The sequence below is a fragment of the Caretta caretta genome, chromosome 4 (assembly GCF_965140235.1).
Source record: "Caretta caretta isolate rCarCar2 chromosome 4, rCarCar1.hap1, whole genome shotgun sequence".
NCBI lineage: Eukaryota > Metazoa > Chordata > Testudines > Cheloniidae > Caretta > Caretta caretta.
The window spans coordinates 149955481-150099659 of record NC_134209.1 but is presented as its reverse complement, the minus strand read 5'-3'; the positions used below and the strand labels follow the sequence as shown (position 1 = coordinate 150099659).

Sequence of the window (144179 nt, the reverse complement as noted above, 5' to 3'; positions counted from 1 at the left end):
ATCACCTCTTAACCTTCTCTTGAATAGACTGAGCTTAAGCCTCTCACTATAAAGCAGGTTCTCCAGGCCTCAGAGCATTCTTGTAGCTCTTCCAATTTTCTCCACATCCTTTTGGACGTGTGGACATCAGAACTGAACAGGGTGTTCTAATAAAGTCTGATTAATGTCCTGTACAGGAAGCAATGCCACCTCCCATCTGATTTTCCCCAGATTATGCATCCAGGGATCATGTTTGCTCCCTTAGCAATGGCATGGCGCTGGGAGTACGTTCAGTTGCAAGTTATCCGTTATTATCCCTAAGGCCTTTTCCCATTGACTGCATTTCAGGTTACTGTCTCATTTTGTAAGCGTGACCAACCTTCTTTGTTCTTAGAGGTAGGACCTTGAATTTGGAGGTATTAAAGTGTATATTGTTCAAATGAGCCCACCTGACCAAGCATCAGGATCAGTCTGTACAAGTGACATGCCCACAGCTTTATTTACCACTCTGCCCATTTATGTGTCATCTGCAAATTTTACCAAAAGTGACTTTAGATTTTCTTCCAGCTCATGGATAGAGATGTTGAATGGCACTGGATCAAGAAGAGCTCCCTGTGGGACTTTACCCAATGATCACTCTAGCTGCTGGAAATGTTTCTGCATTGCCTCAGTAGGGAGATGTGTAGAATCCACACCAGGGAAGTAGTGCCTTGCACATATGAAAAGGAAGAAGTAGACATCTCTACACCACCATCCATGCAGAGACCTCTATTATTATTATTTATATCGCCCTAATGTCCAGAGGCTTTGAATCAGGATTGGAGCCCCATTGGGCTCAGCATAGCATGAGTACTCATGAAGACACAATCCCTGTCCTGAATATCTTGCCTCCATCTTAGGGCTCATAGAAGCTAGAGGCAGAAGAGATCTGTTGAGAACATCTTGCCTATTTCCAAGTTCAAATAGGCAGGCCCATCTTTGCTAGGATGACGACAAAATATCAGACAAGGTAAATGCTTCGCATGGTTTCTACAAAATCCACATCCTGAATGAAAGGGGCCAAAATGCTGAAATCAGAGTAAGGATGTTAGTCGGCCCTTACACAGGCAAAACTCCCATTGGGCTTCTGGATTTGGTCCCAGCAATGCTCTACAGGAATCCTGCAATCGAAGCATGTTGCGTTCAGAGCTGGGGACCCGGGAGTCAGGACTCCTGAGCTCCAAGTCTAGTTTGACAGAGTAAAATGGAGGTGGCAAATCAGCACTGCCTTCCAGGGGAACAGTTGAATTAGGGTGGGGGGTAAAGCGCTTGTGGCATTCCTGTTTGCAAACTGCTGAAGTACAGCAGCTGTGCAATTTATCACACACAACGCAGCCCATGCTCAGTTGCACTGTGAATGCTAGAATCCCAAAGGTCTGAGTCCAGAGAAGGGTTCATTGTTTCACTACTTATCTGGACGAGCCTATCGCATTCTTTTCGCAGTTCCAGGCTACTCGATGAATGAAATAATGCCAAAGCATGTTGGCTTGGAGAGCTCCTTCTTGGAGTGTATTTCAGTGGCTACATCTTCCCAACAGCAATCGAGCTCCCTTTTCTCTCATTCCTGCCACTCGGACAGCTTAAGGGGGTCGGAAAATAAGTGCGCTTCTAGATTTCAGCTGCAGTCTGTCCCATAATGCTGCCTTCGGTGGCCCACAAGGTAAATGACCTTTCTGAGCGTCTAATGGGGCCAGCCAGCTGACTCCCAACATTTAATCCCATGTGCAGTCTTGTCAGGAACAAGATGATTAAGACTGTTGTGGTAAGGGCAGACAGAGCCCAAGAAAAGTCTTTACAAATCCCTTGAAGTTTATGGTTTGCCGTAGGCAGGTAGTGATCCTATAGTGGGTGGGGAGGCAAGGGAGGGGGGATTTCCAAAGCTGTTAACATAACATTGACAGTACGATGCCGGACAGGGGAAAGAATCAATGCTAATAGTTCCTTAACAAATTGGTACAAATTCCCTTGTTCCAGGGGCAGAGCTGTGTGCATTTGGATGAATGCTGCTGCCTGGATAAATATATTTACCTCTTGCTATGGGGCGTTGTCTGGGAGATTGGTAGAAAGAAATAAAGGGTGTCACAGTCTTAAGTACCCAAATCTTCCGGGGGGGCTGGAATTTTCCTTGTCACTTGCTCCATTTATCCAAAATAGAACCACCACCACCACCACCACCACGAGGGGGTTTATTTTAATCACAAAACAATAGACAGTTGTCTTCTTTTTCAGCCTTGTTTGCACGGTGAGACATCCATAAAAATGCAGCGTTGTTCTTTTGAATCAGCTGAAAGCCAAAATCTTGCTCCGGCTTTATGTTGTGTGCTTGCATCACAGTAACACTTAGAAGCCACAACAGCCATCAGAGCCCCATAGGAGCTGACTCCGTGGGTGCTCTGGGGTTCAAATAAGGGATGCTCAGCACCCACCAGCCACAGCTGTTCGGTAGGGCCATCAATCAGCTGTTTGGCGGCTGGCAGGACGCGCTCAGGGAGGGCGGAGAGCAGTGAGCGGTGGGCGGGCGGCAAGCCTCAGGGAAGGGGCAGAGTGGGGGCAGGAAGAGGTGGAGTGAGGACGGGGCCTTGGGGCAGAGCGGGGTGGAGCACCCACTGGGAAAAATCAGTCACCCCTGTGCAGAACCCTGTTTTGCCAGGCCTTGTACACACAGAGTAAGACACTTTAAAAGAGACTATGGCTTGGTCTACACTACAGACTATGTGGGTATAACTACATCGCTCAGGGGTATCCCTGTTATACCGAGCTAATCCCTGCTGTAGACAGTGCTCTGTAGACAGGAGGGCTTCTCCCGCCTCTCAGGGAGGTAGAGTATCTGCCTACATAGCATCTTCGCTAAGTGCGTCAGCAGCATGGAGGTGTAGACAAGCCCTACAGTGCGGCTGGCTGGAGAATAGTTAAGTATTTTCTGTGAAAAATTGAGAAATATTTTTATTTTCACCAAAACCAAAAAAAATTGAAATTCATTCAACCTGAAATAAGTTCAAGGTTTTGGAGGGGCGTGGGACCATGCCCCTATTTTTCCACTAGTAGAAGAAAATTGGGAGAAGCAATATTTTTCAATCTGAATCAAAACAAAGCTCTTTTCATTTTAATGAAAGACGGGGGGAAAACATACAAAAATTCATAGAAAGTTTGTATTTTTCCAAACTCATTTTGATTTCACACACACACACGATCTGGAGGATGGTGAGGATTGCACCCTAAGCAAGTTTGCAGATGACACTAAACAGGGAGGAGAGGTAGATACGCTGGAGGGTAGGGATAGGATACAGAGGAACCTAGGCAAATTAGAGGATTGGGCCAAAAGAAATCTGGTGAGGTTCAACAAGGACAAGTGCAGAGTCCTGCACTTAGGACGGAAGAATCCCATGCACGGCTACAGACTAGGGACCGAATGGCTAGGCAGCGGTTCTGCAGAAAAGGACCTAGGGGTAACAGTGGATGAGAAGCTGGATATGAGTCAACAGTGTGCCCTTGTTGCCAAGAAGGCCAATGGCATTTTGGGATGTATAAGTAGGGGCATTGCCAGCAGATTGTGGAACATGATCGTTCCCTTCTATTCGACATTGGTGAAGCCTCATCTGGAGTACCGTGTCAGTTTTGGGCCCTGTCAAGGTTCCTCCCCCACTCTGAACTCTAGGGTACAGATGTGGGGACCTGCATGAAAAACCTCCTAAGCTTATCTTTACCAGCTTAGGTCAAAACTTCCCCAAGGTACAAAATATTCCACCCGTTGTCCTTGGACTGGCCGCTACCACCACCAAACTAATACTGGTTACTGGGGAAGAGCTGTTTGGACGCGTCCTTCCCCCCAAAATACTTCCCAAAACCTTGCACCCCACTTCCTGGACAAGGTTTGGTAAAAAGCCTCACCAATTTGCCTAGGTGACTACAGACCCAGACCCTTGGATCTGAGAACAATGAAAAAGCATTCAGTTTCTTACAAGAAGACTTTTAATAAAAATAGAAGTAAATAGAAATGAAGAAATCCCCCCTGTAAAATCAGGATGGTAGATATCTTACAGGGTAATTAGATTCAAAAACATAGAGAACCCCTCTAGGCAAAACCTTAAGTTACAAAAAAGATACACAGACAGAAATAGTTATTCTATTCAGCACAATTCTTTTCTCAGCCATTTAAAGAAATCATAATCTAACACATATCTAGCTAGAATCATAGAATCATAGAATATAAGGGTTGGAAGGGACCCCAGAAGGTCATCTAGTCCAACCCCCTGCTCGAAGCAGGACCAAATCCCAGTTAAATTAGATTACTTACTAAAATTAGATTACTTACTAAAAGTTCTAAGACTCCATTCCTGGTCTATCCCCGGCAGAAACCAGCATATATCCAGACAGACAGACCCTTTGTTTCTCTCCCTCCTCCCAGCTTTTGAAAGTATCTTGTCTCCTCATTGGTCATTTTGGTCAGGTGCCAGCGAGGTTACCTTTAGCTTCTTGGCCCTTTACAGATGAGAGGAGCTTTCCCCTGGCCAGGAGGGATTTCAAAGGGGTTTACCCTTCCCTTTATATTTATGACAGGCCCCACACTACAAGGATGTGGAAAAATTGGAAAGAGTCCAGCGGAGGGGAACAAAAATGATTAGGGGCCTGGAACACATGACTTATGAGGAGAGGCTGAGGGAACTGGGATTGTTTAGTCTGCGGAAGAGAAGAATGAGGGGGGATTTGATAGCTGCTTTCAACTACCTGAAAGGGGGTTCCAAAGAGAATGGATCTAGACTGTTCTCAGTGGTAGCAGATGACAGAATGAGGAGTAATGGTCTCAAGTTGCAGTGGGGGAGGTTTAGGTTGGATATAGGAAAAACTTTTTCACTAGGAGGGTGGTGAAACACTGGAATGCGTTACCTAGGGAGGTGGTGGAATCTCCTTCCTTAGAAGTTTTTAAGGTCAGGCTTGACAAAGCCCTGGCTGGGATGATTTAGTCGGGGATCGGTCCTGCTTTGAGCAGGGGGTGGGACTAGATGACCTCCTGAGGTCCCTTCCAACCCTGATATTCTATGATTCTCTCTCTACTCACCATCTAAAATAGACAAGACAGATAAATGATAGGAGGGGAAACAAATTGCCCAAGGTCAAACAGCAGGTCAGTGTTGGAGCCAGGTACAGAACTCAGGTCTGCCAAGTCCTGTTCCCTACCAGCTAAAGCTACCAGCATGCTTTCAAAAGTGACACTGTCAAACCAGATTCAAAGCCAGCCAGGATAAGGTTAATGCTCTATTCCATTATTCAGCCACCACTTAGGAAGCCCATCCAAGCTCTAAGACTTCAGTTTGTGGTTCAGGACAGAACAGGACAGGAGACACAAAAGATTAAACCAACACAAACAAAAAAAGCTCAATGGCCAGCCGCTCCCAAGGGCCTGCTGGGAACTGATCTTTTAGTTCTGCTTTACAAGTTACACATGGAGCATTGTTTACTCTCTTCCAGAAAGGAGAAATTCTTCCAGTAGATTTTGATTGCTTTCCTGTACGCATGCTTGAGTGTCTGGTTTGCTTACTGTGCCCAGAGGTTCCCAGAACAGAGATTGTTCTTTTGTTGAGGACAAAGAAAACGTTGGACTTTTCTGCTTTGGATTAGTCCCTGTTACTTGACTGTGAATCCATACAGTAGGGCTTCTGTAGGGCTACACACTGTAATATAGCCAACTCTGAGAGCAAAACAGCTGAGTATATACAATCAGATTTGCTACATGGAAGAGTCCTACCGCATTTAATGGAGAATTACAGCCTGTCTATAGAATTTTTATCAGTGCTTGGCCTTATGGAATTGCCTAAATTCCCCCAACCAAAATCAGGACCCCTGATCTTACAATAAGAGACAGTCCCTGCCCCCAAAACACACACAGTCTAAATCACCAAGACTGGAAGGCTGGGAGACAGTATTACCTCCGTGTTACAGATGGGGAACAGAGGCAGAGGGTATGTCTACACAGGGATAAAAGCTGGCCTGGATCAGCGGGCTTGGGCTCGCAGGGCTGAAGAACTGTAGTGTAGACATTCAGGCTCGGGGAAGGTCTTGGAGCTTGGGCTCCAACCTGAGCCTAAAGGTCTGCACAGCAATTTTTAGCCCCACAGCCCAAGCCCCATGAGCTCGAGTCAGCTGACCTAGCCAGCCACAGCTGTGCTGCAGGGCTTTGATCCTTGTGTAGACACACCCAGAGAGATCCAGTGATTTGCCCACTGTTCACACACTGAGTCCATGGCAGACCAGGGAACTGAACTCAGCTATCCCGAAACTCTGTTCATGTAGTGTTTTATGCCAGGGATCTTCTCATCAAATTGGTTTAAAGCATCCAATGAAGTGAGCTGTAGCTCACAAAAGCTTATGCTCAAATAAATTTGTTAGTCTCTAAAGGTGCCACAAGTACTCCTGTTCTTTTTGCGAATACAGACTAACACGGCTGCTACTCTGAAAAGTATCCTTTGAAAAGATCTTGTGCTGTTAAATTCTTGGGTTTTTAACAGTAAAGTTCCATAGAACCTTCCTGAGTTTCTATCAACCCCTGTCAGCCAAGTCCCTATTATATCCACAGAACTTTCCTCTCAGTGTCACGCATGGCCACATGCTATATGACATGGCTCCCCACTTCATCTTCCACTGATGCAACAGAACCAGCCATATCAATAGTGAAAGTGTCTCCTGGCGGACAGGCTCAGGAAACCAGAGATATCAAAAGGACCGTGACAGGCAGCATCTTCAGAGCAAAATGCTCACTCTGGTTCTTTGAGCAAGCCTTTCCACAATACCAACAAGGACAAAAATGCACACACAAAAACCCCAAACATGAAGGTTTAGAAACACGTGTGGAGAATTTGAACACTCACTTCCTATAAATGGGAAGCGTGTGTCCAACTCTCTTAAGCTACTCTGAAAAAAATAATCTCCAGCTAGAGTGGCTGCAGACTTGGAGGAAGAGAGCAAGGGATATTGTGAGAAACTCCAGGAGGGACTGACCTACAGTAAGTACATGGGCAGCGCGATGGCAGACAAAATTCACGGCTGACAATTGCAAAGGAACTCATGTCGAAAGGAACCACCTGAAGTCCTCATACACCTGGGTTCCAAGTTAACTGTGAAAAGAAAGACCTGCGGACAGCACAATGGGAATCTCTGCTTGAAACCCACCAGCCATAAACAAAGCATTAAGATGGGATGGGAGAATATGATAATGCTAGTGTAGTAATCAGGGGCATACCCTAACCTGGAATACTATATTCAGTCTAGTCACCCCCTCTTTATAAGGATATAGTAGCAATAGAGAAGGTGCAGAGAGAGGTGACGAAAGTTACTGGACTGAAGAGATTAAAATGACTGAATCTGTCTAGAGAAGAGGGAATTATGATTCATTATTTTGTATACATGTATGTTATACACAAGCTAAGCCGGGAGCTCCTAGCTAACCTCTCTCTCCCTACACAAACAAGAGAATATTCAATAAAAATGGAAAGACAACTTTATAGTTGATAAAAGGAGTTTTTAAAATCAGCACATTGTTAACCTGTGGAATTCACTGCCACAAGGCAGCATTTCAGAGCGAGAGACAACTGGACATTTGTATGGATAATGAGAACATTCACAGGTATATTGGACAGGATAATTTTCCCCCTTAAATGATACAGAAGTTTCAGAACATAAGTCTAGAAAATTCTGTGATGGGCAGATTGTTCCATAATAGGCTTTTATGGTGTTTCTTGCATCTTCCCCAGCTACATCCGATATTATGCAGTCCTGGAGTAGATGGACCTCAAGGCTGATCAAGTATGGTAATTTTTGTATTTCATTTAAAAAAAAACATCTAGCCATTTCTGAGGTGCTGGTGATGGGCACCGTATAATGACATTCAATAAATGAGCCCTTTCCAGCTTTGACCCTCCCTCCTTATCTACTTTTGTCCCTTATCATGTTGACCCATTCCTCTCTGCTCTGCCAGTGATGCTAGTCTTGTCTGCTTCTGCCTCAACCATCTTCCCTCTCCCTGCTGAGCCCTCTGAATAGAACAGCCTCCTGGAACTGGCCCAGAAGCCACCTACCTGGCTGGGATGATTTAACTGGGAATTGGTCCTGCTTTGAGCAGGGGGTTGGACTAGATGACCTTCTGGGGTCCCTTCCAACCCTTATATTCTATGATTCTATGATTCTACCCTATCCTCCTTCAGACCCCTCAAAACCCACTTCTGTGATTCAAACAAAGGGAACAAGGGAGAAGGGTAGCTAATATGACTATTTATTGGATTACAAGTTCAGAGTTTCTATTTAAATATGTACATTGTATATTCAAATTACATCTAAAAGCTGCACTAAGAGAACATTAAGATTGCAAAGTCAAGCACTAGAAAGTTAGGAACTGGAAGAATTAAGGCTGTCTGGGCAACATTAGCATGACAGAGGTACACAAGGGGACAGAGTTAAGGTTAATTGGGCAGCCTTAACTCTGCCCCCTTCTGCACACACATCTTCAATTACATGATCTGTTTTCTCCACAGAACCCCTGCACGATTGTGGGGAGGAGGCAGATGTGAGGTCAGAGTGGAGGTAAGAGGAGTGGAATGGGTAGGCAGCGCACACACCTGCCTTGAGGTCAGAGACCTCAGCAGAAGCACTGTCTTGGAATCAAGAGGGACAATTTGGAGCTGGATTCAAAGATACACAGGAAGCCAGGGAAGACGGCAGAGAAAGATGAAAGATCTTGAAGTCTGTGAAAGCGAGGGGTGAGACTCTCACTTGCTGGGGAGAGGGGTTCCAAGTTTTAATAATGATTTTAAAGAAGCAACATGGATGTGTGTGCGCGCCAGGTCTGGTTTTTATTTATTCCTCCCCCTCTCCTTTGGAAATGGATCAGAGAGCACTAACAGCCCAGAAGGGAAAATCAGTCCGATCAATGGACCATCAAGAGGACTAATTCATCTAGATACAAAAATTAAATAGGAGGAGCCCCTAATCAGCTGCTTTCTGTGCAAGGAGGAGGCTGGGAAAGTAATTTTAAAAAAACCCTTTGGAGAGGGACTCCACGGCAGAGCACAAAGTACAAATACAGATGGCCAGAAATTAGCAGAGTATGTCTGCATTCCCAGGAACAGGTGGGATTAGTTAGATTCCTCCTCTCCCTGGCAGTTCCTCTCAGGAGTTTACCTTCTGCTTGGCGAGCCTGTGAGCTAGGAAAACAAAATTCCCTTCAAGCTGGTACAGCTGTCGCCATCTACGAAACTTTGCACTGGCTACGGCCCCACTTGGTTTTCAGCAGCAGCACAAAACGCCCCGGTGCCTGGCAAAGCGGGGCCCAAACGGGAAGTTTTGTGTAGGCCTCGTGTATCATGACAACCTACAGAAGTCATCTCTGAGCACCTGCTGGGTGCACAGAACTCAGCACTCTGTTGATTTTTGCTTTGAACTCAGACTCGCAAAGCACAAGTCAGCCGGAGCCACAACTTGATCAAGGAGTTGATTTTTTTAGTTGAAATGGAGTGAAACCACTGGTGCGTCCTGTGCTGGCTTCAAATTCTCCCAGGATTTATTAGTAGCAGCATTAGAGTACGACGCGTTCAGCAGCTACCCAGACCAGGTACAGAGCGAACAGACCCTAAGTCACGGGACTTTGTCTACTCTAGACTTGCAGCAACAGGAGCTCTAGCTTAGATCTCGCTAGCTTTTTATGATGCCACGATGATCAGGCTGTCAAATCTTAGGCCACTGCCAGAGTTTTAACCACCACATCTCCAAGCAGGGTTAAAATGATACTGTGGTTGGATACCAACGGCCAATCTACACTAGTGCCACCAGTGTTACAGCTGCATCATTGGGAGTAATAGCAGAAATTTGATGGGGAAGGTAAGTATTTGTACAGCACCTAGGACAACGGTTGTCCTGGTCCAGGACTGCAGGTTCTAGGCACTGCGATAAGTCGTAGGAGTATAAACAAGGCTTTGGAGCACAAACAAAACATTGCCACTCTAAGAAGGTTTGGGTCTGCAGCTTCCATTCAGTTTGAGAAACTCTAGATGACCAAAGCCCAGGGCTAAACAAACTCATGCCTCCTAGGACGGAATACATTACAGAGCTGGAATGCCTCCAATTACACTAACCCTAGCAACATTAGCTACTCAAATATCTCAAAAAAGATAAACTGCCCACATGGTTTTCAGCCCGGGGGTTATGACTATAGAGGGGTTGCCAGGAATTGGGCCAAGGGGGGTCAAAAGCAGGGGCACAGTCTGCTCCAATTTCTTCATATGACTTTGGGCAAATTCTTCGGCCCCAATTCTGAAAACACTGGCATAAAGTTAGCCAAGTTAGGCACCCAAATAAGTGACCTGAGTTTCAGAAGGGCTCCACTCCCAAAGAAGTCAAGCTGCTTATTTAAAGTGTTTATAAAGGTCAAAGAGCTTTATAAGCATTCTGAATAAAATTCATCTCCCTTCTCAACTAATCAGGATCTGACTTCCTTTGATCTTGTGGTGTCATAAACCCACTAGTTCCATGAAGTCCTTCATGGAAGATCTTACACAGGAACTGATTTCCAGTGTTAAAAACAAGCACAAAAATTATATATTTCATGTCTTCTCCTTACGTCATAAAGAGAAAAAAGGTCCAAGCTCATATTTTCCCCTTTTGCTGCTCAACTTTAGGTGTTCCTGGAAACAGAACTGTACCTTCTGGCATCTTATGACTCGCCGGTACCAGTGATTGGGGTGATTCAATAACGTACTCAGAAAAGAATTATCATGCCCTATTACAGTGGTTCTCAACCAGGGTTTTGTGCTGTATTCATGATCCTTTCCCAAGTCCTTCCACTTGAGGCCCACACCTTCTCACCTTTGGCATTCCTGCATCTCCATCATGTCACACAGTATCAAGAACATAAGAACAAAAGAACGGCCAGACTGGGTCAGACCAAATGTCCATCCAGCCCTGAATCCAGAAGTCAAGAGTAGCCCCATGGATTCCAATCATCTTTGGTGCTATTGGGTGACTCATATTTACTGACCTCAATGTGGTTCTCTTTGGGCACCTCCCTTTCTGAACATTATAGTTCACTCCTGCCATAATATAGCACCACAAACATACATACAAGACGCCCCATGATGCGCCCCAGCCAGGGACTCCCATGGTGCACTTCTCCCCTCAAGGGAAGAAAGTGGTGCATCATAGGAGATGCCCAGGCACAGAGCCCTGCCCACAGAAAAGAATGGAAGCATAAGGCTCCCAAACTACTACTCCCATGAGGCACTGTGGTGACATTTTTAATCTAAATATTTCAGCTTTTGGCCGAGGAGTCAAACTTTTTAAGGACACTTTAGCTAAATAAATAAATAAATGAGAGAGAGAGAGAGAGAGAGAGAGACCTATTCTCTGACCATATCTAATTCTCAGCTTTATGGATGGTCCCAAAATACAGCCAGTTCTCAGACTTCATTGCACCGCGACACCCTTCTGACAACAAAAACTAATACACGACCCCAGGATGGGGGACTGAAGCCTGAACCCACCTGAGCTCCTCCGCCTGCAGGGAGGGTGGGCCAAAGCCAAAGCCAAAGCGCAGGGGCTTCAGCCCCAGGAAAGGGCCTATAACCTGAGCTCCACCACCCAGGGCTGAAGTCCTCAGGCTTCAGCTGCAGCTCTAGCTCTGGGCAGTGGGGCTTGGGCCCAGGCAGTGCGGCACAGGCTTCAGATGGTGGAGCTAGGGTTTTGGCTCCTGGCCCCAACAAGTCTAAGCCAGCCCTGGTGACCCCATAAAAATGAGAGAGAGCTTTTGGCCCAACTTTGGGGTCCCAACTCACAGTTTCAGAACTGCTGTTCTAGAAGTTCTTAGGTATAGAGTGGCTTTTCCATCGATATCAAATTTCCATGGGAAACTTATGATTTTGATACATATTTGGGGTTTTCATTGAAAAGTTTGGTTCAGATTTTTGATTTTTCAATTAAAAGCCTAAAACTTTCATTTTCAAAAATGTATTGTGGGAAGGAAAACTGTTTTTCAAACCAGCTTTAGCCCCGAACACTCTGGGCTAGGGAAGGTCCAGAGAGAATATTTGCACACAGGGCTGTCATTTTTCCTTAGGGGATCTTGCACGAAAGCCATCGCACCTGGAGAGAGTGCTACTCTTTAAAACAAAGGGCCACTAAAAGGAGAGCAAGTGGATGAAGAGAGATGTCAGAGGGACTGGGGAGGTTCTGGAAATACAGCACTTCAGAACAAAGAAATCCCACTTGTTTCATATTGTGTGGCATCATTTCTTTAACGGGAAAAAGAGGAGGAAGCATCTGTCAAGAGACTGGGGCCTCCCAGTGTTACCCCATAGACATAGAGTAAAATAGCAGCTTGGGTGATAGCAAGGTCACGGTTACAATGTGAGAAATCTAGGGGAAACTACCCTTCTAAAGACGCACGTGCCACCAACCTCCAACTCCTAATATAGACTATGGAGAGCTACAGTCCAGCTCTTCATACACTCAGCATGCCCAAGTCATGCGGAAGATTAGTATGAGTCAGTCTGATCCTCCTCCTAAATTTGCATCTCTATTGAAGCAAAAAGGGGAACTTTTCAAGTACAGTGAGGAGGAGGAAAACCTCTCCTTCAAAGCTTAGAGCAGAATTGTTCAACCTTTGTTCATGCTGAGGGCTTACTCACATAGGTGGTTATACTGAAGTGATCAGATCTCGGAGCTCTCAGGTATTGCACAAGGAATATAATACAGGGGCCCAATCCAGAGTCCACTGACAGCAATAGAAACACTGCCCATGGGATCAGGCCTCAGTGGCTACACAGACAGAGAGTGAATCCTCAACAGAGACTCAGGAACAACTAGTGTCATTTCCCAGAGCTGCCAACTTTCTGATTTCCCGGGGGGGGGTGCTTGACCCCTGCTCTGCCCCACCCCCCCCTCCTTCCCCCAGGCTCCACCCCACCCCCCTTCCCCCGAGTGCACTCTGCCCTTGCTCTGCCTTTTTCTGCCCCCTCCCCCTGCACAGCGCCTCCCGCCCATCGCTGAACAGCTGATCCTCCATGGGCAGGAGGCACTGGGGGGACCACGGGTGGATGCTGAGCACCCACTTTTTTTTTCTGTTGGTGCTCCAGCCCCAGAGCACCCACAGGGTCAGTGCCTATGTCATTTCCTAGAGCCCAGATGCGGAGCAAGCGGGAACAAAAATAAATCCCAAGTAGCAGAGGCTGAAGCAAGTGGTGGGGAGAGCAATCCGTCTTTTACAGACAATTTCAATACAAGTCTTGAATGTGTATATATGATGCCTCGAGGCTGTGCTAATGGATGCCTTACAGTTTGATGGCATGGGATGAATTTGGGTCCAACCCATCTGTACCTCTGCCGAAGCCCAAGGAGTCACAGCAAGGAGGACCTTGGCCCATACAATAGACGCAGAGGGAGCATAACCCCATGCCACAGACAATAAGGACGGGTTTAACCTGAGGTCTCCCATACTTATCTGCTGTATTCAGGGTCCTTTCAGACGCTGTTTCAGTAGGAGAACGAGATGAATTCTGATGGGCAATTTGCGGCGTTCAGATCCGGGGCTGGATGCTTGGCCCTCTTCCAGCACTGCAGACAGCAGTTGACCAGGGGAGTGCTCCCAACACAGGAAGAGCGAAGGGCCAGCAGAAGTGATCCCAGGCACTTCTTCACCCCACTCGCTACCCACAGCCTCAGCAATAGAGGCCTGGGGGCCGCTGTAGATTAAAGCAGCCCGCTAGGCCTACCCCACCTTCTCTCAGGGGCCATTTCAGGCTCTGCAGGACCCAGGAATCTGACCAACGCAAAGGTTTGCTCACCCACCAACTGCGCCTGGGCTGTCTCCTCTCAGGAGAGGCAGCACAGAATCTAGCCCTCGAGATGGAGTTGGCCCCTCAGGTGTAGCCCACACCAGGATGCCAAGAGGATTCCCTTGGGCACTTTGTCCAGTTCAGTTAAATGACTCAAGTGGCCGGACTTACCAGCTGCCTTAGGAGCAGAGCTGCTGGGAAATTTTTCAGTGAAGTGTCTGTTGGAAAATGCCAATCTTAGGGAAGCTTGCTCGGGTCCAGGGTGAAATGTCTGGTCAGACACCCAAACGGGCTCGCCCCGGGCTACTGGCCATTCTGGGGTAAAGGGCCTCATTTTTTCCATGACAAGTGTCATGTGGTCTCACTCTTGTCCCAACAAAACAAACAGATTCTGAAACCTGGAAGGTTTTTTTGGTTGTTTGGTTTTTTGCAGAAATAAGAGTTTTTGTTCCAGTCCAAGCTGGGAGACTGTCGCAGAGAACCAGGAGATGAGAAAGATCTCACAAGGGATCCGATGTCCAGACTAAATTTACCTCGACTTAATTTCATCCCATTAGTCTTAGTTACATCACCCTTGCCACTCCCCCTAAATGTTTCCTCCTCATCCTGGGTGTTGATACTGTAATGAACTGGCCAGTGCATGTGCGTGTGTATGCAAACGCCCATACCATCCCCCTCTACAGGGTGGAATTTGAATGGCTCAGCTGTGTGGCATGGGCCCTACACAGCCCATAAAGATTCTCCTGTAACTCATGTACTGGGGAACCTGTGATCTGAGAAGAGATGGATCTAGGCTCTACCCCCAGCAGCACTATGGGTTCCAATGGCCACCGGCTCAAGAATAGCAACAATTCAAGCTGGTAAAATGTTTCAAACCAAAGGAAAGATTTTTTTTCATTTGAAAAAATGTTCCATTCAAAAAAAAAAAAAACAAAAAAAAAACTTGTGATCCTTTGTTAACAGAGTTTTCCATTTACTCCAGTGAAACCTGAAACCAAGATTCCATTTGTTTCTTCTCCACTTTTAGGTAGGAGAAGACAGCAACAAATGAAAACTCTAAAAGTTTTCAAAATTAGGAATGTTGATCGAAGTTTCACAAAACATTTTGAATCCCGCCCCCAACCCGGCAATTTTCTCCAAAACCTGACAAACAATGATTACTTCAAAGTTTCACAAGAAACTACCACTTTTGGAGACAATTCTTGAGACAACCAGTGTCCTGACGTGGCTGAAATTGTCTTCAAATGCTTCTCACTGAGATGGCTGTCAGCAACCACCGTTGCAGAGGAAAGAGTCATGAAGGCATCACTCACAGATTCTGGGAAATTTTACACTACTCCTCAGACCACATAATAAAGGCTTCTCACCTTATTCTGAACTTCCCATCTGTGGTACAACTGAAGAAAGGAAAAAAACACCAGACTTGGCTGGGCTGGAGTGGTGCATCAACATGTAGAAGATGAATGACATATTCCCCCACCCCACTCTAAATGGAAGTTTTATTTCCCTCTGCCAAGTTGACTGCCAGACCTCAAGAGCTACAGGCGTGTACATCTGTGCTACGTGAAAGGCAGGAGAGCATCACCCGATGGAAAGATCATTGGATGAGTCAGTTTAACATGAAGTGAGCTGTAGCTCACGAAAGCTCATGCTCAATAAATTGGTTAGTCTCTAAGGTGCCACAAATACTCCTTTTCTATTTGTTAAACTGGCTATTACAGCAGGCGCTCGCCTCTCTTGTGAGGCTGGGACTTAGCGACCAAACACAAGGTAAGTACACAAGGAGAAACAGCTGCCAAGGGGGGCATAACCCACTGATCAGTTCTCACCTTCCTTTTCTGCGCTGTAGGACATGCCCAAAGGGGGTTGCTCCCCATTCTCAAAGATGTGACCCCACTATGATCATAGAAATGAGATGGAAGAGTGCTGTTAAGGACCTCAAGCCCATTCCCACTTGCCAGTTTTAAATGACCCCAAGTAACGGAGCTTCCACCACTTCCCTTGGGGAGACTACTCCCCAGTCTAAGAGTCTGGCAGAATATCAGCAAGTCTAAGCTTGCTGATATTCACCACAGATTTTCCCCTTTGATCCCTTTCAGCCCTTACTCCTAGGTATGTCATTAGCAGTAGAATTACAATAGTCCCTAGATGCCCAAACCAAGGTCTGTTTCAGTCGAATCTTTCCTTTGACTCAGGACCACACTGAGAGGTAGTCCAGGCCTTGACGATCTTATAAACAAGAAAGACAGAGGATGGGAGGAGAAAGATGTGGATAAATTGGAGAGAGTCCAGCGAAGGGCAACAAAAATGATTAGGGGTCTAGAACACATGACTTATGAGGAGAGGCTGAGGGAGCTGGGATTGTTTAGCCTGCAGAAGAGAAGAATGAAGGGGGATTTGATAGCTGCTTTCAACTACCTGAAAGGGGGTTCCAAAGAGGATGGCTCTAGACTGTTCTCAATGGTAGCAGATGACAGAACGAGGAGTAATGGTCTCAAGTTGCAGTGGGGGAGGTTTAGATTGGATATTAGGAAAAACTTTTTCACTAAGAGGGTGGTGAAACACTGGAATGCGTTACCTAGGGAGGTGGTAGAATCTCCTTCCTTAGAGGTTTTTAAGGTCAGGCTTGACAAAGCCCTGGCTGGGATGATTTAACTGGGAATTGGTCCTGCTTCGAGCAGGGGGTTGGACTAGATGACCTTCTGGGGTCCCTTCCAACCCTGATATTCTATGATTCTAAAGCAGCACAGAGAGATGAAGTGACGTGACCAAGGTCACAAAGCAAGTCAGTGGCAGAAGTAGGAATAGAATTCAGGTCTTCCTAGTCCTTTGCCATATCAGCTAGCCCACACGGGCACCACACATGATGATGATGATACAGGAAGATACCCCTCTCACTCCAGGCAGTTGCCTCATTCACTACAAGCCATGCATCCTGTGTGCAGAGGGCCCAGTCCCACCCTCAGTTACACCAATGTAAGTGTGAAGAAACTTTTAGATTTACACTGTCACAACTGCAAAATAGAAGTTGCTCCAGAAGGAGTCACAGGTCTGCCAGAACCTGCGCACCAAGTAAGAGATGTCCGGTGGAAATAATAGTGTTTATGTAATTAGAGACTGTACTGTAATGATAAATCATCAGGGTGGAGAGTTAAGGTTACAAATGCAACCCCTTTGTTGACAGCTCCTTCCTTTTGAGTTTTATCTTTGTAATTTTAATGTTCTCAAACGTGTTTTATAACAATGTAAAAATGTCTTCAGATCACTTAACTACCTATCTGCAATATATTTAGCCAGCATCAATATCTCCATGGCCAACGAATACTTCAAGGGATGACATGATTATTTGGAGAAATCTGTCTATGCACAGATTAATTCTGTTTGATACTGGGGTCTCTATACGTCTGTCAGACGGCAGACTTGAATGTGGGACTTGTCATCCTTCCTTATTGTCTTTTTACCTCCATGTTGGAGTGAAATCCCAAGGGGTGGTGACACAGGGCTAACAATGGAAGGTCACTAAACCTTGGTGGTCTTCTATTCACATGGAAGCACCCTTGGACAGAGTTGGCTAGTGCCCAGAAGAACCAGGTAGTATGGTAACTAAGCACTTGATCCCCTGATGGGGGGAATTTTGATCACCTGATGAGACTGTTTGGGGCAAGGGATCACTTGACAAAGGACACTGGAGATTACTTTTAAAAGGGCGGGGGAGGGAGGAGATTAACCAGCCGTTTTGAGAGCAAGAGAGAAGAGACCAGAAGCAGAAAGCAGGCTGAAGGAGTGAGAAGAGATTCCAGGTTCCAGAGGAGAAGCCATCTCAAGCAAAGAAAGGGGAAGAGAAACAACTTGTGCTCCTTAGGAGAATCTGATCAAATCCTACAGAACACTCAAGAATGGTGAGGAGACCAAGGCAGGGGAAGGTGCACAGATGTTTTATTTATTTTAAACCACAGATCTGTCTCTCTCATTGGCTAGCTAAATAAAAGAGTAATTGTACCAGAACCTGTGTGTTGTGTGCTTCAACTCTCACATCTCCCTGAAGAGACAAAATGTAAACCCAGAGTGCCTGCAAGGCTGAACATCTGGGAAAAGGTGCGTCAAAGCAACAAGGGTGTCAGCACCAGGGCTGGGGGCCTAGGACTGCTGGACCACACAGTCCCACTTCTGTGAAGGGGATAACAGTCTATGCCCAGGAAGTGTGCCAGAGGCCAAACCAGAGCCTATCATAGTATCCTAGAAGCGTCAGGCTAGAAGGGACCTAGAGACGTCATCTAGTCCAGCCCCCTGCACTGAGGCAGGACCAAGTAAACTTAGGCCATCCCCGGCAGGAGTTTGTCCAACCTGTTCTTAAAGGCCATTGCTAATTTGAGTACAGTCTTTCAACCAGTTGTACACCCACCTTACAGTAATTTCATCAAGACCCCATCTGCCCAGTTTGCTGAGGCCAAGAGAAACTTACAAACACACAGCCCTGGTCTACACTTTGGGGGGGGGAATCAATCTAAGTTACGCAACTTCAGCTACGTGAATAACATACTTAGATCGACTTGCCGCTCCCCCGTTGACTCTTCCTGCACCTCTTGCGGAGCTGGAGTACAGGAGTCAACGGGAGAGCGCTCAGGGGTCAATTTATTGCGTCTAGACGCGATCCGGCGGGAAGTGAAGACATACCCACAGATTCAACATGGTGGGACCCAAACACAGCACCGTGGTGAGTGTCCAGCAGGGGGAGCTAAACTATGGCTGTGACATGAGAGGATGGAATTCTATCAAGCATCAAGAAAAACTGAACTAGGTATCAACTTGCCAAGCTTTGGATTTTAAAAATTCCTGTATGTAGAAGGTGGTTGGGGCAGCCTGTTTAGTTCTTCAGCTCTGCCTCCACCCTTCAAATTCTAAATACATGAAGCAATGCTGGAGAGAAGGCAAATGTCTATATATCAGAACTTAACATGAAGAAACGAGGGCAGCTAATAATGATATTTAAATGGGCCTTTTGCACCAGAGTCCCCAAATGCTCAGAGGCTGACCCTCCAGAAGTGGAGCCAGCTCAAGATTTGTGCCCCCTATAAGCCCCAATTTTACACAGGGTTGAGTTTCACCCTCTGAAAATAAGATTTTTTTTGTAAAATACAAAGTTACCAGTGTTGCTTTGAACCAAGTATAAAAAAAAAATCCAGATTCAGACAAGAGAGACTTAAAGATTAGCCAACGTTAAGAGCCCAGAGCTGACGCACAAAAGGAGCTGGAATTCCTGAACTGGAAAAAGCACAACCTGCAAAAGGTTGCGATTTTTAAGAGGTGCGGCCCAGGGGTGTGCAGCTAATCTGAAAGCCACTTGGAGAGTGAACAAAAGGAACAGAGCTGTTCAGTGAGGAAGTGGCAGGAAGCTGGTTAGAATGAAAGGAAAAGAGAGGATTAAGATTTGGGTAACCTGCCTAGAAAGCACAGGTCTTTCATATAGCTGGATTCCTGAGCGGTTGGTAAGGCACTTCAATAATTGCACAGTTGTTATGGGTTTCTACAGACAGCTCAGACGCTCACGTGAAGGGAAGAGTCAAAGAAGTTCATGCTGCCATGGGATGAAACCACTAGAGATCTCTGCATTTAAGGGTTATGGCTGCTTATGACATTCAAACATCCATTGAGTGAATATCGGGACTAAGACTGTTTGGAGCATCAGACTGGGTTCAAATCTGATCCAGGCTCATGATGAGTTGTCAGCCAAAGCATTAAAGCCGTTCCCCTCGGACTTTCCCAGTCTGTCTGGGAGAAGGAAGCTGGCTCAAGACACCATTCCGTAGGGTTAACCCCTTTACAACATGAGGCTGTGGATTCAGCATGGACTGCTGCTGCGGTCCTGCTGGGACCCCAGGCCAGCCCCGTGGTGTGACTGTGACTGGAGAGCCAGCTCAGCACCTAGCCAGGAAGGAGCAGTGTGTGACCGAGAGCAATCAGGAGCATGCACAGGCAGTGGCTGGCAGGGGTGGGGTGAATGGAGGATGGGGGGAAGGGGAAGGAAGCAGCCTGGGAACCAAGCAGCAGGACAAGCAGAGCCGAGGCCAGGAGCAGCAGCCAGCAGCTAGCCTAAAACTCAGCTGAAAAGGGGAGAGCAGCCCAGCTGTGTAGCCATATGGCCAAGAGGGGAGAAGCCCGGGCAGGCTGCAAAGGAATCTGCTGCAGCTAGCAAAAGAACGTGCTGGGGGAAGAAGCCCACCAGCTGCAAGGGGCAACAGGAGACATGAGCAGCCTGGGAAGCCAGGGGGTACCGCGTTTGGGGTGGGGAGCAGATGAAACAGAGCCCAGGGAGCCGAGACAGCAGCAGCAGTTGCTGAGGGAGTGCAAGCGACAGGAGGACGCCCTGAAGACAAGGGGAAGTGGGGTCAGTGCTCCGGGCTCCTTGAAGGACCATCGGCAGGGAAGATTCTTGAGACCGACAGACATTGGAAGGACCAGGGATGCTGAGAGAACAGGTTCCTACCCACCAACATAGCTACTGCAGGCACCAGGGAGATGCTCAGGGATGCGGCTGCTCTAATCAGCAGCAGAGTGCCCACTGATAGCTGCAAGAGGGATGTGCATGGTGAGGGGGAACTATGGGAGATATGAACAACCTCAGATACTGCACGGCACCAGTGAGGTTAGCACCATCCTTCCCAGCTGTACGTACCTATGGTCCTAAGCGGTTTCTCAGGGTTGGACCGGGCTTGGTAAATAAGTCAGGCTCCCACACTCTTCCTGCACCCCACCCGATCCTCCTTACAGGCCCCTGCTACAGCAAGATCTGCCATGGCTGCATCTTACACCTAAGTCCTCCCTCTCACACGCAGGAAGGAATGGGAAATCCACTGGATGGGAGCCAGCATTTTTGTTCTCGGAGGACCACGTTCTTGCCTGTGGCTTATCTTAATGTTCCTGGGGGTTGCTGGAAGCAATCTGATCTCAAATCGGGAAATTCAAGAATGTAGGCATTCGCCACAGAGATATTTTGGACATGTGCAAATGCAAGCACGTGTGTGCACACACACACACACGCTTCAATTCCTTGGCTGTCCAGTCACAGAGGGGAGAACTGGGGCTTCACCCCATAAATCAGCACTCGGTACATTGGGCAGCTCGGCCAAGAAGAAAGCTCCATGAATCCTGCAGGAGGATGCAGGAAGTTCAGAGGCTTTGAGAATGGCTCAAAGGGGGGGTGGGGGCAAGACAGCTTTGAGTAACTAACAGCCCCATTAGTTGGGGCCATGTTGTGAAACCCTCGCTCTTTAACCCTCGCTCTCCAGCATGTCAGGAGCTGGAGCCCTTTGGGAGCATTTCAGGAGATGGTCAGAAAAATGAAACCCTTTGGAAGAAGAGGGATGATCCTGCAGCACCTACCACACCCACTCCCAGCAAGACTCTACGTTCTCCAAACCCCCGCTGCAGGCAGGCGCTACCTTCCCAGGGCATGCTTCGGGTCTGCAGCTGTTACTCCGCTCAGGTAACAATATTGTTAGCCAGGAGGTCAGATCTTCTCACCCCCTTCCACAGCATTTCCCTCCCCTTCTCTCCAGCTCCTACTTCCTCCCCTCAGCGCCCACAGATTTCCCTCCTAAACAAGCATGCGGGGCTGTCACAGAGAAAGCTCAGCATAATTATTTGCATTACGTGGTTGCACCTAGGGCCTCGGTCATGGACCAGGGCCCCTCTCTGCTAGGCGCTGTACAAAATACCGACCAGACAGGCCCCGTCCCAAAGTGCTGACAGTCCAGGGAAACAACCTCGCTCCTGTCACAGGGCCTCTGCCAACCAGAGGGATCCTAGAAGTTCTTGTTCAGCAACCAGGGCAACAACAGGCTAATAACAAAGCATGCCGGGTAGAAGAGGCCTGCTTGCCTCCATCTGAGGGAGATGGTGGGCCCTGCACCCAGGGCCCTCCTTAGGATTTATGGGGCCCTACGCAGTATTATTAAACTGGTGCCCCTATGCCCGACGGCAGCCCGGGCTCGCAGCCCGGGGCGGGAGGGACGAGGCACCAAAGGATACCGAGCCTCACAGTGGCAGAGTCTCAGTTCCCTGCAGAGACCCCCGTACCCTCTGCCTCAGGCAGAGCGCGCAGTGGCACTGATTACGGCCCCTGCCAAAGGAGACTGCAGTGCGCGCTGGGTGTACGGGAGCCGACCTGCTCTTACCTACCGTCATGGGCAGCGAGTGAAGCTGCCGGCTGGGGAGGCTCGCTCCCCAGCCCACCTGTTCTGCCGATGGCCCCGCCCATACTCCACCCCTGCTCCACCCCTGGCCCCGCCCCCACTCTGCCCGGGTCCCACCCTCTCCCCACTGTCTCCCTCCTCTCTTCCCTCCCCGCTCCTCCCAGCCAAATCCCTGAACCCAAATGAAGCAAATGACATTTGAAAAAACCACTCTTCAGCAATTTCTTTCTAAAGAAAATGGAGCACGTTTCCCACTGCATGCCCAATGAAGTGAAGACTGGACATACAGAAGGTATGTAATTAAAAGCACTAAACTTGGGAATAAAAGATGTCAGTCACAGGTTTTTTGATATACCCTGAAGTTTGTCAGAGATTGATCTGCAAAAACTCTGTAGTAAGGGCAAGTCAGCTGTCCTGCTGACTACAACATTAAATATTATGGAATACATGATGCAGCTCTTCTCTGTTTTACATTTACATTTTCTTAATCAGTATTTCTAAGCTGATTTTATATTTGAAATGTACTCTTAAACTTTCATAAAGTAATCATTCCAGATTACTACATATTTAACTCACTGAAACAAAAAGACATTATTTTAAATTAATCGGTCACAGAGGTTTAGTGTTCATAACAATGTTCACTGCTTTTAGAAAAAGGGAACACTAATTTACTTTGTGTGTTCTCCATAACAAGAGACATGTTTATGAAATTTCACCAACTTTAAAAAATATGTTTCCAAAAACTTTAGCCATAACAACGGATTTTATATCTTACTAAGGTATTGATTTTGCTGGAGGGTTCTCTTAAAACTATTTCATCAAACAATCAGAAGTAAAGAAAGTGAAACTCGTATCTCTGGCAGGATAGGGGTGTTGTCCCTTTAAGGGCTCTCTTCAACAGGGCGGTGAAGGGAGACAGGGATGGACAGAAAGGACAGGAAGACTTTGGAAGTAAGTTTTTTGTACTATAGTAATTAAAATTAAAATGTGTATTTTAGATAAAGGTGGTCTTTTGAAGGATTTATTTAAAAAACTATATGTCTGAAGATCCAAGCATTAAGGCTAAAGATGAATACTCAGATTGTGCATCTAAAAATCTATGCAAGTATTTTTTAGAGATGTGATTTGATCATCTTCAGCAATCTTCTAATGAAATATTTTTAAAGTAAATTTTAAGCTAAGGTCCTGTAGACTAACATGTTCTGAGTAAATATTACAGTAACGCACAACTGTTTTTGTCAGTACATTCAGAAACTGACCCTGTATACCTGGGGGTTGGCAAATGCCTGTTAAATGGCTTCATTACCCCTTGAATGGCTCTTTAGCAGTTTCAATGTTGTGCTAATAGGTCTGGCAGGCTGATGGCTTTTTCACTTTTAAGTTACTAGATCCTCTCTGGAGGAAGACTCACCAGGCTGCAGCAGCCAGCTGAGACGGGAGCCTGCAGGAAGGGTCAGAACAGGGATAGGAAGAGGCGGACGGGTGGACACTAAGACCCAGGGGTGCCCCACGCAGCTGCATATGCCTAAGGATGGCCCTGCCTGCGCCACACCCTCACAGCAGGACGGAAAGCACAACTAAGGTCTCAGAAAGCGTGGGGCTCTGCAGTGTTTATCCCAGTGCAAGCTAGCTCTGCCCTGTATTTTATTTAGCGGGGGCAGTCACCCCCCATGTACAGGTGCAGGCTGATGACCCAGGGAGGGTGGGGTTGTTATCACACAAGCAGGTTTAATTTTTCCAGGGTTTCTCCACCCCACCCCACTCTTCTGGGGGTCGTATTTCAGCAGGGTTGCTTGTGCCTAGCCCTTGCGTTTGCGATGAAGGGAGAAGCTGCTCAGAGGAGCCTTGAACAAGCACCAAGAACTTTCCTCTCCAGAAAAGCAACCAAGCCCTCCGATAAGAATCCCTTCCTGAAGGGTTCCTCCTTCCCGCTGAAGGCAGCTGGCCACGGGTCCCCTTTTGCCTTCACTCTCAATGCCGACAAGGCCGCCACGGGCCTAACGAAAAGCCGGAATCTAACGGTGTCTGTTGGAAAGCAGCATCTCGGTTGCACGGTGTGTTTGCACTGACAGTCCTGGCAGCCAGCACCGAAAGCTGAAGCTGGGAGTCCAGTTTGGCTTATCGAGTCCCACCGAAGCAAATCACAGAATGTCAGGGTTGGAAGGGCCCTCAGGAGGTCGTCTAGTCACTGTACAGTTCACATTGTTCTCCTACTAATTCAGACGCAGACTTGATTCCAAGAGTGTATAACTTTGGGGCATCCCCAGCCCGTTGGGCACAACCTGCCCACTCCATTGCCTCCTTTCCAGCATTTTCCTGCTGGCAAGATTTCCTCTTGAGGCGGTTTCTGTGGGCTGAGATAAGATCTGGGGGAAGATCTGATAATGAGTCATTGCGAGGTACAAATAGACACTTCACTGCCAGACCTACAGCCAGCCAAGATACGTGACTCTCTCTCTCAACCGTCAACAAGGCTCATATTCACAGATGCGCATACAGATATTGGCCGGGTGGTATTTGCTAGAGACCAGTTTGACAGCGAACAAGACACTCCTAGGGAAGCTCTTGGGACGCCTAGAAATTGCCCTACTCGATCAGACCAATCCCATACCAGCTGTTTCAGAGGAAAGTGCAAGAAACTCTGTAATGGAAAAGTTACGCCATATGCATGTTTTGCATAAACTTCTTCCTAACAGAAAAGGAGTACTTGTGGCACCTTAGAGACTAACCAATTTATTTGAGCACGAGCTTTCGTGAGCTACAGCTCACTTTAGGCGGTTACTGGTTGTCTTAAGTGCTGAAGCCCAGGAGCGGATATCTCTTACTACATTTTTATCCCAAGTAGCATTAAACAGAAGATATTATTCGTATAAATTCCCAGGATTTACCGACATCCTACTAAACTCTTGGTCTGAATAACATCATGGCAGTGAGTTGGCTAGATTAACTCTGCATTGTATAGAAGGGCATCTTCTTGTACCGTTCAGCTTGTCACTTTTTGAATTTCATTGGATGTTTTAATGAGAAGAGGGTAGATGGGGCCTTGGCTCTGTAAAACTCATTGGCTCGCATAACTCTGATGTCCCCTCTTAAGCGAAGTATTCCTAGTTAATCCCTCCAGACCCCTCTCAGCGATCTCGTTGCTTTTCTAATCTAGCTCTCGTGTGGGATTTTTAACAAGCCCTGTGCCTTTTGGGGAACAAATATTTATATTTCACCTGGGCTCCCAAATGTTGGGCATAGTTAAGTTCCATTCATGACTTTATTGGCGTAACACATTATTCATGTGTTGCCAGAGGGCAGGAAAGAGAGAGCACCCTCAGGAGGTACAACCCTCCCCAGATGGGGTCACACACTATGTCCTCTGTGTCCATTCCTGATCTGGTGGCAGGTAACTAACAGCCATCTCTCTCTTTATCCCCAAGGCCGGGTACATTTTACAATCCTTGCCCTAGAGAGATATTACAGTGTACTAGCCAGCCAAACTTGCCACTGTCATCATGCTATTGTATCTGTTTCAAGTGCACTCAAGGCCTGATCCAAAGCCCACCAATGTCAGAGGAAAGAGGCCAATGATTTGGAAGGGCTTTGGCTCAGTTGCCTAGATACCATGGGGATGGGCACACTGGGGGCAGATTAGACCATTCAAAGTTCCTAAATTATGCAGAGGTAGGAGCACCACCCAAGATCTCATTCTTAGTGGTAAAGAGCAGCTGATTCAGAATGTGAGAATAAAGAAACTTGGAACAAGTGGCCATAATCTACTTGAATTCAGCAAATTTTTATTTGTATCACAGCAGCGCACAGATGCACCAACTGAGCTCAGGGCCCTGCTGCGCTAGGTGCTGTACAAATGCTTAGTACACCACTGCCCCAAAGAGCTTGCAGTCCAAACGGAAAAGACAGACAAAGGGGAGGGGAAACAGGGGTGAAGTGACTTGCCTAAGGTCAAACAGAAAGTCAATGGCTAAAGCACACATAGAAAGTCAAGTCTAACTCCCAGTCCAATGTGTTATCCACAGCAAAGGCAGAATTCACAGAGGGCAGCAGTACAAGGATATTAGAGAAACAGATGTTGAGGGACCAAGATATCAACTGAGCCTGATGCAATAAGAATAGGACTTCAGTAACTCAGCCAGAGGTTAGGGGTTATTTCAGGAGTGGGTGGGCAAGGTTTTGTGGCCTGTGATGTGCAGGAAGTCAGACAAAATGATCAAGATGAACCCCTCTGGCCTTAAATTCTATGAGTCTATTAAAATCCACCAGGGTAGAAGGAAGCTGGTGAATCCAAAAAGGCATCACCACCAAGACTGAATAGCATCCAATTCCTCTGAAAGAGAAAAGTGCAACGAATGTGAAGCAGACCGGCTGGCTCCCTCTGAAACTGTTCAAAGATCTCTAGCTTCAATTAAAGAGCCACTTTGCCTTGTAAACGGAAAAGGAAACCAGAATAGAAAGCATAAATCTTGAAGGGAAGAGGATAACTCATGCTGCCTTGCTGTTAAAAAGCAAAGGAACTAGGTGGAATAAGAAGGGACTTTCTACATTTATCCGGAAGGAAGGTAGTGGTGGAGAGAAATAGGTTCATTAAGGATGGAGACAATGAATAAAATGAATGCCAGCCCCAAAATAGGGGAGATCATGAGCTCCTGTTACCGATGTTCTTCCCCCTGGCTAAAAGATTGTACAATTGGTAAGGGAAGAAGTTATGCAACAACCAGGGATACAGAACAGGTAAGGAAATGTTAGGACAGTGTAGATATCAGAGTCAACCTAGGCTGACTTTTGCTTCCTAAGCTATTAGGGAAGCTATCAAACAGATTTATTGCACCACTGATTGAGAAGTTAGAGAACTTGAGAAGAACCAAGAAACCAAAGGAAATTAGTACTGATCTTCAGAGTAAGAGAAGCATGTATATTCACACACACACACCCCTACCTAGCTAACCCAGGATACGGACCCACAGGAGAAGGAAGGAGCTGCAGACACTGCACTGAATTGGCAGCCTATGCTAAATGAAGCCAGTTCTCTTTGCATGGACAGGAGACTGTTTTGACCGGCTCACTCACATAGCAGGTGCCCAGTTCTCCACCGCCTTGGACTGTATGGAGTCACATATGCCTGATTATCATCCCACTACAGGAGAGTTCTAAGTCCACATTGTGCAGGTGGAAGCGGCAACCTGGAGTAAGGAGGTGGTGCATCAGGCACTGCAGTAACCTCATGCACAGAGGCAGGCTGTGAGTTACACCCTTATCCACACAGCGCTTGTGCTGTCTTTCACTCGCCACTGCACCCTGCAGTGCGACACTTGTGTAGCCCCTTTGCAAGAGGGCTCAAAGTTGCACAGAAGAGCCAGCCTGCATCAACACCCAGGGAGAGCCTGGTAGTAGCTCCATTCAGAGATGCACAAAAAGCTCCTAAAGACCGAACAGCAGTGATCCAAGCTGCAAAGCTAAGCTGAAGCCAACAGTTTGCAGAGCCTGCTTCTCCCAAAGTCCATGGGAGGTGTTCTCATTCCGCTGTGGCAGCCACGAGTTCTTGGCCACCAGCTCAGTCAGGGTATGTGGCTAAGCCTTATTCAAAGCACTATCATCCCCCCTCGGCATGCCAGGTAACTCACTCAGAAGGAAACACATCCTGTTCTTTGTGAAACCGAGGCGAGCTTAAGACATTATGTCACCTGCCTTTCCCTTCTTTCAGAGCTGGTGAACCGGAAAGCCATGCAGGTTGCCAGTGTTGGATCCTGGCTGGGAAGCCCAGAAAAGCCTGTCTCTCCTGGTGCACACCTCTAAGGAGCGTTTCTGCCTTCAGAACAGCCACTGTGCTCAACTGCAAAAGGGGAGAGAAGGTGGCAAACGAGGAAACCCGTCAACTTTTGACCCTACGATAGTTTACAAGTTTCAGAGAGCGTGTCATGCTGATTAAGTCAGCTGGTATCTCGTACAGCTCCTGCCTGCACTGGGCACTGGCATGTGCCGACTGCCGCCTTCTGGGAGCATTAGCAGCGTTAATCCCAAACAGGAAGAGGGGGACAGGTGGTACTGTGGCTTCGAGCCTTTGCTTTACGTTGCATAGGACCCGTGCTCAAAGCAAGCAGAAGGGAGAGGGGTTCTCACTGCCTACCGCTACATAAGGGACAACGGAAGCTACAAAAATACACACACCCCCATACAATCCAGCATATTTCTCAGCTCCAATATTAAAGTATATGCTGAATAGATATGTTTCCTGATAAACTTTGCCAGCGTGCACACCCCATCACTCTAACATTTGAGTGCCTGACTCACGTGTAAGGGAGGGGCTGTCACCCCCATTTTGCAGATGGGGGAAACTGAGGCCAAGAAAGATGAAGTGACTTGCCCAAGGTCACCCAGGCAGGCTGTGACAGAGCCAGGAACTGCCCGCAGATGGTCCCATTCCCAGTCCAGCGCCTGAAGCTGCAAAGCCATCCTTGCTCCTGCTTTCTGTTGATTAGCCCTTAACTATGCCAACAGGAAGACTGGACCCGCTACTGTAGAAGGCAGAAGGAAGACTAACATTGCTACAGTCTATAGGGGCTCAGACCCAAGCTCCATCTGGTCACTGTCCTGCTTCTGGTATGGTCCAGTACTTGAGTGTTTCAAACAGAAAGTGCTAGTTAATGCCTAGGGTTCTCCGACTCGTGACAGGAGGTCAGGCTAGATGATCCCAGTGGCACCTTCTGGCCTTGGAAATGATACTCTCACATGGCCAGTATTGCTGTACTGCTATGTGACAAGATAATTCCTTCCCAACCCTCTTGGGTAAATCACAATTTAGACTCAGCCATTGACACTCCTTACTCCTTCCGAAGTCACCCAGGAATCCTGCCATTTCCAATCCTGTTCCCCTTCCATAGCACCATGGATTTCAGAGAACTTTTACGCCTCTTAACAAATTAACCTCACAGCCCTCGGGGAGGTAGGCATTGCTGTCCTTGTTTTACATGGGATGGGAAGGCAGAGGGAAAGTGACTTGGTAAGGATACTCACAGTGGCAGAATCAGTAGCAGAGTGCAGGAAAGAGAGAACACCCTCAGGAGGTACAACCCTCCCCAGATGGGGTCACACACTATGTCCTCTGTGTCCATTCCTGATCTGGTGGCAGGTCATTAACAGCCATCTCTCTGCTTGTCCCACTCACGGTGGCAGAATCAGTAGCTCCCAAAGAACAGGGCTAAGAGTCATAGAAACCAGCTCTGATTCCCAGAGGCTGGTTCTCCAAGCGCTGGACCCTGCTTCTCTGCCATACACCTATCTGCTGGACACCGGCCTCTCTCCGACTCAGTCTGTCTAGCCTTCTTGCACCTTGAGCTCCCATTGCCATAAAGTTAACTAAGCACATGTGAGCCAAAAGGGAAGAAATGTATAAAATACAACTTCTTTCTCTTTTTTCCATTGTTTATTAATAATTGCTGTAAAGAGCCAACACGTCCAACATAGCAGAGGACGTAATGGAGCAATAAACATCTCCCGCAGCCATAAACACCTCTGCCTGCCGCGGCCCCCGTGTTTATGAGCGCTGCAGGCTTTTATGGCTACATGCACCGCTCTGCTACCGGTGGTTATCACTGGAATGGCCACTGCCAGGAAAGAGAAGTCACCTCTGCGCAGAGGCAAAGCACAAGACCCGAGCATCAGCAGGGACTTCCTTTGCAGAGGAGTGAGTTTCACCCAATTACAGCCGACTTCCTGGCTACAGTGTTGTTCCCTGCCTCAGTCAGAACACCTGCCTCATTACCACCAAGCACTGAGAGGCTCCAGCTCAGATCAGGGCCATATTGTACTAGATGCTGTGCAGACAGAGACCTCACAATCAAGGGAGGGAAGAGAAAAGACGCCCATGGAGGAGAACCGACTTACCCAAGGATCAGGTCAGAGCAGAATAGAACCCAGGTCTTCCTAGTACTAGTCCAGTGCACCAGATTGCCTAGCACCTTCGAAGCTACCCTGAGGCGGCCAACACTGCCTTGAGTAGCAGCTCGCAAGCCAGGCAGCCAGAAGACACTGAGGCAACTCCTCATGTAGGAGGAAAACAAACTAAGCTCTAGACCAAATAGTGTTTCTCTTCTCAGGGGGCGCCTCTCCCTCCCCACTCAGCTGCCCCGCTGCAGCTGTCCCCGTGGTGCTGAACTCTTGGCCACCTTCTCAACAGAGAGGAGGACCACGTCCTGACAAGGCCGGGGAGCTGTCACGCCCTGGAGTCCTGGCACTAGTTTTACAGGCCTTGGGTCCAACTACCATCGCCAATGAAGCAGTCCCCCCACCTGCCATGCGTCGCCTTTTCCTTAACATCCATGAAGGAGCCACGCCTCTTCTCCTAGACACTTGGAGATAGCATGGCCACAGTGGCCATGCTATCTCAGCATGCCACCGGCCTGGCCTGACCCACAGACCATGGGGTCATTGGATGGGGGCAGGACCCACAGACCATGGGGTCATTTAAGGGGCAGGAGGACCACTGCAACTTCCTCCATCTGATAGTCTCTGCCTCCAAACAGATCCAGCCTTCTAATGTTCATCCATCCATTGCATGATCTTCCCCACCTCCACCCCAATCTACCTCCCATCTCAGCCCAGCGTGCTTCCAACATCCCCCAGCAACTCCTGGGGCTTCCTTCCCTGGCAGCTGCTCCTCACAGCAGCAGCGATGCAGGATTGTGTCTAGGCCGGGCAGTGGGTTGGATCCCCTGGTGATGATCAGCTGGGGAGCAAGTCCTCTTTAGCTTTTGAGGTGGCTGGATCTAGCAGGCTGCTGGGGGTCTCCCTTGCCAGGAACCAGGGGGGTGGATGGTCCCCTGGGCTGGGCAGAGGGGTAGGAGATTTCCCTGTGAGGTGGTGGAGTGTGAGGAAGAATAGGGTTCCAGGCTGCCTCCCATTGACCACTTCTTCAAACACTGGGCTGAGGAGTGTTTCTGGGGGACTGGTGAAACAATGTGTTTCTACCCCCAACATACCCAACTCCTTCCTGTGCACAAGGCCAGCCTTGGGGGTTGGGAAAGGGGCAGCGATGCGATTCCTTGAGAAGTGTTCTGCCTTGCAGGGACTCGCATCAGCATGGCTGGGATCTTACAAGCTGTGCACCCTCCTGTGAGGGAAGAGGACCTCACCCGTTCGGGCATTTCAGCCTTGGCCAGACATTCACAATGCTACCTTTGCAGGGGACAGAGCTACAAGGCTTGATTCACCTCCCTAGGTCCCCAAGCATCTCCCCCGCACACTCCTCTGCGCCTTAGCAGGAGCAGAGTCAAAAAGCTGAATGTCAGCTTTTGCCCAGACTAACGTTGCCTTGGTTACCCACCAGAGTTTTAGTTCGAGCCCAGGTCAAACGCTGTATGATTCAGAGACAAGCAGCTTGGTGAGCAAGAAGGGAGATAAAGGGTTAAGCTGGGTTCTCAGCAAGACTTAGCTTCAAGATGCCTTTGAACCATGCAAGTAATGACCAACCGGATAAAGCTGGAGCAACTGTGGACATCAGTGAGTTACTCCAGGGTCACACCATGTCAAAGGCTGGCCAGCATGTCAATTGATAACATAGGTACTCCCACCCATTAGGGAAAGAGTAAAGGCCATTTATTTATCCAGCCCCTTCCCAATTTAGGGGAAAGGATCAGCATAAAACACATACCTTAGTGTGTCTCTAAGGACTCAGTATGACCCCCAGCCAACTCTCAGACCTCCTCTTGGTAGTTTCCTATTGATCTGATAGGTTAACTCACTGCACCTGAGGCGCTCCCAGTTGTTAGCAGCCATTGCAGGTGCAGGTATTTGGCTTTGATCATGCAGACCTGTACGGAGAACCTGGAAGGGGGGAAAAAAGGAAGGAAGCCCAATAAAGCCCACTCAGCACCTTACAGCAGTGGACCTCCCATCCCACCCCACCATAAGTAGGAGAATCAGTCCCAGAGATTCTAAGCCTGGAAAGAAACAGAAAGGACCACAGTTAAAACTCACTGATCATTGCAGTGGGTTCCTGAACTGAACAAGAGCTGGCTAGGGTTTGAGTCACTGGCTTGTATGATTCCCTACCATGCCCCTGCAGTGGGACACGGAAGGACAGCTACCGTGAGCAGCTCTGCCAATGCCAAGCCAGCACGTCATGGGTGGCTTTGTTATGTTTCTTTTACACACACAGAGAAAAGAAAAGGAGGACTTGTGGCACCTTAGAGACTAATAAATTTGTTAGTCTCTAAGGTGCCACAAGTCCTCCTTTTCTTTCTGTGGATACAGACTAACACAGCTGCTACTCTGAAACACAGAAGAAAGAGTATTATATTTTTGTATCTTTCTGGAAGGTTGCAATGTAACTACTTTATTTCTTCAAAACCAGAGCCTTAACATACAAGAACCCAAAAACGAGAGACACAAAGCAGGCTTCTGCCTAAGGCTGTGAGGCACAACTCACCCAATCTTACTCTAGGCTGCCTGGCTGCTGAGCTGACTCTGATCACATGCTTCCCTACAGAGCCCCCTAGCCTGCAAGCAGGATCAGGAAACACCTGAGCATTTAAAGAAATAGCTTATGATTTTAATACAGTTTTCCATATATCACAGCCTTGGTACCCAGACTACCAAACTTTGCGCCATCTCTTGCTCCCGTTCCCTCCTCCCTCTGCATCCAGACTCACTAAGTCCTGCTGCTGATTCCTCTATGTCCCTGAAATCCGTGCCTGCCACTGAAGCCACGGACAATGCTCCTTCATCACTTTCCATCGGGCTGGGACGGGATCCTCCTCCAGGGCCCCCCAACTTCTCAGTGCTGCCCCTCATAGCACGCAGAAGGCTGCTACAGTCATCTTCCATTTCCATCACTCCAACCACACCACATTCCCCCTCCTCAAAAGAGGCCCATAAGCTCCATGATAAGTGCAATGGGAACAACCAGGCTAATTCCTGAGGATGGCAGGCCATGGGTACCCATGGCACACTGCCGGCTGAGCTCCACCACCATGACCAGCCACCTGCCTACATCCCCACTGTGCCATGGAAAAGCCGGGGATGGGGGGAGTTCAAACTGCTCATGGCAGCAGTAGCTGACAATGCCAACAGTCCTGTAGTGTAGGCTGCCCTGATGGGTACGTGCCATATCGTGCAGGGACGGTCCCCACCCCACATACAACAGCTGTGGAGTGGTGAGCTTTGTTCCCAGCCTGTCCCAAGTGGGATACCACCCAAATACACTGGCGTTTGAGCCACTTGGTCAAATCCGTGACTCACGAGAGGGTTAGAAAGGAGACAAAACGAGCAGGTGCCTCCCCCCCAGTTTCTTCTAAACTCCCATCTTGGTTCTTCAGCTTGCTGGTATTCCCACTATTTACCATTTGTATTGCAGTAGCAACGAGAGGCCTCAATCCGGGATCAGGACCCTATAGTGCTGGCGGAAATATGCACCCAGCCCAAGTGGGTCTACGCTCCAAATTCCATTGCTCCTGGCTGCATTTGATTTCGTAGCCTCATCTCCAGTTTAGCCTACACCAAACCACAGAAGAACAAACACTAACTACCCCTACCCTCTTCCCCTCCCCCCCGCCCGCCTGCCCGCCCAGGAGCACTAGCTTCTATTTATGGGTACCCGGGGGAGCAAACATTTTATTTGTTTAAGGGTTTTCTGTAATTTCCTTGGGTTTGACCGCAGCCTCTGAGGTTAACCACAGCCAGCTATTGTGGCTGAAGACATCCTTCTCCATTGTTCTTGGCTAGGTGGCTCTGCCTTGTTTTCTTGGAAGGTTGAAAGATTGTTTGTCATTTCTGGCCCGCTGTTCAATAGAGACAGGGTGGCCGGAGAGGGAGGGAAAAGAGCTGCTCGTTCTTTTTTAGGACTGCGGGTTTCTGAGAAAGACCAGTGTCACTGACCAATTCGGGTCAAGCTGGGGTTGCTTAGATGGCATTCACAACACCATCCAGCTTTCCCTTTGATTAGGATTCCCTTAAGGGTTTTCTGGAGATATTTTAACAATCCCCAGTTCTAGCCTCTTCCACTGGGTCGGGAGGAAATTTCTTTCTCCTGAGAAAAGGAGGAAAGGGACACCCCTGGCCCCAGCCGCTCTTGGAGGAACCACATTTGTCCTGCCCCCTGACCTTGTGCTACTGTAACTCGGAGCCTGTCCGACGCTGCCAAAGAGCAATCCATTTTCTGGCTTCCAGTTCGGCTCCCTTGTGGGAGGCTGCAGCCATTCCTTGGCCACACGGAGACAAAGTCTTCCCAGCTCAGCCCTCTACGAATCTAAGGCTGGAAACTTACCTCATCGTCATGGGTTATTTTAATCTCTGGTGAACTCAGGCCAGAGCCAAAGACTTTGAGTCTGATTCATGCCTGGGATGACTTCATCGGAGCTATACAAAGGATTAAATGACAGTGGCCGTGTGATCGACTGACCTGGGCATTAGCAGACCTGGGTTCTAGTCCTGGCCCTGCCACAAGGCCTTGGGCAAGTCTATGTAAACCTTCTGCTCATCAGAGTTGGCAGCAACAAGGGCCGGGTTCAGTTTCTAGGGGTTCTGTTCCAATAACACAATGCAAAACCAGCTCAAGCCCCAACCCAGTGACCTGGGGCAAATATATACCACCCCCTCGGGCTCCTCTAAGAGGCAATACTTCCCCTCTCACAAGAGTCTGAGTGTAGCAAAAGCCTTTTAATAACAGAGAGAAAAAATGTGGCATTATGCTTGGGAAACACAGGATTCATAACACAATCCAACAGGATTCATAATACAAACCATGAGCAAAAGCCCACCCCAAGCAAATTGGGCCATGTCCTTTCCCTTTGGTTCTTGAGTCCAGCAACCGAAAGTCCAGCAACCCAAAAGTCTCTGTCTCTGTCCTTGGTGAGTCCAGAGTTCAAAAGTTCATCTGCAGAGTTTTAAACTCCCCGCCCCCCCAGCCTGTGTGGAAATGGGGGCAGGGAATAAAGTGGCACCTTACATGCTCCAATGGCTGACTGCCCCATCTCTCCATGGGTTTCTGCTGCAGCCTTCACCGCCAGCTGCTCCTCCCCAGTAGCCATCCTGCAAACCATTCACCAGTATATCTTCAGGCCCCCTGCTACTTAACACAGTACTTAGTGATTTCAGCTCATAGTAGGGGCAGCTCCAGTGCTCATGCACCATTGGCCCAAAGTGAATTCAGCTCTGCAATCTATAACCAGACTCCTAAGGGAATCAAAATTAGCTCTGCTATTACACAGTGGAGACAAAAGAAGATGTAGTCGGCTTTTAGAACCCTAAGAAGCAGCCCATACCACAAAGTACAAAAGCCTATCACCAGCCTCTCTCCATTCATTAAGTTTTGGAACCCATGTCCCTTGCCTAGCGAGTGCTACTTAGTTGATGGCGAGTCTCTCCATCATAACAAAAAGCCAAGTACAGTCCCACTGTCCTTGATTCACATAATCAGGATAATAACATTTTATTCTTCCTGCCCCAATAACAGAGAAACTGGGGATCCCACAGCAGCCAAAGTGACCATCTAGGAGGGGTGGGTGTGCCTATGCAAATGAGGTCAGCCCCTGAAATTCTTTTCCACAACCCGCCACAACTCACCACCAGATGTCAGGGTAAAGCTTATCCTGACTCTACTTACATCTATGTGCCTCTGTTTCTCCTCCCATCCTTTGTCTATTTAGACTGTAAGCTCTTTGGGGTGTGGATTGTCTCTCACTAGGTGCCTGGCACGTGGGGGCCTCTCAGGTGCTACTGCACTATAAATAACAATACATTTGGCTCCTGGGGCCAGATCCTCAGCTGGTGTAAATGCTGGCAACGCCATCAATGTCATTGCCCTTTCACACCAGCTGAAGTCTGACCCATGAGGATGAAATCATCGGTTGAAGAAATGGACGGGGGGAAATAAGCACTTTTTTGTATTGATGGTAAACTCAAGTGGGCAGGGACCATCTTTCACTCTCTGCTTGTGCAGCACCTAGCACAACTGGGCCTGGATCCACTGGGAGCGACTGCAACATAGTGATAAGTAAGGGGAGAGAGTTACTTCCAGGCATCAGATTGCTCCTGTTTGACAAGAAAAACAAGAGATGAACAAATAAGACGGAGATCTTGGGAGGGGAGAGAGTGCCGTTGGGTTGGGTGGGGACTGGGTATATGCCCTTTTAACTGAAGAGCAGGTATAACCCAGCCATTGCAGAAGGAGGGCTGTCAGTTTCAGTGGCATGTTAATTCTCTGGGCTCCTGGGAGCTCAGTGGGTAGCACAGGCTGTCTGGAACCTGGAGACCAAGTTATTAATGATGTATTGTCATTGTTGACACCACCCAAAATTGTGCTAGGTGCTTTACAGAGCAAGAAGGGGTGACTTTTTACCCTATTTACTTTACATTCTCCTAACAATCTCCTCTTGGAGTCCTAACCATGCAAGGTAAATCCTCACTGTTCTTAGAATGAAAAGAGAAATAGTGCATCAACAAAGAAGTACCGTGTGCTCCCAACAGAGGGTTGGCTCCTCAGCTGACATGGATAGGCACTGCTCCACCAAACCCAGAGCTACATGATTTACGCTGGCTGAGGAATTGGCCCAGAAAGTCTCAAGAAAAAAAACCCAATCATTCCTTCCCAGCAGAAGTTGCCAAAGTGACAGTAAAAACCCACTAGTGGAATACAGTCTTTCACCGCTAGCTCACGGGTAGTTGAATTTGAGCCTAGGTACAGCAGTGACCAAAGCCCAGGACCCTCTGAGGGCTGCATGTAAAAAATCTTTGTTGGTTTTCCACATCACACACAACAGGCACCAAGAGCCAGATTTTCAAACAAGCTTGACTTGTATTTAGGCATCAGAATAACTGGCCCAATTTCCCAAACTCACACAGATTCCACCGTGAGAGGCAGCAACCTCCAACACTAAAATAGCTCCGCGGATTGGGAACATGTTGGGTGCTAAGCATTTGATAATCAGCCCCTAAGCTTCTGGGCCCTAACTAATAGAGCTGGGCAGGAGATGGTTTTCCAGTCCCATGAAAAATGTTTCGTCCTGCATTGAGATGAACCTCAGACGTTTCAGTATTTCTGAGAGCGAGTGAGCACACATCCCTAATAGCCCGGTGGGGCAGGAGACATGGAAGAACCACTTCAGGGCCCTCTTTTGCCTAACGCAGACAAGAGACTTGAATGTGGGTCTCCTCCATCCCTGCTGAGTATACCAACCTCCAAGATATTGGCTATTCTGTTGACAAATTCCGGACCAACTCTGCTAGCTAGCTCCATTGCTAGTCATCTCAACAGGGGAGGCCAAAGCTACCCTGAGGATTAAAAGGGGAAAGACGACTACAGAAATGTCAAGCCCCCAAGGACGAGAAGCATGGATAATTTGGCACCTCTGGGCCCACCCGACAGGATAAATGGAAACCCTGAAGAGCAGCCAAGAGCTCAGAATGTACAGCACACAAGCAACAGCCAGAAAAGAAGGCCCATCAGTAATTGAAATGGACTTGGCCTCTCCCTGTCTTCCCCAGCGTTGATGTGTGTTACCCCTGGGAAGCAGGGCAGATGCATGCCGATCATTCAAACCATTGCACAATGCTGCTTAATAAAAAATGGATGCTAAAGCAAAGCCGATGAGTCACCCCTCTTGGTTTTCAAGACTCATCAGTCCTGAACAGGCTGTTGACATCCCATTGGGAAATGAATGTTAGCAATAACAGCCTCTTGTCTCTGCCTCAAGCACCCTTGACCTCGCTTTGAGATCTAAAAGTGGCCTACGGGACATATGAAGTCAATTACCTTCCCCTAATATTGCCTTTCAAGGGCCTCATTCCATCAGATGGGGCTTTTTTCCCCTCTTCCATGGAGCTTCCGACTGTCATTCAAGAAAAATCCCGTGCAGCAAAGTCCATGTTAATAGCCTGGGCTCCGACCAATGATAGCAAAGCAGCTAATTAGCGGTGGAAACACAGCGACTGGCCAGAACTACTGCAGGTGAGGGAAACAGAACAAAACAAAAAAGGAGGAGGACAGTGGGTTAAGCACACACACCTGGCATGGAGCACAAATGAATACAAGGTGTGCTGGGCTTCATCTTAAGTCTTCACAACACTACTGCACAGGTCAGTGCACATGGTGGCTTTCCTTTCCATGGACGCCCAAGACTGGAATAACACAGGGTGTTGCAAACCTGGGAGGGGGACAAGACTGGAATAGCAGGGCTTGCTGCAGGTTGGGATGTGATCAATCATTATCAGCCGGTGAGGATCCAGGATGGAGTGCTGTAGGAGAGAAGAGTGCATGGCAAGAGATGGGGAGGAGGGGGCTTAGGGTTGGACTGTCTGGGCTTTTGAAGATCTGGACACGGGTCCATGAGCAGGGCTCTTGACTGCACTATGCCTGAGTCTGAGGGTCTGTCTACATCGGCATTGGAGTTGTGAATGGCTGGCACAATCTAGCTAGCATGGCTGAAAAAGCATGAACAGAACCCTGGCTATGTACTCTCATTGCTAGTCCATGCCAGGGTCCATGCTGCCACGTCTTCACAACTATTTTTAGACATGCTACCTAGACTAGTGCAGGTATGCCAACTGGTGTTGCTGTCACACCTCAAGGACTGCAATGGAGACCTATCCTCAGTGTTCTCAGTCTCTTGCTCTCATGATCCCTACTGTCCCTCGCAAATCTTTGAAGAGAAATATTTTGGGAAGGGAATTGGTGCTGAGCAGTCCTATCTACAGCTCGATTGTGCTCTCACCTACCTGAATCTTAACCCAGTACAACTTCACTGACCTTTGTGGAGTTACAAGTGAGAGGGAGATCAGGCCCAAGGCTCTTGGTCTAGTCACAAGCTCACGACCGGCACGTGGGCAGTCTGACTTAGTAGTCAGAACATGAGCTGGGCGCCAGGAGGCAGGCCAGGTCGGATACCAGGAGATCAGAGTCCAAGACAGGGCAGACCAAGAGTCACGTGTCAGGAGGCCAGCAGGGGTCAGGTTACCAGGAGACCAGAGTCAGGCAGTAGGAGCTGGTAGTGCAGGGGAAATGCAGTTGCATTGATACACTCCCTGTTCCTCTGCTTGGTTTAGTTGGAAGCAGGGAACCAATTGGGACCCCCCCCACCAGAGTTCTGCCAATCAGACCCCAGGACTGGCATCCTCTGTTAGTGTTGATTAGAACTTACTGGTACCTAAGAGCCCTATGGACCAGGGTTTGAGACCTGCAGCCCCTGACACACGCACAGCTTGGCACAAGCTCCTCCTACACAGTTAGCATGCCAGACAAGTGGCAAAGTCATGCCCCAGCTCTGTGGGCAGAAGGGTGGCTGCTACTGGTCAGGAACAAGTGCCGTTGGCAGAGCTGAGCATTTCCCCAGCTTGCAGAATATCTGGTGCCAGCCTCCGGAACCCCGACTTCCCAACATGCCATTTCCACACCATCAGTGCCAGAAACAGTCACCCCTTCCCAGCCTTTCCAAAGAGCCAGTTATTCCTGTATCGCCCATGCTGCTTCCATTCTCGCAGAAAGGGGAAGGGAAAAAAAATCTTTAGTGTGAACTGACAGTGACCCGTTAGAAATATGTTGCATTAAAACTTTCCCATAGAGTGCTGGAAATTTGTTCCTTATTAAAGGGGGGGCCAGCATAACCAATTCAAAGGAGAAGCTGGAGCAGAGAAGAATTTTGTGGCTACTATTGTGGTGTATTTTTTTCCATTCACCCCCCACACACCACACACCCCAGCTCCTTCACGGCCGCCCTGAATCTAATGATTCCTGTCCAGTACAAAGAGGAGGCAAATCTCCGATTTGTGGGAACGGCTGACCCGTTAATGGGAATGAAGAGAGGAGTTTGGACTTTCCCATGCTTCTCGCGCTAAACTCTATTTTTACAATTGCCGTTTAACACACAGGGAAAAATATTAAATCCGTGTTAAAAGAAAGAAATAAAACTCTAGAGTCATCACTCGTGTGTTTGGGGAAGGTGGTTATTATTACTGTTTGTTATTTATTATTTGTCATGGATTTGCGGCTAGGAATGCCAGCCAGGGACCAAGGCCCTATTGTGTTAGGCACTGTACAAACACCACAAAAAAGACCGTCCCTGCCCCCAAAGAGTTTTCAGTCAAAGGAGTTGTTGTCGATGGCATTTGTTGTTGTCTAGATAACATGGCGCAGAGTGTATAGAGAGCAGGGAATAGTGGACGCAAACACCCTAACTCATTTGAAGATAGGTTATATCACAGGGTTTCTTGCGATAGCAGGGGAATGGACATGGTAAGCCAGATAGTTCCTCCAGTCCCTGTGATGAGGGAAGTGCAAAGGCGCTCCTACAGGCGACCCTTATAAGAAAAACCATTGCCGCAATTGTCCTACAAGCTGAACTCTCGCTGTGGTGAGAGTCTGCAACTAACTGGAGTTCGTAAGTGTTTGGAACTTGCTTTAGTGTTTGGCAAGTGCCTGGCATGTGGTGGGCACTACTGCTGATAAACAATAACGGTCGTGAGCCATGTTTTGGACCATTGCTGTGCAAGGATATTTACAGGGCTGGCCCTAGACCAAATGGCGCCCCAGCCAAGGAGTATCGCCGGTCTCCCCTCCCCCGTTTGTTAAACTTTTGAATACTTTGTTTTTATTGCATTTCTAGCCCATTTCATAACTTTGATGCACAAGTGCACTTCCACAATTACACACTGAAACAAGGTTCACACTATCACAGCTGGGCTCCCTCTTCTCTTCACTTTGTTCTTATATCTCACTGGCGACACCCCACCCCTTGTATACCTGCGAGGGCACGGCTGACAACATGCTAGGAGGAAAATGTCGTTCTCAGAAAGTCTGGAAGGTTCCACGAGATTCCACAGAGATCCAGAACATTCTAGGAGGTCAGTGAAAAATGAATCCACCTACAGAATACCTGCAACCTTTTACTTCAAACATTCTATTTTCCCTTTTGTTGCTAACAACAAAAACAGCCCCCCGAGCCCAGTGCCCTCCCCCACCCCCACCCCCAAACACTGCCCAGGCAGTCACCTGGCCTGTAAGAGTGTACAGTAAGTATATCCGGCCCTGGATACTTACTATACACTCTTACAGGGGGGAAACTCATCACTGTGCTGGTGGCCAGCACAAGACCGATGTGTCACTTAAATATCACTTTAAGAACTGAGATCTAGATCCTGAAGCAACGACCACCTCGAAGTAAGGGGCATGTTGCCCCAGGCCCCGAGGGGGGACAGAGGGAATTGAAAGCTCGTCCCTGGTTTCCAGGTGGGAAGCGAGAGTTGGGAGGGAGTACAGATTTCTTCCCTCTCTGCCCTGGCTGGCCCTTTGGGGTGGGGTGGGGCCCGAGGTTCTGCCCACTCCCCACCCATATATGTATGCGGGGGGAGCTGCTCTCCCTCGCCACGCCAATTTGCTGTTGGACCTCAGACAAGTCACTTCCCCTCTGAGTCCCCTCCTTCCCTGTGTCTGTCCAGTCTACTTAGATGGTAAGTTCTTGGGGCAGGGACTGTCTATTACCATGTGTTTGTATTAGATCCAGTGGATGGGGCCCCGAGCTCAACTGGGGCCCTACCATAATACAAACAGTCAATAATAATACCAATAATTACGCGGAGAGAGAGCAGCACATCGGTGAGGCAAAGCGTGTGAGACGCTTGCAGGGCCATTGACCATGCTCTACCCTGTTCTGTGACTACAGAGAAGGGCAGGACTGTTGGCTGGGGTATCTCTCACCAGTGCTAAATCATAACCACAGCGTTTTTTTTAAAAAGTTAAAAACTATAGGCTCCAGAAGAAAATAAAGAATTCCTGTAGCCCCTGAAATGTCTGAGTAGCATGAACTGACGCCTGTGCCACCCACGGCCCGATGAGCACTCAGCAGGACGGTTTGCAGGTTAGGTCATTAGTCCAAACCGAGAGGCATTTGAGGTTATTACAGTTGGGTGCCAGCAGATTTGTGCAAATCAGAGCCATTTGCCTCTGCAGCAGGCTCATTGCACAACCAGCTTTACTGGCTTCCTCCTTGTAGTGACCCAGCGAATGTCTCACACTGGTTGTGCTGGGCAACAACTGTCATTGAGGCCCCAATCCAGCAAAGTGTTTTGGCATGACTTTACGCAAGTGAGTGGTCTCACTGAAGTCCAGGGAACTATTCTCCCTGTGCTTCAGTACCTATCTATGGGACTTACCCCCGCCATTGTCTCTTCCACATAAAATAGATTGGCAACAACAAATTCTCCATTGGGCTTCATGGAATCTCAGGCTCTTCTCCCTTTTAAGAGGGTACAAGCTGTGCTGGTGGTTGATTTGGTAGGTAGGAGTTGCATTTTTGGGGGACAGGCAGAAGAGGGGATCTCGATGTTGTGACCGCCCTTCTTGTGATGGTGGAAAAGTTCTGCCAAAGGGGATAGTTTGCAGCATTCCCCAAAGATGGCCAGGCTCTGGTTCCCCCAATCTCCTCTAGAGGCTGATTCCGGAACGGGGTCCTCTATTTTGCTCCCAAATCTCACGCACTCTATCCCGGGCTTGGTACTCTAACGAGCACAGCCAACACAATAGATCATAGACTGAAACTCAGCCTGTAATGTAGCTGGGGCTTGATCCATTGATTGCTTTGACAATTGCAAACAAGGCGTTACCCTGGTATCAGGAGCTGACTGGGAGTCAGTGGAGGGATTTGAGCATGAGCCTAATGTGCTCTCAGCACCTTAGATCACAGAGGAAATACTCAGCCACAATTTATACCAGCTAAACCTTGCACATTATCTTCATCAGGGCCGTCCTTAGGCATATGCGGCTGCGTCGGGAACCCGAAAATGTGGGGCAGCACCGGGACCATAGGCGCCGACTTCTCAGCTTGCCAGGAAGAGCTTGCCCCCAGCCCCACTCCAGGTCCCGCCCCCACTCTACCCCTTCCCCCAATCCCTCACCCAGCTTCTTCCCACCCTTGTCCCGCCTCTTCCCCGGCTACTCCCCTGAGCGTGCCCTGTCCTCGCTCCCCCCCCCCCGGAGTTTGAACGCTGCAAATCAGCTGTTTGTGGCGCTCCGGAAGCGCTGGGAGGGAGGGGGAGGAGTTGCTAAGCGCACAGAGTCCATGCCTGTGACCAGGACAGCAGGTAAGAGCAGGTCGGCTCCCGCACACTCAGCACGCACTGCAGTCTCCTTACTAGGCATAAGGCAGGGGCCGTATTCACAGAGCCGAATGTGCCAGCATAGGGGCACCAGTATTCACAGAGCCGAATGCACCGGCATAGGGGCACCAGTTTAATAATAACTGCGTAGGGCCCCATAAATCCTAAGGACAGCCCTGATCTTCATGTTCAGCTTCAGATGCGGTGATCCAGCCTGGAGGGGACAAATGCTGGAATCATTGTGGCCAGGTCCTTGTCCAGGAGGAAGGGGCAGAGCTACCTAGCAAGCTGGAGGTGAAAGAAGGCATTTGTTACATACCGACGCTACCTGGTCATCCAAGCTTAGTGAGGAGTCAGGCAGGACTCGGAGGCTTCGCACCACTTTAATGGGTGCTGTGGACAAAAGGGGCAAAGTCCTGTGTAGTTCACCAAGGCCTGTCCCCCTTGCAACCAGCATCGCTTCGATCTTGCCTGGGCTGAGTCTAAGCCAGCTGCTCTTCACCCAGGAACTGACCTCTTGAAGGCATCCTGAGATCTTAGAAATAGTGGTGAGTACATACAGCTATACCTGGAGAGTGAGGAGCACATCGTGGAATTCAGTCCTTTTGGAACTGAAAAGGAAACATTTTTAACCCCTTGCTTGGACAGCTGTTTGGAAAGAGACCCAGGTGAATGAAGGAGTAGCCTGCCTTTTTTTAAGCTAGAAGAGCAATCAGCCCATGTGTTGCACGGCTGTGTGCTACAGGATGGTTGGCCCAAGGCACTATAGTTTTCAATAGTGGCATGGTGATTTTGGACCATTACCGCAGGATGCTTGCAAGAGGGTAGTAAGAAATGATTCCTCCAGGAAAATGTGCTTTCTGCTGGGCCCGGTCCCTGTACCTCAGAACCTGTCTCTGCCGGTACCAGGAGATCATGGCATGGAAGGATGGCCTTGCGGTTATGGGCTGGGCCTGGCTCTCAGGTAGGCGGGGTTCAGAGTCTGGCTATACTACGGACTTCCTTGGGCAGAACCCACCCAGCTGGCTGGGCGCGGCGCTCTTCTGAAATTGTCGGTCCCTGAAGTGAGTGCTGAGCTCTTGCGTAAATCTGGCCCCGGCTGTGGGAGCTGAAGCCCTTTTTAAAATCTAGCCCCAGATCTCTCCTGCTGCAGTCCCCCGGTGTAAAATGGGGGGTTGCCGGTCTTATCTATTTAGATTGAAAGGGCTTTGCAGCAGGGACAGGGTCTCGCTACGTGTACCTTCAGCACCCAACGCCGTGGGAGCCTGACCTCGGTAGGGTCCGCTAGGCCCTGCTCTCCTACCCATAATAAATAGTGATACACATGCAAACACTGCCAGGGGATTTTGAAAGAGCATAAGTGCTCCAGACCTTGGGTTTTTTTATGTCTCACTCAAAAGAGGGTGGCTCCAGCACCACAGCGCCCCCTCCTGCTAGACTGGTGACGCACTCACTCCAAGAGAAGCAAGAGCCGCCATTTCATGCAGCACCCAGAGGTCTCCCATTTGAGCACTGATCCAGCCCAATCCGTTTTATTTTACGAGATCTAACGAAACCACAGCTCATGGTTGCTTCTATCCCCACCCACCGAGATGGGGATGGGGAGCAAAGGTGGAGGAAGCATGGGCCTGGGGAGAGTCCTGGTTTGACAGGGAGTTTTTTAAATGACAGTAACAAACAAAGGGGCCAGATTCTCAATCGTCCATCGCTCCAATGAGTTTAATAGAGCTGTGCTGATTTACACCAGTGGAGGAGTTGGCCCCTGCATGGTTTCCAATGATTTGCCCCATTGAATTAAATATGTTGTCATCCTATGTCACTGCATGGTCTTCTTCTTGCTGCCCCCCACTTCCCTGCCCACTGCCATTTGTCAGCTTGGCCTCATCTAAACTAGAGAAAAGATGTGTTTGGACCTGCGTGCACGAGCACGCGTCCAAATCCCAACGCAGACGAGACACATTGTAGCTTTAACAAATTGTAGTTTGCGTCCTCCACTGGCTCCCCTTTCTCCATCACCTCAAACATAGGCTGCTTGTCATTCTGTACCCCATCTCCCATCTCATATCAAGATATCAACTCCGGCTTCCAACTGCCATGTGATACCAGCCTCCATTGCCCCCTTGTTGAATTTTCAAACAGCACCTTAGAATCATAGAATATCAGGGTTGGAAGGGACCCCTGAAGGTCATCTAGTCCAACCCCCTGCTCGAAGCAGGACCAATTCCCAGTTAAATCATCCCAGCCAGGGCTTTGTCAAGCCTGACCTTAAAAACCTCCAAGGAAGGAGATTCTACCACCTCCCTAGGTAGAGATTCTACCACCTCCCTTCTTGTGCTTTCTCCCCTGCTGCCCCTCATGCGCTCCCCATGGCCATGACCATCCACAAAACCACCTCATTACCCGTCTTCAAATCCCGCCTCAAAACCCTCCATTGGCAGGATACCAACAAAAAACCGTGACAGCAGTTAGGCTGCTGGTGTGCAGAGACCCCTGCCTCTCACCTGTATTGTCACACTGTTTCCTCATACTCCGCTGTCTGTATCCACCTGTTGTCTTGTCTACACAGTGAGTTAGTCCACACCAGAGGAGTGTAAGTTCTAGTCCGCACCAGCGTGTTCACACACTAACTGGTGCATTAGTGTAGTCCCATTTCAAACAGTAGTACATTAACGAACACTAGGGAATTCTGAGTGGGTGTCAGCAGGACTCGCACGGGCCTGACACACTGGTGTGGACTCAAATTTACACCCTCACTGTGTACCATGTAAAGCAGTGGCTCTCAACCTTTCCAGACTACTATACCCCTTTCAGGAGTCTGATTTGTCTTGCATACCCCCAGGTTTCACCTCATTTAAAAACAACTATTTACAAAATCAGATATAAAAATACAAAAGTGTCCCAGCACACTAGTACTGAAAAAACTGCTGACTTTCTCATTTTTACCATATAATTATAAAATAATTGTACTTACATTTCGGTGTGTAGTATATAGAGCAGTATAAACAAGTCATTGTCTGTACGAAATTGTAGTTTGTACTGGCTTCACTAGTGCATTTCCTGTAGCCTGTAAAACTAGGCAAATATCTAGGTGAGTTGATGTACCCCCTGGAAGAGCTCTGCATACTCCTAGGGGTACGTGTACTATGACTGAGAACCACGGGTGTAGACAAGCCCTCATACTTCGACTGTAAGCTTCTTTGGGGAGGGACTGTCTTTTTGTTTTGCGCTTGTACAGCACCTAACACAATGGGGGCCTGGTCCATGATGGGCACTTTTGTAATACAAATAACAACAATTCATGTTAGCCAGTCAAGGAAAAAGCTAGTGGAGAGAACAACTCCACTTTATGGCTGGATATGAAAGAGTTCCTGGGACTTCTGCAAAAGGAATCCTGAAACTTTTTACTGTTGAACTCAGGGCTGTAGTGTGGAGAACCCCTGAAATTTCATTGTAAGCTCTTCAAGCCAGGGGCCATGTCTACCTATGTGTTTGTATTGTGCCTAGCACAACAGACCATCTTGACGGAGTCCTTCCATAAAAGATGTTAATAATATTAATGACCATACTGCAGTCTTAGTGGTAGAAGGACCTCGCTTCTGAGCTGTTCCCAGAGCCTGGATCCAATGGAATATTTGAAAGGGAAGAACGTGTGTTGGCAGCATCATTCCGCCCATGTCTCAGGGGTAGCGCTGAGACCATATTTCCACCCCACTGCAGACATAGATGGCTGCAGGGATTTTCTCATAAACAAAGTGCTGGCGGCTAGGTCACCCTCCTCCTTTTGCTTCTGCTCCTTCTCTTCCTCTGGGAACGTTGGGGACTGTGTTTGCTTCTGGGCACCTCAATAGCATTAGGATGTTGTCAAGCTGGAGACGAGTCAAAGCAGGACAGTGGAAGGACTGACTTATGAGGGAAAAAACGAAGGAGCTAAATATGTATAGCTTGGCTAGGTGACAACAAAGGGGGCTAGGACAACTGTCTGTGGTTACTTGAGGGGTGTAAATACTGAGGAGGGAGAGGAATTGTTTAGGTTAGCCCAATGGGGGAATATCCAGGAATCTCAAGCCGAAATTAAGAAATGGAAAATGTAGGCTGAATATCAGGGGAAACATTCCGAACAGTGAGATCTACCATAGCAGGCGGTGGAAAGCTCTCCCCAGAGGAAGCGGGGAAACGTCGTTAGTCAGGACTTTTCAAACTGGATTGGAGAATAGTCTGCAGAGAACAATCCAGCACTGACAGGAGAAGGGCTAGACACTGGCAGGGGTTTCTCTGGGAGGCCCAATGGCTTTGCGGTTTATTCCCCAACTTAGTCCCAAATAGCCCACCTCTGAGGACCTTCAGGGCATCTGAAAATGGGGGTATGGGAAGGAACAGCAGTTGTCAGGGGGATAGGGGTTGTTCCGGAGGATGAGAGGGATTTGTGGTGGGTTATCATCAATTGTTGCATTTAGGATCTATTTTTAAGTTATGTCAAGGGTACCTAGAGAGTATGGAGGGGTGCCTCTTTCAACATATCTATAAATCTGAATTAAATAATTACACAGATAACCTTTCCTGGGTGAGTTCCCTGGCTTGTGCTATGCAGGAGGTCAGACAATCATAAGGGTCCCATTTGGTCTTAAAAGTTTATGCATTAGGTCTCTTCAACCTCCCTATTATTAGAAGAGAGTGGAGGGAAAGTAAAACACACATTGACACAATGAAAACTAGTGGCAAAAATCTGTTAGGTTTCCTCTAGTCATCTCTGAGCCTGATCAAACACATGGGTAACCTCAGGTGTTTCCTTATCATCCCTGACTAGGGCAGAAGTATCCAGGCAGACACAGTTTGCTGCTCCATACAGAGCTTATAATGTCCTGACAGTATATCATGCTTTTTCTTCTCCCCTTTGGCTGGTACATAATCACAGCACATCCTCAGTGCTTCTGGCAGCATTGGGATAAAAGGACCTCGCCCATGAAACTTGGAAACATCCCCTGGTGATATGCCTGCTCTCTCCAATTTACTCCTCAAAGACTGAGAAGGATGAAGGTGACTCAAGACATGGTAAAGGGTTTGTGGTCAATGGTTGCCATATTCTGTCATCCCCCTCATCCCTCTGCACAGATCTCCCTCCTTCCCTTCAGGTGACTCCACCAAAACAAACTTCCAGCTGATGACTAATGCAAGACAAAGCACCTGTTGATAACTACATCTCATAGACTTTAAGGCCAGAAGGGACCATCATGATCATCCAGTCTGATCCCCTGCACATTGCAGACCACAGAACTTCCCCTTGCACATATCTGCAATTATGCATAGCTGTGTAAGCGCTGTTAGTATTTTTGCTATACCTGAAGGACTGCATCAATGGTGATGCCAATCCACCCACTTATAGTATAGAAATTAGCAAGGGAAATCACCTACTATATCACCCAGTCCACTTCCATGCCCGACAGGCCAGCCTGGGATTGTTCCCTACAGTACATCCTGCAGTTCTCTGTCCAGTTCAACGTGAAATTATTCAAGCAATGGAGGTTCCACTCTTCCCAGAGGTGAATTTCACCCAAATCTAAACACCAACCTATTTCTCTCCTTCCTTAATTTGCAGATTTTAAGGCCAGAAGGTAAAGCATTATGATCACCTAGTTTGACTTCCTGCATGACACATGCCTGAGAATTTCAGTGCTTCCTGCACTGAGCCCATAACTTCTAAACTAGAATGATTTAAAGACTTCAAGCGATGAATAACTCACTATCTCCCCATGTAAACTGTTCCGATGGCTCATTACCCACACTGTTAAAAAACTGCACTTCAGCTTCCAGCCAATGTCTCCCCTTATGACATGTCTTTGTCTGCTAAATTAAAGAGCCCTCTACTATCAGAAATCTTTTCCCCCTGTCGGTACCTTGTAGCGGTCCCTCCATCTCAGGCTCGGCGGGAGGCCACTCTGATCATCGTCTGGGCACTGACACTCTGGACTGGCAGAGCAATAAGCAGTCTTTGGGCCCACGCCTCCTGGCGTAGGTGGACAGTAAACACAGTCTCGGCTCTGACTCCTTGAGTGGGGCAGAGCAATAAGCACTCTTTAGCCTAAACCTTCTGGCTAAGGCAGACAGCAAGCACAGTCTCGGGGCTGCAGCCTTCTCTCTGGGGCAAGCCACAAACAAGGCACAAACCTTCTGGCGAAGGGTGAGCAGGTTGCCACCCCAGGGTTGGGGCTGGCAGCCATCGGATAGGGGGACCCAGGCCCAACCTACTCCACCGGGTCCCAGCCCAGGACCCTAACAGCGGCAGGGAATCCCGCGACTGGGTAGGTGGTGATCCTGCCGAAACACACTGACTCATAGGGTGACAGTAGAACCTGACTTATGTCTGGTTCCCCTGGGCTACTTCCTACCCCAGTCCACTGGTGTGGCTCTGTAGCCTGCAGGTCCTCCGTCTCCTCGGGGTAAGTGGTGGATGGCAGCCCCTGCAGCTCTTCTCCACTCTCAGCCTCCTCCGGAGGCAGGGCATTGCACAGCTCATGCTCTGGTCTAGAGTCCTGCAGTGAGCTAGATGTCCGCCTCCTTCACTGGCTCTGGGCCAACTGACCTGAAGGGCCCACCTCTTATACTTCCTGTCCCTCCCCTCCGTTTCCAGCATGGGGGGCAGGGCTGGCTTGACTCCACCCACCAGCGAGAGCGTAGTGGTCCTCAGGCTCGGAGGGAGGCCACTCCGCCTCACTACATACCTACAGACCGTGATCGAGTCTCCTCTTAACCTTCTCTTGGAGAGGCTAAATAGACTGAATTTGTTAAGTCTCTCATGCGAGGCAGGTTCTCCAGACCTCAAATCTGAATCTTGTAGCACTTCCAGGAACCCTTTCCAATCTAACAGATACTTGGGAACTGACTCTCCCCTGCCTCGCACCATGTGTTCCAGCCAAGTCAGCGTAAAACATCAGCAGATTATTCATTCAGAGGGCTATTGTTTGCGGCAGTACCCATGATGTGTGAGGTTTGCACTGGCTTGGCTCACCTTTAGTTAACCCAGTGCAACTCGTAATATAGGCAAGGCCTAACGATAGACAAAGCCCCCAGGAAAGGGGAACAGCAAGCAGGGATTTTTTATACCAGTCAATTCAATCCGTGGGGGGAAGCACAGTCAAAGTGGGTCTATAAGAGGGACTTCTCAATATGGGCTACGGAAAGGCCTGGGGACTGGGCTCCCAGAGGTGGACCATGCCCAGGGTGGATCCATGAGGATTAAAGCAAGGAGGCAAAAGTGCAAGGAGCTGACAATGAGACTGGCTTCGTGTTCGACTCAGTCACACCAGGGGCAGTGCTTTGTGCCCATCTTTGCACCAGTGTAAACGGGACCGCTACCTGCTGCAGGGCTGGGGAGAAGCAGGCCCTTTATCTGCTTCTTCGAAAGCAATGCAGATTTGTCAGGCCAGGTTCCCCCTTTCGCCAGTCTGAACCGATGTGGCTTTAACCAGTCAAAACACACCCAGTCTTACCCCCCGCCCCACCACCATCACCACTTTCCTCACGGAGAGCAGCGTGTCTCCTACCCCCCTACACACACCACTTTCCTCACGGAGAGCAGCGCGTCTCCTACCCCCCTACACACACCACTTTCCTCACGGAGAGCAGCGCGTCTCCTACCCCCCTACACACACCACTTTCCTCACGGAGAGCAGCGCGTCTCCTACCCCCCTACACACACCACTTTCCTCACGGAGAGCAGCGCGTCTCCTACCCCCCTACACACACCACTTTCCTCACGGAGAGCAGCACATCTCCTCCCCATCCCTGGCACAGCTCTGCCTCAGGAGTCATAGCGCCAGATCCTGAGCTGGGATCCCCTTTTCTGCAATGGGCCTGGAATGCCACCAGATCTCTCCAGCAGGGAATTCTCTCAGCGTCTGGGAATCCAAAGCTGGCACAGGGCCAGGCTAGCCAATTCCTGTGCCGCTCCCATAGGGATCATGTCTAGCATGACAAGCAGCGGCAGAATCAGGCCCAGTGACCCTTTCCAATGTCCTGATTCTTTCTTTTTGCCACTTACTTCAGAACTGCCCTGGTCCCAGACCTCTGTCAACCTGTCCCCAGAGGGGCTCATGCCCGATTTTCTTCGGCCTTTCTTAGCAAGAGATCATACTGGACTAACAGATCAGACTCACTGGTACGGCACTTTCCCTGCCCCATGTGTTGTGTTCTTCCTCTCTGAGAAAGTGTGTCTGCCTCTTGCTTATCCCTGACAACCCACAACCAGTATCAAAGCAAACAGCAGCAACACCTGCTTCTTCTGGATCCTCTGTGACAGCACTTAGGATACATCTACATTGCAACTAAACACCCATGGCTGGCCTGGGGCAGCTGACTCGGGCTCATGGGGCTGTAAAATTGCTCTTAGACATTCAGGCTTGGGCTGGAGCCCAAACTCTAGGACCCATGATGGGGGAGGGTCTGACAGCCCAGGCTCCAGCCCCAGCCTGATCCCAAACATCCACACAGCAATTTCTAGCCCAACAGCCTGACCCCCTATGAGCCCGAGTCAGCTGATCCAGGCCAGCTGCAGCCATGCTGTGGGTCTTTTATTCCAGCGTAAATGTACCCTCACGGCTTTATGGCCTACTGATCTGACATTCACCTACTTTTCCTTATGTACTCTGGGATGGAGGGGAACATGTTTACATTTAGCTCGATATGTCCCTTCTATTCTCCATCTTCCCCAAAAAGCATTAAGAAATATTCTGTAGGGAAGCAATCCTGAATACATCCATGTTTGCAATTTTATGGGCCCCAGTGTTGCACTAGTCACACAGTGTTCACTCCCACGCCGGCACAGACTCAGCTCTGATCAATTTCAGATTTGCCTTTTCCCAACTATTGTTATATTTCATTCTGTCATCTTCCCCCTGCTGCACATAGGGACACAGTCCCTCCCAGATCATCGAGTCCAGTTCCCTGCTACCACAGGCAACCCTGTCATATAATCCTGTTCACACACTCATCAGACTCCATCTTCACACTCTTTCGGTTGTTGGCTCCCACTGCTCCTATCCAGAACCACCCTCCTTTGATGGTTTCTTCTTCTAATTTCCAGCCTCAATTTATTCCTGGCCAGTTTATCCCAATTTGTTCTTCTGCCAACACTGTCCTGTTTATAGAGCTCTTCTCCCTCCCTGGTGCTTACTCCCCTGATGTAATTAGAGAGCAATCAGATCTCCTCTGAGCCTGCATTTTGCCAGGCTAAACAATCCAAACTCTTTTAGTCGCCTAGGCTCTCCATTCCCCTGATGATGCATAGGTCTCTTTCACATACTGGCTTCAGTTCTGCCCATCCCCTATGACTTCCCAGTCACCCTTAGTGACAAGTTTTTTGTTGGTTATTTTCCTTTCCCTTTATTATTTATAGATGTGTTCGAATTTCTACCTGCCCTACACAAAAGGATTCCCCCAACCCTTGGCCAACCAGCAAGTGATTCCCCACAGATTACCCAGCACCAGCGGCAACACAGAAATACTATTATGGCAAAAGTTGCTCATGGCTTACACATTAGATGACACTGATGTATGAGGATCCAGGATAAAACTCTATAGCAGGGGTACTCAATAGGCAGACCACGGGCTAAATCTGGACCATCAGACTTTTTTGAACGGACCCTGAAATCTTTTATATTTACTTATTATCATTATTGTTACTTTTTATTTTATTTTCTCTCGAGTCTGGACCTTGCCTATACCGTGACAAAAAATAATTGACTACCTCTGTTCTATACCCTAGGTTAAAGAGGCCATGCACCGAGAGAGACACTAAGGTTACTGTGTGGGTTACATAAGAAACATAAGAATGGCCATACTGGGTCAGTCCAAAGGTCCATGTAGCCCCATATCCTGTCTTCCAACAGTGGCCAGTGCCAGCTGCCCCAGAGGGAATGAACACAAGAGGTAATCATCAAGTGATCCATCCCGTCATCCATCCCCAGCTTCTGCCAAACAGAGGCTAGGGACACCATCCCTGCCCATCCTGACTAATAGCCATTGATGGACCTATCCTCCAAGAACGTATCTAGTTCTTTTCTGAACCCTGTTATAGTCTTGGCCTTCACAACATCCTCTGGTAATGAGTTAGAAAAAGTTATAAAAAGGGTTAAAGCACTCTACACTTTGTCTGAGCCATGAGACCGTTCTGAGCTTCCTTGCTGTTGCAGAACAAATACACAAAGGAGAGTAGATGCGCAGGTTCAATTCTCCAGGCAAGATGCTCTCTATGAGAGCGGGCCAGAAACGGGAGTTTTCAGTTTGCTGGCAACTGTGAAAAATCAAACAAAAAATTGTTTCAAGCAGAACCAAAAATGGAATTTTTGGAAATTTTCTGTGAATTGGGGGGAAAAAAAGTTTGAGGCTAAAGCAAATGTTTCGGTTTGCTTTCGCGCACTCTTTTTTACACTTTCAGTGTTAAAAAAAATTCAATTAAGGGCAATTTCAAAACAAAAGTTGTTTCAAATCAAAATGTCGAAAAGTTTCATTTCAAAATAGACAGAACAAAATATTTTGATTTTTTTTTTCAGAATTTCTTTTTAGGGTATGTTTGCATTATTTTCTTCTTTTAACTACCAAAACAATCTGGCGAAATTGACACTGATTCGCAAAATGTTCTGGTGTCGCTGAATCTGCATTTTTCACCCAAAAAAGAGTTTGGGCCCAAAAATTTTACCCAGATCTAGTCTTTGTGAGTAACATTGGACAAGGGGTTTCCCAAACAAAAAGTGTTGCAGCTGAGGGAGGAAAATGGGCACCAAGTTTAGTAAATGATGAGAATTGTGCAAGGCCCTTAAGGGAGACAGAAGCCCAAGACACGACATCTTGGGACAGTGCAGAAGTGCCTTACTTGAGATCTCTGCACAAAGGAATTGCATGCATGCCTTTTGTTACCACCCCTTGTCAAGGACAGAGCAGTAGAGTGCATTTGGTAATTCAACTTGGGGAAACACAGCAACAGAATATAAAGAGTAAAATACATCCCCACACACACACTTCCAGTAGCTTTGGCAGCAGTCCCTCTAGCTCCTTTCCCACCAGCTGATGAGAACGTGAGGTAACAGTCCCTTGGCCACACCTCCTCACCAAACCCCACTCCCGGTTAGGATTGGTGAGCGTCTCCTTACAGATCTGTCTCTCGTCCCAGCAGAGCTGTTTGCTTGATCCCAGCTGCAAGTGCCACTACATAATCCTGTATAGCGACTCAGCTTTATTAAGGTGCTGGGTAAGCAGAACCTCAGTGGAGTCTATTCATCTCAGCTGCTGTCTTCTGGGACAGCTCTCACAGCAAAGTTCACAGTCTATATCATCTCTCACAATGAACTCCTCAGAGCAAGAGAGACAAGAGCACTTAGAAATCTTGGGCAGAGTCCTGGCTGCTAGGAAATGAACTTTTTACCCCCAACGTACTAGCTCTCTCCCTTCTCTGAGCTACTCTAGAAGCCCACTACACCTCAAAATCAAAGTTCATATATGGATATGGTGACTCCCCACATTACTAGAGGAATTGTGGGTAGGTATTAGATGGAAATTAAGCTCTCTATGTCAGCATTTTCCCCTTTTCACCAACAGAGGGAGTACAGAGCTCTTTGCCCTTTGGAGCTTCTGGTCTTAGGGCTTTACATATGTTCATTTCTAAGGTCCCCATCACTGCAGTATCTAAAAGCCATTGGACAAATTATGCTGCTTGTCAACAATCCTCCCAGAGAAGAAGCCAGTTCTTCTTTTCTCCTCCAGTGCTTTCCAAAAGAGCTGGTTGGAAATTTTCCAGCAGAACAATTTTCCGTCAGAAAATCTTGTTTCATTAATATCATAAATTTCTGCAGGAATGTATTGGCACCAATTAACTTTCATTCTGAAAAAAAAAAGCATCTTGATGATGTCGAAACATTCTATTTCGACACTTTCTGAATAAAACGTTTTGGTTTTTTGTTTTCAAATGACTTTTCATTTCAAAATGTATTTCAGTGCATATTATAATGTATAACATAGTATAAAATAAATTTTGAAAGTGTTGAAATGGAGTACACTGCATTGCATTATAATATAATATAAAATTAAAAAGTCAAAATCAGAACTCTTTGATTTCATCGAAACTAAACATTTAGATTAAACCAGAACACCACTTTTTCAAAAAAATTATTTGTGGGAAATTTGATTAGGAATGAAAACAAATTCTGAAATTTCAAAATTTCCCACGAGATGGGAATTCCAGTTCCCTCACAGTTCTGCCTTTAAATCATATATGTGTGAGAAGATTGATCTGAGCAACTCACTCTAGGATTGCTTTGTATGGCCCATCCAGCAGCCTGACCACCTGCCTATAGAGATGAGAAGGTTACAACCTGAAGGCTGTAGGACTTGGGAATGTGGTTTTCTCTGGTGGTCACAAATTCCACAGCTGGTCCCTTCAAGCTTGAACCTGGGATCTCTGAGAGGCATTATTTTAGACAGCGCAGTCCTATCTCATTTAGGGCCGTGACAGACCAAGACCCTTAAATTCTGCTCTGGATTGGACTGTTAGCCAACAAAGAACCCAGAGTGCTCTTGTCTTCTTCCCCACTGCATGTGCTTCTTTGCAATATGATTCTCATCTTCTCTAGACATACTGTCCAGCAACTTATTCTTCTCCCCTGGACATACAGCACTGCCTAGCTGCCATGTCCCCTTCTCCCTGGCACTTTGCACACACTTCTCCTAAAGGTGACTAGCAGCCCAAAACCCACTGATGAATCCAGATCCTGTTTCCTCTTCTCCCTTTAATTAACAGTGGCCCCTAATACCAGCAGCTTGCCTGGCTCCTCCTCCTCATTTGCAACTGGTTGTACAGGCCTCCAGGCTCTTCTTTGGAATGAAAGGCTTGGAAACCTGCAGAAGCAGCTGGAAACTGTTATGTTCACAGCATTCACCCAGGGAGTTAGAAACAAACCATAAATGCTCTTCCTGAAACATTGCAAGGTAACACGACTTTACTTCTAAAAAAATCCAGAAATCTAACACACCACAACCCAGTGCAGTGAGAGAGATAGCAGGCTGGTCGCTTAGGCAGAGAGGCACAATGACGCTTAATCTGAAGCAAGGGAGATTTAGGTTAGATATTAGGAAAATCTTTTTAGCTACCAGGGTAGTTAAGCTCTGGAACAGGCTTCTATAGGGAATTGTGGAATCCCATCATTGGAGGTTTTTAAGAACAGGTTGGACAAACACCTGCCAGGGGTGGTCTAGGTTTACTTGGCCCTGCCTCAGTTCAGGGGGCTGGATGCGATGACCCTTCCAGGCCCATAGCTCTATGATTCTTGGATGGTTTAGACACAACAAATCATGCACCTTGGCAGGGGATTAGACTAAATGACCCTTGCAGTGCCTTCTAACCCTGTGGGTCTATGATTCTAACTCAACTCACCTTGCTCCAGAGTGGTTCTTATGCAGAGGACACAAATCACATGCTTCTCTCTGAGCCCCTTTGCCTGCAAGGAGGACCAGGAAAAGTTATAGCTGTAATTTTTACACTGTTTTCCATACACCACAGAAACAAAGAGGAGCAGCCAGCCCCACATGGCCCAGCAGCCCTTAGTAGAACACAGACAAGTTATGTTCTTATGTGGCTGTGGAGAGGACACTACCAGCTCACCCTTAGAGCTGCCCATTCAACAGCAAGGTAGGCACAGCCGCGGTGGAGGAGTTTTCACGGCTGCTGATCTCCTTCCACCTCCAGGGCAAGAGGGCCATTCCCATCACTATGACCCATTCCATCCTCAGCTGCTCTGCCCAGCCTGTCAACATGGGGCTCCATGTTTGTTTCAAAGGGGAAATGCCGTACAGCTGTCAGATACGAAGGGCTTCCGGTCTCTATTGGCTAGGCTGATTTCTAAGCAGCAATCTAGAGAGGGAAAGCTTGACAGCCCATCACCAGCCCCATAAGCCATTCAGTCCCCACCCCCTACCACATTGTATACTATTGGGGTTGACATAAGTGGGACTGCAAACAATCATAGGACACAAACACTTCCCACCTACTTCTACACCACACAACCCACCGCTGACACCATTTACACACAGCACTCACAGTGGGGCTAGGGCCAGTTTCTCGGCCATTTGAGTTGAATTGGGAGCTTTTGCTCCTCTCCTTCATTTCTTTTCCCCCTCAGCTGCGATGACAAGCTTTTCACCCTGAATTCATTCTGCGGGGGCAAGAGGATGAGGCGGTTAGATGTGGTATCAATAGGTAGGTGGTAGAGAGCCTTTTACTGCCAAGGAACACCAGCACTAAGAGTGTGGAACATGTCTTTGTGAGCAATTACAGTTTAAAAAAAAAACCACCACACATTAAAGATGAGAAACATAAAAAAATCATTGGCGTTTTCCTCCCCCCCGCCCCTCCACCCTCTCTAGGCTAGGATTAGAAACAGATTGAAGTAGCCTGAGAAAACAGATTCGTGTGTCCTAATTCTCCCATTAAACAGTAGGTGGTATGTCTTGCCATGTGTTTGATATCATCAGGGTTTGTTTCCCCACCCCCCAACCCCCTCTCTTTTGCTGTGTGACTCCCCCCACCCCATATGAACAGAATTCCCCAATGAACTTTATGTCTGTACTCTATGTACTTTCTTCCTCCCTCAGGTTTGAAATGGTAGAGAGCTACCATTAGTGATTTTAAGGTAGTTTTTAGAGGCCCCCCAGCTGGAATCGGGGCTGCCATTGTGCAACGTGCTTTGTACACACACCGTAAGAGACGGCAGTGTTAGCCATCCTTGTTCTGCTAGAAAGAGTTGTTGGCTAGTACAGACTCTCTGCAAGCCTCTTTTATAGCAGGGGCGTGTCCCATGCCTGACATATTTTAACCGTACTATTTATTTATAATTAGAGGTGGTTACAAGTTTTCAAATTGTGCGTATGTGACTTTAACCATACTATTCATTTATAATTAGCAATGGTTAAACATTTTTGAAATGTGTGTGTGGGTGTGTCTGTTGAAAAATTGCCTTTTCTCAAAATTATAAGTGTTCATGAAAAATCTTTGGGGTTTTTTTCAATTTTTTTCCAGTATTCCAAACAAACTGGAAAATGAAAATTTTACAGGGTTTTCAGTGGAAAAAGAAATAAATGGGTCCAAAAGGGTGGAGGTATGGGGGGAGGGGCAATAGGAAAAGAAAAACAAACAACAAATGAAAAAATGTTAATCCAAACATTGTCTAAACTGAACATCTTTATAGAAGTTTTTTGCAAAACTGTTTGAAAACAAATTGTTCCTTTCCAAAACCTGCAGAATGAAAAACACCTTAACATTTTCTAATTTATTTATTTTTTTTACAAAAACTGTTTTCCATTTTTGACCAACTCTAGTCACAATATTTTCCATTCATCCCAAAGAGCTATACAACCTACATACAGCCAGCCCTACCTTCACTCATCCCTCCCTTCTGTTTATCATAGAATCATAGAAGATTAGGGTTGGAAGGGACCTCAGGAGGTCATCTAGTCCAAACCCCTGCTCAAAGCAGGACCAACACCAACTAAATCATCCCAATCAGGGTTTTGCCAAGCCAGGCCTTACAAACCTTTAAGGATGGAGATTCCACCACCACCTCCCTAGGTAACCCATTCCAGAGCTTCACCACCCTCCTCATGGAAAAGTTTTTCCTAATATCCAACCTAGACCTCCCGCACTGCAACTTGAGACCATTACTCCTTGTTCTGTCATCTGCCACCACTGAGAACAGCCGAGATCCTTCCTCTTTGGAACCCCCCTGCAGGCAGTTGAAGGCTGCTATCAAATCCCCCCTCCCTCTTCTCTTCTGCACACTAAATAACCCCAGTTCCCTCAGCCTCTCCTCGTAAGTCATGTGCCCCAGCCCCCTAATCATTTTCGTTGCCCTCAACTGGACTCTCTCCAATTTGTCCACATCCCTTCTGTAGTGGGGGAACCAAAACTGGATGCAATACTCCAAGTGTGGCCTCAACAGTGCCAAATAGAGGGGAATAATCACTTCCCTCGATCTGCTGGCAATGCTCCTACTAATATAGCCCAATATGCCATTGGCCTTCTTGGCAACAAGGGCACACTGCTGACTCATATCCAGCTTCTCGTCCACTATAATACCCAGGTCCTTTTCTGCAAAACTGCTGCTTAGCCAGTTGGTCTACAGCCTGTAGCAGTGCATGGGATTCTCTTGTCCTTGTTGAACCTCATCAGACTTCTTTTGGCCCAATCCTCCAATTTGTCTAGGTCACTCTGGCCCCTGTCCCTACCCTCCAGCATATCTACCTCTCCCCCCAGCTTAGTGTCATCTGCAAATTGATGAGGGTGCAATCTACCCCATCATCCAGATCATTAATAAAGATGTTGAGCAGGGCCAACCGCTGGGGCACTCTGCTTGATACCGGCTGCCAACCAGACATTGAGCCGTAGATCACTAGTCCACAGGGGGTGAGATTTTAACTCCCCCCAGCGCAGACTTGCAGAAGAGCAAGGGGACATAAGATGTGTCCCAGGTAGCACTGCAAGGAGGACAGCACGATCCAAGAGACTCCACAGGTGGACAGGGAGTGGGTAAGACATTGGGTCTGGTTCCCACAATGCACCAGCCTGCACCACTGAGCTCCCACAGAGGGGAAAGCAATGTGTGCCCGGTATAGGTCTGATGCCAAATACTTCCCTGCTGGAGCAAGGCAGGAACCAGGCACCAGACTGCGACTCAGTGCCACTGCCTGGTTTCTGGTCTGCCCCTTGCACAGTTCAGCGACAAACTTCCCTTTGCTCAGGGCTTGTGGGAAAGCCAGAATTGAACCCTTAGGCTGTCGGCTCCTTGGGGCAGCGACCTGCGTTCTCATGTTAATTTATTCATGCAGTGAAATGGAGTCACCTCTGGGGTGGAGGGCAGCAGCCAAGCAGGCTTCATGAATTATATCAGGTACATGAGTTCACAGGAGGGGAAATTTTGGGCTAATACTAGGGCTAACGCCCTTCTTTAAAGAAAAACTTCAAGGGAGCCATAAAGAGCAGATAAAACCTCAGGCTTACATTTTTTTTAAACTGGCTAGTGGTTTTCTGTGCCCAACTTGAGACGCTTTAAAAAGGGGGCCCAATTTTCAGTAATTGCTGAGCACCCACCATCTGAAAATCAGGCCTCTTTAAGGAGTCTGAAGCCAGGCACCAAAAATCACTAGCCTTTTTTTAAAATTTAGGCCACATGTTGGCCTTTAATGTCTCATCTGAAAGATCCTCACAGAGGATGAAGGTCCAGGGGAGTGTCGGTGTGATGATTAGACCACTAGGCAATCAAGCCCCTTCCCTGCCATCCCAACAGCTCCCCACGCTCCGTCACGCTGCATTTTAGCTGTGTGCTCGCCACGACAGCACGGAGCATGTCCGCAGCTATGTAATGTTTTGCAAAGCCAACCTGGCATGAGGGGAAGCGGAATCCCCATGGAGCTCATTTAAGCATAACAGAGTCCATCTCTGTAAATCCGATTTGGGAAAGTGGAGTCAAATGAACGGCTCCTCTTCCTGTTCTGGCCAAGCCTGTGGTTTTCCGAGGCATGGGGAGGAGGGGACACATACCTTTGGAATTGTCTTTATGGATGGGAATTCATCGGGATTTATTTTCTCAAGGCTCATGGCCTGTCACAAGTCCTTTTAAAGTCATGAGGCTGAGGAGGGTAGGGGGAGAGAGAGTTTTTTTGGTGTTATTTTTGTTAACATAAGAAATGTTGAGTTAGTCATTCCTATCTCATAAGCGAATGATTATAAAGCCACTTGGATGTTCTCATTCGCTGAGGTCTGGAACAAGTGGGGGGGAGTCAAAGGGTGAAGGACTCTCTCGGTACTGCGGACAGCCTTGACCCTATGCCTGTGTGTCCTTGTAGAGCCTGCAGCTCTCTGGAGAACCTGGGTGGTTTTTATAGGATGCCTGCTTCCCTGTCCTTTATTCTATACATGGATCTGATCAGCCACCGCCATCTCTTGGCCCACTTCACCGCTGTTCTGCCAGTGTGAACAGGATCAGACTTCCCTGCTCGCTCTTCCTGAGGGCAGTGTTTTACACTCTCTCTGCACAGCTGTAAATGGCTGCACAAGGGGCAAAGCAGGGGAGAATCAGGCCCATAAGCCAGCGGTCCAGCCACTCATGCACATTCAGCTGTCTACATGCTACATTATGGGAGAGAATTTGCCCCCTCTCCAGTGGGATAACAGCACAGAGAGCTGTCTAATATCTATGTCTCTGGAAACCATGGCAACATCTTATGGTGTATTGATGACTGTGTTGAAATAGCTATCACTTTAAGAGTAGGGTTCCTGGTCCTGATTGCAGGCTGCAGAGTGTGATCAGGGCACAGCAGCATTTAGGCTGGAAAGAGCCAGCTTAAAGCAAGATGGGGTGCGTTCTGCCTCTCTGTTTTAGGGAGCAGCCTGTTTTCTCACTCTCTGGGTTTGGGTTCTTGCGTGACAATGTTCTGAATTCTAAGAAATAAGTAGTGTTACATGGCAGCATTCCAGCAAGTGTATTTATACTTTTATCTAACTTCTCTGTGCGTACGCCGAGAACAAATGTCACCGAGGGTCAAATCCTGCAGCCCTTACTCATGCAAAACTCCCACTGACTTCAGTGGGAATTCTACCCAAAAAAGGATCTCCTACTGTAAGGTCATGAATAACTTAATGTGATTTCATACCATTCCTTCCGCTATAGTGTGACATGGAGTAAAATATAGTACCTCTTGATAGGATGTTCCCAATAACATTCGTGGGTAGCACTGTGCTTCCTGAAAGAATAGCACTGTATAATCATAAATATCAAAATAATAACCAATTGTGTTGGAAGATATATTAACCCTTGAGATTCAGGTCATAAAGCAACATCTAACTATTGGGGGTGAGGAGAAAACCTTCGCTGGGGGCAGACTATCCCCTAACTCCCTATTACAGGATTTTCTGCTTTGAAGCAGCAGGTCCTGGCCACTGTTGTGACAGGCTACTAGGCTATATGGGCCAGTATGGCAATTCCCATGCTTCCAATGTTACTGCCAGTGTCACAGCGCCACATAGTATCACAGCACCTAGTGCGATGTGAATCGTAATGTATACTACGAGCCCAATCCTGCACCCACTGAAGATCCTTTCCCACAGAGCTTGAACCAAAACCCATTGAAGTCAATGGAATAATTGAAAGAATCATAGAATTATTAGGGCTGGAAGAGACCTATGGAGATGATCTAGTCCAATCCCCTGCTCAAAGCAGGACCGACACCAACGAAATCATCCCAGCCAAGGCTTTGTCAAGCCAGGCCTTAAAAAACTCTAAGGATGGAGCTTCCACCACCTCCCTAGGTAACCCATTCCAGTGCTTCACCACCCTCCTAGTGAAACAGTGTTTCCTGATATCCAACCTAAACCTTCCCCACTGCAACTTGAGACCACTGCTTCTTGTTCTGTCATCTGCCACCACTGAGAACAGCTGAGCTCCATCCTCTTTGGAATCCCCCTTCAGGTAGTTGAAGGCTGCTATCAAACCCCCACTCCCTCTTCTCTTCTGCACACTAAATAACCCCAGTTCCCTCAGCCTCTCCTCATAAGCCATGTGCCACAGCCCCCTAACGATTTTTGTTGCCCTCAACTGGACTCTCTCCAATTTGTCCACATCCCTTCTGTAGTGGGGGAACCAAAACTGGATGCAATACTCCAGGTGTGGCCTCAACAGTGCCAAATAGAGGGGAATAATCACTTCCCTCGATCTGCTGGCAATGCTCCTACTAATATAGCCCAATATGCCATTGGCCTTCTTGGCAACAAGAGCACACTGCTGACTCATATCCAGCTTCTTGTCCACTATAATACCCAGGTCCTTTTCTGCAGAACTGCTGCTTAGCCAGTCAGTCCCCACACTGTAGGTCCATTCCCATGGACTTAAAAGGGGTTTGGAATAGGCCTGTAATGACTCAGAGTATTACTGTTATTCCTCCTTGTAAGTTGCCCTCTCTATCATAGAATCATAGAATATCAGGGTTAGAAGGGACCTCAGGAGGTCATCTAGTCCAATCCTCTGCGCAAAGCAGAACCAAGACCGTCACAGAGCGAGACGGTACCACCCCTCCTAACAGAGAGCCAATTCTGCAACCCTTACTGACGTTGCATAGGACATGGTTCTGCAAGCAATCTCGCTTACTTCAATGGGGCTATTCACCGGAGTGAGCCGCACACCGTGTGAGAAGGGGTGCAGAATAGGGCCACGAATGTTACTCCATGGTTATTTGCTTTTGCTTGGCATTTTATTTTGGGGTTTAAATTTTTACAGTGTTGTCACAACCCCAAGAAATCAACAGTTCTGAGCAAGCCCCAGATCTCCCCTGCTGCCATTGTAAGACTGGCTTAACAAATCAGAGGGGTTTAAAAAACATTGGGAGTGAAGGGTACTTGGCTTTTTGGGTTTTAAGCCTTTACGGTTCACATTTACAAGCTTTTCTCCACAACCATGAGGGCAAGAAACGTCCCATTTTTAAAAAGTGAAAGCCGAGAGTCTCACAAAACCCCATGACTCCAGCAGCTGGGGCTTAAAGGAAAACACCAATATTGTGAGACTCGTGATACACTCAAGAGAGTTGGTGACACTGTTTTTTTATCTTTTTTTTGATCCCCGACTACTTCACAACAGAGACCCCAGCATTTCTGGGAGCCAACACAGCTCATGGTGAGGGTATTTTAATTTAGGAAACAGACACCTAAGCTGCTCCCACCATAATATACAAACGGCTAGACTGAGACTCTAGGTCTTTGCCCTGCATAAGGGGCAACAGAGTTCACTCCAGGAACAGCCCTAGGGGGGTGACTCAGAGAGATGCAATAGCTCCCACTGTTCCCCTCTAATTCCTGATGGGGGAATAATTTACTGAAACACTTCATAAGGTGCAAAATTTTCCCACCTTGTCCCTGCCAAAGCTGTGCCCAACCCACACCCATCTCCTCTCACCAGGGCATGCTTCCCGCGACCCACACACACCCACACACACGCACCTCCACTACATACAGAGAGGTGATCTGGGTGGGCTGCATGACAGCAAAGGAAAGGCAAGTGCCAATGCCATTGCACTTCACTACCCTACCCAACAATTACAGTCTGGCCTGGAAGAAAGTAGGAGAGGCTACCAAGCCCGCAGCTTCCAACTCAGCTTTGATATTGCATCACAAGGGAGAATGACTCCTGCACTTCAGTTTCTGGTTGGATGCTCACAGTATCCTGGCACCATGGGATACCCCTAATAGGCCACTCAGCACCCTGAGCTACATCTACTATTCACAGCACCGGAGGAGTACAGTTGCCAAAGAGTCTGCAAGGGGTTCAGGGAAGTCCTGCTTCAATATGTGGTCTGCACGTGTATTAAGGCTCTGGGGTCTGGGCAGGACCTCTCTCACAGTTACGCCCCCTCTGTCTTGCCAACACGTCATTCTTTCCCAGGCCATTGATGGAATGGACTCCCTGGGTTCCAAGCCAGCCTTTGGTACCAAGTTCTCTATCATCATGTCCCAGAATTCATCTCCCTGCTAGCATGCGGCAGCAAAAGTGTAATCAAAAGCAGAGCACTCAGAGGCCAGAGTACAGGAAGGCTGCTCTGCATATGGTCCATACATGTTAGCACTTCTCCAGGAACAGAAGGGCTGTCTGCATCCCTGTGTCTCTCACCCATATTGATCAGTGATGAGAAAACCTCAAGGGATTCCACTGGGGTCAAATAATCCAGCGTCTGGGTGTTTATTTCACCCCTTTGTGTCTGTGAAACTAGGATTTAGGTCTCCCAGCTGTCACCTCTCTGCTCATATTCCCAGTCTTTTCTGCTTCCAGATGAGCCAAAAACACCATCAGGAGAAACCTCTCTCATGGCATGCTGCATTCCCGAGCCCGCTGGGCCCAAGGGAGCAGAAGTAGTGTGAAAACGGAAAATAATGAACAATGTTAAGCCAACTTTTTCCAATCTCAGAAATGCTTCAGCTCAGGTTTGGTTTGAGTTTCAGGAGTGAGGGTTAACAGGGAGGTTTTCTTTCAGCCAGCCCAGCTCACTCATCCCATGCGTGGTGCAGGAAGAGGGTATAAACAGGAGGAATAGGATGGAGTTAAGAAAGGGGAAATTTAGGGTTTCATAAATCCAGCGATCTTAAGGCCAGAAGGAACTATTAGGATCATCGATTCCACAGCCTCGTGAGGTTGGGTCCCTTCTAACCCCATGATTCTGATCCCCCGGCATAACACAGGCCACAGAATGTCATCAAGTGATTCCTGCTTCAAGCTCATTACTTCTGGATGAGCTAAAGTATGTCTTTCAGAATGTCTCCAGAACATGATTTAAAAACTTCAAGTGATGGAGGCTCTACCATATCCCCATGCTAACCTGTTTGACAGTGAGAGCTTCACGTGGGAAACGGTCTCCCAAGGGAGGAAGACCCACCTCTTAGGACCTTTAGTAAATGTACCATCCACAGGGAACATTGGCCAGGAGGTAGACTGGGTGACCTAATAAATCTTTTCCATCTCTTTTCAATGCACTTATATGTGTCCGATCCAAACACCTTTGGAGTCAATGGGCCTGCCCATTGACCTGGGTAGGCTTTGGATAAAGTCAATTGATCCCTAATTCTGTCGTCCCAACCTCTCCCGGCTCAAAGCCCACTGTTACTCTCAATGCCAGCACCTTCGAAACTAACACAATCAATCTGCAGAAGCTTCGTACAGGCCTAGTTGGCTCCTGAAGGCCAAGTCCCTTCTTTAACAGTCCAAAACCACAGGATGCCGAGTAATTGCCTCTTGAATGACCCCAGTGTTACAGGCTCACCCACCGTGGCTGGGAGGCCATTCTGTGCATTTACGGTGCCTCGTGCTTCCTGACATCTGGTTCCAATTTACTCTCGCTTCAGTTTCCATGGAAGCTCTAGTGACCTCTTACCTGTGCAAAGGTATAAATAATACATAGGGTAGATGTTACCCACAGCACTCTGACCAGGGCTGTTTCTTCAACTAAAGCCTTCTCTTGGGGGTCCCTATCGCAAGAACCCCTACTCGGCCTCTTTGCTGATTCAGGTTAGACCATTACCCACCATGATCAACTCTTTCTAAGGACCCCCAATTTCTCCCTCCACTCTGCTGCCCCCCCTACATAGATAGCTTAGGTTCTTATATGGCCCCGATCCCCATAGGATCTGAGCCCTGCATGGTCGTTAATATACTGCTCCTCACAACCCCCTTGTGAGGTAGGGCAGTGCTTTTATCCCCATTGTACAGATGGGGACCTGAAGCACAGAAGGACTAAGGCTGATTTCAATGGGAGGTAGGCACCTCAGTACATGTGAGGATCTGAGCCTAAGTGATTTGCCCAAGAACAAAGAGGAAGCCTGTGTCAGAGCAAGGAATTGAACCCAGATCTCTGGCTAGCACCCAAACCACTCAGCCATCTTTTTTCTATCCACTCTTTTTGCTGCCATCTTTGTGGCTCTGGCTGGCTGCTTCCGTCAGCTCACTGATTCCACACCCCTTTCCAAACCGTGACCCCCTCACCCACCCATTGTCTCCTACCCACTGACAGTGGCCAATTCCCCTCACTAGTGGTTTTTCTTATGGCACCACCACCCCTCTCCTTGTCTAGCATCTCAGGAAACAGGTTTCTCAGGTGCCCACACAAATAACCAATCCTGGGCTCAAAGTCCTTAAGAATAGAAAGCCCAAACAGAATACAGAATGCAAACTTAGCCAATCGCCGTTGCTTTGCAAGGACAGGCACTGAGCAAGACAGCTTTCTCATTAGAAAGGGGAGTCTAGTCTTGTAGTTAAAGGGTGGAATTACTACTAAGGGCTTCCGGGCTTCCTTTGTACTAATACATTGACTTGCAATGTAGTATTCAGCCACAAAATATCTCTGTGTGCTGTACAAAGTTCCAGGCAGGGTGTGTGGTCCCTGATAAACGTCAAAGACATGGCTGGAGCTGGAATTGCTCCTGGAAAGATGGTTTGCAATGTTGTGGCCATGTTGATCCCACGGTATTAGAGAGACAAGGGGGGTGAGGTAAAATCTTCTATTGGACCAACTTCTGTTGGTCACAGAGACAAACGTTCAAGCTTACCCATAGCTGAAGAAGAGCACAAAAGTATGTGTCATTCAAAAGCTTGTCGCTTTTACCAACAGAAGTTGGACCAGTAAAAGCCATTACCTCACCCGCCTTGTCCCTGGAAAGATTGTCTATTGTTCTGTGTTGCCATTTTCCTTTCTCAAACACCTCCTGCGTATGGACAATGGCTCCAGCACATCATTCATGGCTGTGCCACTGACCACTGTGACACCTTGGATAAAACATGTCATCTGACTCAATTTTCCCCCTCTGTAAAATAGTGGTAGTAATATTACCCACTGCCCTCCTGACGGAAATCTGAATCTTGACTAGATAATGCTAGCAAATTGCTTTGAGATGCTCAGATTAAAGGCACTATGGAAATGCAAGGAGTTAACATTACTATTCCTTTCAACAAGTAGATGCAAAATATACATTGTAGGAGAGTTTCCATGCACTTCCCCTTCTATTGTGCATTTCTTTAATATGTTTACAGCCCAATCCATTCTGACATTTTTTGCGGGGGAAGAGTCTGGAACCCATCAAATCATATGGTTTCTGGGGCCAGCACTGACAAATACCTTCGTAACACAGCTTCGGGTTTCTGGAGCATTGTAACTTCAGGTCAGAGACATGGACACAAGTGACCAAATTCAAATCTGGAACTGGATCTGATTTAGGATGCAGTGGTCCAGTTTGGTCCCCTTACCCCTAAGGATCCAGCTGCCTGAGCGTGGTCAGAGCAAGAATGGACATTCGCCTACTCTGCAGAAAGGAGTACAGGTCCAGAGACTGAGCTGGCATACGCCAGCGTACTGGCACTGAAGTTGGTGGAGAAACATGGCTCCCGCCATCACTGGAGTGACACAAGTTTACAGGATAGAGGATGTGGCCAAGGAGAGATTGAGAGACACTAACATGATCAATTGCAGAGAACAAGCCCAGTCCGCCCACCACCAGCAGCGTCCAAAACCAACACTTTCTGTTGCCTGCAATATAGAAAGAAAACAATAACAATTAAACAGAGATGGGTTTTTTGTATGAGAATTCTCCGACCCAGGGCTCTGCACTACGTGCGCAAATATATATATATATGCCTGAAGCCGATATACATATATATAGGCCCCTCCAGGAGAGCCAGCCAAGCGCCACTTAGTATTTGTTTGCTTGCAAGCCTCCTTGGACTGACTCACATTTCTCTGTCCTACGCACTCCCCTGACAGAGGCTGCAGCCAAAATCATCTGTGGCGCTGCCCAGCTCCACGGCTGGCACGTAGTAGCCAGGAGGCAGGGGGAGCGCCCTTTGGCACAGATGGCGCGGTCCATGCTCGGAAAGCACGGGAGAGGAGCGTTTGCTGGTGATTGTCGCTGACAGTCGGGGCCTCTCGGGCATTTTTGGGCCAGGCAACCCTTGGTTTAAAAATATTTAGCACCAGGCAGCTGCACGTTCTCCAGGAATGAAAGCGGCAAGCGAGGCCAAAGGAGTTTATTGCCTGCTTCAGAGCCAGTTGCTGCAGCCCTGCTTCTGCGACGCGCCGTCTCTCTGCAGCGAGGCCACATCCAGCCTGCAGGGGGCAGCATGAGAGCACGACCAACTCGTGCTCTGATTCCAAAGCATCTCTGGGCAGCACAAACGCCCAGGCAGGCCCACGCATACAGAGGTGCCCATGCATGCCGGCGCATGCATGCAGGCGTATGCACACAAAGCTGCCCGCATGCGCTCAATGGCCCGCTCAGGCACACGCACATGCAGACAGACGCTTGGACACATAGACACACAAATCGGGGGCACAGAGACGGTCCCCGGTGCATGCACCCAGATAGGAAATACACACACACGGAGGCACACAAATTCACAGACAGACACCCACAAGGACACCACTCTCGTATGCCATGGCTCGCTCCCTGACAAGGATATGCATGTGTGACGGCCATCGTGGTGGCCCACACCCAGGCTCTCCAGAGGTGAAAGCAACAGTCCCTACAGCTTGAGCTACAGAGCCAGGCAGTCCAGCTAAGAGACTCACCCTGGGTGAACTTCTATTTCCGCGCCCCTGGCCCCCACAGGTGCAGCCCACCTCATTGCCCCAGGCTCCCATGAGTGCCCCCCATTGCCCCCATGGGCTCCCCACTCCCCCTTCACCCCAACCCCTGCATTCCCCTCCTGTGCCCCAATCCCTGTCCCCTGCTGCACCTCAACCCCTGCACTCCAAACCCCTGCCCCTTCCTGCACCCCAACCCCTGCACTGTGCTCCCTTCGTCCTGCACCCACCTCCTGCACCCCAACCCCTGCACAGTGCTCCCTTTGCCCCAACCCCTACACTCCCTCCTTCACCCCGAACCCCCTCCTGCGCCCACAACTCCTGCACTGTGTCCCCTTCACCCCAACCCCTTCACCCCCCCTCCAGTGCCCACATGGGGAAACTAACCTGGTAGGGTTGCCAAACCTCCCAGTTTTGCCAGGAGTCTCCCGGAATAGGGCTCTAACTCCTGGAGGCTACTGAAGCCAAATCAGGAGATTCTGGTGCTAAAAGTCCAGCGGTGCAGCGGGGCTAAGGCAGGCTCCCTGCCTGCCCTGGCCCCGCGCTGCTCCCGGAAGTGGCCAGCACATCCTTGCGGCCCCTGGGGGGGGGGCAAGGGGTCTCCGCTCACTGCCCCCGACCTGAGCACTGACTCCACGGCTCCCATTGGCCAGGAACTGCAGCCAATTGGAGCTATGGGGGCGGTGCCTACAGGCAGGGGCAGCATGCAGAGACCCTCTGGCCCCACTGCTTAGGAGCCGCTGCCAGAGGGATGTGCCAGTTGCTTTCAGGAGCCATTCAAAGTAAGTGCCACCCGGCCCAGAGCCTGCACCCCTCACCCCCTCCCACACCCCAACCACCTGCCCCAGCCCAGAGCCTGCACGCAGCACCCAAACTCCTTCCCACCATCTGCATGCCCCACCCCCTCCCTCACCCAAACTCCCTCCCAGAGCCCGCACTCCCTCCTGCACCCCAAACCCCTGTCCCAGCCTGGTGAAAGTGAATAAGGGTGGGGGAGAGCGACGGGGGGGGGGATGAACTGAGCAGGGGTGGGGCCTCAGAGAAAGGACAGGGCGGGGCAAGGGTATTTGGGTTTGTGCGATTAGACAGTTGGCAACCCTATGACCTGGATGCATGGAGCAGGTAGTATTGTTGCTTGCTCCCACCTTTGAATGCTGCCCCTCCATGCACCCCTGGGGGAGGCTGTGCGGGGCGGGGAAGCGGGGAGCGACATCAGGGCTCCCTGCATCCAGGTCACTTTCCCAACCTGGGCATTGCTGTGAGGCGAGCATCACCTTACGCGGCCCAGGTGGGGACAGTGACCTGGATACAGGGAGCCCTGATGTTGCTCCTCGTTCCCCCCTGCCGCCCCCTTATAGCCCCCTAGGGGTGTGCAGAAGAACGTTGTGGGAGCAAACAGCATCTGTGTGTCACCACTCACCTCCCTCCCCTCACCCCCATGTTCCTCCGCCAGGAGGAAGCAGAGAGAAATCTGGGCATCCCCCCTGGGGCACTCCCAAGGGAGCAGTTTCTAACACTACACTAGCAGCGTGCACCTCTGCACTGCAGCATGGCACCCCCTTGACCACCAGACGCCCTGGGCAGCCACCCCTAAGGCCAGCCCTGGCACCAGGCAGAGAGGGGGGGTTCACATACCACACATCAACCAGAGAGTCATATGAGCCACCGCCCATCACACACACACATACTGAGACAGCCCCAAAGTTCAAAGGCTTCCTGCGGCACCGCGCTCTCCCCACTGCACCCTACTTGGAGTCCGGGGCAGGTGCAGGTTTCTCAGCCTCCTTCCAATCTCCAGCAGCAGTCTGGACTCTGACAGAGGAGGGGGCCTCTCTGACTTCCCATCCATCAGAACACTTAGGCATGTTGCCTTGAAGTCCATGGGAGTTGTGCGATCAATTTCAGTGGGGGCAGGACTAGACACCATGGGAATACTCACGTGCTTAAAGTTAAGCACATGCTTAAGTGCTTTCCTGGATCAGGGCCCTAGACTTTCAGGCAGGCGAGGGGAGTAATTTGTCCCAGCCATGTTGAGCACAGTGCCCCCTGCCCCTGCCTCAAGCAAGAAGGAAGGTGAGTAGCTGGAAAAAATTAAACCTAATCTAGAACAGAAGACTTCAAATTAAAGATTTATAACAATCATAATATTCCCCGCTACCTCCGCCCCCAACAGCTGGGAGTTTGGCTGATTATAAACATCAATCGACCCTCACTTTGATCTAAGACTGCAGTAGGAAGGGTTAGTGGTTTCAGCACAGTCTTCCTGAAGCCAAAACGACTGCAGCTGGGGGGGCAAAACAGGGTTAAGCAGGTGGCAGGTGCACATAAAGAGGGCGTGGCAGAGAGTGCCCTCCACATCTTCTGTTCGTGGGAGGCAGGAAGTGATGGAGGAAGAGCAGGGAACTACCTCTGGGCAAAGTGGTCACCTCCAGAGGGTAAAGTCATAGGCAAATCCTTCCCATTGACTGCTATAGGAATACTGCTCTTAGCAGCAGGTGTTTCTCCTCAGATCCTGGCTCTTCGGGGCTTTAAAGCCAATCTTCTTCCTTTCCATTTCACTGTGGCACCGACTGGACCATCACTGAAGTTTCTCTCTCATCTGGGTGTCAGAGGTGCCCCTACACAGGGCAAGTGCTCAGGAAGGACCCAGTGTCACTGCAGTTGAGCTGGGAGCTATCCTGAGTCTCAGATTGTCAGGGCACGTGTCCTCAGCTTAAGGTGGGTAAACATAGTATGCATGCCTGACCACAAGCACAGGGGACCAATGGAGCCTGAACCAATCTCCTGTGCTGTGCATGGTCCGTGAACACTGAACTAATAAATGACTTCCATGAGGAAACCAGCCACAGCCCGTGTGCCTTCAAAACGTTAAGACAGGGCAGAGACTTCAACCCACGCCAGACATGGGTCCCACCATCATATAGCAATGAAAGATCCCAGCTGGCATGGCTGTGTCAATCCACTGGGAACACACCAGGCGCAATTTATTAACAAGCTTTGAATGTTTCAAGAGCTACAGAATGCTAAGTAAGCTGAAAAAGTCCCAAGCCTCAAACTGGGCACGCAAAATTAGTGGATGCTTTTGACTTTAATCTATCTCTGCCTCGCTTCCCATATGTAAAAGAGGCGTAATATCCCTAAAATAAGTTAGTGTTTGTGAAGCACTTGGATACGCCAGAGATAAGCACCATAAAAAAATCCCATTCAAAGCACTGCCCATCCGGTGTGTCAATGAGGTAGGGCTACTGTGGAAAAAAACTAGGCTATGATCATGTAATTAAACACAGCGGGGCTGAATTACGGTTGAACAAGCAACCTTAATTCTTGCTGTTCCTAACTTTTCAATTCTTGACTTTGCAATCTTAATACTTTCCTTTTACTGTAGTCATGTGTGTATAATTTCCTAGAATTTTAAAAAGCAAACTAAAAAAACCCCAAATTCCATCACGTGGCATCGTATTGACACTGACAAGGTTCGTCAGCAGGGTTGGAACATTTAGCTTCACCGCACAGACCTCTCTGCACTTGAGTTAATGGAGTAACTGAAAGCAGTGGTAAATTATCATCCTCTATGTGGACTAGCACTGGAGGAGATGGGACACTTTGCCAGAGGGTTTCACAGATATCTGCTGACAGCAGAGGAATGATGAGGCTTAGGGATCTTTGGTTCTGTTCCAGGCTCTGGAGCAGAGTGTGCTGTTGTAAGCACAGGTTCTTCTGCCCATTTTCCCCCAGTGCGATCCTGTCTAACCTGGCCCTGTCTCTTCCCTGCCCCGGCTCCTCATTTCAATCCCAATCGCCTCCTCTAGCCAGTACCAGTCTCCACTCCTTAGGCTTCTCATCCCAGTCTCCTTGTCCTGCCATTCTTAGTTTGCACACTCCAGCTCCTTGTACCCAATGTCCTTGCCCAGCTAGTCTCAGTCCCACCTCCCCACTCCCCTGCCTCCACATCTGATGTCTCTCTCCCTCACAGTGGCCTCCAGTTGTGCCCCCTCATTCATTTTCTCTGTCTCCACTGGTTCCCAGTCCCAATCTCCCTCCCCAGGCTCCTCATCCAATCTCAGTGTTCTCCACCCCTGGGCTTCTCATCCCAGTAGCTTTCCCCAACCAGTCCCTGCTCTTCTGCCACAGTCCAGCTCCTCGTCAGATCTGTTCCCCTGCCTGCTCACCTCCTTCCTCCTGCCCCCTGTCCTGACTCCCAGCCTCCTTGTTTAATCACTACATAATTCAGCTTTTCACCTGGGCAAGGGGGGGACTCTCACAAGTAGCGAGAGCAAGTGTCTCTTGCATGGACCCCTACATTCATATTTCGTGATGGAAGCTCCAAAGATACTTCATGTAGGGCGAGTTGGCACCACTGGGCCCTAGTCATTTACTTCTGAAGACCTGGGTTCAAACGGTAACTGGCTCATAAATGAAAAAGGGGGCAGGATGGAGGGAGGGGGGAACAATGCCTGCACTTACATGCTACGGAGGTCTGAGGATGAGCCCCCTCCTCTGGGATCATGACAGAAAGAGAAAGCCAGGAGAAGACGACGTCCAAGGAACACCCATAACTTACTGCTGGAAGGGAGGGAGTTGCAGTTTGTGGCAGAATCAGCTCATTAGGGCTGTAGCTGGTTGTCTCTCCCAGATTTAAAGGGCCAGATGCCAGGGACCTATGCCTGGAAAGGCTCCTATGAAAGGATAAACAGGGGAGCTCAGGAGTGGTCTGAAAACAAGTCACTCTTAGGGAAAAGGTGTAAGGCACTGTTGTGAGTGAGGCATGTTGCCCTCTAAGGATTAAGGACAGAGCCCAAAAGGGAGGGATTAATAATTTTATTAAGATAACATTGAAGTAAAAAGAAAACAGTACAGAGTTTAAGCACAGAAGTTTCTGGTTATCAGGGAATAAAGTACAGATTATCAAGGGGTGCGAAATTCTGTTTAGGAACAGGTGGTGTAAGGAATACATAATCTGCAATCTCCCCGATTGGGAGTAAAAGTTTAATGGGTCTAAGTACAGACATTGAGATATGGGGGTATGTACTACTCACAGTAATAACCCTCTCCTCTTGCACAAGGGATAGCAGTTAGTGTCTTGGGAGCTCAAGGAAGAGGTTTGAGTCCCAGCTCCCTTTTATATATGATGAATAAAGCCATTGTAACAGCTGGGTTTATTACAAGGGGGCTGAATGCTCTTTTTTGGGGGGAGGGACAGCCTGAGATCTCCAGAACCGGAGACGAGCATGCTATGTATATGAACTAGTTAGGGTTCTCTTTTGTTTCACCATAACATCAAGTGGAGACTTCCTGTTAGTGATATTGCAGTAGCGCCTAGAGGCCCCATATGAGATCAGGGCCCTGTTGTGCTGGGCGTTCTACAAACATAATGAGAGACAGATGTTGCCCCATAGAGCTCACAATCTCAGTAGACAAGACAGACAAATAAAGGGTGGGAGAGGAAACTGAGGCAAAGAGAGGTGACACAAATTGCCCATGATCACAGAGCTAGGAGCAGAACCCAGGTCTCCCATGTCCTAGTCCAGGAAACCACATCGCCTCTCAATACTGTACAGTAAATAACCAGAGCCTACTTGCTCCCTCTTCTTGATGTTTACCCTCTGCCACATGACTGGGGCGGGGAGCCTCCAACATTTCAGAGTCCAGGTTCACAATCCCAGATGCTTCTTGAGCTACTCAAATCTCTTGAATCTGCAAAAGGTCCAGAAAGTCTCTCAGGATCTGCCTTTCCCATGGCGTTTCAGCCCTCTGGCTTTTGGCTGAGAGTACAGAGGCAGGCACGAGTAAGAAAAACCAAGTGCCTTTGAACCTGGAAAGAGGTGCGTGGTTTGGGTGGAGCTCTGAGTCAGGGTTCATGGAGCGTGCGAAGGGATACACTATTGAAGCCTGCCTACTCATCCTAAGTGAAGCAAGATTGCAGCAGACCAAGCCTGTAAGGACAAGCCTACCACTAGTGTCTAAACCTGCAGCCTCTTGAATTCCATCCTGGAGCTTTGAGACAGGGCTGTAAACCTGAGTCTCTCCCTCAGCAACAAAGGCAGTATTCTTCAAGGAGTAGCTGGTGACAAGTGTAACCTTGTCCAGGGGGGAGATGAATTACTCAGCCCGTGAAGGGGGAGATCCCTGTTTGCTGGCACCTAGCCGAGGTGAAGAGAAAAAGCTGCCAGCCGTTCATGGTCAGTACAAGAAGCACGGGGGAAAAGCAAAACTAGGATGTGCCAAGCAGCCCAATAATGGCTGGGGAACTAAGGTTACAGCAGTAATGAACGCGAGCCACCAGGGTTAAGGATCAGCACGGAGATTTCAGGGGATGGCCTGAATAATTTCCCTTGTCCCTTTTATGCCATTGTATAACTTTATTCTAAAGGTTTGACAAAGTCTACCAAACCACATTAATATTAGCTCTGGGGCTGAATCCCGAACCCAGATCTGGACTCCCAGGTGGCAGCTTTGACCTGGCCCTACCATAGGACAAACTCAAACATCGTGAATGTTAGGAACTCTTGGATTAAGCTGATTTCAAACCCCCTCAAGGGTGGGAGTGCTCAGATCTGGGAAAGGACAGGGTTGGTTCTGTCCATTAAAGAAATATAAGGCCCAATTTTGGTCTCTCTCACACTGTTGTTAATCAGGAGTAACTCCACGTTAGACAAAGAAGTTATACATTTCTAAACACAATGGGCCTGATTCTTCACTTAGACTGGTGTAAATCGAGAGCAACTACAGTGAAATTAACGGAGTTACATGCATGAAAGTGAGAAGTCAATCAGTCTCTGTGTGATCAGATGGCAAGTCTCAGATGTAAAACTGGATCTCCTGTGTGTGAACAGTTGGACTAGAAACCTCATGAATTCTGGCTTTCTCCTTCAATTTCACTGCTTGCTGACTTCATTCGGGCCATAGATACCAGGCCAATGAGAACAGGCTCTCTCACAGTATTTTGGAATTTCCACTTTTGACACCAGTGCCAGCGGTAAGTACTATAGGCTTGACTCTGCTCTCACTTAAACAGGTATAAACTGGGAGTAACTCCACTGAATGTAGTGGAGTTACATCCCAGTGACAGGTTTCAGAGTAACAGCCGTGTTAGTCTGTATTCGCATAAAGAAAAGGAGTACTTGTGGCACCTTAGAGACTAACCAATTCTCTAAGGTGCCACAAGTACTCCTTTTCTTTTTTCTATCCCAGTGACAGTTACTGCTCCCCACCATTGTGAAGCAGCTGTGTGTCGGCTGGAAGGTGGCAGCTGTTCGGCAGCTCATAGCAACTCTATAATAGTTTAGGACAAGGCACATAAAACAAAAGAAAAGAACCAGAGAAGAGACTTTCACCTTTAAGACTTCCAGTAGTGAGTATATGAAATAATACCACACCGATAGTGGTTAGACCAGAGGACTTGGGGCCAGGACTCGTGGGTTCGATCCCATGCTCTGACACTCACTTGCTGTCTGACCATGGGCAAGTCCCTGAATCCCCCTGTGACTTGGTCTCTCCATCTGTAAATGGGGAAGAACCACCTACCTGAAGGTGTGTGTTGTGGGGGGCTTGCGTCACTACTGTCTATAAATCACTTTGAGATACTCAAGTTAAAAATCCTCTTTTTGTTATTATTCCTGTCAATGCCCACCCCCATAAGTGAGGGCATTTGCCTTTGATCCCTAGGTTACCCAAGGAAGCTGAGCCTTCCATAGCTACTGATCTACACAAAGAACAAACCCAAATGGCCTCTTCTTTCCAAATGTGTGGCTCAGCCAGCCAGGGAATATTTCCTGACTAAGACAGCATCACCAGGAGAGTAAATAAACCACAAACTGCACAGTAAGAAAGTGCCTCGAGTCTTGAAGTCACTCTGGAGGGCTGGACTGGTGCTTTTCTTTCTCCCCTGTCTGAACTGGGCAGCCAGGAGATTTTGACTGGCCTTTAAGGGTCATTGTGACAAAGTACCCCATCCACTTCGTTTAGCTGTCTGAACCAGAGACCTGACTATGTCTAATACCGCTCTGCCCTTCTTTTTTAATAGACAAAATAATATGAAATAAAATGGCCACTTGAACACTCAGCCCCCAGACTCACCCTTCTAGAAGGCAGCAATATTAGATGCTAAGATCCACCTAGCACATGGTTCTGAACATGATTAAGGCCCCCAACTGCTACTGTAATGTAAATATTAATGAATAATTATATTATACAGAGTTGTAAGGATTCCCAGAGTTTGATTCGGCCCCTTATATAGGGCCATTTGCAAAATCCAACTCTGGCTGTTTAGATTGGGCCCATCTCCATTTTACACACAAAGAACCAAATTCCGCTCTCATACCAGTGTAAATCCAGAATAATTCAATATATGTCAGTGGCATCCTTCCAGATTGATATGGGGGTAGCTGAGTGCAGGGTTTAGCCCAAATAAATCTGTGCAGTAAAGCTATTCTATTATAATCCATCTTCCTGATCACTGGGCCCGATCTTCACCTGATGTAAATCAGCATAGCCTTACTAACATACATGGAGTGGTACTGATTTACGCCAGCTGAGGATCCAGCCCTCACATTTATATCGTGCTGAACATGGCTTTGATACAAGGTGTTCTTAACACTAAGTGGGTCGATTCACTTTCTTTGGCACAAAGGGGCACAGTGTTAACCCCTGCCCTTGCACTGACTGGGCCCAAATGAGAATTCACTACTGCAGTGCTCACACCATCAACTTCAATGGGATTTCTGCTAGGGGAGGGCAGCTTTGCTTTCCAGCTGGGCCTCCTACAGAACCTGGCCAAAAAAGGCTCCCCTGGGACATATGATCAATCAACACACCCCTCAGCCACCGTGGTCATATCCCCTTCCCAGGCAATGCCATCTTCTTTCAGGGTGACACTGGTTGGCTCCAGGGCTCCCTGGCTGAGTGGGGTTGCTGGTGTTTTGCACTGCTATGACACTCCTCTCTTTCCTGGCTGATTTTCTGCCAGCCTGGGTTCCACCAACTGATGCGAATCAAGCCCAATAGCTCTATGGATCACGTTTTCCTACACACACACACCCTCTCCCTCAAATATCACTGTGGCTGTTCCATTCCTCAGGTATGTTGGAATTGATGTACTGGCTCAGACCTGTAGGCTCTCAGGCCCAAATCCTCAAAGGTATTTAGACACCTAACCAAATATCTTTGAAAATATGAGCCCCAGATTCTACAGTGATGAGCATGGAATAAAAACCTATTCAGAACAGAATAGAATTGCCCATCTTGTCTAGTATCCTGTCTCTGACAGTGGCCAGCATCAGCTGCTTCAGAGGAAGGTGCAAGAACCCCACACAGCCATGAAGGTTTCATCCTAATCCCTAACAGAGATTAATTTAAAGACTAAACAGCGAGATTTTATATTCCTTCAAAAACACTTTTCAGCATTAACCATTATAACTCTGGATATTCTTGTTATCCATAGAAACGTACAATCCAACTTTAAATCTTACTAAATTCTTGGCCTCAATCACACCTTGTGGCAATGAGTTCCACAGCTGAATTACAAGTCGAGTGAAAAAGTGTTTGTTTCTGTCTGTTTTGTATTTGCCACCTTCCAATGTCACTGCATGTCCCCTTGTACTTGTGTTATGATGGAGGGACTAGAGCATGGCAAATCCCCAGCAGGAGCACAGGGACAGCAAAGGTGTCAGAGGCACATTTTAATTTGCCGGACTCCATTTTTTACTGGTGTAACTTCACAGTAGAGTCACACTAACATAAAACTGGAGTCATGGGACGATGGCTCTAACCCTTTGATGTAGAAACCCACTTTTAAAAATTTTTGTACATGGCAACCCCTCAGGTCAGAAGATTTTTTTACATTCTTGTTCCCTAATTAAAAGTTGTCTGTGGGCTCCTCTTAACTCACATAGGTTGAAATTCACCCCTGTGCACAGGGAAAGACTATTTGCAAGGCCTATGCATGGCATAAATTCCTCTTAAATCCTTAAATTAGGTCTTAAGTGGCATGTAGCCTCATACTAGCCCTCTGTACCAAGACCAGAACAGAACATGTGCCTTAAAGAGAGCAAATTAAGAACATTTTAGTATCTGGAAATCCAGGAATTGTATCCTGGGACAGGGATGCTTTGCATTCTCCTGCTGACTTTCTCAAAATATATGACTTTCTCTGTGTATATAAATCTCCCCACTGTATTTTCCACTACATTCATCCAATGAAGTGAGCTGTAGCTCACGAAAGCTTATGCTCAAATAAATTTGTTAGTCTCTAAGGTACCACAAGTACTCCTTTTCTTTTTGCGGATACAGACTAACACGGCTGCTACTCTGAAATTTCTCAAAAGGGGTTCTGGGGCTAGACTGGAAACTGCACTGGATTCCTTTTCATTGGTCTTTCAAAGTATTCTTTTATGGGAAACTATTATGGTAATTAAAATGCAAATTGTAAGTAGGTCAATATAAATTAAAAAACCTGTTTACACAGGGATAATTGACCTGCTTTGGAAAGGGTTCAAACCCACTTTTTTCCCCTGCAAATTTTATTAGTTCAAAAGCAGAAACAGAGTAGAGTAGGCCTCATGCACTTTAACTGCATTTGTGGCGGAAACTCAAATTTCAACCACGCAATTTGGAACTTCGCATGCTAGCAGAGGTAGGGACTTGAATCCGTTTAACACAATGCAAAAAAGTGCTTGATCCTGCTGTTCAAACAGTTCCACTAGTAACAACAGTTATGGAACATGTTGCCTTTTCCAATGGCTGCACAACCAGTCCCTAATTAATACCCTGGGAGACAGAAAATATTACACCATCGTACAAAAGGGGAAACTAAGGCACTGAGCTGTTCAGCAGCATGTGGGTGCATGGGGAACCTGGACAGAGCGGGGCAGGAGGATGTACCTAGGAAAGCGGTGCACAGGGAAAGAGGCAGTAGGTTTAGTCTTTGAAACAAAATCCAGTGGGCAGGTAGGTTCCACTTGCAACCTTCCATTGCCAAAGGCCTTGCACATCCATCCCTAAAAGCAACTATTTTTAAAGCCTTATTCAGACTCTGGAGTTTCCTGACAATCTCTCGCTTTATAATGTACTGGCTAGTGCATATGTACCCATCCCCTTCTGTGCGCATGTAGATGTGGGTGCCCCACTGCCTCCTGCTGGATGGATTCAGACCTGCTTTTGTGTGTCTGTGTGTGTGCTCGTATTCTTGCCCTACTGCCCCCTGCTGGATGGAATTAGACCTAGCTAAGTGCTTGTGATTGTATTGTTGTTGGAGCTTACAAAGAGGATATAAACTCTACTTTGAGTTACCGTTAATAAGAATCTCTTTTATTTCAAGTGGTATGGGAATCTGGAGCAAAAAATTACCTATTCTTTTCTGTTCTCCATTCAGCAATACGTAGCTTAAAGCCAGAAGCATGGCAACTCCATAGGCACACGGTTACAAACACAACATGACACAAAGATGTGATGCAACACAATCAAAAACTACTACTACAATGTCAATGGGTCCCCTGCACAGGATGAGAGTCTGTTCTAGCCCCAGCTACAGAGGCTGGCTCTTCAGCTTAAGCGCTAGAGCAGTGGTTCTCAAACCTTTTTTTCGCAGACCATTTGAAAATTGCTGAGGGTCTCGGCGGACCACTTAATGATCTTTCCAAGTGTTGTTTGTACTGTTAGATAATTATTGTAACGCGCTTTGGATAAAAGCGCTATATAAGAAATAATAATAATAATAATTAAGTGTTTTTGTTCTACAAATAAAAGCACACAACTCATATTTTAATAACAGTAGTCTTACCTTTCTAATGCAATAGATGTGCCCTCTCTCTCCCACCATGGAAGCCCCCGGCCTGGGGCTGAGAAGGGGGGGATCTCTCCCCCTCTCCCAACCGCAGCAACCCCCAATCTGGGGTTGGGAAGGCGGGGGCTCTCCCCCGCCACAGCAGCCACAGAGCTGAGGCGGAGAAGGAGGGTCATCTCTCCCCAGCAGCCACAGCCCTGGAGCTGGGGAAAATCGCCTCTTTCTCTGGCCACCGTAGCCCTGCACATCTCAAATTCCCCTCACCCCAGCTTCTCACCTCACTGCCCCCTCCTACCTACCCCCTATTCCCCCCAAGGCCAACACCTCACCTTACAAGTGCATCTCATCCAGGGTCCGGGCACCTAATTAGTGGAGCCACGCCTGCTCCACTAATTAGGTGGGTGGCTCTTCGTTCTCTCGTGTGCGGCCACCCAGGCACGCATCTTAGAGGGAACTATCAGCGGACCACCGGAATGGAGATCACGGACCACAGTTTAAGAACCTCTGCGCTAGAGAATGACAGAAACTCTCAACTCCAGAGTTCCCAGTTTAATCCCTGGTATTGTCCAATATGGTGGTTATCTGAAAAGTGGTAACTTTGTTGGTCATCACAGTAAGAGTAGACATGCCACTGTTTATCTTAAATTTTGTCTTTCATGCAACCATTTACAATCCACAAAATCAGATCTTTAATAATTCAAGAGTACCTTAATAGCATTTCTGTTTATCTCCGATTGCTCTATATAGTCCATCAGCATCGTGTATAAGCACATAAAAATAGTAATCTTTTCCTACTGGGCACAATAATTCCATGTATGCGTAATGAGACAAATATTGTTCTATGTATGAACGTAGACTAAATATCATTCTTATGCCAGATCATAAAACTGGGTTTATTACACTGAAAGAGGAACTGCTCGTGCCATGTCCATCCAACATGATAGTTCAGAACAAATATACTCAATTATCCAGATTTATAATGCTGAAAGGGCATAGAAGCCTGATCCAGCTTCCAATACAGGCAAAAGAAAAACCACCATTGTCTTTACAGGAAGCTGGATCAGGCCCTGAAACACTAACAAACCCAGCGACACAGTTAAGATTGTTTGGATGCGAGTCTTTGAGAATGGTCTGAGTGAGTGAAATGAACGTTCAGGTGTCAGAACTGTTTATGTAACCTTAGCTTGTAGAGGTCATATTCCTTAACGTTTGTGAGATTCTTTATGGATATGTTCAAGGATATCATACTTGAATTTCATATGTTAATTTGTTAGATAATTATGTATAATTTGAGTGACGTCTGTGAGCTCAGTGCTCTGTAAACATACGGTCCCTGCCCCAAGAACTTTGCAGTCTTATTCAGACAGACCATGCAGGCTGCTATCAGTCATGCCCATGACTGAGCACAGTACCTCTTTGCACTGCAGACATGCAGACTTTGTACTGAAAAAACAGTGTCCTAATCACATTTGATCCCAGGCAGAAATGGCAATCCTTTCCGTTTTTAAATAAATTTAGTCTTGGTGAAAGATACAGGATTAACACTCTTGGCGACTGAAGTTCCCAGTTTACCCACAAAACAGGGTTTGGGAGTTAGTATTAGAACAGGTAGTATCTCCCACTGAAGATAAGAAATAGAAATCCCTTCTGGCAGATATAAAGAGTATTCGTTATCGAGGCTGCTTGACACAGGTGGACATACCCTGTAGTACTCTAGCTCTCACAATGATTAATACAGCCTTTGCTGCCTAGTGTCACCACATAGGGTCTCTCTATCCCTGACTGGATTAAGCAATAATGGAAGGGACTGCTCAGTATGAAGGCGGGGTTCAGATCTAAACCTCCCCAGAGTCCAGGGTTGTCCAGATCAGAGAGTTCTGCTTTTAACCAATCTCTACATTGACCATATTAAGAATGAAGCTTCAGAGAACTTCCCTCTCCTTCCTGTTCCCTGTTCTTACTCCCTAGTGTCTCCCAGCCGTTCTGCACAGGGATCATTTCTGCTGGTTACATCAAAATCCACTGTCGTGGAAATCACCCCCAACAGCTCAAAATGTGCTAATCTGTGAATGGATGGTGGCAGAGGGTTCAAAATGAGCACTGGATATAGAACCGGGTAGGTGGGATAAATCACACAGAGTATCTTCAGCTTACTCAGAAAAGTTATTAAAAACTGGGCCCCAATCAACATAGCAAAGAGAAATTTAGAAATATTTTTCTAATGCTGTAATTGTGGAATGGTCTCCCCAGGGAAGTGGTGGAAGTTTTGTCGCTTGAGTCGTTTAAAATAGAACTGGACATAGCATCAGAGAGTTGCTGCAGGGAACTATCCTGTGTTTGGCCAAGTAGAGGACGGGTTGAAACAGACGAGATACGATTTCATAGGTCTCTTCCTCCTCTAATAGCTTCAACTCTATATCTATGCTCAATCTGCCTCCCAGTTATTACAGTTATCCCCCGAAGAGACAACACATTTATGGGAGGATCTGGTCTTGCGCATCTTTAATAGACTCATTAGCTAAGTTCTGATTGCAAAATTTTTATTACTGATGCCATCAGTTGCATCTAGGTACTTCAGTCAAGGGTACATTAGATATGCTTTAGCTCAGAAAAGATGAGATCACAGTTTAAGTAAACTCTTCAGGGCAGGGACCATCTGTCTCTTTGCTCTATGTTGGTACACTACGTAGTAGAATGGGGCTGGGGCCTCTACATTCTATTACAACATAAATAATGAATTGCAATTTTCAGATCTTCAGTGCAGTTTGCAGGGCTGGCAGTTAGAAAAATCATCCTTTGAGTTTGATAAATTTGGTAATCTTGCTGAGAAATCATTGAGAGAAAATAAGAATGGTACCTCACTAGGACATTATTTTTTTAAATCACTATTCAGATTATAACTACAATTTGAAAATACTAAAATACATATAATTTGCTTTTTAAAAAAAGAAAAAAACCCTTCTACCACAATCCTTTTCATATCATTCAAAAGTTTATTGATTTTAGGCTGTCATAGCTAACCTGCAAGGCAGAGCTTTTCAATAAGCATGAAAGATGCCATAAATGAGAATCTGACCTGTCAAATGATGACAGGTCATCTATTATAGATGAACATTTTCATTTCTGTCTAGAATCAATAGAAAATCTTTTATATTTTGGGGAGGGGAGGGAAAGACCTTCAAAGAAATCAAAATTTTAAGCATAAACCCATTTGCCACTCAGTTGTTATTCAACATTTTTTTCGGTCATGTTTGAAAATTCTCAGAATTGGGACTGGACATTTATCGTTATATTGGACATTTACATTTCTTAAAATTGGGATTGGATATTTATATGGCTATCAAGAATATTCAGAGTCATAATTAATTATAACAGAATTGTAGACAAAATATCAGATCTCATGCTTCAGGGCTTAAGTCAATTTCTAAGTATTAGAGACCAGGATGAGATCTCATATGAAGGGCAGATTATCCCACATCTGCGTACTGCAAGGTGCTTGCACCTCCTCTGAACCATCTGGCATTGGCCATGGTCAGAGACAGGACTACCAAGATCCCAGATGTGCTACAGTCTGGTAATTCCTATGTTCCTAAAAATTGCAAATCGGTACCCGCTGAAGTCAATGGAAACAAGAACATAAAAATGCCAGAACAATGGTCCATCTATCTAGCCTAGACCAGTATCCTGTCTTCCTACAGTGGCCAGTGCCAGATGCTGCAACAGGAATGACTAGAACAGGGCAATTATCAAGTGATCCATCTCGTTCCCCGCATCCCAGCATCTAGCAGTCAGAGGCTTAGTGACCCCAAGGCATGGAGTTGCATCCCTTACCATCTTGTTTGAATCTGATAGGCACCGGTGTATCAACTGTTACCTAGGTCCTCAGCAGGGACTCAATCCAGGACCTTGAGAGCTAAAGCACAAGCGACTACACATCTTGACTAATTCCTGTAGCTGCCAGCTGTAACAGACTCCTAAAACCTGTGGATCAGAAATAGAGAAGGAAGTGTAACACATTGAACGGTGGGTTACACAAGATGAATAGGCCCTCAACACCTCCTAGGATCATGCAGAGGAATGTCTGAGTCCAAACAATAACAACCCAAAACTCTTGTTCTAATATTTATTTTAAAAATAATTCATGAAAATTTTATAGTTCAGTAAAACTTTACCTAAACGTTGGACCAAACTGATCTGCCATTGTCCCTTTAAATTTCCCAAGTGCAGCTGCCCCTTGTTAGAAATGCTGTGAATACGACCAAAGCCTGAAGCCTACTCTTGACTTGTAAATTAAAGCCATACCTCAGTCAGAACAAGGGGAAGCAAACCCGCTCCTGCAGCCCGTTTCATTTCACAAGCAAGGTCTCTCTAGGGGCCGTGTTCAGAAAATACCCTTTCTACATGCACGCACACACACAAAACCTTTAAAAAGAAACTTTCCAGGAGTTCAGCTAAAGTTAAAACAAAGTGAGTAACGTGAAACTCAGTCCTGGAGCAGAATGGAAAGTACACTTAGTATGAATGACCTGCCCTGCCATATGGAACCCCCCGTGAGACCAACCTATAAAGCTCTGTGCTTCTGTTGGAGCGAGGTTAGCCACATCATCTCTCTCTAGGGGTCGTGCAGCTTTTCAATAAAGTCATAAATAAAAAATAAATAAAATGAAGGGGGAAAATGAAATCCCAGGGAGAAAAGGCCAAAAGGAAATGACCTTCCCCTCTATTAAGTAGGTGACAGATGGGTATTATAAACGCATCATGGGTTGGAAGGGAAAAAGTGCAAGGAGGTGACACACTGGCCCTTTCAACTTGGGTAGAGTCCGGGAGTTGGATCTAGCTATGAGTGAGCAAAAGCCTGGGATGGTTTTCTTGGCGACAGACGTAATGGACGCATCAAGTTCATCACTAGCAGGATGCTTCCATAATAGGAGCCTTTGCTTAGAAAGGAAGTAGGGACTCGAAGCACCAAATGGGAGGAAATGGAACCTTGGATTATCTGGCCGAATTTAAGGGGCACAATCTTGGGACAAATGGTCATATTTTCCAGTGAACCATAAAGGGCTCTACTAATTCCTCAGGAGTCCTCTTTCCCTTGAACAAGACTGTGGCAAAGGGTTTGCAGAGCAGCCCGTTCTCTAGAGCTCCCTTTACAGGCAGAGGCCAGGTTGAAATCCTTTCTGGAGAAGCAAATTACTTTAATAATAATAGTGTGTGTGTGTGTGTATGTCTGTCTGTCTGTCTCTCTCTCTCTCACACACACACCCCACATTTTCTACTGCATCCAACACCATAGTCTCTAGGTGTCAGTAATACTTACCAGTAGCCTTTCCATAGCACCTTCCACCTGGGCTTCACTAGCACTGAACACAACTCCCGCAACCTTGTGAGGCAATCTACAGAATGGCTAAGGCTAACAGCTTTTAAAGCTTGGATTGGCTCCAGTGCAGCCATTCAGAGTCAAGTGGGAGCTAGTTATGTAGGGGACATTTAGTGCTGCTATTTCATCATGCCCATATTGCCTGAGCATGCAGTGCCTTGAGATGAGGCTGGGGTGAGGCAGGTGCACTCAAACAGAATTGTCAGGAGGAGCACCCAGGGGTGCTCAAAGAGTTACTCTGGGCCTTCAAAGGCTTGTGATGTCAGCAATGTGACTGAGCAAAGAGCAGCAGCAGCCTGTTATCAGGGCACCCCTGGAGCAGACAATACGCAGAGCCCCCGCAGACATAACTGAGAGCTTACAGGGCTAGCGTAGAAGAGGAACAGGAGAACCAGGACAAGGGCACAGAAGCAGGAGGTGGAAATTGGCAGATGGGAGCACCACAGAGGCTGGGGTTTCGAGTGGGGGAGTCCCAGGAGGTTGGAAGATGCAGGGGATGGGGATGAAGGTAACAGGGAGTAGGGGTTGGGGTGTGGCTAAAAGCAGAGGGGCAGCCTCCCTGATCCCCCTGACTTGGGAAACCAGCACCCCCGCACACAAATGGCTGGGGCAGCAGCATCCCCCCCAGCCTCACAACTCCCCTCCGACCCCTGGCTGGGGCAGCCGCACCCCTCCCCCCATAGCTTCCCCCTCCGACCCCTGGCTGGGGGGGGACAGCCGCACCCCTCCCCCCATAGCTTCCCCCTCCGACCCCTGGCTGGGGCAGCTGCACCCCTCCCCCCATAGCTTCCCCCTCCGACCCCTGGCTGGGAGGCGGGGGGCCAGTGGACAGCGGCCCCCCCCGCTGGATGCCCTGTGACGCAGCAGCCTCCGACCCCCACCCAGCATCTCCCGCCTTTACCCGGGGCGGGGCTCGGGAGGGGCCCGTCCGCCCCCCGACTCGCGCTGAGGGGGCGCTCTAGGCAGCAGCTCTATGGTCCCGGAGGACCGTCGCCTCCCATGATCGAACGCCGCCTTCGCCCACGGCTATAGAGACGCGGGGCGCTGGGCGGCACAGAGCGGCGCCACGGGGGCAGGCCCGCTGGCCGTATCTCTATGGCCACGGGAGGGGGGGCGACCCGGGCCCCGCGCAGGTTGGGGGCGGGGCAGGAGTAGGCAGTTGGGCGGGGCTGAGGGAAAGCAGCCAGAGGGGGTGGGGCAGACACTTGGGAAGATCCTAGGGCGGGAAGAGGGGAGCGGGGGGAGACCCCTGGGGAGGGACTGTGAGGGGGAAGGGGCAGGAGGAGAGGGGCAGGGGCAGATACCTGGGGGGACTCCAGGAGGGAAGGGGCAGGAAGAGAAGGGCAGAGAAAGGCAGCTGGGGGGGACCCTGGGGGGAAAGGGCAGGAGGACAGGGCAGACAGCTGGGGGAAAAGGGCAGGAAGAGGGGGACAGAGGCATATGGCTGGGGGGAGACACAGAGGAGAAGGGGCAGGAAGAGGGGGACAGAGACAGACAGCTGGGGGACAGAGACAGACAGCTGGGGGGGCAGAGGCTGGAAGAGGGGGGCAGGGGCAGACAGCTGGGGGGGACTCCAGGGGAAAAGGGCAGGAAGAGGGGGACAGAGGCATATGGCCGGGGGGAGACACAGAGGAGAAGGGGCAGGAAGAGGGGGACAGAAATAGACAGCTGGGGGCAGAGGCTGGAAGAGGGGGACAGGGGCAGACAGCTGGTGGGGACTCCAGCGGAAAAGGGCAGGAAGAGGGGGACAGAGACAGACAGCTGGGGGGGCAGAGGCTGGAAGAGGGGGGCAGGGGCAGACAGCTGGGGGGACCCCAGGGGAAGCGCGCAGGAAGAGGGGGACAGAGGCATATGGCTGGGGGGAGACCCAGAGGAGAAGGGGCAGGAAGAGGGGGACAGAGACAGACAGCTGGGGGGCAGAGGCAGACAGCTGGGGGGGACTCCAGGGGAAAAGGGCAGGAAGAGTGGGAGAGAGGCATATGGCTGGGGGGAGACCCAGAGGAGAAGGGGCAGGAAGAGGGGGACAGAGACAGACAGCTGGGGGGCAGAGGTTGGAAGAGGGGGACAGAGGCAGACAGCTGGGGGGAGCCCAGCGGAAAAGGGCAGGAAGAGGGGGACAGAGGCATATGGCCGGGGGGAGACCCAGAGGAGAAGGGCAGGAAGAGGAGGACAGAGACAGACAGCTGGGGGGGCAGAGGCAGACAGCTGGGGGGGACCCCAGGGGAAAAGGGCAGGAAGAGGGGGACAGAGGCATATGGCCGGGGGGAGACCCAGAGGAGAAGGGGCAGACAGGTATAACATGATCCAATGGTTGGTAGATGAAGCGGAACAAATTGACTGAAAAAGTGGTGCAAATTTTTAACAATAATTAACCATTGGAAGAATTTATAAAAGGTCCTGGTGGATCCCCATCACTGCCAATTTTTAAAATCAAGATTGGATGTTTTTCCAAAAGATCTGCTCTAGTTCAAACAGGATTTAATTCAGGGAAGTTCTGTGCCCTGCGTTATGTAGGTCAGACTAGGTAATCATAGCGGCCCCTTCAGGCTTTATAATCTATGAAAGTCCAGCAGAGATGCCAAAGAATGGGTCAATGTAGACTAGGGTGACCAGATGTCTGGATTTTATAGGGATAGTCCCAATTTTGGGGCCTTTTTCTTATATAGGCTTCTATTACCCCCCATCCTGTCCCAATTTTTCACACTTGCTGTCTGGTCACCCTAGTGGAGACTGAAATATCTTTTCCTCCCTAGCAGCAGTCCCTCTGGGTAACGGATTGAGACTTAGCCTATATCAACGTTTAAAACTCCACAGCAGCACAGCTGCACCTACACTGCTGTAGCACTTTAGTGTACACACCTACTACAGCAACAGGGGAATCGTAAATCCACCTCTCTGTGAAGCGGCAGCTGGGTCGAGAGAATTCTTCTGTCAACCTAGCACTGTCTACATGGGAATTTAGATTGGTTAACTATGTCGCTCAGTGTGGATTTTTCACACCCCTGAGTGACAATAGATAGGTTAATCTAATTTTCTAATGTAAACCAGCCCTTAATGGTGGGAGGTGGGGCGTGGAACCGTTTGCATTAGAGCTTTGTCCTTGTGTGGGGAGCTCCAGTGAGGCTCAGTACTAGTACAAGGGGCACTTCGCAGCGTGGTAACATAGGGCTTGAATTGCCAGATTTGATCGGACCCATAGGCATCTAGTTCAATATCCAACAGTGGCCAGTACCAGATGTATCACAGATACAAGAAACCCCTAGCAGGCAGTTTGGGGACAACCAAAATCCTAAATACTGGGAGTAGGATTAAGTCCCAAAATGACTACCAGTCATTTTCTATAACTTCCTAAAGAGGTATGTAGCAGAACTGCAATAAACAGAGAATGTCTGGAGATTCAACTCTTTTATTATGGAAGTCTATAAAATAGCCACATTGATTATTTTTTAAGATCACAAAATACACAACATCCATTTTAATATGTGACACATAATATTATATACACATTATAAACCACATGACTGAAACACATGTTCACACGGCACCAATTTCATAACCAAAAAATCCCCACAAGTGCTTTTTCTTAAGATTAAAAACAACTGCAATAAAACCATATTAATATTTTTTCCAGACAAAGTTTACAATAAAGAGAAAATTCATATCTTACTAAATAACAAATATTTAACAGCAAAACTTTTATACTAAATATCTATTTTGAATTATAACAAAAATAGTACTTATAATAGTTTATAAAGACAGACCAAAAAAATTTGTGTATAAAATAATATTATAGCGAATTGGACTGTGCTAGGAAAAAAAATTCTGAGATTCAAAGTGCTTTATTCTGCAAACCCACTGCAGCAACCTTTTTTTTAGTCAAGTTATATTAGTTAGGAATGGTAAATCAAAAGCATGATCTATTTATGTCTAGATAAAATACACACACACACACACACACACACAATAGATAGATGTATGCAACTTACATTATCTCTCTCTGGTCATTTATTCATTCAAAAGTGTGTTTGGTTTTTATTTTGTACTGAAATTTTAAAAAATGAAAACCCTTCACTGATCTCCTGAGAGTCCAATGCCCTTCTGAAAGTATCTCAGAAAACATTTTGCTAATGATTATTTGACGGGATTTGATCTGAAGCCAATGGAAAAATTTTAATGGACTTCGTATGAGGCCTTTTATCCCTCCCCACCCTGCTTTTCTCATTACCTGTGTCCTCTGACTTCTCCTCCTCTTCTCCTTCCCTTGTCCTCTGTGTCCCCACCAAATAATGTTTTCACAAAGATTGTGGGGTTGCAAGTGGCTTTTACAGACAGCTTGAAAACAGAATTGATCAAGGCCTGAAAACTGGGTGTGACATATAAAAAAAGAGTGGTTCTCTAGCTTTTTTATCCTGTGGACCATCTCCATTCCCAATGCCCTCTTCTCCATGATTCTCAAAATGTTTAATTTGGTGGATCACCAGGAGATCATGTGGAGACCCACAGACTGACACATTTCTATCCGGGACAGGGAATGGCAGAAATTTCACAAGAAAACCTGATCTTGTGAAGTTTCCATCAAAAGGTAGACCCGGAGAGTGTGAAGACCCAAACTTGGATTGTAAACTTTCTGAGTGTGGGACATGAGTCTGAGCCACACATAGCTGCGGAGGATTTAGATCTGTGTTTTTGGTTCAAACAGCCATAGAGATTACGGGCTAGCTGCCAAATCCGAATCTGGATCTGAACTTCAGAGTTCAGAGGCTACAGAGTCTCGGTTCAAGCCAATCCCTGTTAAAATAAAAACCTTCTGTGAAACGGCCACAGAGAGATTATAGAGCAGCAAGCCTCAGAAACGACCACATTAACACTGAGTTTCCCAAGTCACATGCACTCATGGAAGCAGAGCTCATACGTGTGTGTGTTTGTCGGTCTATGCGCTTCTATATGATTTTTGGCAGCATAATTTAAAGTGATGATTAAATCTTTAGTGTCTCCCCTTCCAGGGGACCGCCAAAGTCTTTATTGATCCTGGACGGATGAACGGCTGGCTAGAGCAGCCTTCAGCATCTTTCACTCAGCACTGCCTTAGAGCCTTCCACTGACTCATCCCAGTTTTCAAAAGCCAAGCCTGCAAACCCTGCACCAGCCTGGTGGGAAGCTCCCGCCCCTCCTTCCTTCAGATTTCAGCTCCCTCTGACTTATCCTGACAAAAACCAAGCTGCTCACCCATAACAGTTTCATTGGCACTCAGGTCAAGGGAGTTCTCAGCTCTGGCTCCTGTGTTTCTCCTTCTCTGCCCGATGAACTGTATGAGGTGCCCCTGTTACAGCAAATATATCTGAGCGAGAGGGTAAGCACACTGAAAGGTCAGTATAAAGTCAGTGCCCGCAGCTCAGATGAACAGCACGCCTGTCTTGGACAATTGCGAGAGAGATTTCTCTTCCCTGAGACTGCCAGTCATTGACCATGGCCGCCACAAAGTAGCTGCGGTGCATGTGGTTTGCCTGGTGCCAGCTGCCAAACCTGTGCTCTGCCACTAGTAAAGCAAAAAGAGATGTTGTTCCGGACTCAGGGCAGAAGTGCTGAGCGCCCACCATGACAGCTGAAGCAGGAATTGGGCATGCCCAGCACCTCGGGGGGAGGGGGAAATCAGACTGGTCACTTTTTTAAATTCAAGATGGGCCTGAAACAAAACGCCAGATCCACACACGTCTGAATGCTGAGGATCCAAACACTACAGTACGGGCCTCGCTTATTTCAGAGGAACACCCCCAGTTCAAGTGTGACTGGGCAGCATACGAAGTTCCCAGTGTCTCTAATAAGGGGTTGCACTGATGGCAGCTCACATGCCCTGACAAACACTCCCAGGACCGCTTCGCACTTCAGTTGGATGCTGCGGAGGGCAGGGTTAGCTGAGAGGGAGCCTTCCACCCATCTCCAACACTCTTTAATGCAAACACCTCTATGGGCAGGGGACAATGGCAGCTGTGGGTGTGACTACCAGTCAATTTTTGGAAGCTTAGTTTTGCAGCGGTTCCATGAACAAAACAACCGCGTGCTCTGAGCCACGTTACTTAGCAGCACCCCAGTACAGTTTATGAAAGTACATGTAGTTCAGAGTTCAGTGCACACACCGAGGGGCCTGAGAGATCCGGAGAGAAGGCAAAAACAACACAGCTCACTGCAAAACTCTGGGTTTGGAAGGGATCAGACAGGGTGGGGGTAGGGGCGATGGACAGTTACACCATGCCATGTAGCAGCACCAGGCAACTTCAAAAATGACACATCAGAGACCCCAGTTCTACCCTCTGAAGTGAGATCAGCCCTCACTGAAGCAGATGAGAGACTCCTATCAGAGGGCAGAATTTGGCCACTACTTTGTCCCACAGTACAGATCAAATGGCTTTCTTGTTCACAAAGCATAGGCAGAATAAAACGCCCTGTCCAGCTGACCCTGCTGCGTTTAGTGGCCCAGTGGTCCTCTGTAGCAACACCAGTGGCCATGCCAGAAGCTAAACTGGGGCCGGGTTCAGTTTGCGTGCCTTTACACAGAATGCACTTCCCAGCATTTGTGAGCAGGTGCTGCTGTCATCTGAACACAGAGTTCTTTTCCCCACATGCTGTGAGAGACAAATCAGAACTGGAAAGCATTTAGAAGGGTTTAGGGATTGGGAGTGGGGGGGATTTGTTCTTCGTTCTCTCCAAAGAAAGCAAAACAAAACAAACACTTATCACCAACTAATTTAACGCTGTTCAAAAAGATCAAAGGCCACCAGAGGTAGCAGCCTGCCATCAGATCTCACCAACACCTCCTGGCCTGGTTCCAAGGAGGCACGTGGGGCAGTCAGACCTCTGATCGCTAGCTAATTTCAAAAGCTTTTCCCGCAGCAGGCATCCTCTGCCCTCCTCCTTGCAGCAGAAAGGTTTATATATATATATATATATATATATATATATATATATATATAATATTTATATATTGTGTATGGTCAGGCAGTCCCAGCTCTACTAGTGTTTGAAATTCTTCTTAAGACAAAACAAAACCAAAAAACCAAACCAGCCAATCTCCTTGTACTTTCCCCACAGAAATAACAATCATTTTGGCAGCTTTGCTGTGGGAGAAAGCCTCGACCAGGAGGTTCTGCAAGGTTAGTGTTGTGGAGAAGCTTCTTTTCCTTTTTTCTCCTTTCGTTCTGTCCCTTTACCCACCCACCCCCATTGGCCCTCCCCGGTGAAGGAAAAGTCGGCTTACACTGTTGCCCCAAGCATGGCTTCTGTCTCCGTCAGGATCTCGTTCTGATTGGAATCCAGTCCGAAGAATTTGACCCTGAGTCCATCAACGGGGTGGACCACAGGGACCAGCATGATTCTAGGGAAAGTCCTGGTGGCTAGCTCGAACCGGCTCTTGCTGGCCAGCTCAATGGCTAGCGCCTTGAGGAAAAGCTTGGCCAGGTGCTTGCCGAGACAGGTCCGTATGCCCCCACCAAAGGGGAGGTAGTGGAACCTGCCGTCTTTGTCTTCGGTACGGTCTTGCCCGAAGCGGTCAGGGTCAAAGACGTCCACGTCCTTGAATACTGGGGCGGTGTCGTGCGTGTCCCGGATGCTGTACATGACACTCCAGCCTTTGGGGATCTGAAAGCCCTACAGAGAGGGAGACGGGGGAGAGAAAAACAAGAATGCATCAACGGTAACATAGCCACCCACAGGAGGAGACCACGCAAGCTGAGCGAAGCCACTGCACGGGTGAGCGGAGACACTGCTGATACTGGGGACTCTGTTTGAGATCCCCGATCATCAGTAGAATATACTGAAGGCTTAATGGGAAAACACCCTGTGATTAGGGTAGGACTGTGGGGTTCTCTTTCTGACCTGCTGGGGAATCAATTATTTATTTGTATTGTGGTAGCTCATCCAATCCCCAGTTACGGACCAAGACCCTGTTGTGCTCAGCACTGGATAAACGCAGAACAAAGACACTTAAAAGGACTTCGGTCAGCGTGAAAGTCCTTCTGTCTGAAATATTTTTACCTACTATTGTTACATGTGGCACCCAAGATATACAGAATTTAATGACAGAACAACTTTATTTTTCCCAGTTTGTTTTCAGTCAGTGTGATCTAGTATGTAGGATGCTGGACTGGGAGTCAAGAAACCCAGGTTCTCGTCCCAGCACTGCAGTTCTGATTTAACTGGGAATTGGTCCTGCTTCGAGCAGGGGGTTGGACTAGATGACCTTCTGGGGTCCCTTCCAACCCTTATATTCTATGATTCTATGATTCTATGATTCTCCTGCTGGGCGACCCTGGCAAATCATTTCTTTCTCTGTGCTTCTGTTTCCCCTCTCTTCCTTTATCAGACTTGTCTATTTAGACTGCAAGCTCTTTGGGGCAGGGACTCTCTCTCACTGCGTGTCTGTACAACACCTGGTGTAATGGGGCACTGACTTCAGCTGGGACCTGGAGGCACTATTGTAATACAGACAAATACTAATTTGTACATTAGTGAATGTGAATAGTCAGCTTTGATGAGTCCTTGGTGGAGTACAGCTAGGCTCCAATCCAGAAGACACTTCGCCACCAGTGCAACCTTTTCTCGTGCGTGCAAGTGGTTGCAGGATTAGAATCTTTGCTTCCCTTGGTGTTTGTGTGGGTCTTTCCCAAGAAGAGAAGAGTGAATTTGCAAAAAAAGGAGAGAAAAAAAAAAGTGTGCCTGTAAAAGCACAAGGAACGGCAGAGGGCAGCTGAGACAAGTGTAGAACATAGAACTACTTCTAACTCCTTTTTTAAAACTAGCTAGCTTTAAATCACTGCTTTCCCTTTAATCATTGTCCCTCTTTTATTAAATCTGGAGTAACTCCATAAGCTTTAGATTTAACCAGTGAAACAGACATCACCGTCTAGCCCACCATATGGCAAAGGAAAAGGCAAACTTTTCTCCCATCTCTGCGGTATCCCTCACATTATTCAGAGCTCCCCAAACAAGTGCCCAGAAAAGCTGTATAGTAGTCCACAGCATCACCTATTCATACACACACGTATTGTCACACACCCATAATGTGTGAGTGACTGCGTGGTTGTGCAGAGAATGCATTGATGAGAAAAAGGGTGATTTATCATCCCCTGCTTACTTGAAAAGGTTTCAACCTCAAATCATGCCATTAGCAGGGTTTACTATGACTGACAGGTCTCGAGATTTACTTTTGCTAGCACAAAGTTCCATCCGTTATGCTGAGTAATATCCCTATTATCCAAAAATCTGTAACTTCCCTTTGCCCCTTTCTGCCGTCACACCCCAATCTCTGGCTTCAGAGATCGCCACATGTTTCTCGCCAAAGTTTCATCAAACTTTTCTCCCCTTTGGTTGCCTGAAAGTTCTGGTACCAAATGATGGGCTAGGTTCTGATCTCAGTTCCACCAGTGTAAATCCAGAGTAATTGCACTGATCTGCCAGCAATATGACTTTAATTTGTCCTCTCTGCGGGTCAGATCCTCACTAAACTGCTAAGTGGCTTGCGAGTCACACCCAACAGTTGGGCTATTGTGTGCAACCCCTGCAATATCGTGGTGCACAAGTCAACGCAGGAACATGCGTGAACGTGTAGACAAACACAAATGTCCTGTGTGCGATTGGGAAAATGCTTTTGCAATAAATGAGGTCACCTGATCTCCTCCTAAAAAGGAGATTTCATATATTGCAAAAACTTTCCTCTTTGAGAAAGCCTTTTACCATAGGTCAGATTCACAGATTCACCTCTTCTACTCCAAACCCCTACCCACTCACCAATAAACTACTCCAAGCAAAGCTTTGACTCTGAAAAGGGAGAAGAGGCAGAGACTCCATGAAGTCCACTGCAGATTTCACTATTGATTTTATGTGGAAGACGCTCAGATGCCACCGTGATAGGTGGCAGTATAAAACCCCGAGACAGATATATTGTGTCTCTAGATCTCCAGTGTTTCTATGACCTCCACTGCTGGGAATGCATTACTATACTACCACGTATGCTGGATAGTTCAGGTTATGAGAGAACTTTCTATACAACTCTTCCACCCAATTTTCACTTCCTTTTAACTTTCTGGAAAACTCTCCTTGGGGGGGCTGGAATTGTCCATGTTTGATCTCAACCCACAACTAACTTTTTTTTAAGCTTCCGCGACGTGCAGATTATTCTACAATTGACTACTACAAGGCATCTTTCCTTGACACATCCGGTACAGGCAGACTTCTACATGCAAGATTCCCCAGTGACTCTGATGGGAACTATACCAAGAGCAGCTCACGTGCCTTGCAGAACATGCTGGGACAGCCTCTCATTTAGATTGGATGTGACAAAGGGAAGAACTAGCTTGGAAGGAGATTTATGGGATCAGACCTGTGGTCTTTCTGGTCAAGTAGAGTAGTTTCTAGGTCCCTTTGTTTGGAAGTTTGAGCAAAATCTGTTCAACCATTTTTGAGTTATGTAGGAAGTGTTTAAAAAAGAAAAAGATATTTTCCATACTCTGCCTCAACATTCAGACTTGTTCACAGATAAGCACACAAATTGTCAGGTGGATAGTTCTACATCCCGACAGGCCTGGTTGCAAAATAAATATATCAGTTTCCAGCTTTCAGAAGTTTTGCACCAGCCTGTATGTGGTAGAACCTTTCACTTACATTCAAGTTTGTTAGACAGATTATACTTCCTACATATATATAATATATTGTCATTGATTGTAGCACATTGTACATCTTGTAGTGTTCCATTGATCAATGGACTGTTTGGGTGTTCTTGCAGAGCAAGGGCATTCTACCTGGATGACTCAGCATCCTCTGTGGGTTAGTGTTGGGGATCCACTAGACTGCAACCACACCAGTGCAAGAGTTAGATCTGGTCTGATTTCATGAGCTAAGCAGGTCTGAGCCAGAACAGTCACTGGATAAGACACCTGTGAGGGGAAAAAGCCAGGGTGATACAAGCACGTAATATGGGTGAGTCAGCAGAAAGTGGCCCTCTAATAACAAGAATTTCTGCTATAACCTGGGGGTTCATCAGTTGGAAACGACAGAGCAGGAGAAAGATCTGGGTGTATTAGTCCATCACAGGATGACTATGAACCACCAATGTGATGCACCTGTAAACAAAAAAACCCATAGATGTGATCCCAGGATGAATCAGGCAAGGTATTTATGCCACTGAACAAGGCACTGGTAAGACACCATCTGAAATATGGTGCACAGTTCTGGTCACCCATCTTCAAGAAAGAGGAATTTGAACTGCAACAGGTGCAGAGAAGGGCTACTAGGATGATCAGGGGACCAGAGAGCCTGTCTTCCAAGAGGAGACTAAAAGAGCTGGGCTTATTTAGGCTGAGAGGGGATCTGATTGCTCTCTCTCTCAGGACATCAGCAGGGTGAACACCAGGTAGGGTGACGAGCTATTTAAAATAAAGGACAAGGATGGCACAAGAGCAAATGAGCATAAATGTGCCAGGAGGAAACTGCGGCTGGAAATGCGAAGAAGGTTTCTAATCATCAGAAGAGGGAGGTGCTGGAACAGCCTTGGAATAAGAACAGGGGCGAGGGGCAAACAACCAAACTGGTTTTAAGAGGGAGGTTGAGAGGTTTATGAATGGGATGATATGACCTGCAATGGCAGGGACTGGACTCAGTGATCCAGGAGGTCCCTTCCAGTCCTACGTTCTTTCGGAGTCCGTATTCAACCAGTGCCCCTGTGTAGTGCTGTGCCATTGGAGGGGCGGTCTTGCGATTTCTGCTGAAATGTAAACCCAGGCCCTAGTGCTTATGGTCACGTCAAGATCTGGCCAAGCTCCAGTGTCAGGAGGACACTCAGGAGAAATACCCTATTCCCTAACTCGCCTTCCCCCATGGTTTAGAGTGGATCTGGCACATCTTGCCTCCTGTCCTACAATTGCCTAACACTGGCCTGCACGGTTGTAAAACCTGCCGGGTTCTACCCCAGAGGTGGCTATATTCCAGTGGGAGGTGCAGAGATTCCTGCCTGCGTCTCTATAAAATACTCCGAAGCCCCTTTTCGGGGGAGAAGGTGTGTGAGACTCGACAGGGCTCCTGGGCTGTTGTACTCACATCCAGCTCGAAGGTCTGCAGCACCGTCCTGTACCCGCCGGAGATGGGGGTGAAGAGACGTAGCACCTCCTTGATCACGCAGTCCAAGTAGTGGAGACTGCTGATGGTGTCCAGCTGGAGGGAGCCCTCGCAGATGCACCCGTTGTGCAGGATGCCCTTGCTGCGGAGCTCTTCGCGAAGCTTCTCCAGGACCCCGGGGTGCTTCAGGAGCTGCATGATGAGAGAGGTGCTGGCGCTGGCCGTGGTAGCGTAGGCAGCGAAGATCAGCTCCAAGGTGCCATCCTGAAGGCCAAAAGGAACCCTGGGTTATACACGGGGAGGGTCACAGCCTCAGGCAGCCGGCCCCACGCAGCACGCTGCTGCACTACATGCTTCACATGGGGCACAGGCTAAAATGGGTTCATGCCCCAGCCGTCCACTAGCAGAAGCTAGACCCTAGCACTAGGCCACAGCTGGAAGGAGCTCGGTTTAGCCTCAGCCTGGTACCCAAAGAGATTTTATTTGCAACATACAATTTGGCACAACAGGAAAGCTTTCCTCAGGGCTGCAGCACGTCAACCCCTGGGAGGTGCCGCAGAGCAGAACCACAGCGTGTTGGCAGCACCATCAGGAGAACCGGTTGGAGGAAGCTCCTGCAGTACTTAGCTTGTACGCCCTTTAGGGCAGGGATCTTCTCTCCAGGGCGCGTGTACAGAGCCTAGCACAGCAGGGCCCACATCCCTGACGGGGATCTCTAGGTGCTACAGGGGTACCAATAAGCTGCAACAAAACCAGCTCTCGCTGTGCCTGGCTCAGTCTCCCGCTTCCATGAACGTTACAATTCATCCTCCCCAGAGGAAGGCCACAAAATGGAAAAAACAAACCACCATCATCGAGACGAGAGGTGTCTGAGGGCCACTGGGAGCTTGTACAGAGCCGCGAGCTAGGGTCACAGAGCCTGGATCCCCAGCCCAAGCCTTTAGCGTGGCAGCCAAGCTGAGAGGACGAGGCAGCCAGCAGCAGCCTGGGGCGGATCATTTCTTCCTTCCCCGTCACATGACGTAATGGGCTTGGCCGCGTTTCCAATCCCCCGGTCGAGCATAGTCCCCGCTCCTCCTGCAAGCTGCCACCCTGGCTCTCGAACGGGCCTTTCCCCCCGCCTGCCAAGACAGGACGACTCGGGAACAGCACGTTCACCAGTCGCTCGGTCCAAGGCTCCTGCTCAAGTCACTTAAGCTTTCAAGGATTCTTTCCCAGCCACTGACTAAGCTGGAGGGAGACATTCCCTCTCTGCTTTGGAAGGGGACTTGGGCCCAGCCCTGCCTTCTCCCCGATGGAACTTTGCAAAGTCCAGTTTGGAAAAGAAAAACAACAGCTCCTGTCGGGGCTGCCACTGGCTTCCTCATCCCGCAGCTGCGAGAAAACACAGGCAGCCCCTCCCCGCAGAGACAGCATTGCAGCTTCAGGGGGTTTCCCTTGTCCCTTGGCACCTACCAACATACGAACACCTCCTTATCTACCTGCCCCTGGGGAGAAAGGAACAAACATCCCCCAGGCATGTCTGTCACGCACACAGAGTGCCTAACGCTGATCTCCCCTATGCCACGGTCAACCCACTGACTTCACTGGAGAGATTCCTGATTTACACCCATCTACACCATGAATAAGCCCTTCACCCAGTGATGAGCTGCCAAAATCTTAACAACGGGTTCCCTCCTCACCCCACGAGGGGGTCGTTGCCCACCCCCGTCCCCCGGGACTCCTGCCCCATCCAACCCCCCTGTGTTCCTTGATGCCCCCCCCGGACCCCTGCCCCATCCACCCCCCTCCCCTGTCCCCTGACTGCCCCCAGAACCAGGTAGGAGGGTCTCGTGAGCCACCATAGTAGGTGTCCACCCCACCCCTAAGAGCCGGAGGGACCTGCCAGGGAGCAAGGTGGGGAGTCCCGGAGGTGCTTACCTGGGGCAGCTCCCAGGAAGCAGCCGGCAGGTCCCTCTGGCTCCTAGGGGCGGGGGAGTGTAGCTAGGCGGGGAGCAGGGGGAGCAGCCGCTCCCCCACTGATCACATCAAAAGTGGCGCCTTAGGCGCCGACTCCCTGGGTGCTCCGGGGCTGGAGCACCCACGGGGAAAACTGGTGGGTGCAGAGCCCCCACCGGCAGCTCCCCGCCCCAACCTGTGCCCGGCCCCAGCTCTCCTCCGCTCCGCCTCCTCCCCTGAACGTGCCGCCCCGCTCTGCTTCTCCGCGCCTGCCCCCCCTCCCAGCTTCCCGTGAATCAGCTGTTCGCGCGGGAAGCCGAGGAGGGCTGAGAAGCAGGTGGCGGCTTCACACTCAGGCCGAGGGTGGTGGAGGGGAGCTGGGGCAGGGAGCGGTTCCCCTGCGCAGCCCCCGCCCCCGGGTTACCTGCTGCGGCGCAGGTGGCCCTCCTCGTGCCCCCCCGCCCCAGCTCACCTCCGCCTCCCTGGGCCTGAGCAGGAAGCCACCGCCTGCTTCTCAGCCCTCCTCGGCTTCCCGCGCGAACAGCTGATTCATGGGAAGCCTTGGGGGGCGGAGAAGCAGAGCGGGGTGGCACGTTCAGGGGAGGAGGCGGAGGAGGAGCGGAGGAGAGCTGGGGCCAGGGTGGGGCGGGGAGCTGCCGGTGGGTGCTCTGCACCCACCAGATTTTCCCCTTGGGTGCTCCAGGGCAGGAGCACCCCTGGAGTCAGCGCCTAAGGCGCCACTTTGGGCCGGTTAAATTTAGAAGCCCTTTTAGAATCGGTTCTCCCTCGCGAACAACCAGTTCTAAAAGGGCTTCTAAATTTAACAACCGGTTCTAGCGAACCGGTGCGAACCAGCTCCAGCTCACCACTGGCTACACCACTTCTGACCTGTGCAGTGCCACCCCCTGGAAAGCAGCCTGGGTTTCCACAGGCTCAGTCAGTCCTAGGCCTGTCTCCTGAGACTGCTAACAAGGGCCTGGGATGGGTTTGCACTGGTGCCCACGGTATCAAAGCCTCTGCCCCCTGGCGAAGCATTCCAGTCTGTGCGCAGCCTTTCCGTGCCAGCCACAGCCAGACGGTGGGCTGATGGCTCTGGAAGTTTTCAAACAATAGCCACCCCTAAAACACTCCTATTCAGCATTGTCTTACTTAGGGTTCTTCGTTCTCGTGTGGTCTTTGCCCCCCACCTCCCACAGGTTTAGCATGCACTCAGGGAAAAGGACAAACTTCATTCCAAAGGGAGCAGGCAGCACCCCGCATGATGAGCTGCATGGCCAGAAATATCCCCGTTCCGTTCGTCTACATGACACGGGAGGCAGGAAGGACCCCCCAAGATTCCTCAGTGGCCTTTCTTTCCTCTCCCTCTCAGCATGGCCCGCCCTGCAATTTATAGCTGCTTACTGGTTTTGAGCCAATGTTCAGTCCAACAGAAATAAATAGCCATGCTGCAGGGCATTCCTGCAGGTTAACAATGGGCTAGAAGGAGCTGATGGCCTATGATGTAGCTTATGGACCCTGGGCAGTCATTAACTGAGTGTAGGGTGAGGCTAGTGGTCCAAGCACAGCTCTAGGCACCAAGAATGCCCAAGTTCTAATCTTGGGCCAGACAGACTCTCTGACAGACGCTCGGTGCCTCAGTTTCCACACCTGTACAACTGAGGATAATACTCCTGACCAGCCTCACAGTGGCAGCATGAGGCTTAGTTAATGTTCACTAAATGCTTGAAAAGAGTGCCGCTCTGTAATAATAATAATCCCCAGAAATGCTCTTCTCCAAAGCCTGGACAGGATCTGCACACCAATGTGGCTCTTAGGGCAAAGAGTGGTCTGCTGGCACTGGGTTTGAGCCACACAGAGCCCAGGCGGGTGCTATGCCAATGCTTGCACATGGCTTTGCTAATACACCCCTGCTATTCCAGTCCTGGAGTCTCCCCCCGCCAGCTCTGCCAAGGCCCCTCAATCCGGCCCTTCATCGCCCTTCATTAGTCCAGCCCTGAGCCTCCACCCAGCTCTGCTGCTGCCTTTCCTTCCATAACAGTCTGCCCCTCGGTGATCCCAGCTGGTGCTGTTCTTGAGCAGAAGCTACCCGCCAATCACATGGAGAGGGTGGGATGGACACAGCTATGGGGGATTGGGGAGAGTGAAGGAGGAAACCGACCCTAACCAATGGTGACTTAAGGGAGGAATTGACCCAAGGCTGACCTTCCCCAGGGGATGCACAAGACCCTGCTCTTACCTTCAGCTCCTGCATGGTCAGCTCTTTGCCATGCTCCTTGCCACTTTCTATCAGGATGTCCAGGGCATCGGAATAGTCCTTGCCCTGCGTGTTCTGCAGCTTCTCCCTAATGGCTTTCTCTAGCCCCTTCTGCAAAGTCTCCCGAGCTCGGATCCCCTGCAAAACAGCAAGCCATCAGTCCATGAAATAGCCACTCAGCAGGGGTTGAAATCCTTGAAAAATCAGTCCTGGGCAAAAGTCCTTTTGACATGAGTGGAATAACTCCAGATTTACCCCAGTGCAGACGAAGGCCCCAAATATGCAAGATTCCACAAAAGTCTATTGGCACCACCGTATGAACGTCGTGAGAGCCACAACAATTATCTGCAATTTATGCCCCCTCCCTCCCCCACTCCAGTCCATGTCCCACAAATCTTTAGAAAACTTTACCTCCAAGGAATTTATCCAATTCCTCTGAAGGAGTTCTCTTCCCAAGAACACAATCGAATTCCCAAACTAGCTCTCTCACTAAAAGAGTCTCAGCTTCGCAATGCCACTGTGCTCTTATCTAGTGTTTTTCTGCAGAGAATCTGAAAAATGCTTTAAAAGGCAGGTTGACGTCTATATCCCCAACTTTAGGGAAGGTCGGAAAATGATAAATATTGCAACGAATTTCAAGAGAAATGAAGAATTTTCATTTCTTTCTAAATTTTCTGGGCTTTCGTTTTTGAAAACCTATTTTTCCCCCCTCAATATTTCATTCAAAGACTGGAAAGAAGCTAGAAATTAGGAAAAGGCCATTTTTCAGTTGCTGGATCCATTCTATCTCTTTTCCACAGGAGAAAAAGCGGGGCAGAGAGAGGTCAAAGGACATGCACTCGGACAATAATGGCAAAGTCACACATCAAAATAATCAGAAAAGCCAACATCTTATCCTCCTTTATATTGAGCTGTACAGCACCTAGCGCAATGGAACCTTGATTGGCAGTCCTAGGCGCTAGCGTAATATAGAGACTAACAAGAAAAGCCAAGCACAGGAGCTCAGGCCCCTGTCCACTGGACCTCACTGCCTTCTCCTTCAAGGCCAGAAATTTCTGATTCCTTGCCACCTCCATCATCTAAGTGTGGCCCTCATCACTGCAGTATTTGAGCACCTCCCAATCATTAATAAGTGTTATTCTTGACACCCCTGTCTGACAGGGGACTATTATGCTCCATTTACAGGCGGGGAACTGAGGCAGAGTGACTTGCCCAAGGTCACATAGGAAGCCTGTGGCAGAGACAGGAGTTCAGCCCAGGTCTCCTGAATACCAGTTCAGTGCCAGATCCACTAGACCATCCTTCCAAGCTACACTCAGTGTCACTAGCTCAAAATCATGGCCACACGCGGTGCTAGAGGAGCCTCTTACCCGCCTGTAGCCACTGAAGGGCAGATCCACGGGCAGCGAGAAGACATTCTCCACAAACTGCTGGTAGACCTCAAAGAGTCGGGTGAGCTCCTCATCAGAGATGCAGAAGCCCAGCAGGACACGGATGGCCATGCGGAAGGTGAGCTTCTGCGCCTCGTAATAGACATTGATGGACTCCGGGTTGCTGCTCCACATCCGGAGCGTATCCTGGATCACCAACTGGATCTTCGGGAGGTAACTCTCCAGGGCTTCATGGCTGAAGATTTTGGAGAATACCTGCAATACAAACCATACATAGATAGAGATGAACCCAAGGTCTTCCAGCCTTCCCTAATAGCCAAGTATTGCTTCTGTTAAATGGTGTCTAAGGACACCAGTGGACAGCAAGGATCCCATTGTGCCAGGTGCTGTGCAGACAAGCAGTAATACAAGATCCCTGCCCGAGAATGCTCACAATCTAAATAAGCAAGATGGCAACGGGTGGGAAGGAAAATGACTTCCCCAAAGTCACTGAGTAGGTCTGTGGCAGAGCCAGGAAGACAACCCAGTCCAGTGTCCAATTCCAGAGCTCGTGAAAGACCCTCCAACAATAACCCAGTGCATGGGCAACCCTACAACCACCAACTAGTATGCCGAGCCCCAACGCTCACGAGTGACCCTACAATAACAAACCAGTGAGAGAGAGAGGAAAGTCTATGTCAACAGACAGTATTCTTCTAAACGCTGCGATTGAGTCAGCTCTGGAGTGGACGGACCCAGCCCCCGCTTCTGATACAGGGCCTGTATGTTATGCGAGGACCCCAGCAATGCAAGGAATGTTCTCTGCTCTCTCCCCGCATCCCTTCCCCTCTGCTCTAATCCCAGTTGGCTAACTCTACAGCACACGCTTTCATTCTGACCCCCCCGCGCCATATCCCAGAGAGCATGGGTGGAAAAGCGCTGTTTGTTTACTTTTATTAACTCTCACCCACGCTGCCACGCTCCGGGCCTCCAGGAACCGAGAAAACAAAATCAAATCAAGCCCCCGTAGAGGGAAGCGCACGCCAAGGTAAAGGTCAGACGAGACGGCGCAACCTCCTCCAGCTCATGCCGAGGAGATGAGAGGGCTTGCCGGGAGGGAGGGGCGGTTCCCCATTTTATCAAATTAAAAAAAGAAAAACCCCAGCCGAAGCCCCTCCAAGAACGTAACCTTTAAAGCTGTAAATGTGAGAATTTCCCCCGCAGTCAGCACTGGAAGGGAAAGGTAACATTTTCCTGGCCGTGACCCTGCATTGCTAATGCTCGGCGTCGCTTGCTGAAGTTTGTTTGGTGAAATAACACCCCTGGCCCTTTAAAGCCCGGCCCTGGAGACTCAACAATCGCTGGTTCATAAAGTGCTCCAGTCCCTACACGTACTGACCTTCACGCAGCGCACTGGGCGACAGGAGGGGCTTTTCCCTAGCTCGGGGCGGGAGGAGCAAAGAAAGACATGAAAGAAGGGAAAGCAGGCTTTGTGGCTGTTAATAAAAAATATTATCCAGCCAAGAGTCGGGGGGAGAGGAGGAAAAGAAGAAGGGGGAGTGGGAGAAAGAGAGATGGGGGATGAGAAAGAGCCAAAAAGGGCAAGAGAAATGGACTGATCTTGTCCTGCTTTCTGGAGCACGGAGCCTGCCTGGCCCATGGCGCTTTGGCTTAGTCTATTTTTAAGCCCTGGAAAGAGACATGTGTGGGTGGGTAAGACACATTTCTAAAAACCATAGCTAGTAAACCTGACAACACGGCAGCACTGCCAAGCCCAGCCGCCGAGCCCCCCCACGCCGAGATCCCCAAATGCCCAGGCTGCACCAAACAAAGACGAGGCCTCCCCCTGTTCATGCTCCAAGAGCCACCTGGGCCAGGGCAAGCAGGGAGGGGAAAGAAATAAACAAGCGTAGGCCGGTTCCAGTAGCTGGGAAAGAGACATTTCCCTGGTGGTCGTGACCGGGACATCGGGCTTTGATACGGCGCCAGGTGCAGAAATGTTGGCGGCGCTTAGTGATTGTTGGCACCCAGAGCCCAGGCACTACTGCGCGGTGGAAGCCTCTGCCACCATCACACAGCAGGGGAAAGAGGGGTGTATTTCTCCCTGCCCTGCCTGGCAGCGCAGGCAAATTGCTAGAGCGGCCTCAGGAACCCCCAGACAGAAGAACCAGTGACGGGGCAGCCTGGCAGATACCAAAGGCTCAACCCCCCGTCTCCTTCTCTTGAAAGAAGCTCAAGTGATCTTGGCTCTTCATGATGTTGTGTTGAAGGAGAGTAGATTTGGTAAAGCAAGATATGGCCCAGCAGCATGGGCCTGGGCATCAGGAACTCCTGAACCCAAATCTCCAGCTATTGCATACAAGCAACTCCCCTAGAATCAGCCCCTGGGAGTTCTGATTCTGACACTGATGCTTTACGAGAGCTTGGACAAAACATTTAACCTTCCCCATGCCTCAGTTTCCCCCATCTGAAACACGGGACTGATACGGCATTGAATGAGCTGGGGTTCAGGCTCCAGACTGGGACTCCGGAGACCTGGGTTCAAGTCCCTGCTCCACCACAGACTACTTGTGTGACCTTGGGCAAGTCACGTAAACTCTCTGTGCCTCAGTTCCCCATCTGTAAAACTGAGATAATGACACTTCCTTCCTTCCACCTTTTTCTCCTGTTCTGCCTGTTTAGATTTTAACCTCTTCAAAGCCGGGACTGTCTCTTACCCTGTCTCTGTGCAGCACCAATGGAACCCTGATCTCAGCTGGGGCCTCTAGTTGCTACTGGTGTGCAAGCAATAAAAAGCAACTGTGTGTGTGTGTTACTGCACACCACTGCCCTTTCCTGGGTGAAATCAGGGCTGTTGAGCTGTGTGCCACAGTCCCCTAACTGTGCCTGTGGATGCACGATTCTCCTGCAGGGAGCATGTGCTTTGGAGCAGGAGCGGCCAGTTCTACCCCTGGAGCCATCGTGAAGTAGCAAGTGATGGGGGTTGTGCAGCACGGTGGGAGGGTTAATGTCTCTTTGAAGGCGAAGAGTGCCATACAGAGTCCTCAGCACTGTTGCGGAAGACGTCTGTTTGTATAGCTTCCTCCATCCTACAGCAGCCAAAAGTACTTTTCAAATCCTAGCCCCTCCAGGGATCCCTTCTATTTTACCGCCATCGGCAGGCTGGCTACCAACCCGGAGCGACACGGCTGGGAGTCCTTCCCATGTTCCCTTGGTCCACGGCCTGTGTAACATAAGAGAGGGCGCAGCACAAAAACAAACTGCCTCCCCGCCCAGACTCACTGGTAGCTTCGTTAGCCACCCTGGCAACCAGACCAACGGATTATAGAGGCAACTCTCTGCACACCTACAGGGCAGGTTCGAGGCACATTGGTAGGGTGGTGGATGAGGGAAGCTACCCCGACCACTGTCCAGGCCATATCTATTCTCTTGCACACCCAGACGCTCCCATCAGCTCGCTAAGCAACCAATTTGCTAGGTGATCTCTCCAGTGCCCCAGTGATGGATGTCTGTATAAGAAGCAAGCTAGGTAGGTATAAAAAGCAAGCAAGCCTGGTGCAGGGGAGGGCACCCCCAGACCCGAAAGCACACTGGGCAATAGGGGAGGTGTGTATGCAGGAACATAGGAACAGCCAGACTGGCTCAGCCCTGAGGTCCATCTAGCCCAGTATCCCATCTCCGACAGTGGCCAGCGCCAGCTGCTTCAGAGGAAGGTAACCAGGCAAGAGGCAGCTGTGGGATCCTCTGCCCCCAGAGCACAGCCCCAGGCGCCTGGAGAAGGGGGACGGGTGTTGTCATTGAGCCCCAAGAGCTGCACAAATTCCTGGGGCTCTAAAAGCAATTTGTGCCAGGAAATGCAAAAAAATAAATAAAATAAAATACACCCCGCCCTCAAGCAAACACACTGCCTCCCATCACCTGCCAAAGAGCTAGGGAGAGTTAATCTAGGGATCCCTTCCCAACTCCGAGGAGAGGGTAGCTGGCTACTCTGACACTCAGAGAGTTGCTCCATTGTCAGAACTGGAAGCCCACCTCCGCTGCCTACCGCTCTCTTCTTACCTATGTCGCCTCTGTGTCCCAGCAGCTAGAGCCAGGCTAGACCCACTGAGTCTTGTCTAGCCCATCCTGCTGCCTGCCAGGGTTTGTTCCCTGTTACACAAGATGGCCCCTACCCAGCGCCTCCTAGCTCCCAGGAAATTTGGCTGGCTGGCCCAGCCGCTCCCTAACTCAGGGTTTATCAGCATTCACTGGCACTGGGATTTGTCGTGGGCTCACCTCCAATGTGTTTAGACTCCGTATTTACACTTACGCCTCAAACAGCTCCTGCTTAGACCTCTGTAACCACCCTGGCTCCTTAAAATACTTCATCCTCGTCCCCACTCAAGCCTCTTCTCTCACAACTAAATAATCCCACTGGCCAGTGTGTTCTTCTGTACATTCCCCTCCCTGGCCTGGCCCTCCTTCCCGCTCACCCAGAATGCTCCAATGCAATGGAGCAGCTTCCCAGTTGCAAGGGGGATTCAGTCCCAACAGGTCTCTCCTTCACAAACGCATTCCTGCTTCTAGGCTAAAATCCCTGCGCCCTCTAGTGAACATTTGCCGAATAGCTCGGATCTTCTAGTCTAGGGAGTCAGGAGGGAAGGAAGGGAGGGAAGGTTAAAGCACAGAAGGGAAGAGGAAGCAAAGGAACCTCAATGTTCACTTTTCTCAGATGAATTAACAGCAAAAGCTTCCTGCCAGAAAGAGCTTATTAAGGTGCAGAATGGTCTCCCAAGGAAAGGGGAGAAACTCCCTTTGCAGAGTCATTTAAAGCTAGACTAGACAGGCCCCCAAGGCATGCTCTGTAGGGAACAGTCCTACACTGCCAGGGGAAACCGGACTGGCTGACCTGATCTATAACATGCTATGGCTGATATGAGAGGCAGCTAATTCCAAATTCACCCAGGCCCTGCCCCATTCCACACCTAGGGTGACCAGATAGCAAGTGTGAAATATCAGGACAGGGGGTGGGGGGGTAAGAGGCTCCTATATAAGACAAAGTCCTGAATATCAGGACTGTCCCTATAAAATCAGGACCTCTGGTCACACTATCCCCACCTGGAATCCACACCTTAGTCAGGAAGTATGTATTTCACTGGGTTTTAGACCCAGATTTATTCCCCTTCCTTGTGCTACACAGGCCTGCTGTGATCCTTGTGGCTTGTTAGTCAATATAGCTGACAGCCAAGGCTACCACTGACTCTGGAATCAGAGGGGATAGAAAAATGCATACTCCTCAAAGAAATTACTTAAGCCCCACACACGCATGCACCCTTTCGCCCACGGGTCAGAAAGAGAGGCCACCATCCAGAATGCGGATTAACCGACTCTGTCTGGAAACTTCCGAATACGCCTCTTCTTGCAACAAAGACAGGATATTTAAGGATTTACGGTTATCCTAAGGCAGAACATTCTTGCCCGGTGTCTCAGCTCCCTGGATCCACAGAGAGTTCCAGCTACGCGTGACAATGAGAGGTGCCTCTTCCCTGTCTGATGTGACCCCACCAGGCCTATTGCATTTCAGCTATTCCTTGAGGCACACCAGAGAGAAGCAGCAGCATCCCTTTATACGCCTTTGGCTCGTACCCACAGTGTTTTCATGGACAGTTACCTTGTTTGAAACAGGTTTGGTTTAAGGGGAGTTTAGTGCATGTACAGGTTCTTTTCAGGCCCTGAGAACGAAACCCTCCATTTATCCAGTGACAGTGCAGTTCTCACCACACTGCCCACTCCAATGTGCCTCAACCCTGGCCTCTCGGAACGGGTGAGGAGCTCAGTCTCCATGGCCCATTCAGTTCCTGACCTCGGCTATTGCTGACGCCGATGTCCAGCAGGAGCCAGATTGAGATCCGTTTCACGTCGGCCACTCAACAGTCATCTGGCAATCACAACAGACCTGTGTGGGACTCAAACCAGCAACGGAGTGGCAGTAGGCTTCCTGATTTCACAACCACTAGACCCAGAGTTGCTCTCCTCCTGCTCCTCAACCCGGAAGAGGAGGGAACAAAGACTGTTAATGAAAAGCCCCATAGGAAGAGGACTGGCCTCTTTGCACTTCAAGAACAGGCCTCTGGAACATGGCTCTCCCAGGAGTGGTGACTCAGTGCTCCCTAGGCATGACCTGCGTCCATCAGACTCGCCCCTGCAATGTTTGGAGCCGGTGCCAGCTAGGACAGGTTCGTATTCCCTGCCTCCCCTGAGTTGTTGGTCCAGTCCTAGAAAATGAATAAGCTGATGGCATGTTAACACAACACTCTCTGTTGAGCTCCAAAGGCTACTTTGGCTACAGTGGTTGTGTCTCAGCTACCCGCTGCTCTCAGCATGAGCCCAGGAAACACCAAACAGTTTCTAAACCTTGACACAAGAGGTTTATTCACCTCAGTCAAGGGCCAGACAAGTATTTGCTCCAACCCTGCCTTCCCAATTGTAGCCACATTATAGCAGATGTCCTCCTTCCTCCAAAGCATCAGTTCTTGGCCACGGCTAGAGGCAGGATACCCGACTTGATGGCTCAATGACCTTGCAAATCTTACATACCAATATTTTCAGATCTGGCTGCCAGGCTCACGAGCAGGAGTGGTTATGGAACCGCAAGCTCAAATGGAAGGGAAAACAAAGTAAGATGCTGCCGGGCACTGAGCAGTCACAGGCAAGGCCGCCAAGCCAAAGGTGTTCAGAAGAAAAATACTTGAAAAATACTTTTTCAGCTGCTATTTTTACCCCTGGAAATGTACATAAATGGGCTTCTTCATTTCACACACACACACACACACACAGAGCAAAGATAGGAGGCTGATCACTGCCTTTCCAAAAAGAAAAGGAGGACTTGTGCCACCTTAGAGACTAACACATTTATTTGAGCATAAGCTTTCGTGAGCTACAGCTCACTTGTGCTGTGCAAGAGATCATCATAAAGAGCCGCTGGTTGGAATATCATTGAACAAGACTGATGCCATGTGCCACATGCCGGAATTGATGAGTAGCCTTTTAGGGCAGCCCTTCCCATCCCCCATTCCCATCTTCCTCAGTGGCATATTGTCATCAATTGGCAAATACATTATTGGAGGGATTTACAGCCTCTTGAGAGATCATTGGTAAGGTGGAAGCTAAGAATCTGAACTACATGGAGTTTGCTCATCAAAGCCCAGCATTCCCTGAGCCTGCCAGTGGGGTGTGTGATGCAGAAATTTCTCCCAGTGGAGGATGAGAGAGCAGTGAATCCGGTTGCAGTAGGGACCCCAAGTGACAAGGGTCAAAGCCAAAGAGGTTGCTGTCGGCCTCAAGGGACCATTACTGGAAGCTAGAGTTGGTTTGAAAATTTTTGAGAGAACAGTTTTCCATCGGAAAGTGCAGCGTCATCGGCATGGAAATGTTTTGCAGGAATGTGTAGGTTGTAATTAAATTTTTGGCTGGAAAAATTTTAAATGCACCATTCCAACTTTTCCTTGTTTCAATTCGTCTCCATTTATTTTGTTTCCGCTTTGATATCCTATTAAAATTAAAATTGTAATACTATACTAGAGCTATAAATTACAAATATATATAAATATTTTATATTGTAATATAACGTTTCAACACAACTGCCACAAAACAGTTCAGCGTTAGTGGAACAAAATGTTTCGATAGTTTCAAGCTGAAAATTTTTCAGCATTTTCATTTCGTGGGAAATTTCGGGGGGAGGGTTGTTCCACTTTGGAAGGAAAACAAATTAATGGATATTTCCAATTTCCGATCAGCTGTCCTGAAAACCCACTGCTTCCTTGGTTCTGAAGGCTAAGGACTTGCTCCAAAGCCCATCCAAACCAATGGGGGTCTTTCCACTATTTCAGTGAACTGTCGATCAGGCCCTAACAACATAGGTCATTTTTTTCCAAGCGTCCATCAGAAATGGGGACTGGCTGCCTTATGGGGATCAGGATACAAAGCCTGAAACCTACATGTCAGCAGCGACCCAATGCTATTACCCATCCAAAGGGTTTTCATTCGCCTAGATGAGGGGAGCTCTCTCATCTCTGTCCAGTCCCGGTTTGTCATGCTTTACATCTCAACCTCCCCCGCAATCCTCCCACCTGGCTCAGTGACCATGGGAGACTGAAGTCTCCGGTGAAGCACATTACTAAGCCAGCATGTGGGGAGAAGTGCCCCAACCCTGCCTGTGTTGTGCCTGCTCTGTGGATAGATACAGGCCCCCAGGGCTGTCAATCCAGCCCCTTTCCCCAGCAAGATGTACAAATGCAGCTAGAGCACCAAGAAATCAAAGCCTTTCCCTAAGTCTGATAAGTCACAATATTACCAGGGCCCTAACCTCACTCAGCAACATGGGTTCTATTTTTATCCCCTCTTGAACCTTCAACATATATCCTTGGTGAAGTCAGTGACCCACACTGGTATGGGCCACCGGGTGATACAGCTGCAGGGACACCTGTGGCCGGAAAAGCTAAATTAGCTCACACACCGATCCCCAGTCAAGAGCTGCTGCTCAGCTAACAAGGAGCCCAGGGGCCCCCAGCCCAGATGGATCGTTTGATTTTTTTTCCATGGTGAGTTTCCGAGACTCCAGGCTAGACTTGGAGTAGCAGAGAATCCCATTGAGTGTATTTGGGAAGGATAATAGCCAGCGTCTCTCTGTCCATTGCCCTTGTAGTAGGTTAGGAGACTCCAACCCTGAGAAAATATCTGTTGTGTAATGCAATCTGGCCCGTTCTAAAAGGCAGAATAAATGTGCTCTTATGAGCACCAGGCAGGGATGGATTAGCAGGATCCAAAGATGAGGGTGACTCCATCAGAGACGGGGACATCACCCCAGCCTGGACTTCAGCTTTGTTGTCTGAATCTTCAAGCAGGAGGGGAGAGTTCCCAAGAGCTACATCCAACACATCCCTGGCAATTATCATATTTATCCCGGTACACGGGTGCTAATGCTTAATCACGCTTCAATTTCCATCGATAATTAAGATTCCTTCATTCTTGGGAGTATTCCCTCGGCACTTTGCACAGGCGTAAAGAACAGTGCAAGGCAACGGAGAATAATGCAACTAGAAGTAACCGCACAAAATTAAGAGCAGGAAAATGGAAGCAGAATCACAAGAAAAACTTCCTGACAGCAAGATTCCTTAGACTGGAAGAGCACTCTTCCAGTCTAAGTGAGGAGTGGGATAACACAACCTAAATAGAGTCGGTAGTTGAGAAACTTAGAAGTGGAGGATGGATTAGATGACTTAAAGTTCCTACCCAATCTCTGTGATTTGTACATGGCATTCTATACTCCCTGTCCTGCTTTGTTGCTGTACACTGTTGAACCACTGCCATGTTGCACCCTAGAGACGGTTGTGTTTCCAGGATAGGCAAAGAGCATTTGGGGTAAAGCACTACCTTAAATTTCTAGATGTCTCAGAGGATTTCTAGCATCTTTGGATAATAGTAATAATAATACCCAGCTCTCGTATAGCGCTTTTCATAAGCAGATCTCAAAGCGCTTTACAAAGGAGATCAGAATCCTCATTCCCATTTTACAGATGGGGAAATGGAGGAACAGAGAAGGGAAGTCAACTGCCCAAGCTGGTTAAACAGGGCTCTAGTGGAAGGTGGAGGAACGCAAGGTGGCCTGCTTAAAGAGGCCTGTGCTCCCAGGATATCTGTACGATTGCTGCCGTATGACCAAAGGGATTGCACTCGAAAGCATCCTTAAAGCTTGCAAGACATATGAAAATGCAAAAAAGGCAGCATCCACACTGGTGTTTTTGTGAAAGCCACTGGAGTTACCCTGGATTTTCTCTGAGAGTCAGATCCGGTCTAAACTCAGAGAGCCAGCCTCAGTGACAATCTCTCAGTCGGGACATGATCCTGCACCCTCTGAAGTCAATGGGAGCCTTTCCACTGCCTCCAACGGGCTTTGCATCAGGCCCTTTGCATGTGAACTAAAACTCATTGGGCCAGATCCCCTAATGGTGCAAAGTGGCATGGCTCCATGGATGTACCAGCTGAAAAGTCAATGGAGCCAGGCTGATTCACGCCAGCTGAGGATCTGGCCCCATTGGCTCAGGACGGAGGGGATGGTTTCCTTTCCGCCGTATGATTTATACTCCACGGCAACAAGGACGAAAGGGTTCAATGGAAACGTAAAATATTTTAAGAACTTGGATCAGGGCTTTCACGATGGGAAAAGGTACCTTCCCACCCCCCTCCCTTTGCCCCTTCCCACAGCAGCTGGTTTGTATTTGGTTGTAAATTTATGGCCCCTTTTGTGTTCTTAATCCTCTCGCAAACTATATTAAAGCCTCAGACCTTTCTGCTTGGTGCTAATAAGCTCAACACTTGTATGCCTTCGAGGCAGAACATTAACTATGGTGTGTTAACGAATGCTGTAGTTTTGGACACCGGAGCAGTGAGACAAAGCAGGCCACTTGTTATGCCACAGTTTGCTTCCTCCAGAACTCCCAGGGTCCAGGACTTCTACCCATCTTGGGGTGAGGGGGTGGGGTTTGAGCCAGCTCTGTCTGTTTTTAGGACTGCCATGCTGGAACAGACCAAGAGTCTGTCTAAACTAGGATCCTGTTATCAATACTGAATGTTTCAGAAGAAGGTGTTACCCTTCACCCCATAATGCACCTACTTATACAATACTACCCCATGCAAGAGAAAATTCCTCCTGACCCCAATTGGATGACCTCTCTATGCCCTGAAGCATAAGAGCTGAGAGCCTTTGCAATTTCATTTTTTTTTTTTTGCGAGCTAAGTTTGGCTGCAGAGACTATTATTATTCATAGAAGCATGTGATTCATGTTACTTAAATTTCCTTATTGGTCATTCACATTTTAGAAAACACAAACCCATTTCCTCTAAACCCCACCACAGAGCAGATTTTTCTACTCATCTCTTACAGGTAAATATGGATTTGAGGTCATGTCCTCCCAGGACCCAAATCCTTTGCCAACCCTAAAATGCATAGGGCCCAATTCTGCTTTAGCATACGCTGGTATAAAACCAGAGCAACTGCATTCACTTCAGTGGAGTTGTCCGAGTGTAAATGAGAATAGAATTCAGTCTATAATATTTAAATATATAAACAGTGCCCTCTCTCTATGGCATGTAGGACACAGTATTCAGTTCTGAGTGGTTAGGAACCAGAGAGGTGCCAATACATTAAGGGGAACTGAGTGAAGTGTAACAAAAATGAGCAAGGGGCTGAAAAGATTTATTAGAAGCCTCGAAATAGAGTGAATGTGAGCAGTGAGGATGACCAAGCCTGGGGTATGACATCAGTCTGACAAGCACTTCAGAGACTGAATTGGGGTAACACCAAAGAGAGAGAAGAATTGTTTAGGGTGATCTAAGAAGGGATAGCCCCGGGGGTAAGACTGAGCAAAGGAAAAATAATAAATTAAATATCCGGCAGACGTGTGGAACTGTTCAGTGGCAAGAACTCCTATCAACCGAGGCACTGAGAAGCTGATTTTAAAAAGTGATGAGCATCCGGGATTTCGGTGGGAGAGACAGATGCTCAGCCACTATGAAAAATCCAGTCCTTAAACAAATGTGCTGTGGTGCAGGGCACAATCCTGTACTGGCAAAGGGATGGAAGAACGGAACCCAGAGCAGCGTGTCTTTGCCTACTATGGAGACAGCATATGATTTCGGGAAAGGGGTGTCTCATGCTTAGACAGACAGCAATTTAGAGCAGGGGCTGTTCTTTTGTTCTGGGTTTGTCCAATGCCTAGCACAATGGGGCCCTGGTCCATGACGGGCTCTGAGAAGCTATGATAAAAAAACAACAACAACATTACAACAGCATCCCCCAGCCGGGAAAACTAGCTCCTGTATTTGTGACAGCTGCCCCACTGAAGTGTTTTCTGTGCCTGATCACACACCCTAGCAGGTGTGAGCCTCGGCTACAGTAGCTATTTTCATTCTCATGTGCTCGGTTTGAAGTGGCATACTGTATATTTACAAGCTCCCTCCACGTGGGTGCCTGGGGTTGGTGCTAGTTTGCTGCATAAGCCCAAAGCTGGAAATGATTTTAGTTGGGGATTAGTCCTGCTTTGAGCAGGGGCTTGGACTAGACGACCTCCTGAGGTCCCTTCCAACCCTGATATTCTACGATTCTATGAAAGCCAGCTAGCGTTCTTCTCTGACTTCAGTGCAAACCCTGTGATCCAACAGCAGTAACAACTGCTAGGTACATATTGATCTGGGGCCCCCAGGGCTTGCAAATGTTCTTATCCCTCGGTTTCATCTTGGGCCAAGGGTGAAGCCACCTTTGCTGATATCAGCCATAAACAGATGTGACTGCTGAAGTGTGCGGTCCCACCAAGGACACTGCACACAGCTCCTTTCTCACCTTTCCACCCTAGCCCCTGAGCTGCTTGGTTCTGCTTCTTTAGCCACAGATGCACACTCCAATAAAGACTGATAAGTGAATTTCCCAAAGGCGAGCTTTCTCCAGTTTATATTCACTTGGACAACCTCATGCGGAGGAGTCTTAATAAATGGGGGAGGGGAAGGCCGTGAGCTGCCATAGCTACAGACTTTTTAATATGGCGTAATAAGAATACTTTATTCTTCTCTAGCACCTTTCATCCCAGGATCTCAAAGCCCTCTACAAATGTTAAGAGATTAAAGCCTCAAGCACAGAGAAGTCAAGTGATTTGTCCAAGATCATAGGCTGTGGCAGGGCTGGGAAGAGAACCTGATCCAAGAGTCCACGGCAAAGCTCAGAACAGAAGTACCTAATCGACCTAGCTCCCAGATCCTGTTTCTAACCCCTACTTCCCAGTAGCTCTGCTTCACCTAAAACGTTCTCATTGCTTGAGACATTATGACCTGGAATGGACAAAGCACAGGAGAGGAATACTGCAGAGAACAATCATCCTTCATTTGGCACTCCACTGGGGATAGACTAGATGATGTAACACATCATCTTCTGTCGATAAGGCACCGGAGAAACCCTGCCACATGGCCTAGATTGTTAAAGTTGTCCTAAGTGTATGGCTTCCACTTCCTCATAAGCCCTGAAGCACATTCTTGCTAACATTCCCTTCAACCCCAATAGCAGGATGAGAAGAGTTAAAAAATAATAATAATAATTGCAAAACAAATAGCAGCTTCGGAGCGAGACTGCTTTATCCAAAAGAAACCTGAGACTACCGTCTCTGGCAGGGCACCTGGCCTGATAGGACCTTGGGCTGGTCATCATCTTGTCTTCTCCAGCCAGAGTACAGAGATACAACCAAGAACAAAGTGATCTTTGTTTTCTTCTTATTTGAAACATGTTTGTCTGATCTCCAAGGGAGTAACTTACTTGGAACTGCCTCCCATCCAGGGCAAGGACATCCTTGTGTGCATGGAAAAGTATTATTCAAGTGACTGCCAGGTAAATAGTTACACTGATGCAGGGAAATCACTTGGGCACACACCTAAGGTCGTGAAACACACCAGATGCTGACAATCAAGAAAACAATAATTAAGAGGAAAGCAGACTAGGGAAGGCAAGGGAACCCTACTAAACTTTTTCAAAGGAAACTCATCCAGCAAGCTTAATCTATTGGTACAATAGTGGATGTTGCTGAAAGAGAAAGCTTAACAGTCACCACAAGAAAATACCTCATTAAAAAATGGTTAGCATTTAAAAATGTCTCTCATTCTCCCTTCTCCCTCGCCCCCATTCCCCAGGCCCCTAATCCTTGAAGGTAGCTTGTTTTTATTTATGATGTCAGCCAGAATTCAAATGGAAAGTAGGCGTAGACTAGCTCAGGAAACAGTGTATAGGGTTCGGATGACACCAAAATCTTATTTGATTTCAGCTCTGCTCAAGTCAAAATCTTGTGAGAATATTTGGTGTCATGAGATTCTGGCCACATCCTAATTGGAAAATAGGCCCCCAAGTTTTGGATCAGATGTGGAACCAAACCATGGGGGCTGGGGAATTTGGATCTTAACATGCTGTCCCTTCCCACACTCACAAAACTTGGCCTGCATCTAGGGGATGTTGTTCCCCCTCGGTAAAAATAAAGTAACTGGTTTAAATGTGTCGAGAGAGAGAGAAAAAAGGCATAGGATGGAAAACTCCCCTTGTGAAATGCTTATCATTCAACTTCTGATGTCAGCGCCTCAGTGTTCAGTTGAGGTACAAATCATTAGTAAACCTGAAGGGCTCTATAGGCAGGTGCAAAGACCTTTTAAGTGTATTCCCTTTCCATTACCTCATTCCCATAACCTACTCTCTTCCCCGACCCCTCTATAATTTTTCCTGAGGTCTAAACTTCATGGTTTTATTAAAGCTTCCGCCTACTGAGATTTCAGCCAAAGGTCCTCACGCCCCCCCTTGTTTGCAATAAAGAAGAAACATCTTTCCTTCCCGAAGGGAAACAAAAAAATATTTAGACAGACCTTCACGTAATTGTTTGACTCTGCCCCCTTCCTCAATAGGAAACTTGAGAGAGCTGAAATTGCAGGCTTCAGCACAGCTCGGTTTCCTTCCTGCAGCCGTCCCAAAGTTAGCTTCGCTTTTTTCAGCATTGTATAACCAGGCCTCCTCTCCTCTCCCTCAAACATCCCAAGCGACTCCCCCATCCTAGAGGGAGCAGGGTCATCTCTTTTTGTGTGCAGTATCACACCCACATCCTGATACTACAATGGGGCGCATTGCTATGTACAAAAAAAAAAAAATAACCCACAACAAATCAAATTTGCAAACTGGAATCAGATATAATGAATTCTACTCAACTCTGTGTAGGTTCTTATACTGTGCTCATCACCGGAGTGTCCAAGCATCTTCCAGTAGTGCATTAAGAGATGGGACTAACATCTCTCATCTTCTCCCCAGTGGGGAAAGCATGCAGAGAAGAGTATTTTGTTTTGGTAGGGTTCCCCCCCACACACACCTTTGTGTTTATGTTAGAGAAGGCAAGGTCAATAAACCATTATGGGTCTTCAGTATGCAACAGTATCCAATACCTGGGTCCATTCAGCATGCAGCGCTATTGTGAGATAACGGTTATAGTCTTATATATTTTGTCTCTCATTCTACTGTCCAAATGAAAGAAAGGTCAGAAAAAGCCTATTTTGCGGTGAGAATCAAAGGATACGAGGGGGATCCAATTGCCCCTCTGTAATCTATGCAACCCACAGTACAAATCTGCACTACCTTGAGATCAGGCCACCATCTCCTGCTAATGCAGTGTCTTACGGGCCCGAATGCCAGTGTTTGTCTGCTAACGCCCAGATCTTGCCATGAGCTCTGTGTAGAATTTCCGCCTGGGAGCAGAAATTCTGCCTGCAAGGAATGCACCGCAGGATTGGTGCCTGGGATTGTAAACTCTAGGGTGGAGCAAATGCTGTGACCCTGATCTCGGTTATTCCAGGGTAATTCTCCTGAAGCCAATGGTTCCCTACAGTGTATACTCTAATAATTACCCTTTCCTCCGTGCTTAGATCAGGTGTATTATTATGAGAGAGCTGTTGGCATGCTGGGCTACACAGAGGTCGCAGAGGAAGACAGAGGGACAGGTTCTGCTCCCAGGTTACCCTGGTGGTCGGTCTGGGAATCAGAATCTGAAGTCAGTCCGACAGCATCTGATTTCAACCCTTCCTAACTGAGATCAGGACCTAGCCCTAGGAGGCCTCCTGCCTTCAGTGCAATGCCCGGCATGCTGATGAAGCTCTATAACAAAAGAGAGAGCTCAGCACAGGTGAAAGCCAGAGACTGCTGGAAACACCCTGTAAGGAACCAGTGGGTGCTGGCTGGAGACAGCTTCTCTGACTCCTGGCTTCGGGGCGGGGCAGCACCGTCCTGCGCCTTTGAAATAACAACGTCACTGATCACTAATGAGGCTGTTTCTCCCCTCTCATTCACAGGGACAGGGACAGCCTCCCCCGCCCACCTCTCTCCCCATGGCACAGCCCTGGCGTTGCCCTTTTAAGAGGGGAGCTGATGGACAGAAGTGGATCGGTTTTCAGGTTACAGCGGTTCACGTCACACGTGCCACCGGCTGCAATTGGGGAAGGGGAGCCCCAGGAAGGGGGGGGGATGTGCCGCTCTGTGTCCTCCCCAGTCTCTCTCTCCTCTCCTCCTTCCCCCCCCCCCCCCCCGCCCAACAGACCCATAGTAAGTCCACGAATAAATCCAGAAGCGCTGACGATCCCGAATCTCCTCCCCGCGCTCCCCAGCCCGCGCTCCGCCTCAGAAAGAAGCGGGGGCTGCAGGCGTCCCGCCCTGGGCTGAGCTCGACCAGCATCGCCCTCCTAGCAGTCGAGCTTGGAGCTCGGCCGGGCGGGCCCTGGTTTGCTGAGCCCCTCGGAGATCGCCCTTCTCCTGGCGGGGATGCAGAGCTGCGGGGAAGCCCGGGACCAGCCGCCTGCCAGCCCTGTCCTCCCACCACCACCTCCCCCCGGGCCCACTCCCATCTCTCCATCGCCCTTTTAAATTCCTCAAAGGACTCGCGGGCCAGCCGGCAGCGTTCGGAATTTCGAACGCTCACCCTGCCGCGTTCCATTATCCGAACGCTGCGACTCTGCTGGGGGCACCCACGTGCGGGGGGACGGGGACCCAGGGTCACAAGTTTGCTGCCCCACCCCACCCCACCCCGGAGCTGGGGGAGGGCAGTGCCCGTGCCCCCCTCTCCCCCTGCTGAGGCGGAGCAGGGACCCAGCTACCGGGGCAGCTCTGGGACAGGAGCCCACTCGCCTGGCTGGAGCACCCCGGGGTTTGAGGAGGCACTAAACTCGCTGCCCCCTTGCAGCCGGGAGTGGGGGGCAACCTAGTCTTTCCCCCCTCCTGCCCCCCGCTGCTCCCTGTGAGTGTGGGTTGAGGGCCTCTTACCTTTCTCTTGTGCCGGTGGATGTCCCCGATGGAGTTGGCCACCGTGTTGGGTCCTAGGAGCATCCTGGTGCTCCGGGGCCACTCCGTGCTCACCAGGTGGTGCTCTCCCATCAGGATCTTCCGCACGTTCTCGGCGCCGGTCACCCGGATTAAGGGGCGTCCCAGCAAGTGAGTCTTAAAGACATTGCCATATTTCTCCCTCCTGGACGACTGGAAGCAGGAACCCTAGGACAGACACACGGACACTGAGCCTGAGGACAGAGAATCCCTTATGGGCCCCGAACAGGCACCGACTTTGATCCCTAAAGACAGACACCTTTATTGAGATCTCTGCGACTTTTATTGTAAAGGGATGGGAGGGTCCTCTCTCTTCTCACCGCTTGTCCCCACTTCCCTCGGGCTAGCCCGGCTCCAGCTTGAGGTGGCCGACGGGGAATGCCCTACAAGGAGCAACTTGGGATTTCCCAGCGCTCGGATGCGGAGGGGCGGGGGGTCGTGCGATGTACTGGCTTTTCCAATGTTAGGGCCCAGCCAGGAAAATGTATCCCTGTCAAAAGCTCTCTCTCTCTGTTTAAAGATCCGGGAAAATATTGTGGGGGGGAAACAGATTATGGGCCTGCAGAGGCACACCCCCCCGTGACCTTTAATTCACCCCCAAGGGGAGGGGGAAGGCTCCTTTAACCCCAGTCAAAGGAACTTCTTCCAAGACCATCCATGTACTTTGCAGCCCCTCACGAACTGCCGGCTATTAAAACCAGAATGGCCACTAGCCAGTAGCTAACAACAGAAGGGATCCCACAAGCCCCCTCCCTTTGGATTTATGATGAACGCATTGAAAAGCAGTTTAAAAGAGAGAAGAAGAAACCTCCCGGAGTTGCACCGCCTAACAAGGAGGAATGCAAAGACAGGCACACACGGGCTGCTGCGCAGGGAGAGACAAATCACTGGACGGAGGCCAAGCAGGTCTTGGGCGCGGTCTGGGGAGAAGTTTGGGGAAAGAAGGTGGACTTGGGGGAGGGGGCTCCCTTTTCTGGGGCGTCAGACGCGACCGAGGTCCTCGATGTGTGCGGAAGGTCAGCGAGGAGAGACGTCACCCTGTAGCGGGAGGCGATGGGTCAGCGATGCGGGAACGTGATGGTTTGGACGGGGGTAACTGGGATGGGTTGAGTCATGTGAAACCAGCAGGGCGTGTGGTTCTGTCCCAGCAAGACTCGGGGCCAGTGTGGCTGGATTGGCCATTAAGGTGCATGGAACCAGTGCTAGTAAAATGATCTCGATCTACGGGGCTGTTGGGACATACCGGAGGGGGGAGGTGGGGGCTATAGACTGAGGCAGCCCGGGGGAATGAACAAATCTAGCCCCGGCTTTACAGAGCTGCGAGAAATCAAGTATCCTTAAACCAACCAGGCTGGACTACCAGGGGTGGTGCCGGGCTCCCATGAAGCTTGGACGAAGAGGTCGTGTTTGTCACCTTGATAAACTCAAGCTCCCTGGATAATCAGGCTAATTTGGAGAGCTCTCCTGTTGTTCGCACCCCGTAATTGACGGGAGTGCTGGACCCTGGGCGCTGTATTCTCTGCCTGGCGCCCTAATGAAGTTAGGGAGTCCTCCTGTTACCGGCTGTATAATCTTATCCACTATCCCGACAAGAAACGTGCTGAGATCTTGGCGTCCCGTTCCTACCCCCTTGTCCTGAATGCACAGACTTTACTTAAAGTACCCTGAGAGCGAACAGCACGAACACTGGTTGTAAGTTGCTAGGTCCTTGCCAAGACAGGTAGATTTGTTTCATGCTACTCTTCTCTGTCTGCCAGGGTGAATTAATTACCAAGTCTTCCAATTAGGGCCGATTTAATGGACCAAGGATGTATCCCATAAAGAACAATTCATCAAGGAAACCAAAATAACTGACTGCCCCCTTCCTTGCTTTGCTGCTCCAGACACATTTTAGTTGCATAAGATACCAACGTTTTAAAACTTTTCATGAAATCTGAATTACTTTAAAGGGTGTAATTGTCTTGGGCTAAGTCCGTCTGCAGATTCTGGAGTTTTAATAACTTTCCCACATGCGCGGAGGCTCTTCTGTCGTAGAAAAGGGGCAGGAGCCGTCCGACACAAGGCGGCCAAAAAAAAAATTGCCCTCCCCCCCAAAAAAAAATTCAGAACGCTTGTGAGAAACTTTCTACCAAGTTTGCAAAAGGAGCTTCCCCTTTAAATACAATCGCTTGGAAGAGAAAGTTGCGATCTGCGCTTCACCATTGTAGCTACACAACCTGAAGTGATGTTTGTGTGTGTGTGGGGGGGGGGGTGTTTATTTTTAAACAAAAGCGCGGTTGTGAATTTTCGATGTTTCAGGTGACCCTGTTTCTTGATCTGCGTAAATATAATTAAAGTGCTTTTTGTGGCATTAATAAAGAGTTATTTGTAATACATTTCCACTGCAACACAAAGGCTGCCTTTATGTGGCAGGAGTTTCGAGCCGAGTCCAATTTATACAACATTTTGTATTTTTAGCCCTGGACTCTGTTTGGATGGAGCCTGTGGAAAGGGAGAACCCTTTTCTGGTCCCCCTGTAAAAATCTGATAAATTTCTTTAAAAAATAAAGCACCATTGAGAGCGTGCGGTTAACTCTTTAGCGGCTGCCAGAAGGCTGGAGCTCTCCTCTTTTACAAGGCTGGGGTGGAAAGAGAGGGTCTCTGGCTGGGTGCTGCCGGAGTGTGTTATGGCTAGAAGTGGTGGGGTCCGAGGGGGAGGGAAAGGTGCGACCGGCATGCACACGCGCCCGCCCGGTGCATTGGATGTGTTGCGAGCACCGAATTGTGCGAGGGGAGGAATCCGCTCAGAAACCAAGAACGTGTAAACCGGTGTAGCCGCCTCTTCCCCAACCAACCAATGAAATCTGCCCTCTGCTCGTTAGAGCATCCTTGAAATAATACATTTGCTAATTCCAGGCGGGTTCCCTCCTAAGCCAGTCGAAATCTATTTAAGCGGAGGAGTGAATGAAAGCGACAGATTTGTGCCTCGACCGGCCTGGATATTGAATTTAGAGGGTCTGTACGCTTCAAAGCGCTCGTTATTGACAACAGATTGTAGTGTGTTTTCACGGGGTATTGGGGATTGTTCCTTAATAACCAGCTACACTTCACCAGTGCTGCTAAAAGTTAGTTCTTGGACCAGCACACACGTCACCCGGGGGTGACTTTATCCCAGGTCTTTCGGTCTAGGGGTGGTCACATTCCACAAAACGCTGTTCAGCGTTTAACAAGGCTAATCCCGGGTTAATCTAACGATTACCTGCAAAGGCCTCCCACTTCAGTGGGTCCCAGTGCTACTGTTTATACAGCTAATCTATGGCAACAACTGCAAACACGGGTACAGACGAAAGCATCCGATGAAGGGAGCTGTAGGTCACGAAAGCTTGTGCTCAAATAAATGTGTGAGGCTCTCAGGTGCCACAAGTCCTCCTGTTCTTTTTGCGGATACAGACTAACCCGGCTGCTCCTCTGAAACCTGCAAACCAGAATCACTTCCCTTCTATGGCTCCTGAATCGACAGTCTTTCCAACAAGCCGCCCCGCTGCCCGTGGGTGCCACAAGTACTCCTTTTCCTCTTTCAGAAATTAGCTGGTTTTACCTGGCGGACTAATGTAAAGCTGTCCTAGCCTTAAAGGGGCTATGCACCCACTTGGCTCATTTTCACTCCCAGGCTGGTTTGCAAGGGCATTCTAAGAGGTACCCATCGGGGCAGAACCGTGCCTACATGGTGACCCCTGCCCCTGCCGATGATGGGACCCGCAACATTACAGCAGTGAAAACAGCATCGTCCTGAAGTCTTAAAAGTTCACAGTTCACCTCGCCATCTGCTTGGGCGGAGGGGATCATTTGTGAAGGAGACACCTTTTTTTTTTTTTTAGTGGCCAATAAAACACCGTTTCAACGGTCCAGATTGTTTGCCTCCTCCAGCAGCAAATGGTCCCGATTCTTAAATGCACGATTCTATTTAAACGAATGCAATTCCTGTATGAGACCTGCCTCAAACCGACCTGAGATTTGAGGAGGAAAGCCTAGAAAACACTCAGCAGCTCAACGCAATCCGCTTGCCATGGACATAAAATGTTGCAAATCGATAGGCTTCCATCTCTGCTTTGAAAACGGACCCCCCCCCCCGCCCCGTCACAGAATAAAAATGCCTCTGAAATCTGCCCCCTGCTCCTGCGAGAACGCATGATGCAATCCCACCGGTGCAAACCAACTGTCCCAGACCACCTTAAATGAAGGAAGGGGAATCCTTACCTGTAGCAGCCAGTGGAACGTTTCTCCGATTAAGGGGAATCCCATAGACCCTTTAGGGATCGGTAACTTGCAGCTTTTGTCCCGAGTGGCTGCCCAGCGCAGCTGCCACAGCTGTTGGGACACTGCCAAGAGCAGAGTCAATGATACCAGGCATGCAGCAAGGGTAGCCAGCGCAGAAACCAGATCAAAACTTTCGAAAAGCATATTTGGAAGGAGGAGGAGGAGGAGGGAGGGGGGGAAAAACAACCCAAACCCTCTGAAATGCACCGCACACAGGCACCAAAAAAAGGCAAATAAAAAGTCACCCACTGTAGCGCTTCATAGAAGGTGAGCTCAGAGCAGGGAAGGGGGAGGAGATCAGAATTTGGGGGGTGGGGTAGGGAGGTGTCTGGTTCTCTTCCCCCCACCACCAGCAGCAAAATAAGATTCCCCTCTCTGAAAACTTTTAAAGTCAACTTTTACAGAGCATACAGCCAAAAAGAAAAAAACAACCCACAAACTCTGAGTGTGCAATCAAATTAAAAAGAAAGAAGAAGAAAGAAGAAGAAAAAACCCTATGCAAATGCTATAGGTCTCTTTGCTGCCAGTGCAAGCCAGAAAAATATAGCATCTATCTAGATCGTGAAATAATTCAGCAAAGATCTGGAGAGATGGAGCAGGAATTAAATATATATATATATATATATATATATATATAAATATATATAAATATATATATATATAAATAAATAGAGAGAGCGAGTTATATAGCTATATATAGGCTGGTTATTGTAAGCCCTAGACTTTTCTCCACTGGATTGCTGTAAAGAGGGAGGTTTGGTTGTTAAAGCCTCTCTCAATGTGAGTTTGAGTAAAAAAGAAAGTCAATGTGTGTGTTTATATAGAGGCAGGGAGGCTGAGTAATGGGCAAGCAGCCAGCTGCTGGCTGCTCCCCCCCTTCACTTCAGAGGACTTTTTGGAGGCGGGGTGAACGTCTAGGCAGACCGGGCGCTGGAGCGTGCGAGGTTTGGCTTCAGTCCCAGAAAGGAGACAGCCAGGGAGAGTTGTAGAAGGATCAAACTGAGTTTTTCATTTTCCTGTCTGCTGGAATCCACACCTACAACAAGGAGAGAAACAAACAATCGCTCAGCCATGTGGGGGCATCTTTCCCAGCCCTGGGCTTTTGCCGCAGCTTTCACCTGGACAGGGGCGAGGGGGGTGACTGGGACATCATTGTGTTTATTGCTTCACTGTTGTTGGTTTTTGTTGGGTTGTTGTTTTTTTTTGAATGAGATTTTCTTTCCATAGTGTCTCCTTGACACACACCCTGCAGCAGCAAGAGGCGATCCTAGGAGGAGCTGTACAACTGATTTACACCAGTGTCTCTGGAGATCAACCAGCTCCCCCCCCCCCCCAAAAAAAGACTTTAAAATTACTAGACAAAATAACCTCAGGGTCCGATCCGACTTTCTTGTTCTGCATTAGCAGCCTGTGCACGTTCTTGGAGGCAAAGGGCGGAAAGAAAGGTGTGTTTGAAAAGAGAGCACAACATTTCAGATAGCCCTGAAGTTTTGCCAGCCCAGTTCGAGGGAGGCTGTTAAACTTCCTTGCTCGCCTTTGATTCCTCCTGAGTAGAATAGCGATTGTCCTCCAGATTCTCTGCCTCCCCCCCACACACAAAATTTACCACCCACACACACCAGGGAAAGGTATTCTCCAAGTGTCAGGGCTTGGTAGTTAAAGGCAGATTTGCAAAGAATTTGCTTCAGATTACAGGGAAAACCAAAGTTCATTGACCCTTCCCCCCCGGTTTGAGTCTGGTGGATAAGTGCAGAGCACAGATGTCTGTAGCTGCCTCTCCCCCTTTCACGGTCTCAGATTCATAGAGTATCAGGATTGGAAGGGACCTGGAGGTCATCTAGTCCAACCCCCTGCTCAAAGCTGGACCAATCCCCAATTTTTGCCCCAGATCCCTAAATGGCCCCCTCAAGGATTGAGCTCACAACCCTGGGATTTAGCAGGCCAATGCTCAAACCACTGAGCGATCCCTCCCTGCAAAACCATCAGCTTGTCCTGAAGGTTTGGTCTTCTCTGAGTCAATGGCAGCGGTGTGCGTGTGTCAGAGCGCCTCAGGACTGGGCCTCACTTTCTGCCCTGAATGCACGTCTGGCTCGGAGCACGGCATGAGACAGGAGCTCAGCCCGGCCACCCTCGCCCTCTCTCTGCACGCTCCGGAGTGGAAGCGCCGGGCTCGGCTCCCGTCGCGCGGAGCAGCAGCGCGCTTCACTCTTTGCCCTGTAACCCCACCTGGTGGACACTTCGGATACTACATTGCTTTGAATGGCAGGTGAATGCAGGAAAGAAAAGCGCATCTTTCCCTTCTGCATTCAAAATGGGTTTCGTCTGAATGCTAAAGGACATAGGAAACCAGGCGATCTCCTTTCCCCCTCTCTCCCTCCTGTCCACTTTTCCTTTCCGCCTGTTCCTTGTGCCCACGCAGCCACTGCTGAAGTATCTCTCGTTTAAAAAACCATCATAATCTGTGCAAACAGCTGGGGAATTTTAGTCTTGGGTTCTAAGGGATACCGATACAGTAGGTTGTTGGAGGTAACATTAGACTGTCCCCCGGCATCCCTGACCTATCAGTGCTTTGCAGGACCTACTATCCAAATTTAGGGGGCAGAACTAGAAACAGAGCCCGGTCTCCTAGCTAGGTATTCGTCTCCCTCACTGGACACTGTAGGACAGAGGCTGCATGTTCAACAAACTACCCTCTCGGAAGCTCGTTGGGCCAGGAGGTGTCTTTACTGCCCTCCCAAAAGAGGAAGGAGTTGGCGCTTGCAGAAGTGAGACAGAGGCGGCCCCTGATTGAATTTCCTGCTAAATAATTCTCTCTGCCGGCTGCTGGGGAGCCTTTCTGCAGTCAAAGGGGTGCTGGGAACTGCTAAACTGCAAGGCAGGTTCCCGGAGCAACAGCAGACCATGCCCTCATGGAGGGCTGCTTCCCATGAAGATGGGAGTGGGTTCCCAGGCCTCTTTGCCTTCAGCAGGAAACGATGCTAGAAAGGCTGCCGTAAGGAGCAGCCCTGTGTTGGGCGGAGGTGGGAGGGACTGGATGTCCTGGTGGTGGTTGAGCTGCCTCTCATGTCCATCTGCCTTTCTGTGCAAGTTTCTTGGTCAAACACTTGCTCGGCAGGGAGTGGGGTGATCTCCAGGGTCTGTGACTAGGGCCAATGGGGACCTGGTGCCCCCTTTTTCACACAGGCACCCACGTCTCCCCTACATTCCCTCCCCTTCAGAGAAGAACATGGAGAAACGGGTGGGCGCACCGGGCATCCCCTGAACTCAGCCTCGTGCTGCGGTTCAGCTTCTCTGGGCCCAGCCTTTCCCTACCTTCCTTCCTGTGCTGTTGATGCAGAAGCATCTTCCAGCTAAGCCAGCTAGTGCATCCCCCAACATGTGGAGTGATCCATTCCCCCCACAGACCTTTACTACACATGGCTACTGGGGGCCAGGGGGTCTAGCAGTTAAAGCAGAGAACCGGTGACTTCGTTCTAGTCTTGATTCCATCATTCAGCTGCTTTGAGTGACCCTGGGCAAGTAATGCAAATGCCGTGCCTCAGTTTCCCCAACCATGGCAATAATACCACCTGCCTTTCAGAGGTGCCTTGTGTTCCTCCTGCTTTCCAAGCAAAAGCAAGAGGGGCAGGGAGGGTGGAAAGGTGGGAGCAGCTGCTTCCTGGCTTCCTTGTGAACAGAATGCTGGGCATCATGAAGAAAGGGATAGATAATAAGATAGAAAATATCATATTGCCTCTATATAAATCCATGGTATGCCCACATCTTGAATACTGCATGCAGATATGGTCGCCCCATCTCAAAAAAGATCTATTGGACTTGGAAAAGATTCAGAAAAGGGCAACAAAAATTATTAGGGGTATGGAACGGCTGCCATATGAGGAGAGATTAATAAGACTGGGACTTTTCAGCTTGGAAAAGAGACAACTAAGGGGGGATAAACTAGAGGTCTATAAAATCATGACTGGTGTAGAGAAAGTAAATAAGGAAGTGTTATTTACTCCTTCTCATAACACAAGAACTAGGGGCCACCAAATGAAATTAATAGGCAGCGGGTTTAAAACAAACAAAAAGAAGTATTTTTTCCACACAGCTCACAGTCAACCTGTGGAACTCCTTCCCAGAGGATGCTGTGAAGGCCAAGACTATAACAGGGTTAAAAAAAGAACTAGATAAATTCGTGGAGGACAGGTCCATCAATGGCTATTAGCCAGGCTGGGGAGGGATGGTGTCCCCAGCCTCTGTTTGCCAGAAGCTGGGAATGGGCAACAGGGGATGGATCACTTGATGATTCCCTGTTCTGTTCATTCCCTCTGGGGCACCTGGCACTGGCCACTGTTGGAAGACAGGAGATTGGGCTGGATGGACCTTTGGTCTGACCCAGTAGGGCCATTCTTATGTTCTTGGTGCCTGGTTGAAATCCCTCCCTCCAGCACAGTGGGCTGAGCTGCCTCCCTCCATGATGTGCTCTCCTCAGGCCGTGATGAATTTCCAGTAGGAAATCGTTGTGCAAGTCAACGTGTCTGCCAAGCAGCTTTCATTCTCCCTTCACATGTTCAATGCCCTCTGGGGAGGGAGGGTTGGTAGAGGCTGTCAGAGGCAGGGCCACCGGGAGCAAAGGGGAGACCCTGGAGCATCCACCTCACCACGCAGCTGCCCCCGGGATCTGTGGGGTGAAGGGAATGATGTCTGGTAGTCAGAGCTCAGGACTAGGAGTCACAACTCCTGGGTTCTATTGTCCAACAGTCCTGCCCTTGGCTTGCTGTGTAACCTTGACCACTCTCTGTGACTCAGTTTCCCTGCCCCCAAGCTGGCCGCCTGCTCAGGGGAGAATTTTACCCATAGTGACCTGAGTTATCTAGGGTACATACAAACACCTCAAACTCCACAGGCTTGACACTCCCTTTTCCCACAGGTTTGAGGTTACTGAAGGTGTTTTTCTACCATACATAACTTGAAGCAATGCACGCAGTAAGACTGTAGCTCTCTGGGGCCGGGACTGGCTTTTTGTTCTGCATTTGCAGAAGTCTACTGAGGCCTTTGCCCGTGACTACAGCTAGGAGGCACTACTGCGATGGCCATCATGTGCCAGCAATGCCCCTCTGCCATGTACATTGGTCAAACTGGACAGTCTCTACGTAAAAGAATAAATGGACACAAATCAGATGTCAAGAATTATAACATTCATAAACCAGTCAGAGAACACTTCAATCTCTCTGCTCACTCGATTACAGACCTAAAGGTCGCAATATTACAACAAAAAGACTTCAAAAACAGACTCCAACTAGAGACTGCTGAATTGGAATTAATTTGCAAACTGGATACAATTAACTTAGGCTTGCATAGAGACTGGGAGTCGATGGGTCATTACACAAAGTAAAACTATTTCCCCATGTTTATCCCCCCCCCATTCCCCACTGTTCCTCAGATGTTCCTGTTAACTGCTGGAAATGGCCCACCTTGATTATCACTACAAAAGGTTTTCTTCCCACCCAGCTCTCCTGCTGGTAATAGCTCATCTTAAGTGACCACTCTCCTTACAGTGTGTATGATAACACCCATTTTTTCATGTTGTGTGTGTATATAAATCTCCTCACTGTATTTTCCACTGAATGCATCCGATGAAGTGAGCTGTAGCTCACGAAAGCTTATGTTCAAATAAATTGGTGAGTCTCTAAGGTGCCCTAGTACTCCTTTTTGCAAATACAGACTAACACGGCTGCTACTCTGAAACAATAAAATAACAGTAGGAAGAAAGGCCAGTAGCAGCCAACTCTCTGGCCCAGGGGATGGCTTCTCTATTCTAAGCCTCAGGTTTGCAAGTCCTAAACACCTTGACTTCAAATCCTCATGGGGAAGGTCTCTGCTCTACATCATTCAGAAGGTCAGACTAGATGATCACAGTGGTCCCTTTCATAGATTTCAACCTTTGAAAGGGTCAAGTTAGTCCATCACCCCTTCCTATATACATCACTAGAATACTTTGCAATTTACTGTGTTTGGGTCTTTGGGATGAAGCCTGAGGTTGTCTCTACTTAGGGTGAGGCATTAAGGATCCCATAGGAGCTTGCCTCAGTGTCTTTTGCCAGTTCCCCCGCCCCCCCACCCCCCCACCTCCTGCTTTGGTGGAACAGGCTGGCAAGTGGCCACCCTTTGCCCCAGAGTGAAGCACTTTGGGATCCTTCAGGATGGGAAGGAAGTATGACTGCAGATAATTATAAAATATTGGGGGGGAGGGTACATCTGGTGGTAAATTAGCATAAAATAGCTTTGCCATTCATTTGTCTGATCACAATAGCCTAAATGCCTGGTGGAAAAGATCTTGTTACATCCCCCGTTTTCCACCCTGTACAAAGTGCCTCAATACTGAATCTCAACCAGTTCATAATTCATGTCCCCACCCTCCTTTCCATTGCCCATGGGCCTGACCACATCTCCCCACCCATTCCCCCACCACCTGGTCCTGTTCCCTTTCTCCCTTCGTATTCCCCATTGTGGGCACCCTGCCTCCCATCCCATCTCATGATCACATAGGCACCGACAGCACGTGTTTCCCTGGCAAAGCAACACTAGGAAAGTATTTAATGTCAATGTAATTGGCTTTTAATGCAATTTAGCAGCTGGGAGCAGGGGGAATCCAGGTGACCAGCCGGCTTTCCTGAGCCCCTGGCAAATGCTCCACTGAGCACAGCGTTAGAACTGCTGGAGTACTACTTAAAGTTTCAATTCACCGGCCTCGGGCAGTTAGCAAGTAAGGGGAAGTGAGGCATGCCCAGATCAGCTGAGATGGCTATTTTAATTACAGCTGATCGACATAAAAATACTCTGAACTGGGAAGTTTCTTTGTCCTGGCTCAGACTGCAGGGAAACGGGACCAGACCTTGACACAGACTCCACCCCCCACCAAAAAAAAAATTAAACTCCTTTAGCACCTGATTGTTAATATTTCTAAGTCTTCTGGAACAGCCATGTCAATTTCATATGTGTTGTGTTCAGAGTACTCACATGCAGCCGTATTTGCAGCGCACCTGTCATCATTCATGAACTCGGGCGCAATGCCTCATCGACATTACAGACTTCCTATCAGATGATGGGCCTTTCCCTCAAACCCAGGGAAAATATACAGGCAAGGCAGGCTAGCCACCCCCGGTAGTGTCTTGTAATTAGAGCTTGGGGATTTTCCACCCTGCAAAAAATTTCAAGTGTTAATATTTCCCCCCCCCCCCCATTCTGAATTGGGACAAAAAACATTTTTTTTCAAAAATTTTCTTTATTATAATTCACAAATTTTTCCAACAAATTTTGCTTGGGATAACTAGCAATATTTTGTTATTATTAGTTCAAAACATTTTGTTTCCATTTCATGTAAAAATAAAATACATTACATTAATTAAACACAAAATAAAACAAAGTTAATTCAAAGCAGAAAAATGAAACTTTCCAGTCCCCGAATGTGGAAAGCCAATGTTTCAACATTTTTTATATTTTCCCATTTATTTGAAACAAAATTTTGATGAAATCTAAGTGATTTCAATAAAAAAAATTGCCAGTTTAGTTGAAATGGCATTTTCCAATGCAAAACTGTTTCAACGGAAATTTGTTAACACGCTCTACTTGTAATGCCAGGCTCCATTGATCAGGCAGATTTCAAGCAAAGATCTAAAAGTGCTTTACAAGCTTTCCTTAAATAAGCCTTTCAAACCCACTGGGTGGTAAATCAATATTTACCCCATCATCCCCATTAAAACAGGCCAAACAGAATGTAACTTTCATGAAAATTTGCTCTTTTTTGTCAAAATTTTGGTGAAAAAAATTAGTCAAAATGTCCCAATTTGGAATTTTTTGGTCAGAGCTAGAGCCGGTCAAACAACAGATGAACGTTTCTGTCAAAAATCTTAACCTGTTTTTTTTTTCCACTGACATTGCAAATTTCAGGCATTTTTGACCAGCTCTAATCCCCTCTTTATGGAGGCGGAACTGACCACAGGAAAGGCAAGTGACCTACTTCAGGTCATGCAGCAAGTCACTGAAAGAGCCAGGAACAGAACCCAAGAGTACTGGCTCTTAGGGGCCCTGCTCTAACCAGTAGACCCCGCTCTCTGCCACTTCTTGGGAATTCTTTTTGTGTTTGTGCAAAACCAAAACACCTTTCCTAAGATGACACAGGTGCACAGAAACAGGGTGTTCGGGTGAAATAGCCGACCAGTAACAGCTCTGCATGTCGGTTTGGCAGTAACAGTGCATGCGTCTAACTCCCAGTGCGATTGTACATTGGTGGCTCTAATGGACACTGACTGTGAATTATTAATATTTGCATTACAGCAGCACCTAATCCATTTGAGACCAGGGCTCTACTGGGCTGGGTACTGTATGGACAGTCCTTACAGCTTGCACTCTAAATAGACTGAAGAGGCAAAGGCAGACAAGGGAAACTGAGGCACAAGGAGGGGGAGGCAACTTGCCCACGGTCACCCGGCAGATCAGTGTCAGAGCCAGGAATAGATCCCAGGTCTCCTGAGTGCAAGTCCAGTGCACTACTCCTGCTGCCTTTCACCTGGTCCCTATTTTTGCCTCTTCAAATGCTGGCCTTGATGTGGAAAGTAATGGCCCGTACAGGCCGTGCAGCAGGGAATGGCTCCCCATGGGGGCAGGCAACTGGGCTCTGCCTGGGAACGGAGAAAGCCCGTGCTGAAATATAAATGATGTCTCTTAAGCCCCACGGACAGGAAGGAAAACCACAGGGGCACGGCTGGAGCTGTTTGTCATACTTCATTCTCCGCACGGATGTGCCGTAACCCCACCACAACTGTGCTGCATCTCGCCCCCCTGCGGCCCAGTGACCATGCGAAGGGCTGGATTGTGCTTTTGACTTTCATGGCTGTGCATAGGGGGGTAAGGGGACGCGCCCGCAGGGCTCACTTAAAGGCAGGGCATGATTACAGCCCTGCATTCTTCCCAACAGCACACACACACACCAGGGGAGAGCTATGGAGCTCTCCGTGTGTCAGACGTCTGCCCCTAAATAATCCCTCTCCAGAGGGACTGTGACTTTAAAAAAGCAATTCCCTCTGCCTGACAATTAGAGCATCCCTGCATTTCCTTCCCTCGCCCAGAGGGGCAGGCCTGTCCCCTGCTGGTATTACCCTGACAACTGTTCCTCCTTCTGGGGCCACCTGGTTATTAGCAAAGGAGTACTTGTGGCACCTTAGAGACTACGGCTGTTACTCTGAAAACTGGTTATTAGAATCTCTCAAGCAGAAGCACTTTCCCCGTTGCCCATGCATCATTCCCCCTCCTCTCCCCCCCCCCCACAAACCCCCTTTGTATCAGTCTGCGCACAGCCCATCCCAATCTGCAGCCCCTGAAGCAACCCCCCGCAGCGGTGACCTGGCTGCTGAGTTAATCTTTCCCAGGCTCTGTTCCCTCCAGCCAGAGAGTTTGGGGTTAACGCAGAGGACCACACCATGCCTTTCCCCCCCACCCCTCCCACCCCCGCCCATTTGAAAATCCCTCAGGAGGGGAGGTGGCTCTGATGTTCCCCTAAGGGAATCCCCATCTGATCGTTCCACCAGAAAAGGGGGGGGGGAGGGGCACTCCCTGAGAAGGGGATTTGGACCCCAGCACCTGTAGACCTCAGGGATATATTGGAAGCCAGGCCCCACTGCTTCCCCACCAGTCTGCCCCACTGCCCTGACAGCACAGCTCCATTGCTGTTAGCATGGCTGTGCTGAACTCTATTGTCCAGCCATATTCACTGGTGCCTGGATTAAGGGCAAAGTGTGTGCAACCCCAGCTTGCTTCTTTCACCTTGCCCTACATATGGAGACTCAACCCCACAAAAAATCTGGGAATGGGGGTGGGAAGGAGCTGTGGTGGGGAAAGGGTGCTCCTTCTACACAGACAGAGTGAGAAGCCCTCCCAGATCCATGGGGGATGATGTTATCCCGTGTAACATAACCTATCACCTAGCTTGCTTTTGCACTAACCTTAAGGATTGTAGGAAATGCCGGGGCAGCTCGGACAAGGGGTCCATCTAGCCGAGTATCCTGTCTCTGACAACCACCAGTGTCAGATGCTTCAGAGGAAGATGCAAACCGCCCCCCCCCCCCAAAAAAAACCAACAAAACCAAAAAACACAACCCTCATGTATTGAGCAACTGTGGAATAATCTGCCCACAGAAAGAGTTTCTTCCTGACCCGTCAGTTAGTGATTGCCCTGAAGCATGGGAGTTTATATCCCTTTCCAAGCTTTTTATTTAAAACAATTCTGTTAAATGTAACTGGATGGTCTCATTGTATCCACACAAATGTCCAGTCCTTTTTATAATCCTGTTAAGCTCTCAGTTTGGAGAGAATGGCAGAGTCCCACAGGTTAATTATGCATTATGTAAAAACCAATCTATACATATTTCTTAATTTTAAATTTGCTGCAGCCTTTCATTTTCATTGCGTGCCGCCTCGTTCCTGTATTATGTGAGGGTAAACAGGAGCACGAGATTTACCTTTCTCAACACATCACTCCCCCATATACATTTTGCGTTCCCTCTTTTCACTACACAAACTCTCCTGCCGTACTTTTACATGCCTGGCTATGAATATTATGCAGGAAAAACTGAATCCACTCCATGCTAGCAGATATATTTTTTATCACCTGCCATGAAATAGACATTTCTAGGTCCTGTTTCCTTCTGAAATGTAGCATTTGCTTATGAAATTATTTTGTATTTTGTCAAGCATTTGTTGCCTTTTGGCAACGGACATCTTTTTAACATACTGATCTGTTTCGACTCATATTTTAGCCACCAAAGTAAAAAAAAAAACCCCAAAACAATAAATAAAGACTGCTATGGATTGGAAATGCACCACTGCTATTTTTGATTCTGTTCTGACCATTACAGAAGCCATCTTCTTATACTTCATACCTAACTACACACAAAAGCATAATGTTTGTATTTGATTTAAAGTCAGTTTTCATCAAAAATCTGAAACCTTTGGACATATATTCCCCTCTGCTCTACTTTGTTCAAAATGGATTTCATTCTGCTTCTCTTTTTTATTTAGATTATTTGTTTTATATGATCTAGGCTTTAGTTTTCTCCCCTTTAACAATAAGGGGTTTATATTTTTATCGCATATTTCACATGGGTGGATCTCAAAGCACTTTACACACTTAACTGTCTGTGTAAAATTACAACAAATAAATGTGGATACATTAATGTAAACCCCACATCCAGCTCAGCCAGACAAACAGAATCTATTAAAGATCTGATTTAATTTAAATAAAATCTCCAATTTCTCTGTAATTTAAGCATCATCCTTGCTGAGTTATTAATTGAAAAAACATGACCCTGCAATTTAATTTCCAGCTGGCTTTCTGGTCACCATTTTTTTTAAAACAAAATAATTCTAAAGTTTATGGGCTAGATTCTCAGCTAGCATACATTGCTGTAACTCCACTGACTTCAATGAAGTTACTTCAGCTGGAGATGTTCCTTATTGACTTCAATGGAGCTAGATCCATTTTCGCCAGCTGGGGATCTGGCCCTGAGTTATTGACCATCGGACAACTTACACCCTGCATTGAAATTTACAAGTTGCTGGGTAGCTCACCCCTAAGATGAAAAACTTTGACTGAAGCAATTCAGAAAAAGAGATGGATAAGAAGGTTTAGAGAGCAACTGGATCAAATTCCCCAGATCTGGAAGCATCAGTCATCTGATGCCAGCCCCAGTTAGCACTATTTTCTACATTCTGCAGGCTGGGATCTCAAATAGGTAAAACATTTCAAAGTTCAAACAAACAAAAACTTGTAACTTACCAAATACTTAGAGTCCAACTTGACTTGAACAATTTACTGCTCCCCCACCCCCCCACCCCCAAATCTGTACCTCCTACAGATTGTTCCCCCCATGAAAGAAGCCAAGAGCATTTTATAGAATAAAAGCTGGTGTGGTATCCGCCCACAGCATGATGTCTGAAAATGAGTATTCATAAGCATTTAAGAGCTGTGGCAAGGTAGGGCCCACCCCCCACACACACACCCTGCCGCCCCTCACATGAGCGTGCACATTTCAGATCGCAGATTAAACTTTTTTTTTTTTGCTTGTTGTTCTTTTTCTCTCCCCCCGCAACCTCCCCATGAAAACATGTTTTTAAATGTTCAATTAAGATTCTCAAATATCTTCTCCCCCGCCACATCCCTTCTCCCTGCAGTAACAGTTTTTGAAAAGACTCAGAAACCAGTATGTTTCTGCAAAGAGTTTATCAAATTACATTTGGTGACAAAGAGCTAAAGTGCATTTTCTTGAAGGCTTGACAATTGGGGATCCATCAAGGAAATGAAAAGAATGACAGAAAACCAAGGGCTTTTGTCAAATGTAGAAACAGCCGCGTGAAAGGCAAGGATTTGGGGCCCTTTGGGTGGGTTTGCTTGATTTTCGTTTTGGTGGCATTTGGTTTTATTTCATTTTAATGTCTCTCCTGCATGTTAAAGTTCTAACCACAGGGAGGAAGGCAAATTTGGGGAGCTTAAAATTCATGAGCTCTTCTCGTTTTTAACAAGATGTCGGTGTTCAAAAGGCGGCGGGGGGGGGGGGGGGGAAGAGCCCTTTAGAAATGTGAAGCTTCAGAGATAATGACTGATCGCTTTAAGATTGCATGGGAACAGGTGATATTTTTCCCCTCCTTTCCTTCGTTCCTTTTCTCCCCATCTGTCTTTTGTTTAATATGATACTAACAAGAGAAAGGAGCCAGATCATTTTGATATTCTTCTTTTTGCGTGTGTGTTCTCTTGAGAAGAATGCAGCGTGGTAGAATTCCAAACTTTGTTAGGGACAGGGGCTAAAGAGCTACAAACACAACCCCAGAAAAGGGGCAAGGGTGTCGCTTCTTTTCTTACTACGGCGGAACCTGCCCCGAGTGACCAGCTACAATTGGTGGCTTTGCAGAATTAGGCTTTAAACTGAGCTTCAAGAAAATTGTATTGGGGGCCTTGTATTGGGAACGGGGTGACTGCTGGAGATTTAGCTGATTGATTCTCATTTACACTAAGGCCCCTTTACATAAATGTGTAAGACATGTTATAATATTTACATTCACTTTAAGGCCTCTTTTCACTGCCAAAGAGGTGTAAAGGGGCCTTAGTTTAAATGGGAATCAGACCCTCAGATCCTGCTCCCTTTACAGACTTCTCCAAAGCAGGATCCAGTCACTTAGTACAGATTTCATCGATAGTTCCCTGTTGCAAATAGAGCATAAGGCTAGAGGGCTAGGGGCGCTGGAGAGAGATATTCAGTGAGTCCTCACACTAATGATCTATGTATTTGCTCCCATTGCTGATCCTAGCACCAGAGAAGGATTCCCCTCAGAGGCACAGAGGGAAGCAGCCTATTACGTACACTTTCCATCCACAGATCTACTTGCTAACGTTCCTCGCTTGAATGACATTTATCCTCTACTGCTTCCTTATAGAAACATCCTACGTAAGGAAGAGATCAGCTTGGGACCTGCTCCCTATGCAGGACGACTTCCGAGTCAAGACACTTGTGCGCTGCTTTTCCTTTCTTGGTTAGTTAGGAACAGTTTGTACGTCTCGTTTCTGGGCGGGAGATGCTGAACACACAAATAGCTCAAGCTTCTTGCTGCTGATGATGAATAGGGAAAGAATAGTCTCTTGAAGTCTTTAACTGAAAGACCGGACATAACTACAAATTCTTAATAATCTCAGGCTTTAAATAAAGTTTCCTGGCTTTGAGATTCTGATTGGGGAATTTCCCCCCTTCCCCCCCAGATTTTGATTCTTTTTGTTCATTTTTCAGAGTTTTCTGACTTTCTTTTCCATTTTTTAATTTTTCCCTTTTGTTTCTCTCTTTTAAAATGTCCCTCTGGAAATTGTCCGGATGCTTGTAAGCCTCCCCCGTTTAAAAAAAAAAAAAAAAAGTATGAATTCTTCCTCTCCTGACACCCTTCACTTTTATTCCACTGCCACAGAAATCTTTCTCCCAAATATCAGTCTTCTTTGCAAACCATCTGGCTTTTCTGCTGCCTAGATCTTCTGCACACAGCAGATAATTACTCGAAAGACGGGGCTGCCTTAGAATTTGTGCATCAGTGCAAGAATGCAACCCCTGTTATTCTGCATGCTATGTGGCCCTTTGTAAAATTAAAAAGGCATAATGAGAAATATCTTATTCTGCTCTGGAGGGGAAATAAATGAGACTGAATTCCCCCATTCATCTCAAATGAAAATGCTAACATAATCCAAGACAAGAATTGCAAGGTAAGGCAAGTAGGCGTACATATATTTTAAAGGGATCATGGCTTGAAGATGTTGCTGCAGTAATTTAAATGTTATATTATATACACACACACCCCAGATCCCTTGATAAAAAGCATTGCTGATGGGACAGCTTCAAGGAAATGCAGTTGCGAGGGAATCTGAAGAATTTAAACTTTGCTCGGAAAGTCCTTTTTAAAACCCAAGTTTGCCTGGGTGCAAATGCTGAGTGCATTGGGCTGTTAGTTCATTTGTAGCTGGGATGTGCTATCCATCCCGGTGTTACCTTGCATAGTTTTCCTGGTTTTCACCACTTTGCCCAGCTCTTTCCTACTCCCCTCCCCTCCCCTCATTACAAGCCTGGAAGGAAGGCTAAAAGCATGAATAGAGAGAGAGCGTTGAAGAGCGCTGGCTTTTACATTTCAGCTGAAGGGACAGCACGTGATTTTATATTAGCGACAGACAAAGGGCTGCAGACGCCCTGCTTTTTAACCCACCAAAAGGGGGACCGGGTTGCTTTTTCCTCTGCCCTAAATCATGCCTTGTTTACTTATTAAATTCTCGTCACAAACCAAGGGAAGCTAGATGTGGAATTCATTGTCTCCTTCAATGCTGAAATGAGGCGCTCAAGATGCGTTGGATTCCTCGTGAGCTCCAGGATTGGAATGGGGTCGTTTGCAGAGGTGGGGGGGACGGCGTGGGCAGGAAACCCTGGTAGGTCTCTTCCGGAGAAGCCACAACCGGGCAGCTCAGGTGGCTACGTTCCAAAAGGCCCCCAACGAAATTTGCTCTTCATTAGTGTTTTTTATGAGCTGGGGATGAGAATCAGCTCCAGTCCAGCTTGGATAGTTCAGTAAGAACCAAAGAGAGCGAGAAGGGGGGGAGAGACGACTTCACTATAGGCAGGGGACTTGCCTTCCTCAATCCCACTTCATCTTCATCCCTGCTCCAAATGGGAAGGGAGCCAACCACCTTAGGCTGGGATCCTGCAGCGGGCAGACCCCTGCTTCCTGCACGGTGCTGCACTGAGTTAACGAAGCGTCGTTACCGGATCGGGTCCTTGCAGACCCTGCTTTCTCCGGCATCCAAGCCCGATGCTGCTAGAACGTCACTTCAGCGCACTGAGCTCACCGCTGCAAGCGGTCCCCACCCCATCGACTTCAGCAAGGCCAACGCACCAGAGTGAGCCCTGCATTCACTGATCAGCCTTTCACCCCCAGCCCGAATTCCGCACCTGCGTACCTTTAAGCACGTGAGTAGTCCTGTGAGACTTAAGCAAGGGTCTGAAGTGAAGCATGTGCTTAAGTGCTTTTCTGAGTACGGCTGTGGACCAGGAATCAAAGGCCTATGTGACGGCAGGGTCGGGCCCCAAATCAGGAACCTTTGGACTGAAGCCTATGGGGCGAGCAGGGTAAGTGGAGCAGAATCAGTCCCCAGGAGAGGTTAGCCCCTCGCGAATGGCTTGTTTTACACAATGACCTTGTCGCACGATTAATACCGCTTCTGCGTTCCACACAGAGCACCAGATCCGGGGTTAGTGTCTAACCTGTGTAACGTACCCGCCACCCATAGCAGTGAAAGACACCGATGAGTCAGAAGGGGGAACGAGGCACAGTGTGCCAACCCATAAAGGCAAACCAGCAGACAAACACACACCATTTATCTCAGTCACCTACGGAAAACAAGATCCTGATGGCCTCCAGGCTGGGCTCTGTTGGACAAAGCTGAGAAAGGCAAAGACGTAGCACAGCCCCGTCACCAAACCTGCCCTGCTGTGCTAACCTGGGGGGATGAGAACAGGAGCGTCACAGTTGATTGCAGAGTCAGAGTAAGGGAGAGAGCAGGAGGTGGCTTGGTCCAGAGACACGTCGAGCAGCTTCACCTCCCTTTGACCGCAGCACCTCCCAAAATCCAGCCCGTCAGTGGAAGAACTGGTTGAAATTCTTTGAAGGAAATAAACAATTATTGGAAAAATAAACAGGCTTTAATCAAAAATGAATCTTTTTGTGAGTAATCTGTGGGGTTTTAAAAAACTTTTTCCATTTTTTCGACAAAACCAGAAAATGATTTTTTTTAAATTTTCTTTTCCCCATCTTCAATGCCAAAATAGAAAAGTGGGGTGTGTGTGTGTGAGAGTGAGAGAGAGACAGAAAACATTTAAAAAAACAATATTGTTGTTAAAAAACAACTGAATAAACTCAAAATTGTTCCTGTTCAGGGCTGGTGGAATGAAAATTATTTCAGATTTTTTGGATATATTTTTGGGGCAATTCTTCACCATGTTTCAGCCGGAGCTAATCCTTAGTCTCACACAACCTGGATTTCTCTAATAAGTGTTTATGTTTTAGTGGGTAAAAAAAGAGATGGAACAACCCCATCTAACCCTGCAGCAGAAACTCATGTGTCACTCACCTACAAGATAGTTTAACAGACACTAATTATTTCTTCATTTTACCTATGTCTGTGTTTCTGTCCCACATCCTCATTGTTAGTGAGTTATGGAAGGCCATTCCAACCCCCCTTCCAAAAATAAAACTAGGAAAGCATCCTTAAAAAAAAGTGTGATTAGCAGGTGGGAGGTTGAGGGGGGAAGGAAGGTGTTAGATTTAAAACAAGAAACTTTATCCACCTTTCCAGTTAGAACTCAGAGAGAGAAAACCATGTCTAGCATCCTTGACAATCAAATTTTTACAGCAGCCAGAACTGCTTCTGCTGCATAAAGGTAGCTCATATATCTCAAACAAATGCTTATTTTTTGACAGGTAAAAAGAGCTGCAGAGATCCGAGCTAATCCTGCAGTATTAGCCCAAGTGTCGCTCATTGTGCTAACTGACACGCTAACTTGTGTGCTGAGCTCACCAGTTATCTCTTCCCTTCATTTCAGGGTATCCTTCCTCCCTTTATAAGTCCTGGTGTAGCCTCTCCCACTGTTTAGAGATCAGAAAGCAGTTCCAGTGCAAAGATGGTATCCCTGTGGCACCTAAGAGAAAGGAGAACAGGTGTTGAAACAGATCATGCAATGGGGATTAGCAGTTTAGCTTGTTGTTCTGAAAATCATTCAGAGCAGATACCATTTGCCAGTGACAGCTTTTCTGTATCACCTACTGATTCCTGAGACCCCACAGAGACTAATTTTCACTGGGTCGATTCTCATTTTTCCAAACTGATGGCTCTTTTTAAAACTACTCTTCAAACATGACTACTAACCCCTTGCTTTTCTGTAGCTTTTTGCATCTGAGGATCTCAGAGCACTTTGCAAACATTAATTCATTCAGGCCTCACAACCTACCCGGTGGGAGACAGGGAAGTTAACAAATAGCAGGACAATTATCAATCAAACACGCCCATCTGTGTGAGAGAGAAAAAAGTACTGAATGTGGAACTGTATTTGGCTAATGTTTGTAAAGTGCTTTTAGATCCTCGGGTGAAATTTTACTGAATATAATAATCTGGGCATGCAGCATGGATAGGGCGTTGCCAGAATTTTGGTGTGAAAATGTATCCATTTATCCTTTCAGTCTATGCGGTGCCCTTATCCCTTAGACTCAGACATGGGAACAATTATATTTAAGAACACAAGACACCCACATAAAATACCACAGCCTCCAAAATCCATTTACGTTCATTAAGACGGAAACCATATTCATCTCTCTTACCCTAGAATCTGCTTTCCCTCCTCCCAACCCCATCCTCATTCAACTTACCTGCCTGTTTGAAAGGTGGCTCTTCCCAGCTGATGCTCAAAGGATTGTGCTTGGCCCACCTAGCTATCAAATGACGGACAAATTAATTAGCTCTGAAAGAGGATGTGTCCCAAAGGCCGTCCACAGACACCTCAGAAGAGACAGCTTTGCTCCAAACAACTCCGCAGTTCTGGCTTCTTTGCTCCTTAGGCTGACACTTCAGCCAGACTTTTAGTTTTTGATTGACTGTAAATTGGCCAGACGTGGCCATGTCAGAATACAGGTAGGGATGCAGCTAATGAACTGGCTCCCTTCGGTTTTGGGGGGTTCTTTAATCTCCTTCGAATACATTCTCCCACACTCACTTTATCCCCTTTTTCTGGGGAATGGGTATTGAAACCTAAGAGACCTGGTAACCAAGGTAATTGTCTGATGAGGCAGGAGTGTATTTTAGGGAGGGCAGGAGACTTTCCCCTTTTCCTCACTGACTGTGAAAAATCCATTTGAATTGAGCAGGATTTGAAGAGGGATTGGCCGTTCACATGGAGAACAAGAATATCTAGAGTGATAACAGTTAATGCTGACAACGAGCCTGTTGGCAGGGAGATAAAATGGTAGGTTTCAGGGAGTAAGCTGAGAGATCGGTTTAAGACCTAATGTGGGGGCCATTTATTCCACACCCACCCACTGCAGGGTTCTGACATGTTCCTTGGGCATCTGGCACTGGCCCCTGCCGGAGACACAATCAGTCACGGAGCTCAGGTCCGATCCAGACTGGCAGTTCCCATGTTTCCAATTTCAAACACTTTCTCTCTTCCACCGTCAGGCGGCAAAACACAGCGCGGGCCCTGCCTTCTCCACAGGAAAGTGCCTGGGAAAGAGAGTATTTAGCTGGAATAAAATATCACTTGCCACAGGGGCAGCTAGCTCTTCCCCTTGGCAGATCGAGGGC

General features: G+C 48.3%; 1 protein-coding gene across 2 annotated transcripts; it reads right to left on the bottom strand.

The window, feature by feature from the left end:
- Positions 1-89790: 89790 nt before the first annotated feature.
- Positions 89791-143706, bottom strand: CYP26B1 (cytochrome P450 family 26 subfamily B member 1). 2 transcript variants are annotated; one of them, XM_048846435.2, is made up of 9 exons: positions 143249-143706; positions 142404-142524; positions 141327-141487; positions 125213-126308; positions 120920-121144; positions 104065-104340; positions 102677-102832; positions 98485-98766; positions 89791-94041 (listed from the first exon to the last, which is right to left on the bottom strand). In XM_048846435.2, exons 4-9 carry the CDS (start codon positions 125414-125416, stop codon positions 93649-93651), a joined length of 1536 nt encoding a protein of 511 aa, XP_048702392.1. In that variant the 5' UTR covers positions 125417-126308; positions 141327-141487; positions 142404-142524; positions 143249-143706; the 3' UTR covers positions 89791-93648. The 2 variants fall into 2 exon arrangements, with proteins under 2 accessions (XP_048702392.1, XP_048702393.1); XM_048846436.2 differs by lacking the exons at positions 141327-141487; positions 142404-142524; positions 143249-143706 and adding an exon at positions 137088-137141.
- Between the last annotated feature and the right edge of the window lie 473 nt (positions 143707-144179).

Bases quoted from the DNA above. Each gene is read 5' to 3' on its own strand.
- CYP26B1 (XM_048846435.2), bottom strand. From the start codon at position 125,416: ATGCTTTTCGAAAGTTTTGATCTGGTTTCTGCGCTGGCTACCCTTGCT. The intron at 98,767-102,676 runs GTAAGAGCAGGG...TTTGGCCTTCAG, and splicing joins TGACCATGCAGGAGCTGAAG to GATGGCACCTTGGAGCTGAT. The intron at 94,042-98,484 runs GTGAGTACAACA...CCCTCTCTGTAG, and splicing joins TGCAGACCTTCGAGCTGGAT to GGCTTTCAGATCCCCAAAGG.